The sequence below is a fragment of the Manduca sexta genome, chromosome 20 (genome assembly GCF_014839805.1).
Source record: "Manduca sexta isolate Smith_Timp_Sample1 chromosome 20, JHU_Msex_v1.0, whole genome shotgun sequence".
Classification (NCBI taxonomy): Eukaryota; Metazoa; Arthropoda; class Insecta; order Lepidoptera; family Sphingidae; genus Manduca; species Manduca sexta.
Window position 1 is genome coordinate 10,184,394 of NC_051134.1, and position 115,631 is coordinate 10,300,024.

Below are 115,631 nucleotides of genomic sequence, written 5' to 3' on the forward strand. Positions count from 1 at the left end.
AATGTAACTCAAGAAATTGGGTGGTGTGGTTTTTATATTTAAGTATCCCTAGCAGAAATTTACGCCACATCGTTAAGTATGTATCGAGTAAGTTAACGCATAGTACACGTTAAATGATAGCATCCTTCAAAAAGAGTCACGTTCTGTTCAATGCACGCGTGCTTGTCAACCAGCGCGTTCCATACATATTGACACATGCTGGTCTATGGTTACATGATGCCTATTCGGAGTTTCCACGCGTGCGTCACGATGTTGTATTTTAGTTCCAAATACGCTCGCGCGGCGCTGTTTTGTTTTCCATACAAAAGTAAAGTTAAACTATTAGGTTCGAGATGATAACGCGTTCATTATTCCCGGCTATAATGCTCCGAAGACTATGAAATGCAGGGAGTATATAGTATTAGAAGCTTGGTCTAGCGAGACGGTAGATCTGTTTTTTGTTTCCGGAGCAATCTATTGCTAGGTCATTAGATTGGTAATCCCTTAATAATATCAGGCCTGTATTATATACTGTCCCGCTGTTGGACACGGGCCTCCTCTACTACTGAGAAGGAATAGGCCTTAGTCCATCACGCTGGCCTAGTGCGGGTTGGTAGACTACACACCCTCGAAAATACATAATAGAGAATTTCTCAGGTATGCAGGTTTCCTCACGATGTTTTCCTTCACCGTTAAAGCAAGCGATAATTCACAAAGAATACACACATCATTTTTAGAAAAGTCAGAGGTGTGTGCCCTTTGGATTTGAACCTGCGGACATTCGTCTTGGCAGTCCGTTCCACACCCAACTAGGCTATCGCCGCTCTCACGATGCCGTATTTTAGTTCCAAATACGCTCGCGCGTCGCTGTTTTGTTTTCCATACAAAAATAAATTTAAAGTATTAAGTCATGAGACGATAACGCGTTCATTCTTTCCCGGCCACAATGCTCCGAAGACTATAAAATGCAAGGAGTATGTAGCATTAGAAGCTTGGCCTAGCGAGTCGGTAGATCTGTTTTTTGTTTCCCGAGCAACCTATTGCTAGGTCATTAGATTAGTAATCCCTTAATAATATCAGCCCTGTATTATATACTGTCCCACTGTTGGGCACGGGCCTCCTCTACTACTGAGAGGGAATAGACCTTAGTCTACCACGCTGGCCTAGTGCGGGTTGGTAGACTACACACCCTCGAAAATTCATAATAGAGAATTTCTCAGGTATGCAGGTTTCCTCACGATGTTTTCCTTAACCGTTAAAGCAAGCGATAATTCACAAAGAATACACACATTATTTTTAGAAAAGTTAGAGGTGTGTGCCCTTGGGATTTGAACCTGCAGATATTGGTCTTGGCAGTCCGTTCCACACCTAACTAGACTATCGCCGCTTTTTAATTGGTAATCCCTTAAGGATTATATTAAAAAAAATGTGTTTCCTAATAAAAATACATCATATCAGCAACCGGTACGTCGTCCCACACCCCATTGGCCATAGCTATGACCTCATAATTCATCGTTCAACCCGACATTTCATCCTAAAAATATCCAATCCTAAAAAAATACAATTCGTTAAACCTATACTGATAAACGCGTTATTTATTGTCCCACTTATTTCACTGTCAAAGCAAAGTGTAAGCCATTAGTGTCGTGGCTTTTGATAAGCGATTTGTCAAATCGCCTAACTGCCCACAATAAACGTTATGGTATATCATAAAGGTCGGTCCAACTGTATGATATACGCTACTGGATCGTGGTGCGGTCTTCTTCATAGCTATAATATTATTTGATAGCTTCGTGATTAAAAAAAACATACTTAGAATCAATTTTCGTCGCGTCCTGGGTCTAGCAGCGACGTATATTGTGAATAGATGGTACTATGTTCGCAAAAAAAAAAAAGAATTTCGAAGGTGTGTGAAGTCTACCAATCCGCACTAGGCCAGCATGGTGGACTATGGCCTAATCCTTACCCAGTATTATATATTGGGAAAGTCTATACACACAGGGCTGATATTACTATTATTATTATGTTCGCATCGCAAGACATACTCCGTGCCGGTTTTTCTAGCATGATTCACCTGGATCTGGACACCTTAGAGGGGATTAAAGTCAGTTCAGTACAACTTATGCTATAAATTGTATTGCTTGGATTCCACATTAGAGAGAGCCAAGGGCAAGTGACAAAAAAACTTTATAACGTCGAAGTGGAGTGCAATAATTGCTGCCTATCCCTTCAAGAATAAAAAACGTGATTTAATTTTAACGTATGCATAAAAAGTATATTGAGCGTGATAAAAAGTAGCAGATATCGCTTATATTTGAACAGGCCCTAATCCAAAGCAATTTAACGATTTCGCAGCACATGTTAGCGATAAAAATATTTTTATCTATTTTTGGTATTAACTTTCATTGGTATTAAAAATATTTTTGAACGCTTATATTTTTGCGTAAGTGATATTTAGCGTGTTTTTATCGGTATTATGATCGTAACTAGAATCATGCTAAGAATACGTAATATTACTTAATGGCACAATTTGTATCTTATATGATACGGTTTAAGAAAACAAACACGTTTCATAAGTTCAATATTGGTAGACTGTGATTTGCCAAATGGGGAAACCTGTCTTATACTAATTTATAATTATACTAATTGTAATTATAATTAAACATAGACGTAGGCAAACTAATCTCTTTGTACCCAAAAGATTATTTTTTTAAGGCTTCTCCGCCGGGGACATCGGACAAAACCTACGAATGGGGTACTGGAAACCTCCGGCTTGGCGACTGCAGGGGCCCTGCGGAGAGTGGGGAAAGAAATGGGAGAAGGAATAGTGGGGGATTAATGGGAACTTTCTAGGATGGGCGGAGGAGAAATTTTCGCAGGTCCTTATAGGTCCAAATGCGAATTTCCAACCAACAGGCGCGCGCATTTAACTGTGTGACTAGGGCTGCTACAAATGTCCCTCTTCATGGACGTGCATTCGGTGTGAAAACCGAGCACACAAGACTTGTTCCAGGGGGGTAGTGGATATACTCACGGGCTTAGGGATAGACGTAATCCTGCATCTAACATTTCGCTAAACTTTTATCCGGTCCATGATAACAAAGGCTACTGAAGAAATAGCTACGTCCACGAATTTTGGGTAATCTAATTATATTTTAGCTTATTTTTATAGCAGTGTCCGATAATTTTGCAAGTGCTTGTATTGTTTATTTGCGTAAATATTTAGTTGAAAATAACGCATAGGCCGTTAAATACATCTTTAGCATGTAGATAGACCACGACTTGGATTAAATTATTATCAGTGACATGAAGTCCACAGCTAAAGATTTTTCAACGGGCCTATGAAAAGCGACCTGCATCCTCAAATAACGAATAATGAATCAACAATTGATAAGTTAACTATAAAAATATGACTATAAAGGTTATAACTATTAAAATTGCTAACACATATTAATTGATCCCAGTAATATTCTCTTGAGATTTCTATACATTAAAAAGACCCCCACAAGAGAAGTCTTGTGACGAAAAAAATTTTAACCTCCTTCCAAAAGCAAAAAATAATTTCACATAACAAGTAGACATTGAAAACCAATTTTGGAGTCGGTGCCTAATTAAAATTGCTAGTTAAGCTAGATAGAACCAACCCTTTAGAGCAACATATTTATCGATTTGTATTGTTTGTACAATAGCTGAACTATAATTAATCATTAAACCTGAAGTCTAACGTCGGTCAACGACCCGCGCGTCGTGACGTACCAAATCGATTATCTATTACTCATGTTGTTTATCTACTTGACGGCTTTGATGTGTTTGCTTTTTATTAAACTATATTACATTAGTGATTAGATTTCTAGTTGTATAATATGCGACCTTTATTTAGACATGGTCGTGGGTTTCTTATAAGCGTCAGATCGTTTGGATAGATACCATCAGAAGGTCTGTTTTAATACTTAATATTAATATACTGGCAAACGCAGCATTAGACGTTGGACGTCCACCTGCAAGGTGGAGAGCCAAGTTGATAAAGGTTACAGGATCACGTTGGATGCAGGCCGCTTTCGACAGGTCCGTCTGGAAATCTTTTGGGGGAGGCCTATTTGCAGCAGTTGACTTTATGTTCTTGATGATGATGATGATGATTAATATACAATGCATTGTTGTGTTCGGTTCGAAAAGCATTGTAGCGAGTGTAATTACTGACTGTCATCATTAACACCCTGAGACTCAACATCTTATGTCTCTGAGTGACAAGTGGCAGCTATAAAACGGTGGAGCCATTTTTTTTTTTAAAGAAGAAGAGTGACAAGTGTAGTGCCACACAGTACTTTCTAATTCAAACTTTTCTGTAATATTTGGTACTGTTTGTGGGAGATCTTATAACTTAACATCAGGCGAGCGGCATATTCGTCTCTTCATTTTATAGCAATTATAAAAATAATTTTTACAAAAAAAAAAATTTTTAACCTTCCAAAACCAAAAAATAATTTCACATAACAAGTAGACATTGAAAACCAATTTTGGAGTCGGTGCCTAATTAAAATTGCTAGTTAAGCTAGATAGAACCAACCCTTTAGAGCAACATATTTATCGATTTGTATTGCTAGTACTTCCTAATTGTTTTATTCTTTCATTCTCTTTTTCTTTATAATATTAATTATGTTTTGTGATAAATTCATCAACTTCGTTCTTTATTCGAACTTCATTAGCCTTCCAACTCCCTAACATGAACATTTGAAAGTTTTATAATGTTTGTTTGAAATAAGAAAAAGCAGCTAATTGATTTGTATATTCGACACATAGATTGAGTTCTAGTTAAACATAGGTACGGGTTGAGAGAGACTCATAGGTAGTCATAAGTTTTAGGTACGGGTTGTGAAATCCGAAAACTACTGCTAATTCCTTAGCAGGAAAAGACTTTCAGTCTTTTATACCAGACTAGGTGTTGCCTGGGGCTTCACCCGAGTAAAAACTTGTCCGAGTAAAACGCTAAAAGGGTTTCCCACGGCAATACCACGAGAAAATTCAGTCATTATAAATCTAAAATGTTGACGCTTTTTGAACCCAATGGCATCTAAATTGATGACCAGTACAATAAAATTCCTGCTTACGCGAACCAATCAAGCAAAGAACAGCTCGAAGGTCGCACAACAATCTCTTTCTTCATTAATAATCGAGACAAAGAGGGCCATAAAATATTCCGCAGTTACCGATCGCTGTTCTAGACTTTCTTAAGGTGCAGTATCATACTGAAATATAACGCTTTTTATTTCTTCCTATTTTTTGTTAATCTTTACTTCTTTGTACGGGCAAAATTGACAACATGGCAGTATCAGTTCATCTGTATTAATAATGACAAACAATAATAAATTGAAATTGAATTAGGTGGAAGTTATAATTTAAGAAAACTGACAAGTTTTCGATGATGACTTTGAAGATTGACAGAAATCGAAAAAAATATTTGGGGATAAAAAAAAACATATACCTTTATTCGCAAAGGGGTAGGTAGAGGTGCAACCAGGGCACCCTCTTTCAGCCACCTGTCTAGCCGTCTCACAGTGTGATAGAGGATAAGCCTATCACCATATCGGGAAAAGTCCTGACTCCAGAATGATACTAAGCAAAAAACCCAATATTACTTTGCCCGATACGAGATGCGAATCCTGGACCTCACATCGGTTTTATTCCGCCCACGCAATACACCGCCGAGGTAGCCAGAAAGAGCTCTAATAAAGACACAATTTCGATTTATTCTTTGCTCACCCTTAACGTTCGCTTAAATAACAGAAAAATTTAATAGAAAAATGAAGCATTCACGTGATCATTTAGAACTTAGGTTCAATCATTGCTCCACGGTAGAACATTATAAATCCGATTATGGAATTCCTCGTCTGCAGGGGATTATGAGTGAATAAGGTTGGAGTTGCAGTAACAGCGAGGAAGGAATTCGATACAATTTTAGTAGGACGGTGAAGAGATTGTACCTGGTCAGTTTTTTTATAGGATGGTCTGGTACTAAGTAAATAATACATCATCTGATACGGGATATTCAAAGCCTTTAAAGGTACATAATATTAGAGGATCATGAATTTAATCTTGGGTTTAAAGAAGGAATGAGAATTAGGGAAGTATAGTGCAGTTTACAACCGCTTGCAATAACAGGTCCCAATCTCAATCTTCAATCCGATTCCGAGAAAAGACTTTATTCTGAGTGGTCTATTTTTGAGATACATAGAACATAACAATTAATTCACAAAAAATGGCGATTAGTGGGTATACAATTCCCGCTTTTTGCCCGACGATCTGTGATGGATCCCTTTGTAGTTGTGGTTACCTTGATGATAATCTTCTACTCTCCCATTCCACAGCATAGGCCGCAGGTCGACCATGACTCAACACCCCATTTTAATCCATGGCGACGAGCTCCCAAATACGCTCAGCGCACTTCTTCCGCGAATAAGGCGACCCACATAAATAACCTAATTTTCTATTCACCTACCTTCAGTTATATTTATAAGTATTCCTTACCGAAAACCGGAGAATATTCGCGGAACTCCCAGGGACACCGAGTAAGTAACCCTTTTAATAAAACACGTGACAGTTTATTCCAACGTATCTGAATTTTTTGCCAAAGTTTGAAACTTTTTGTATGAATTTCGTAGTATAAAATACCCTTTTATTTTATAATCGGCTTACGTGAAATTAATGTGAACGTCCCTTTAGTTGATTATACCTTCGCACACCCTGGTCTAATAGGGTGTAGAATATAATCTACTTTAACCCCTATAGGATATTTTTTTGAATTAAATCTCTAACATTTATCAACTATAATTTCTAGTTTATTGGTAATTCGGATGGGGTTGTAAGTTGCGTGTATGGTTAGGGGACGCAATAGAAAACCTGTTCTAAGAGTTGTCAACTAAAGGCTGTTTTTAATAAACGATTCCAATATTAGTCTTCTATCAGGTCCCGAGAATAGACCAATAAAATGACGTCATTTGTAAGCATGTCCGCAAATATTTGTTGTGATTAGTCAGTTTTCTCGATTGGAAAAAATGATTTGGATAGATTTGATAACATTGGTACAGCAATTTTCACCAAGAGTGAAAAGTAACTATAACTTGACATCCCCGACAATGCGAACATTTCCCTTCCTTCTCCCCTCCACCAATACTAAAAGAAGGCTCTTATTCTTCCCCACCCTCCCTTGACCAAATTTCTTACCAGCTTTACCAGTAGTGTTCCGGTACAACTCCCATCATTTTACAATGGAGGAGCAACATATCAAATAACTGACGTTGCCCGCCCCCCCACCATACGCACACAACCTAATTATTAACTCACATCATCCCTTCATCCATCCATACATCATCGATACATTTGTCGCAAAAGAAAAAAAAATGCTATATAATTTTCAAATTACGGTTTTAGTAGAAAACATTAGATCCATCATATTTTATCACATGAATTTTGAACGAGGAATTTGGTGAGGAAAACAAAATGATTTTTTTGGTCAGGCTAAAATACAGTCAGGTAATACTGTCATCACTTTTCATCATTTGCAGTCAGACACACCGCGAACTAGCGACCGTATTTAAACTTACATGCGAGCGGTAAAGGAGAGAACAAGTTCGAATAGACCAAAGATTTCTAAGATTATAGAGAGCGGTCAGCGGACATTGGCATTGGCGAAGATTGTCATACAACTTGCGCTCATTGAGTAATCATCGCATCAATCTAAAATGAAAGAGCAAAACACCAATGTAAAATTCTTGATATTTATTTTCATATTTTGATTTGCAGGTTTTTATTTTTCTTATGAGTATTTTCTATAAATATAACATTTTGACTGCCTCAGTGGCGTAGTCGTAATGCATGCGCAGTACGGCAGCGCTCTCAAGTCTTGTGTTCGAATCCCGAGTCGGGCAACGTGATATTTGGATTTTTCTACTGAGTCATACAGATTTTAAACTGTATTACCAAATATATCGAAGCTGGGTATGATGTATTTGTTTGCGTTTGCCTACGATTTCGGCTTCTTTATATTTGGTTCGTAAATATTGAAAATAAGTAAGTTATCTCCTTCTAAGCTTACTCTATACTTCAATCTGTTCAGTACTTCAACCATGAGTGCAAGAGCTTCGAATTTTTATTATGGATCCCTAAAGTAAGTACTGACAGCCGTACTCGAATATTTTTTGCCACCTTTTACATACCACTATTTACTGTTGTACTTTTGTTTCCCAATTCGACGATAGTGGAATACAATTTTTTTGGTGCATGTTTTTCGGTACGTTGTGCCGGCGGCGTCACAGGCCGCAGTCATTCACTCTCTTCACGCTTGGTTCGATTGTATGCGGAGTTAGGAAAGTATCGGGGTAATTATAGAGATTGCAGTATTTTTTATTCATGTTTGATATTTGTATGAAGTGTAGATTTGGTGTTTTATTAATTTTCGTTCATGTGGTCAGTGACAAGACTAAGGGACAATTTTAAAAATAATTTTTAGGCCATATTAGGCGTGTCTTAGTTGTTAGAATACCCATAAGATACTAAGATCAATTATTTTTTTAATACAAAATATTTAAGCATGTTACCGAGCTTTGTTGAGTTTGTATCAACTCAACAAAGCACATAAATTGGCTTCATAAAATTTTCGTTTTTATATATTAAAATATTTATATTAATTTCGTACTATCTGATATCCTACTAATTCCTTTAATATTATGTTTAAAGACGGTGATAACTCATCATCTACCAGAACTAAAATCCAAAAACCTCCCAAACATCTCCATGAAAACTAAAACCAAAAATCTCAAAGCCTACTCTCACCTTTAGTAAATCAACACGCCACTCCGAATGTTATTTGAATGTGTTCCATTTGGCCATTCCGCCATCGAGAATGGCAGGAACGGCAAAAATGCCACAGCAATCGTTTTGAGCTGGCCAACAGTTGCGCGCGAACCCTAACGTGTCTCGATGATTGCGTTTTTTTTCTGACACAAATAAAACATTGGCCAAACTAGAACGGCTTTTTGAGTGAGCTAAATGTCTTTTCAGATGTACGGTTCTGTTTTGTAAAAAAATATTTAAAATAAATATAATATATCGATTTGTTTTATTCTTTGTAGATCACTATACATATTCAAGAATTATGTATTGCTGGTGATAGCGTATATTTTATATCTGCTCGCATGTGACCACTGTACACATTGTGTTAAAACCTCGATAGTGGCCCACGTAAGTGTGTCGGCTTCCGAGATCAGCCTGTGTATATCCGGTTCCAACAGGCCAGCATAATTATGTCGACTGCCGAGGGGTAATCATCTCTCGTCAGTCGACATTCTATTGGACCCCATTCTATTTACCATCAAGTACAGTGGGGTCACTTTACTATGCACGTATAAAAAATATTGTTTTTCATTTGTACACACTTTGTCATCACTTTTAAGTCAATCCTATAATCGATCAGACAGCCCTTGAGTTGCAGGGAAGGTATTCGATATATTTCTAACTACATTATTAGAGCTAAAATCTCAGAATAAATGTCCGAGCCGGCATCAGCCCGTCTTACTTACCTATACTCCTACGTCTCCCAAGAAAGTCACAGTCCAGCTTAGGCTAAACAAAAGTAACCACAAACTGCTTTTTAATCATCAGAAACCATACATCTAATAAAAAACTAATCTGTAAAAAGCCGGCGAGTCCAAACAAAAACGCAATAACTTGATTTGCGTCAGGCCAGACTGACGGACAGATGCACCGCCGCTGACGGGCGGTAACGAGCCCTGAATTAGATTCCAGCGACGACACTAATGATTGTAAACGAGTTTTGTGTCCACGCATATTACATGAGGTTTGAAGAGGGCTTTTTATAGACCCGTTGAGGTTTAATTGGATGTAGAAAAAATTCGGTATTAGTTTTTGTGATATTTCAAGTAACTAAGCATACATGTGGATAGAAACAATTGTAGGTATGTAAATAAATAAGCACCCATTCTTTTGGGAATTTTTAGAAAATTTCTAAAATAGCGCATTATATAGATATTTAAAGCCTTATATAGGTATCTCAGATATTTCGGGCCCCATATTCACTGTGTTAGCCCAAAAAACTTATAAAACTTTCATAAGATAGTTACATTCTTACATATTATAAAACAAAGTCCTCCGACTGCTTCTGTTTGAACGTGATAAACTTAAAAACTCTCTAACGGATTTCGGTGAAATTTGGTACAGATATAGTTTAAAAGCCTGGGAAGGACATGGGCTACAATATATTTATCCCGCAAAAACTCTTTCACCCAACCGAACTTATGAGCAAAAACTTCTTATAATAAAACATAATTTAATAATTCGTAAATAAAAAATAACTCAGCAAACTCCCTAAATAAATAACAAGGACATGCCTTTACTAATACATAGTTATACACTTCAGAAGTTAGGTATAGCGTAATCCAATTCGGAGTACGTTAGCCGAGCTTTGAGCTTTGTGATAGTGTTAGCTAAAACTAAGCCCGCCGACTACAGCCTTTGTCAAAGTGTAAAAGTTTATGATTTTCTCAAAGTTCGCGGAATACATTTTGCTGCAGTTGAATGTTGTGAATCTAACGGTTAGATTAAAATGGGAAGCAATGCTATACATAAATTTGGAATTAATTCCCTGCATCGGTGTTCTTCGAGTGCTATGACTTGTCCTTTAACGGAGGCTTGAGAAGAGTGCTCACCTCCAGGTAGGTAATGGCTTGCTGTACCTCTGACATTGCAAAGTCCATGCACGGCGGATGCTTATCATCAGGCGAACCGCTAGCTCATTGCATACTAACTGTAGTATCTTAAGGCTTGTTTTGCTATGTTTAAGTAAATGCTATCCTGCAGTTAACGTATAAGACAGTTAATGCTGAATGCACTTGTTCCTTTGCTGTTTATTTGGGGATTTGAGTTTTGTATTTGGTCGGCTTATATTATATTCGACGATCAGTGTTTCCTCAGACATTGTAAAAAAGGCCCTTAGTGTTTATAGGGTGTATTTATTTATTCACAATTGTACTTGGAAGCTGTAATAAGACATCTATGATATATTTAGTAATAAAGTTATTGTGAGAGATTATTTTAATATCACCGCAGACCACATTATATTTTAATGCACAGTTTATATTTTGACGGTTATTTTAAAGAATGCAAAATAAATACTTAAAATCAACGATGGATAATCTGCTTTTAAAAGCAAGATAAAATAATGTAAAAGTTTCGTTATAATAACAAAAGTATTCATCGATGAAAGAATTGCGATTTAAGTAGGCGCTAAGTTCCATTAAGGCTTTATGTAGCGGTTTATTTGAAAAGAAAATTTGTTGGTTAAAACTTAATATTCACTTTTAAATAAATTGGTGTGCAAAGCCTTTTTTTTTGCCAAATAGTTCACAGGTTATCTTATATAAAAATGTAATAAGCCAATGTCTGTACATTATTGATATTAAAGAAAAACTAATACGGGGGGGTTTTTATTAAAGCAAACAGAAGGCCACACAACAGATTTTAGTTTTTTTTATCAGTCTGTCTGTTTGTACACGCATCACGCAAAAACTGCTGCATGGAATTCAATGCAGTTTTCACCAATGTATCTTTAGAAGTCTTACTTAAAAGATAGGCTCCATTTTATTCCAGGAAAATATACAGAGGACCTTGTATCACTGAAAAACTATTTGGCACGGGCGGAGCCGCAAGTAAAAGCTAGTATTTAATAATAACAGAATTAACAAAAAATAGCAGTATGTTTTTGCACTAAGTACAAGACAAACAATATCAAAATCACAAATGATCTTGCCTTTGCGTTGGCCTTGTTAGGTAACCGAAATTTCTTTTATCAACATATCTTATAAATTAATATTTACACTAAGAGTTTTATATTAAGAAAAATCTAATGTTAAGTAGGTACAAACCTTAGAACCGTCGATGGTGTAGTTGTATTACAGTACGACTGCAGAGCTATGGTCTCGGGTCCAATCCCCGTGTCGGGCAGTGATATTGTTTTATTCTTACATCAGCCCGGTGTTTTAAAACTGTGCCCGATATGGCGTTAAGCCTCCTACCTCGTCATGACATGTTGAAAATTGTTTGTACTTGGTTTTTCGCTACCCAATATACAGGCCTCGCCTAGTTTTAGAACCCCTGGTAATTTTTGTATTTGATAATGATTCTTGTGATTTATTAAATAAGTGTAATAGTATTTCTGTTCAGGTGTACAAAAAAAAAATCTTGTTGCGCCTCTATCTACCCCTTCGGATATAAAAGGCGTGAGTGTGTGTGTAATGTGTAATAGCCCTGGCTGGTAGGTTTTTCTTAGTCTAGTGTTTTGTTTTTAACCTAATGTCAGTTTATAAATGAAAGGATTTCAAGCATCAATATATTTGAACTAAGTACTAGATTTGGTGTTCCGAACATTCACTGTGTTCAACTGAATTGAACTGGGGCCTTATTCTCTATCCCGCACGGTATTTTAACAGTGCGTAACAAGCACGTAACGCAACGCATCATGTTTAGGACTATAGAAATTTGACTTACAGAATACCATTCCACGCACATTTTTCGGAGATAACATGACACGGCCGCGTTACGCGTTTACACTATCATACAGAATAAGGGCCCTGCAATCCATCAAACTGACTTTAGTATAGTGTCAATATTGACAGCTTGTGGTTGGGTAAGAGTGGCGCTCATAATATAAGAATTCGAGTTTAAGTTTAAACCGGGACGTGAATAAAAAATATTAGTCAAACAAGTAAAATTATTTGTTGTTCAAGTGAATAAATAGGTTATAACAGTGACGTTTTGGTTGCCATTTTAGTTCAGATTTTGAACAAATAGTTTATATGGACGTTCGTGTCTATAGAATATACGTCAATTATTTCAAGTGAACAAACTCTGAATATTATTTCCCGTATTCTACAGTGTCTATAAGCAAATCATCAATATACAACGTGGTACGGTGATAACTCGTAGTAATCTCTCATGTCTGATCGTAAGAAGCGACTCAATGAACTAGTGAGAGTGAATTACGTCGAATTATACTGTGCGCTCGTAAAAAATGCGTTCCCTTTTATAGCAACATTTGGTTGGATATTTGTAGCCCCTACTGTTTAAAATTATGTTTAAATTATAAAAAAACACGTATCTATCATATATTATTATAAACTTATAGTATTCTGACGATTGTAGGAATATGAAAATATTTTTTTTTGTTTTTGGGTATATTTTTTTATATATTTTTAAGTCAGGCTTGCGAGCGTCGTATAAAGGAAGCCCAATCGCTTCAGAAACACGTATAAAATAAGTGTAACGTACCAACTCAACATTATAGCGTTATAACGATGAGTACAATCGTATTTCCCTCTACGATTATTTTAATCAAGTGTATTACAAATTCTGGTTAAATTAATTTATTTATAACTCTATTTCACACATTTATATCAGAAATAAAATAACATTTAATCGACATTTCAAAAAGAAAACACCAATTACAATGGTAGGGGATTCAGCCTTATACGTTCGATAATAAACATATCCCATGTTTTATTGAAAATTATTCGGAATAAAATTCGCCAGTATGTATGCAGTAAAAAATATATCTTGAATTTGTATATTCTTACATATACATGATATAAAATCGTAATGGAATGCATATATTTACTGCGTTACGACGATACTATATTGTTATATCTCACTAAGAAAGCCGTAAGAAAGTACGATAGCCTTGTAAAACGCACTGCGAAAATAAAGGCTTGCAAGTTTTGAACAGGCGTCCCTGCAATCTAGACCGAAGAGAATCAGCGCATAGGATACTGGAATCCCTTGGCTTAGCGTCTGCAGGGTCCTGGAGAAAAGTTAGGAAGGAAATGGGGGAAGAAAGTATAACGGAAAGATAAGCGGAGGTGAAAAGAATGACAATGTCTGCGGGCCCTTATAGGCCTCAATGCAAAACAACCACGAGGTATGCACACTGAACAGTCTGATTAGGACCGCAGCAAATGTCACCCTGTGTATGGGCGTTCGGTTCGAAGACCAAGTGTTCAAGAAATGCCACGGATGGGTAGATCATCAGGTTACCACCAGGAGCAAGATCATTTTTCCATGCTTATGTAAAAAGGAATTGAAAATTGAACCCATCACCAAGACCACAGCTTTACCCTTCCACTAAACCAAAGCTGCCACAAATTATGAACTCGAATTTTCAAAACAGACCGTAGCAAGATTCAATGCTGTTAATTTGATATAATTAAAATTCCTTTATCTCAACCTTTTCTCATAAACGAGTCTGTAGCAGACCTATCAAAATGTTTATTAAATTTTTAATTAAAAAGCCTTAGTTTACCTGGCTTATCTTCGAATTTGCTTTAACTTTTACTTGCTCCCAAAATGATCTTTGTATACAAACGTGTCTGCTTAATACTATTTGTGAATTTTGTTATTTTAATTAATGTAATACCATTAGTCCTTTTTTAAGCAATTAAATGTCTCTTTGTAATTTAATAATAAGACGAATTTAACAACAATTGATGCTCGTCTGATGATAAATGACGCCTTGAAAATAATAGGTCTTTGCAAATTTAGCAGTGGGTGGGATTCCGTTCCGTTATCATCCTGACAAATAATATAAGTCTTATAATGCCCAGTAACTACATTGGCTATAACATCCTTGGAAATTGAAACAAAATAATGCTGCTTAGCGGCAGAATGAGCTATTAAGACGTTGCCCCTAGCATAACTGTGCCCTTGTATTTTTAGGTGCTATCTATTCAAAATTTATAATATACTGAGAAAAACACATCATCATTCCATATTATATTTGGATTTCCTCAAGTTCTTTTACGACACGGCAACATGACCTCACTGCACGTGCTGGTAAGTGTGGGATTCATAGAATGTCGACTGACGAGAGATGATTACCCCTCGCAAGTCGACACAATTATGCCGGCCTGTTGGAACCGGATATACACGGGCTAATCCCGGAACGCTACATACTTACCTGGGCCACTATGGGCTTTTAATATCTTATGTACGATGATCGCTAGCCGAGCAGATATAAAATATATCCTACCACAAGCAATGACGGGTTTTATCATCTTTACAGCTAATATTAATTTGCAATCATCACTGTCATGCTGAGACGAATGTTCGCAGGTTCAAAACTCAAGGGCGGACACGCCTGACTTTTCTAAAATTATTTGTGTATTCTTTGTGAATTATTACTTGCTTTAATCTTCGTCGTGAAGAAACCTGCATGCCTGAGAAATACTCTATAGGAATTTTGAAGGTATGTGAAGTCTGCTAATCCGCACTAGGCCAGCGTGGTGGACTAAGGCCTATTCTTTCTCAGTAGTAGAGGAGGCCCGTGCCCAGTAGTGGGAAAGTATATAATACAGGTTTAATATTATTATTATAACAATATAAAGAAATTAACATAAGTACCTAATTTTCAAGTTATCCTTATTGTATTTAGTATAATTGATCCAAACAAAGTCATTATAAAAAAGTTTTATTTGACACCATTTAATTTTCAGTTCTGTATTCGTTGTCATCACATTCGCGATTGAATCCAAGGTACGTAGGATGTCACACGCGCATACCCTGCAGGTCTTCCTGCTTGGCAGCCCAAACCTGATACGAATGAAGTAACTCCAATCTGCAAAACATACGTCTTTAAATGTAAGTCATAAGATACTTGATTTATTCGTATTAAAACCCGAAAGGATGCAGGGTTTACTATTTCTATAATTAAAATTGGCAGACAGCCGGAGAATTAAGAAAATAATTATGAGATCAATACATTTCAATAAATTAAACAAATAAAGATACTATGAAAAATTATGGATAAATAATCTGGGTATTATCTGTTGGATCAGATAGGATAAATGATTTGAATTGAAAAATATCCGCGAGTTAAATTTGCCGAAGTTTACCTGTTGAAGGGCTGTGAGCTTATATCAAATACGCACTCACCTGCTCGCAACCTTTTGATACCTTTCGAAATCCACATAGTATTACGAACGAAACCTACAGATTCATACAAATGAAAAAGACAAGAACTGGCATCACCAAGCGAATGGTACAATACTGACCAGCACAGGTCTTCCGTCGACAAAAGTGGACAGTGGACCACCAGAGTCACTTTGACAGGGCCCAATGTGGCCCACACCGCTGGTACATATTGTAGAGGGGAAAACATGAGCAGGATAATTCAAGAAGCACTCTATATTGTCTATCACGTTCACAAACACGTGGCTCAGGTACTGATGGACGTAGATTCCGGACACTGAAATCAAATGTAAATCAGGCATATTAGTGTATAGTAACTAACATATATCTACTATTGCTTATAGGTATGGTGGCTAGATAAACATGCATAGCTATATACATTTCTGGTTCTTTCAATATTACGACCGAATTCCATACTTATGTACGGTCGACGCAACATCCCTTTTCAACGGTGCTTGTGAATATTCTTGACAATTCACGGAAGGACAGACAAAAACCCATAGGTTTTCTTAACCTGGGAATCGATCCCACCCCCTTTCCTACTAAGACCACTAGACCAAGGAAGCGACAAAGCAATGTTGCAATAGTTGTAAAAATCTTATCTGTGGGAATTATTCATAAATTTAAGCGCATTAATCCCTTAGTGTAATTCCCTCATTCATTTAATTAATCAGTGACGTTGTTGGGTTTTAACATATTAAAATTAGATAGGAACATTTATCGATATAGGTATGAAAGTACAGGAAAATGCCACACCAGTTCAATTTGTATAGAGTACTCAAAATTAATATTTTGATATGAATATGAATTTGAATTCTGAATATGAATATGAATTCATAAGAAAAAGATCCCAGATATTTAAAATAGCATGAATTCCCAATTCCAAAAAGAAAAATATGTAAGTACTGTACTTTTTTTCTAGCGTAACGTACTCAGTAATGAAATTTGACTTGTAATGTTCAAAAACTCATCGGCTCCCCTTTACTTCACTCTCTCCTTTAAAATTAATAGATCTGTAGAGATCTTTAAAATCAAACAAACGTAAAAGTTTTAAATATTTGAGACAAATAGAATCAAATGTTGATGCATTTACAAAATGCTTCTACTTTTATTTTAATGTTTTTATATAATATTGTAGCAACAATTAAAATTCGTAATTAACGCCTGAAAATTTGGAAATACACTTACAATCACCAAGTCTTCCGAAGCCAGACGCCCACGCCCCGCGGCCGGCGAAGCTATCGTGGATCAAGGAGCCAGTGGGCAAGTCGATAGCTTGAATCACAGCTGAAAATGAGTCGAAGTTCATCTTGTGTTTCTTACACTACATAATAATAATACAAAAATATATATATAAACGGATGTACTACACAGAGTGATTCCGGACCGGGACACATTTACGTGAGCAGCTATAGCGGGTTCTAAACCATGTGCGTGGTAGTCCATCGTGGTATTCGTATACATACAAGTATCTTTGCACCAAAGCAAAAGTTGAAAAATTGGGAAAATAGTTTTCAAAATAATAGTTACCATGTAAAAAAAACCTATCGCGAAATCACTCCCAAATTCAAATCCGGAGAAATCGAATGTTTCTTGCAATCCTAATTAAAAAAAAATATTGGCCGTTACAAAAATCGAACTCAAAACATGATTAATTTTGTGATGACTCTAGGCCGAGAAGACGATCTCTTAATAATAAAAAAATAAAACATACGTGTAAACGGTATCCAGCTCAGATAGATCATAGCTATATCATTGATGAGGTTTCTATGATTGTATTGTTCATGGATTTCCACGTTAGTTGAGTTGACTCTGACGCCCCCAGTGAAGAGACGCGTGCTGCCCAACACTATGGTTACGCCAAGTGCACTATCCCGGCCGTCGAACCAGCAGTGGGCGGCTGTTATTGCTCTTGTATGGGATATCAATGAGGAGCCGCAGACTGATGTCCAACCTGATCGCAATGCAATCAACAGACCACCCTGTGATGTGGAAATATTTAAGCGACAATAAACATTTGCATTCCTATTCTTTTGCTTTATTATTGTATATGGCTCATCGTTGCGTCCATATTGTGTTTATATGGGCGATGATTACTTACCTTTAAGTAGATCATCTGCTTATAGCAAAGGAAAAGACATACACAGACGATAAGAAATTTTAGAATGGGAAAATTATATCCTTCTTTTTTACATTAAATGTTGTTATTTATACACAACTGAAATTAAGATATGTAGGTAGTACATGGATTGAAACTTACAATGTAAGGATGAGCACCCAGCGGCGCTGGAGCGCCGCCAGTGATCCTCGCGCCATCGAAGTCCCTGGCTAGTTCTGCCTGTCTTATACTTTCTGCTAACTTGATGCCAACTTTCCTGTGGTAGCCATAAGGCTCGTCCGTAGGTAGTGCAGTCGCTACTGCGGCCACCACCAAAATTGCTAGTTTCATTTCGAATAGGTGGACTAGAATGTTTATCTCCAAATTCCGGATGCTCTTTTATATTCGGTCAGCTGTTATCATCATTGACTTAATAATGTTAAAGGTAGCTGCTTAAGATATAATTTGAATAGATAATGTTTGTATAGGCCATCAGTATCTGATTAATAATAATTGTTAATGCAAGACAATATACTGATAGCTTTGTGTTTGAAGAATTATCAAATCTCGAGTTCTGTTTAAAAATGAGGGGAGTAAAAGTTGGTGTTACATGTTTATGTTTATATGTATCTGTATGTTTGCTTCTGAGATTTTTCCTCCCAAATCAATTAACTGATTTTGGTGTGGCATTTTTTAAATTATTACACTTGTTCCACACCTTGGACGGAATCGGCTATCATCCTACGCGCCTATAGGATGCCTTTTTTAATTACCTAATTCTAAAGTATCGTTATTGTGCTTAATAGAGGTCTCAAAACTACATAATTTAAAATAAAAAGTTTTATTTGTCTCTATTTCACTTTTAATTATTGTTCTGTAACATCACATGCGGAGCTGAATCCAAGGTATGTAAGATGTGACACGCGTGTACGCCGCAGGTCTTCCCGCTTGGCAGCCCATAGCTGATCCGAATGAAGTAACTCCAATCTGCAAATTATACATACGTCTTTAAATGTAGGCTGACAAGTTTTGAAGAACTTATGCGTACTAAAACCGGAATGGATGCATGGTTTACTATTACTATAATCAAAATAGTCAATCAGCCGGTGAAGTAAAGAAACAATTTCAACAAATTAGACAAATAAAATTCCCAAGATAAATAATAGGGTAAATAATTTAAAAGACTGGGGACTGTGGGCTCACCGCAAATACATTATTGAAATTGAAACATCAACCATCCATGAAAATCTTATCTAAGTCCACTAGTAGTATCATCACGTGGATGGTAAAATACTGACCAGCACAGGTTTTCCGTTGACAAAGGTGGACAGTGGACCACCGGAATCACTTTGACAGGGCCCAATATTGCCCACACCACTGGTGCATATTGTAGAGGGGAAGACATTAGGGGGGTAGTGTGAGGAGCACTCATCATTGGTTATCACGTTCAGAAACACATGGCTCAGGTACTGATGGGCGTAGATTCCAGACGCTGAAATCAAATGTAAATCAGGCATATAAGTCTATAGTAACTAACATACGCTATGCATTTTTGGTACGGTGGCTAAATATACATACATAGCTATATATTACTGGTCCTTTAAATATGATGCCAAAATTCTACGCTAATGTACGACCGATGCAACATCCCTTTTTAACCGTGCTGAGAATCGAACTTATATTTAATATGCCCTACCGGCTGCCACTAGAAAAAGGATGCGACCAAGCAATGTTGCAATAATTGTAAAATTGACTTTATCTTTGGGAATGATTCATAACATTATTAAACGTGTTAATCTATCAATGACGTTGTTAGGTTTTCACATATTACAATAATATAATTAATGTTAATTTAATAAGATGGATGCTCTCCAAATTTTATCGGTACAGGTATGTAAAGTACAGGAAAATGACACACCAATTATAATTGTATAGAGTACCCACAATTCATATCAAGTATTTCTAAGGACAAGTTCTCAGATATTTAAATGTGGCATAAATTTCCAATTCTAAAATTCTAAAAAGGAAAATACGTACTGTACTTATACTAGTACAAGGTAGGTACTTAGTAATGCAATTTGACACATAATGATCAAAAACTCATCATAATAAAACTAATCGACTTCATCCTTTAAAATAAATAGATCTGACCTTTAGAATCAAAAAAATCTAAACAAATTATAAAAAGTCGAATACAATCAAATGTTGATGCATTTACAAAATGCTTCTATATTAAATATTTTAATATTGTAGCAAGAATTGAAATTCGAAATAGAGGTCTGAAAATTGGGGAAAAACTTGAAAGGTGTGATAAATTATACACTTACCATCGCCCAGTCTTCCGAAGCCAGACGCCCACGCCCCGCGACCAACGAAACTATCGTGCATCAAGGAGCCAGTGGGCAAGTCGATAGCTTGGATCACAGCTGAAAATGAGTCGAAGATCATCTCGTGTTGCTTACACTACATTTTAATGATAATAAAAAAAAAATATTTAAACGAATGGTCACAGGCTTATCCAGGAACGGGACGTAGTTACGTGAACTATTATAGCGGGTTCTAAATCATGTGTGTGATAGTTAATCGTGGTATCCATAGGGATATAGAGATACAAGTATCTTTGCACCAGCGACGTTGCAGAAATTGCTTAAAAAAAAAATATACCCCGTAATTTTTTAAATATTATCACTTATGACTCACGCCTCTGTAACAATGACTTGCAGAAGCACAAAGAAAACACTATATTTCTCCGAACTTACCCCTAGCACGTGATGTTAATGTCAATTGTATCGCAAAATTACTCACAATTTCATATTCAGAGAAATCAAATGTTTCTTACAACACTAACTAAAAAAAATTGTTGGTTGTTGCAGAAATCGAACACCAAACATCATTGACATTACGAGAAGACGATCGCTTAATAATAAAAAAAATAAAAATACACATACGTGTAAACGGTATCCAGCTCAGATAAATCATAGCGATATCATTAATGACGTTTCTGTGGTTGTATTGTTCATGGATTTCCACGTTAGTTGAGTTAACTCTGACGCCCCCAGTGAAGAGACGCGTGCTGCCCAACACTATGGTTATGCCAAGTGCAGTTTCCCTGCCGTCGAACCAGCAGTGGGCGGCTGTTATTGCTCTCGTATGGGATATCAATGAAGAGCCGCAGACTGATGTCCAACCTGATCGCAATGCAATCAACAGACCACCCTGCGATGTGGAAATATTAAAGCGACAATAAGCATTTGCATCCCTATTATTTTTCTTTAGTAAGGCTCATTGTTGCATCCATATTGTTTTTGGAATTGTGGGTATATGGGTGATTAACTTATCTGCAAATGGCCCATCTGCTTATAGGAAAGGAAAAGAGATTTAAGAAGGAGAAAATGATATCCATCTTTTTTTACTGTTAATGTTGTTATTTTTACACAACGGAAATTAAGATATGTTGAAACTTACAATGTAAGGATGAACACCCAGTGGCGCTGGAGCGCCGCCAGTGATCCTCGCGCTATCGAAGTCCGTGGCTAGTTCTGCCTGTCTTATACTTTGTGCCAACTTGATGCCAACTTTCCTGTGGTATCCATAAGGCTCATCCGCAGGCAATGCGGTCGCTACTGCGGCCACCACCAAAATTATTACTAGTTTCATTTCGAACAGGTGGACTAGAATGTTAATCTCCAAATTCCTGATGCTCTTATATATTCGGTCAGCTGTTATCATCATTGACTTAATAATGTAAAAGGTAGCTACTTAAGATATACTTTGATAAATAATGTTTGTATGCAATCAGTATATGATTAATAATAATCGTTAATGCAAGACAATATACAGATGACTTTGTGTTTGAAGAATTATCAGATCTCGAGTTATATTTAATAACGAGGGGAACACAGAAAGGTGTTAACATGTTTAAGGTGGCTCAGGTACTGATGGGCGTAGATTCCAGACGCTGAAATCAAATGTAAATCAGGCATATAAGTGTATAGTAACTAATATACGCTATGGATTATTGGTACGGTGGCTAGATATACATACATAGCAATATATATTACTGGTCCTTTAAATATGATGCCATAATTCTACGCTAATATACGGCCGATGCAACATCTCTTTTTAACTGTGCTGAGAATCGAACTTATATTTAATATGCCCTACCGGCTGCCACTAGAAAAAGGATGCGACAAAGCAATGTTGCAATAGTTGTAAAATTGACTTTATCTTTGGTAATGATTCATATCATTATTAAACGTATTAATTTCTCAATGACGTTGTTAGGTTTTCACATATGTACATAAAAATAATATAATTAATAAGATGGATTCTCCACAAATTTTATCGATACAGGTATGTAAAGTACAGGAAAATAACACACCAATTCTAATTGTATAGAGTACCCACAATGCATATGAAATATTTCTAAGGAAAAGTACTCAAATATTAAAATATGGCATAGATTCCAAATTTTAAAAAGGAAAATACGTACTGTACTGATTCTAGTACAAGTTACTCAGTAATGAAATTTGACACGTAATGCTCAAAAACTCATCATAATTAACCTAATCGACTTCATCCTTTAAAATAAATAGATCTGACCTTTAGAATCAAAAAAATCTAAACAAATTATAAAAAGTCGAATGCAATCAAATGTTGATGCATTTACAAAATGCTTCTATTTTAAATGTTTTAATATTGTAGCAAGAATTGAAATTCGAAATAAAGGTCTGAAAATTGGGGAAAAACTTGAAAGGTGTGATAAATTATACACTTACCATCGCCCAGTCTTCCGAAGCCAGACGCCCACGCCCCGCGACCAGCAAACTATCGTTCATCAAGGAGCCAGTGGGCAAGGCGATAGCTTGGATCACAGCTGAAAATGAGTCGAAGATCAGCTCGTGTTGCTTACACTACATTTTAATGATAATAAAAAAAAATATTTAAACGAATGGTCACAGGCTTATCCAGGAACGGGACATAGTTACGTGAACCATTATAGCGGGTTCTAAATAATGTGTGTGATAGTTAATCGTGGTATCCATAGGGATATAGAGATACAAGTATCTTTGCACCAGCGAAGTTGCAAAAATTGCTTAAAAATAATAGATACCGTGTGTCAGTCATAAGTGATAAAAAATTTAATTTTATCACTTATGAATCACGCCTCTGTAACTATGACTTGCAGAAGTACAAATAAAACACTATATTTCTCCGAACTTACCCCTAGCACGTGATGTTAATGTCAATTGTATCGCAAAATTACTCACAATTTCATATCCGGGGAAATCAAATGTTTCTTACAATACTAACTAAAAAAAATTGTTGGTTGTTGCAGAAATCGAACACCAAACATCATTGACATTACGAGAAGACGATCGCTTAATAACAAAAAAAATATATATTTAAATACACATACGTGTAAACGGTATCCAGCTCAGATAGATTATAGCGATATCATTGAGAAGGTTTATGGGATTGTATTGTTCATGGATTTCCACGTTAGTTGAATTAACTCTGACGCCCCCAGTGAAGAGACGCGTGCTGCCCAACACTATGGTTATGCCAAGTGCAGTTTCCCTGCCGTCGAACCAGCAGTGGGCGGCTGTTATTGCTCTTGTATGAGATATCAATGAGGAGCCGCAGACTGATGTCCAGCCTGATCGCAATGCAATCAGCAGACCGCCCTGTGATGTGGAAATATTTAAGCGACAATAAGCATTTGCATTCCTAATCTTTTGCTTTAGTAAGGCTCATTGTTGCGACCATATTGTTTTAGAATTGTGGGTATATGGACAACTGATTTAACTTCACGTAGATCATCTGCTTATAGGAAAGGAAAAGAGATTTAAGAAAGGGAAAATTATATCCTTCTTTTTTTTACTTTAAATGTTGTTATTTATACAAAACTGAACTGAAGATATGTAGGTATATGAATTGAAACTTACAATGTAAGGATGAGCACCCAGCGGCGCTGGAGCGCCGCCAGTGATCCTCGCGCCATCGAAGTCCGCGGCTAGTTCTGCCTGTCTTAAACTTTCTGCCAACTTGATGCCAACTTTCCTGTGGTAGCCATAAGGCTCATCCGCAGGCAATGCGGTCGCTACTGCGGACAACACCAAAATGATTACTAGATTCATTTCGAACAGGTAGACTAGAATGTTTATCTCCAAATTCCTGATGCTCTTTTATATTCAGTTAGCTATTATCATCATGACTTTATAATGTAGAAGGTAGCTACTTAAGATATAATTTGATAAAATCAATGAACTGGTTTTTATGCGGCGTTTTGTAATGTTGACGTCATCGAGAATGTTTTGAAGATCATTAGCTCATTTCCTACATTTACAGCTCCGATTGATTAAAAATTTAGTTTACTTCGGTACTGTTACTTCGGTAGTATTTCCAAGATGTGGAGGAAACCTTGAGCTGGAGCATAAAGTAATCAGAGGAATACCCAACTTTCCGGAAATTTACAGCAGATATAGCATGTTTAGGCTCATAATAAGTAAATGTTAAATTAAATACCTGATGACGACGAGGCCCATGGTGGAGAAAATAGTAAATAATAAAAAAAAAATTACAAAACCCGTGATACAAAAATCTCTGAAAAGTAAAATGTGTTTGTTTATTTATTAACTTTAATATAAGTAGTATTCTTTTTTAAGAAGTATTCGCATTATGTATTATTAAGTATTCCTGGGTTCGAATCCCGGGTCGGGCAAAGTGATATTCGGGTTTTTCTGCTCGGTATCAGCCCGGAGTCTGGAATTTGTGCCCGATATGGCGATAGGCTCGCCCCCTATCACATCATGGGACGGAACATACTTGGCGAAAAGTGGGTGCCCTAGTTGCGCCTCTGCATACCCCTTCGGGGATAAAATGCGTGATGTTATGTATGTATTCGCATTATGACAAGACTGACTCCAGTATAAACTGTTAACAGAGGGTACGTGGTATTAAATTCTTTGAAAAACCCCGTTCAAGTTGCTAATCAATCGCAACAGCTAAAATTTTCATGTTAATGTAATGATACAACGTGTTTAAAGTTTTTACACCTAAATATTTACATCAAACTAAAATAATTGTATTCACACGTTATTTGATTTGATTGATTCACGCAAATTGATGATGGATAAAATGTAGGCGACGTTCAATGGAACCAAGAATGAGAACCAGCTTGGTCTCGGGGACAACAGGTGACGTAGTAGTGGGCGGTCGGTGCGCCCGCGCACTATTGATACTACGAAGCCTGTATTATTGTTACATCCTACTGCTTATTGTCTCGCTACTTCTAGACTATACTTTTTATATAGGACTGTTACTTAGTGCTACTACCGACTATTTATTTTTATTTTTTTTTGTTTCACTGAAAAAGTGCTTTATTACTACCGCTCAGCCTTTGTGGGGCAGGAGGGCGGGAGCGGAGGGGGGGGGGGCAATTGAGCAGTTATGTTAGGATCACCGCACCTTACGACCCGGCGTGCCGTCCGGATTTAATGTTGATCTTCAGGCGACCGCCGTGCCGAGTCCCTAACCCTATATACAACGCACGGCATACCAAATAAAACTCCGCGGACGGCTGTGGGCTTCCTTCGACGGAAGTGCCTAAGTCTTCGTCCGCAGCCACCCCTGCGTGGTGCCGCCTGTTGCAGCCCCTCTCCTCAGAGAAAGGGGGCTCAAAAGCCCCTGCGCAACCGAAGTACGCTCTCAGCATCAACGGCAGCATGAGGCCTACCTTCCACACTGCCGTCCATTCCGGGGCCACCACAATGTGCTAAACATGCACAGCCTACACCAGAGGCGGACAGCCCCTTGCTGCCCGCCGGCAACCCCCGTATGGCCCCTATTGCTCGCCTCTTACGACAAGCAGGGGATACCGTGGTGGAATTCTTCAAACGCCTCTAGTCCACAGGGCGGGTATTACCGACTACTTCTTATGACTTTTGTGCTATACTATAAGTTATAATTCTGTGCTTCTTCTAACTGAACTCAATTGTTCTCTTGCTGTTCACCTACGTTCATTCTTCTTTGCTTCTGCTTTATGTGGTTTACTCTTTCTGTCAATAAAAAATAGTTGTGTGTATACGGTGGTTCAATTTTACTGGTGGTAGGTCTCTCATATGTGATAGTAGGTAGGGTAGGTCATGTCTATTTCGACCGCCAAGCAGCAGTTTGTAGTCACTGTTGTGTTCCGGTTTGAAGAACATTATAGCCAGTGTAAATACTGGACATAATGAGACTTAATACCTATCTCATGTCTCAGGATAGCGAGCGCAGTGGAATACCAAACAATACTTTGTAATTGAAGGTGTTGGATGGTGTTTGTACTGTTTATGGGCGGTTGTATTACTTACCATCAGGTAAACGACAAGCTCGTCTCATCATTTAAAGCAATAAAAAAAATATTTACACTTATTCCACACCTGGGACTGAATTGACTACCATTTCACATACCCAATCTGAATACCTAATTTTTAAATATAGTTATTGTGCTTAATAGGGGTCCCAAAAATACGTCATATGAAATATATAGTTTTATTTGTATCCATTTCACTTATAGTAATCGTTCTGTAACATCACATGCGGGGCTAAATCCAAGGTATATAGAATGTAACACGCGCGTACGCCCAAGATCTTCTTGACTGGTTTCCAAAGGATGCCCCGAATAAAGTAATTGCAATCTGCAATATAAATATAATATTAAAATATAATAATTAAATTAAGTCTTAATTTAATTGTACTAAATATGGCTAAACTGCTTTCGGCGCTAGGTTCACTATTATTATAACAGAAATTGGCAATCAACCGGTAAAACAACAGAAAATAAGGATGGGGATAAATACATTTCTCTAGATAAATTATAAAATAAATAGATTTTTTTTTTGCCTGAGAATCGAACCCACACGATTACGTGTGGGTTCGATTCTCATGCTGGCTGCCACTAGACCAATGAAACGGCAGACCGATGTTGCAATAGTTGTAAAATTTATCTTATCCATAGGAATTATTCATAACATTGTTAAGCGCATTAATCCATTAATGAAATTAATCAATGATTGTGTTGGGTTTTCACATATTAAAATAAGATGATTAGATAGGTACTCGGGAAATTTATCGATATAGGTTTGTAAAGTACAGGAAAATGCCACACCAATTCAAATTGTATAGTGTACCCAAAATTCATATCAAACATTCATAAGAAAAAGATCCTCGATATTTAAAAATTGCATGTATTCCCAATTCCAAATGAAAATATGTACTGTACTTATTTTATAGTGGAACGTGGTCAGTAATGCAATTTTTCGCGTTATGCTTCCTACTTATGTAGAAATCTTTAGAATCAAAGAAACGTGAAAGTTTTGTTAAAAGTTAAATAGCATTGAATGTTGATACATTTAAAGCAATCTACTTAAACAATGCCTTATTATTTTATTTTAGGATCAATTGAAATTCGTAATTGAGACGTGTAAATATGGGAATTTGAAAGGTGCAATAAATGATATATTTACAATCATCAAGTCTTCCATAGTCAGACGCCACGCCCCACGGCCAGCGAAGCTATCATGGATCAAGGAGCCAGTGAGCAAGTCGATAGCTTGGATCACAGCTGAAAATGAGTCGATGATCATTTTGTGTTTCTTACACTAAATAATGATAATACGAAAGAAAAGATGATACATAGCATAGCAAGCTGTAGTGCGGTTTATGGCTTATACCGCACCTGTACCTTATAATAATAACATCAATCCTGTATTATAATATACTGCTCCACTGCTGAGCACGGTGCCTTAAGACTTCTTAATTTCGTTCCAGTAATTATGCATTACACTTGTTACATTTCCACATATTCTTTTCATATTCCAATGGAGGGTAAGCCTGGTTATTCAACTACATTACGTAATAGAAATCGCTTAGTTTATCGAACCGCGTGCCTAACGTCATCTGAGTGTTGGCCTTGGCCAGCAGGAAGCCTCAGGCGGCAATAAGAACCCCTAATTTTAACAATTTCGTTCGCACATGGTTTCGTAGTTACAGGTGGTGGACTAAAAAAGGTTCCTCAGGTGACAACTAAGTCACCTTAATACCCATCTTGTATGTGCCCTTTGTGTAGCGCGAGGTCCCGGGCGATTACTCAATTCGCAACATAACCTCTTATCTTTTATTCAATGTAAGAGCGTCGTCGGGGTCATCAGTGTTCTTGTTGATGCTGTAAATTATGGGAGTAACAACCCTAGCGTATAAATTAAACTCAAGGATGGCACTGTATAATTATATTCAAAGTTCCAGAGTACGATAATACACAGCGATGTACTTAGATGGTAATAGTAACAATTTAGTGGACGTACTGAGTTAACAAAGGCGCACGTCGCTTTTGTATGGGAGGTATGGTGTGACACAGCATTCCCGCACAACTATGCACGTGCACTTACACAGCTGCGCAAGTGTGTGTGTCCCTACATAAGTAATAATAATAAAACAATTAAAAGCTAATTCAGTAACATTTTCACTTGATATAACCAATAATTGATTTTTATCAAGCGTTTAATGTAAATGTAGATATGTATCAGCAAAAACAATAAATAATTCAAGATAAGTTTCCATTTTTCATGTATCTGTCTTGTCATAATGATATTTAAAAAGTATGGCTTCTACAGTCACCTGTTTGGATGTAGTGTGGTGCAGGTTTTTCAACACCATTTTATAGCATCCTTTTTCTTAAAAGTTTGTCCTATCAACCCCTTCTTTCTAAAATGTTCAATCAGATTTTGATAACTATCTACTATTTTAGAATAAATAATTAATTGGTCTCTTGACACTGTTTTATATGAGTAATCTTTTACGTTACAAGATTTTCAGCAGTTTAATAGCTATACTTATTAATAAAGTAAGTTAACTGTTATCAATCTGTAATTCCCTATAATATTATTGGTGGATGTTTGATTATACTCATTTTCATGATATTGAAATAAAACTAAAAACTATTTAACGGATATTATCGCGGTTTTTTATATTATTATTTTCTACCGACGTTTCGAAGACTTTGCAGCCTTCATGGTCACGGGGGGGACTGAGGTGTTGTTCATCCGTAAAGTCAAAGTTACAATATCTACCTACATTTTTCAAATATACAACTTTTTAAAATTTTTAACTGTTGACGGTCCGATCTACGCAGAATGAGCTCACAGTGTCTTGAGGTCTGGCAGCCGGTCTTTTGGGATCTGATTTAATTAAAGGTAGAACAGGATCCCAGGCTTGTGCAAGCTTCCAACCATCTTCCCTATTGAAATTTGGGTGTTTTTAATTTCAATAGCCTCGCGAATCATCCTAGGCAGGAATCGGTGTTCTTTGGCAAGGATTTGTGGCTTGTCTAATCGCAAATAATGATTGGAGCCTCCTTCAGAATGTTCAGCGACTGCAGACTTCGTAGAGCGTCGGTTTCAGTTCGGTTTTCATGATTATTATTATTCTGTCTTTCCAGTCGATCCCTCATTATTGAAGATGTTAAACGTTCAAAGTAAGTGCGAATTGTTTCATTTCCGTAGACATTTATGAGCACGCGTTCCGTTTCACATAGCGACAATATAGCACACAGTACATTTTCATTCGTCGTCCTTCGTAAGATTTTTTTATTGATAATATTATTATTTATGTCCATATCTTTAGCAGATTAAATAGGATCGTGGATTTATGTTGCTGACTCACTACTATAATAATAATCTGTGGTACATAAGCAATACGCACGCTACTAGGGCGTCGAGCACACGATATCAATTTGTCAAGGCTGCACCACTAAGGAGATGACAGTCGATAAAGTTTTTGACAATTCAGCGTAGGGTAGTGTTACTCCACCAGTTGTATCCAACATCTTACCTATATGGACCCTTGCTCGTAAATGATTGCTGTTACCCACGTGCATACTGCATGATATCAGTGGTTACAGATAATAAATACATCTAGCAAGATCCTCGCATACCTTGCTAAGCGACAAGATGGTCATATTATTATACCTAGTATCTAGTAACAACATTCCGAACTTAAAATCTTAAAGCCTTCTAAACGGCGAACTAAATATAATGGTAAAATATTATAATACAAAGGTGTTTTATATAATAGTCAACAAATCTGTGGAAAATAAAATAAAGAAATGGGTAAATCTTTTTAAATAAATTAACACATAGTTGGTAAAAATAATTTATATTCAACGTAGTGTGTTTATAAATAGGCACTTAAAGGTATCGCTGAATCCAAGGCAGATAGTAGCTGACGCGAGAGTAAGCGGCAGGAAAACCAGCCTGGCAGCCGAATACGGAAGTGAACTGCGCCACTCCAATCTGTTAATACAGGGCATTTATTATTAACTAAAGTAGCTACTTCGTCCTCCCTTTCCATCGTACTTCATCTCATCTATATATATATATATATATATAAATCTATTTCCCTTGGTCATCGCATCACGCGTGAACGGGTGGAACAATTTCACTAATTCTTTTTTGTTGTAATATTTATTATCAGGAGAAGAATGAATGAAAGAAAAAATTCAAGAAATTGCGCGGAAAATAAAAACATTTAAGAAAACTTAATAACAATATTACATAACTGTCAGTGATTTGAAATAACTGTCAGCGATTGACAGAATGCGCGCGTGCATACATAGTTAAGACAGGACAACATCTGTCGGGTCAGCTATTTATAAATATATTTTATTAGCTCGGATCTTTAGCTCATATTATTTGACGTGGTTTGTTTTTGCCTTCGGTATTGTTTACTTTCGCAGTTTAATGCTAAACATGGCCTTCCCTAAAGATTTTCAAATCAACTGATTACTTATTACTCACCAAAACACGTTGTCCATATGAGTATGTGGTGAGAGGACCACCGACATCACTGATGCAAGGACCCTTGCCTCCGTCTCCGCTGGTGCAGATATTTGAGCTGAAGATGTATGCAGGGAAGTACGAAGCGCACACCTCGTTAGAGATCACAGGCAAATTGACGTGGCTCAAATACTGGTTAGCTGTGATGGGCCGCTCTAAAAAAATAAAAGGTTATAAAATGCATAAGGATGGCCCTTATTATGAAGAATAAAATAACTTAGTCATCAGTTAATTAGTTGCAATATTCTTCTACCGTCATTATTCCAATATGGGGACACATTAATGCCTGTTGCATAGCTTAATTATATAATCGACTTGCATAATATAACTCTCGAAGAGGTCATGATAAAGTATCTAAGTAAATGGTAGTTCGAATAAGATAAAGTATTATATGTCGGCTTAACTTACTAAGCCCATTGACCCTGTCGTTGGAACAAGCTCTTATAGAAGGTTTTGGTAATGGTCCCTAACCAGTCAGATAAAGCATGTCCGGTACATTCTTATTTGTAACTTACCATCATCCGTGTAGCCGAATCCAGAAAGCTGCGCATTAACACCTACGAAGGTATCATAGTTGTTGCTGGGCAAACGGATAGGCTGAATGTAATCTGGAAAATAGAACGTTAAGGTTAATTTTGATTGTATTCATATTCTAAAGCATAAGTGAAATACCTATTAATCAGTGAATCATGTTAAAAGAAAATTTACAAAAGTACGACTGAGTAAGATAAAAATTTTCTTTCAAGTTGACGGGCTTTTCGAAGTACGCGGAGATTAATGTCAGTGACTATAGTACCTACTAAATGAATGGTTATAATTACCAACCAATATTTAAAAAATATATTTCAAATAATTACTTACTGCTCATAGGAACGTAGGGCATGTTGATGATGGCAATATCGTTCACGTTCCTGAGAGGGTCCCACTGTTCGTGCATAATGACGTCACGGCTGAGCACTCTGAGACCTCCGTGGAAGAGGTAGTTAGAGCCAAGAACAACGGTTACTTCATGACCGGCTATTTGACCATCGTACCAGCATTGTGCAGCAGTCAAGGCACGGTTGTAGGAAATTAGAGATGAACCGCATACCGAGGTATATCCTCCGAGCAGGGTAATCAGCAGACCGCCCTGTACAATACAATATTTATATGATAGACTTCTTAGTATAGCGGTTTGCAAGCAAGGAATGTGTTTGGATTTAATTAGCCAACTGCATGAAGGTCTATTTTGTTAATTTTGGATCGTTTTGTAAGGTCATCATATTAAATTTGAATCTTGTTTTATAACTTTTATCTCTATTAACTATATCTTCAATATTGGTACTAAGGACATGGGTTCTAGTAGAAAAGTATTTTGCTGCAAAATGTGTAAATAATATGTTAGATAACTAATTCACAAACCTATATTTTCACTTGGATATGAAACTGTGGTAAAAATATATTCCTGTTATTTAGGTTATAAATTTAGTTTGACCAGGTTCATATCACTATGTAAAATTATGTGCATTAACGGAAACTTAATAAAATATAAGTCTTGCTACCTGACAAATTACAATAACCTCGAGTACCTAAGCTACATTCAATGAAGATAATTGTCACGGCGAACTTACGAAGTAGGGATGAGCACCAATGGGAGCCGCTACACCGCCAACGACTCTAGCACCGACGTGACGGAGAGCATCCTCAGCCTTTTTGATGCGAGCTGCCTCCTTGATACCGATCGAAGAGTGGTAGAAACGCCTGGGTTCAGCAGCACTGGCGACTGCTGCAGCCACCAACAACAAAATTAGCACCGCGTTCATTTCGTCAGCCGATTCGCACGAAGAATAAACTTTGCTCCAGAATCCGTACCCCTTTTAAGCTTGTGTTATCCATTTATCTTGTGGATTATTTTTTTCCAATTAAAACCCTAAACCCATGGCTTTTCATTATCAAAATATTTCCGCGGTATATTTATTAGGTAAGTAGGTATCAATGGCCATATATCTTATAGATATGCCGCCTTAAAACGGATTGATTAATTATAGGGTTTAGCCTAAAAGATTACGTAAACAAAAAATATTATTCATCAGACCAATACTTGGTTGGCATTTGTTAAATATTGTCCATACAAGATTCTTTTTTGGTACCACAATAGCGCTAAGTTTGAAATGGGTGACATAAGAATCTAATACACATCTTCAAACTGTCACCATCATCTAATAAACGGTATAATATGTAACAATATAAGTTAAATAAATATTTTAACCTCGTCAATAAATATCAATAGAAAGATTTTAACTAACAAAATGAAATCTCGATCTCTCGATAATCTTCAATACTTTAATTTGATATTACTAGCTTTTGGTCGCGGCTTTGCCGCGTGAAGGCGTTTTATGGGATAAAAGTACCGCTACATATTGTCCCGGTATAAAAAGTAGTCAATAACCTCCCCAGGGTCTTCAACTATTTCCATATCAAATTTCATAAAAAACCGATCAGTAGATTTTGAGAAAATTGAACACATACAGACAGACAGAAAAGGGGACTTTATTTTATAATATAAATAGATGACGATTGTTCATGTTAAAACAATGGCATAGTGGGTCAGGAAATTAAATATACACCTATATAAAATCCAATAAGTACCTACCAATCTACAGATTCATAGGCTAAGGTGGTGGCAAGCGTTTCACATGAAACTTTGGACATCAGATAGATAGTGTGGGTCCCATACAACTTTTGTGTTTTTGTAGCCAAGCAGCTATAATAAGCACAATTGTAAGTAGTTAAACAGCTTTGAATATCATTTCACATTGCAGCCAGTGAAAGAAATACTGGAAATTGTATAATTTCAGCTCATTTGTCATGTGTCATAACATTTTATATTTATGCGAATGTAAGACATCGAAGTAAAACTAGTTTTCAGATTCATCGCGGCTTATTAAATTTTAATTTTCTCCCGATGTTTCAAAGACGGAGTTTTCATGGTCACGGGGCGGACAGAAGGTATAGGTCGTCCGGAAAGTCGACATTACCATATCTTCCTACATTTAACATATCTTATGTAAACCCATGATACAAACGCAATGCAGCTCATGTAATTGTTTGATATATAAATTATAATTAATGGTGGGTATCCGAGATACTATTGATAAGACAAGCGTGATGTTATCCAAAAGGTCGTGTTATTATAGTTGTTATATTTATAAACAAACAAACAGACATCACGCATTTATCCCCTTGTGTATGTATGTAGAGGGTATATAGAGGGCGCAACCAGGGCACCCACTTTTCTCGAAGTGTGTTCCGCCCCATGATGTGATAGGAGACGAGCCTATCACTATATCGGGCACAAATCCAACACTCCGGGCTGACACTGAGCAGAAAACCCAAACTCACTTTGTCCGACCCAGGATTCGAAGCCAGGACCTCAGAGCACTACCGAACCACGCGTGCAGTACAACTACGCCACCGAGACAGTTACATTAATATCGTAAGTATTATCTATTAACATATTAATTTACAATCATAGTGCGGCAGTATTAAAATGTTATTTTTTGGTATTATTCGTTATCTGATAGAGGTATCAGATGTAAGGCACACGCTGCTGATTTAGTATTCAGTGTGTGAGACATTGACCGAGCGCCGACATTTATAAATACATACGTAACAGTTGCTAGAGGTGGAATTTTCCGAAAGAGAACCCGACATAACATATAGGTACTAATATGTATAAATGCGGTCTACAAATTGTTCTAATGGTAATTAGATTCTACATAAAGGAGAGCCGGCAGAAATCAGTTATATGGACCCATCGCCACTGTAATGCTTGCGGCTTCATCTAAGTTAAAAGCTTTTCCAATTACAAAAGTATTTAAATTTCTGTACTTACATGTCCACATCAATTATAAGACGTGCTGTTTACTTAAATATTTTCAATAAAATTTTTAATACTTCTTACGAAAGCAAATAATCGAAATAAAAAGTATACTATAATGTGATAATCAAGGATGGTCAATTCGTGCTAAATTTCATCCACAATTTATTCAGGAGTTGCTGCTTGTAGGTAGGTAGCTAGTTCTAACAAAGATTAAAACATTCACATCACTACATAGGTAGTAGGTATAAAACAAAGTCGCTTTCTCTGTGCCTATGTATGCTTAAACCTTTAAAACTACGCAACGGATTTTGATGCGGTTTTTTTTAATAGATAGTGATTCAAGAGGAAGGTTTATATGTATAATAATAACATCCATTAAATAGTGGAGAAATACTGTTATTTTGTTATGTTATACCCGTGCGAAGCCAGAGCGGGCCGCTATGTTTTTATATACAACGTTCACAGTTTTCCTGTAGTGTATTTAGTATCAGCATTGCACCCGTGCGAAGCCGGGGCGGGTCGCTAGTTTATATAGACTAGGTTTTATTTGCAGTTTCGCCGGCGTGAGTTTTCCGAGATAAAAGTTGCGCTATGCATTTTCTCGTGGTAGAAAGTAGCCTATGTCCTTCCCAGGGTCTCAAATTATCCCCAAATCATACAGCGAAATATGTTGGGTAGTTTTAGAATTTTTCGCGTTCAGACAGGCAGACAGATGCGGCGGGAAACTTTGTTTTATAACATTTTTTAGAACTTTTTAAGAGGAACAATACCGTCATACATGTTTATTGCGTAACAATGGAAGGTGTCAAACAAACTCTTCAGCTTTATAGAATAGTATAGATATTATACCTATTTACACAATTGCATTTATCTATAATTTTAGAAAGATAAAAGAAGTGAGATTTACTTGCCGAAAGCACCAGGTATCCGGGACACTAAGTACCTACTACCTACATTACTATTTAATAGCGATGGAGTTGGCTGGATTGAGACATATGTCATTAAAAACGAAAAAATATAATTGGGCTCGTTAAATAGTGGTGATGGTGGTGATGGTGGAAGGACATTCGTATCCGTTCAGATATTTACCATGATTGATTAGTTCCTTCCTAGCCAAATTTTGCCCACGGCGGCCAATCTCAACGAAGATCAGCCAAGTACGCAGGAGACATTATAGTGCAAAAGTGTGTGCATTATACGCAGGTGCGCTCTGTATTCTTTCACTAATAGTCCGATAAGACGGCAGTCCGACATGACCGGAGAGAGATCAGATACAAGACCAACAGCTTTACGTGCTTTCCGAGACATAGGGATATCACACCACCAACTCCTAACTCCAAACGGTGACTGAGTCATTTCTAAGATGTAAAAATCCAGTCACAATTATTTTGGGCCGACCCGGGATTCGAACCCAGGGTCTCAGCGTTGCGCTACCGAGGTAGTCATTTACAATACACAAAGTGTAAAACCCGCCATACTGGCCCCGTAAGTACCCATGTAGTGCTCCCGGATCAGCCTATATAATGACGTAAAAATAATGAAAAAGTATAAAAACACGCAGGGAGAACGCACGGCCCATGACTGGTAGGGACGCTGCAAGTTTTTAATTTTATTATACGTCATTTTATTATACGTAACGGTAAAGTACCCCACTTCAGCTGATGGTAAGTGGAGTGGGGTCCAATAGAATGTCGAGTGATACAAGATGATTACCCCTCAGCAGTCGCTACAATCATGCCAGCCTGTTGGAACTGCATACACAGGAACCCAGAACGCGACACACTTTCTTGGCCTACGTATGTGTCGTTTTAAAACTTGGTAGAATATGGTCGCTATCCGAGCGGTATATCGTACCACTAACTAACGTTTAGACAGAACATAATATTTTATTAATCATTCAATCGATCATTCTAATCATAAATTTAATGCGTTTCCTTGTATTTTGAGGACCGAGAAATCCAGTTTTTTGTGTACTTAAATTACTGATAATTTATGCATTGTCGCATCATACTAGATCACACGTATTAAGTAGGTACTTACTGATAGGAAAGCCCAATTAACATGAATGAAATTCAGGTTTCTAGTAAAATCCATTCGTATTATCTGATATCAATTTACTGTGTCCTCGGCATTATGACTTGTCCTTCAAACGAGGTTTGAAGTTTTTCATAGTAAGCAGCGACTTTGCTGTGGCCCTGAACTGCGGTGACCACTTACCATCAGGGGGCTACCCTCGTTTACCTTCTGAGTAAAAAAATTGTTCGCGAAGGCAGAAGCGAGCAGCTCAACCCAAAGTGTGGTCACCGTGAGCCATGGACGTCGGCAATGCCATTCGACTACTGAACCTACCACCATAAATATAGCATTTTGTATCTAATCAGGGTAAAACAGCATTTATCATCAAAAAACTGAATACTTAAATTATTTTCTCTTAATAGTCTAGGTATACAATTAACTAACATATTATAAAAGTCCCCTTTTCTGTCTGTCTGTATGTTATCCAGTTTCTCAAAATCTACAGGAAGGATTTTTATGAAATTTGGTATGGAGATAGTTTAAGACCCTGGGAAAGGCTATTTTATATCCCGGGAAAATATAAAGCGGGAGTTTTATCCCGGAAAACTCCTTCACACAAGCGAAGCCGCGAGCAAAAGCTAGTCTATAAAATAAAAGATCCAATGTATATTTAAATTATTTTAATAATCATGTGGTTTACAGCAAGGCAGCTAACTCGCAGTTGGTAGGAACGCTAACCGAATTTTCAAGACGCTTAGCTGGTCGTAGTTAGCCTGTAAAAAACAAACATTATTTTCAATTCTAAATCGTTGCAAAGGATATAATAATTATCAAGGCAATAAAACACGATTTCCAACAAACAGATGATGTAAAAGAGGATCAAAATATTATATATTTTTATTAACAGTTTATCAGAGCGATAAACATGAGATTGACATGCCAAAACCCTAAATTCAAACATATATTTATGGAATACAGTTGATATTGCTTTAACGAAAACAAACGCTTTCTATGGCCCGTACATTTTATTACACAAATATAAGCCTTATACAAAGATACATTAAGATGATACTAAATTATTATCAAAAGTAGTCATCGCCCCTTACCTTTGCATCATTTAGTTTTAAGACTGACATAATATATTTGAACATTAGTTCACAAATATAAGGGCTGGTGCACACTTACCATAAGCTATTTTAGCGCAGATTACCATTCAGCGTCTGTAAAAAAAAAATACTAAGAAAATTGCAATGAAATCGGTAACTTCCTAGATAAAACGGAAGTAATCAGGATGGAAAATTATAAACATCATTGATTCATAGTGTGCAACTGTGTATCATCATGTATCGAGTCATTGTTAATGATTTCTTATGTTAATGCTAATGTTAGAAATTGAAATTAAAGTATTTTTCGGATTTTATCACGGTTTTAATGGTTGAGTTTTCTCCCAAATGAACTAAAACATTAAAACCGCGATAAAATCCGAAAATAGTTTCATTTTTAATGATCAATGGCGATATAAAAAGGGGGAATGGATTTGCTGGTGATGATGTATTTTGGGCGGACAGCGACCACCGTACACAATTAGTTAAAACCCACCATAGTGGCTCACATAAGTGTGTCGCTTTACTGGATCACCCTATATGATGGGTCCGCCCTGGTCCAACGGGCCGGCATAATAATGTCGACTGTCGATGGATAACTGTCAGTCGACATTCTATTGGAACCCACTCCACTTACCATCAGGTGCAGTGGGATAAACTGCCGTGCTTGTTTAAAAAAAAATAGGAATACCCATTTTCTATGGAATACTTACAATGACCGATTGCTTATGTACTTGTCCCCACCATTGCTTCAAAACTATGAAGTGGTGCACAGCAACTATAAAAAAAGTTTACTTAACAAATTGCGGTGCAAATATGTGTTAAATTCAATATTTAATGATATCAGAATGCAAAAATATAAACATTGATAATTCATAGTGTGCAACTGTGTATCATCATCTTTATATTGAACTTCAATTGGGTTACAATGACTTATTTATATTGGTCATAGTTAAATCCCCAATACCTCATAAATTAATCATCTTACAAAATATCAAAGTAACATAAAGAAAATTCTTGTTATAAGTTTTTTTTTAAGAAAGGAAATCAAGTTCTTTATTATGTACCAAAGCTCATAATAAAAAAGGTCCTTTTCTATAAAGCGACATTTTGCATAAGCATTAAATAATCCTTATATAAAATTACCATTAGGTTGATTTTTGTGCAGCAACCAATCTTCAAGTAGGCGGCTTCTGCAAAATTTCAACAAACTTAACATACAGCTGTTGAGATATATGCCTTCATCCATTGATAAAGATTGTCAGGATGGAAAATATTAAACATTATTAATTCATAGTGTGCAACTGTTTATCATCATGTTTCTGGTCAGTGGGATGGCCATCATGTCAATAAGGAGTCCGCATTTTTAATCAAAACTTGGTTTCTATTGACACTGTGCCTATGAACAGTTTCCCAATAAAATTTGATACAAGGCCATCTACACGGTATGTCACTGCTCTGAGGTTCGGACCACGTACACAACCTGACATACTGAGGTTTGTTTTTTGTTTGTCGAGCAGTGATTTTGATTCTAACAGAAGGATCATAATTTGAATAGTGGTCATTTGACTTTATATTTTGGGTCAACAAGTAATTGTTAATATGAAATATAGTATTTACCGACTTAAAAAGTATAAAAAATACTTTGGTCCAATAAAAAATTATAATAAAAGGCACATGGGGCTTGTATTGTGAACATTATATTTCATGTCCAAAGGCATGAGAAACAACCTCAGAAATCTATGGAAATACATCCCAGCTAGTAGACTGTTATTTCATAGTACAAGTGGACCGAGTTTTGCCAAATTGTAATATATAAATTGGTGTATGAAGACTTCTGTTTTGCATAGAATAGTTTAAATGTAGAATAAAATTACTGTGAACTATATAATATATAACGAAAAAACTAATTAAAAGTAGTAACACTATGTGTTATAGTAGTTTTGCAAACTGGTACCTTTCGGTAGAAAGTATTGACATTTTTGTATTTAAAAACCACCTGTATATTAAATACTTACATTCTGCAATAAAGGAGTTTAATTTATTTTCAATATGTATCAACTACTTTATATATTTCTGGATTATTATTTGTTGCAGCTGGAATTCCTTATGTAAAAAAAAAATCACACATACTTTTTTGTGTTAGATATAGTTCTTGGCATGTTTTGCTAAACAGTATAGTAGATCGCATTTGGACTATTTGTGTGTTAACTATTAACTTATTTTTAAATAATTTGTCAGTTCATTTTGGCATAACTGGGTCCAATTATGAAAAAAAATATTAGTAAACATCAACACTTACCATGAAATATTTTTGAATGTTGATTGTTGACCGATCCATATTCCCAATCAGGTTACTATGCCTGTAAAATACCTAATTTAACTACTTGTCTATATAAATTTACGGATGTTTTAATCAACCAATCATCAGCTTGGAAAATTATAAACATTGTTTGTTCATAGTGTGCAACATAGTATCATCATATTGAATTTTAAGTTTTAATAAATTGCAATAAGTATATAAATGGTTAGGTAGGGCATGGTTGCTTCTAAGGTGAAATTGAAATCTATAAAACAATCATATCCATGAGAAAGTAAAGAAAACATAAAAACAGCAGACATTTTTTTCATATGGGATCCATGCAAAAAAGTGCACAATAGCGTATTTGGGACTGGAACATTCTTCTGAAACAAATGTCCGCAGGTTCAAAACACACGACTTTGACAATTCAGTTATATGTGAATTGTTTATAAAGTATTGTTTGCTTTAGCAGTGAAGGACATCATTGTGGGAGAGCCTACGACCTGAGAATTGTTTAAAAAGTGTTTCAAGGGTATGTGAATTCTGCTAACCCATACATTCTAATACATACTAAGCCAGAGTGTTGGACAAAGTTTTAAATCTCAATAATAGAGGCCAGTGTTCAACAGTATGCAATATATACTAATACAGAGCTGATATTTTTATTAATATCCTTATAAAATGTCTATAACCTACGATCTTTATATATTTATATCTTAGGACAACGAGATATAACATTTAGCTTCATGGATTCCAGAAAGTGATTTTATAAGCGGTAATGGTACCCTGTCACACCAGGGTCATTCGATATGCAGGGCCAATGTTACAAATAACGTAAAGTTGGTTCCATAAATCAAGACGTGAGGTTATTTTTTGGCTGTCATTATCACGTTGGGGAAAAGTTTATAGGTTAAGTGTGTGAAACATACATAATGAGTTTTTTTTAACTCGTACATATGTATTTTAACTGAATTCATAGATTGATTAGATTAGATAATTAAAATGCTACCACGCCACCACGTGGGGCCTCACCACTGGGGGTTCCTGAGCGTTCACTTTCTGGTTTTCATTGTTTACAAGATACATAAAAATCGAATAACTACGTGTTATTTTGTGATATAAACATGCACATTTAATACATTAGTAGGTATTATTTAACTTTATTCTTGAAAATAAAAATTAATATACCTGCTCGCCTGAAGTCGAACCGAGTCCCGAGCAATGCCGAGACCAGGGTGACCACCTCAAAAATCGCGAATCTGCCTGACCCTGGCAAAAAATCTGCCAAAATCTGCCTAACCCAACTCCAGAATATATCTAAAATATGCCATCATATTATAGCATCCATGAAGACGGGTATAAATAAATTAAATACTATGTATTCAAAGGAATTCCTTTATTGAACTTGAAACATTTGAATTTTTTTTAATTACTCCATTCACTACATATTTTTATGTGTCACTCTGGTCGGTACGAACGCTCGTATTTTCTCTTCATCATACACGGAAAACAACTGCACACATTAAACGCTAAAATAATAGCACAGGAAATCCCCGTACTATGCCCGTGACAAAAGTTGCTAGCTCAGTAAATAATTTCCTACCAAATATATGCATAATAAAAATAATGTAAATAATAAGCAACAGAAAATTATAAGGATTCAATTTATATATAATAAAGATAGAGATTCAAAAATAATAAAGATTAGCTTGAAATCTGTCAAAATCTGCCACTTTTTTGAAACTTCAGCTTAGTCTGCCAGAGTTAAAATTTTGGTGCCAAATCTGCCCAAATGGCAGAAATCTGCCACAAATGGTCACACTGGCCGAGACGTCAATATTTGACAATTGCCAGAAAAATTGCTATCGCTAACTACTTATTTTCTATGAGTGTTGCTATTCACCCTTTTAAATAAACAGGATACTAAAATTATTTTTCTCTTATATCGTTCAAAGCTTCAATAAATTATTAATAAAATACATAACAGGTATGTACATATTGAAAATTTTTACTTATTGTGTTTCTTGGCTGAGAGGAATTTAGGTAGATTTTTTGTTAGTACATGGAGCATACATAATATTTAATTTAAAAATTTTGCTAAGATTCCAGTTTTGTAATACGGAGGTAGGTACATGTAAATAAAAAACCAATACTCATTTAATTCGACCTAGATATTATTAAGTCTGGTAGATAATTTATTTTGTATATAAAACAGAATTTATATAGTATTTTCTGCAGAAATAGGTTCGTGCGTGCCAGTATTTTTTAAAAATAAAAGTATTCAACGATTTTTTTCAACATTTTCTACAGGTCTGAGGAAGCTCTTCTTTCATCATCTTCAGCGTCGGAAGTATAAGTTTTTTAGATCTTGATAATAGAATTATTCTGAAATAGAAAAATAGTATTTAATTAGTAAAGAGTGCAAAATGATAAAATTAATAATTATAATTAATGCTTAGCTGGGCTTTTTGTTCGGACGAAATGATTGGGTGGTTGGGTGAATTTTAATTATTTAGGAAGCAAAGAAAAAAAGTAAAAAAAAATACTAAAGACTACTATTTTTATATATCGGCAAGGCAGTGACCCCATAGCACATGTTGCTAAGTAGAACGGGGTCCAGATAGAGCGTTGACTGATGAAGAGTTTATCCATCATCAGTTGACTTGCCGACATTTTCTATAAAAGCAAAGAAGGAAGAGGTTTAATTAGGCACCCGCTCCAAAATTGGTAACCAGTATAATATAGGTATTGTTAAATATTTTTTTGGTTTTTAGTGGTTTTTGAGGGCAGTATAATTTTTCGTTCCATCTCAAAAATGAACCAATCAGAACAAAGTTTTTTTTTTATATGGTTACAAAATATGACTTAATTTGATTAATTCGGTCTCGGAAAGGAATGCAGATTGAGATAGAGATCGTTTATTAAAAAAGGCTGTTGATGATGCCGGCCTTTTTTAAATCCTTATGTAATACATAGACTCATATTGAAATTAAACTAATTGTTGGATTCTATCGCGGTTTTTTATGTTTTGACCCCCGTGACCATGAAGGCTGCAAAGTCTTCGAAACGTCGAGAGAAAAATAAAATATAAAAAACCGCGATAGAATCTGAAAATTAGTTTAATTTCAATGTCTAACATTCGCGTAAACATAAGAAATCATTATATAGACTGATCCCGGAAAATAATACACTTATGTAGACCACTATAGCCAGTTTACCACCTTGCGTAGGTACGGGTTTCGCTTTGATACAAGTATATGTATGTATTTTTTTAGGTAACTGATTCGTTCGTATTCCTTCTAACGATTCATGAATGTAAAACACGTATATACTTACTATTTCAGGTTTTTATTGTTTGCGATAGACTGCAAACCTGCAAAGTAGGTGATCATATTTTGGTTACACCTTAGCCCCTGTAAAAAAAGAAAAATATTATCATGGTGCGATTGAGTATTCTTTACATTTGTTGAAGGTAAGTAGTCATCAGCATGAGAGGTTGTATACACGGTTTAATTCCTATCAGATGTTCAGTGGTCATCATATTTAATCTTATAAAAAGGTAAATAAAATTTTGACAATGAATTTTGTTCAATTTGCCACTACAAAATTATAATTAAGTCATTACACTGAAATAGTGCCCATTGAAGACAAGGGGCCTTGAGCACTTTTTTAAAAAGGTTTTACTTGACTGCACCAGAAGATGGGAAATGGTTTTGTTTTGGAAAATGAATGGTATTCAATGGACTTTGTCAAAAACTACAAGTGTAAAGAAAATGTATTAAATTGGTACTTACTAAATATGACGATGCTGCTCATACCAGTATTTTGAATTGGATTTTTGCTTGATCCTGTTTCAAAAGGTGAAGTTATTATTTTCTTCAAGAAAGTTTCTCATTTTGTCCAATGGCCATTTTCGTCAGGTTTTTAGGCTCTTTTGGCATAACGATTGTTCCCGTTGACCGTTTAGTGTAGTTTCCATTGAAGCGTTTAACTCCATAATGTTTTGTTATAGCCAATTATCTTGTGTCAATAAAGATATTGTATACAAATTGTAGTTGGAGTCTCTCCCTTCCATTTCTTGCTATGATGGTGTTAATCAGCTAAAGTAATACTTTCAACGATGGTGACATTAATGCACCATTTACAGCGCCCCATGCTTTTTATACATTTTTATAGATACAACGCTATCTAAATACGTTTATCACCAATTTATCTATTTTGGTAAACATCGATAAATCATAACGAATTATGTCAACTGATTTTGTAGACAGGTAGGTACTTGAAATTTTAACGTTTGTACGCTTACGTCTAAAGCCCTAGAGGTAGGCACGTTTCGAACTCACCTAAGTCTTGCATCTTGGGACTTGTAAAACTAAAAATAAATATTACCATAAATTATTTACATTCTAGTTTTTATCATATTCATTATTCTACTATTGATATAAATGTTAAAGTTGGTGAAGAAGTTTAGATATTTGTTAGAAGTACTTACATAATGTAAACTCAAGTGAAAATCGATACAATTGACACCTGACCTGTAAGTTCAACTATTCTTTATTCATTTTTAATTTGTTTTATGTTATTTACAGTAGAAGAGTTAAAAGTAATTCACTTGATGGCAGGTAATCATTGTCGTCTATAATTAATACCTACAATACAAAAATGGATTTATGTGCCGTTAGGGTCTGTTCCACTATTTCTTTTGATTGACAGTGATACGGACTTTTCGTATGAATGCGTGTATGTTTATGAGGTATATAATATGATAGAAATGCATGCGTAGCTTCTTCATTAGATATAAGTTAGCCATTTTATAATAATAAATTATAGCTTTCTTTCATATAATGATTTGTGATGGGATCTTAGTTTTCTTATTGATTTTCGAATTTAATTGTTTGTTGATTTTTATAATGCTATCAAATTATAATCATAATTAATGGTTATCATCAATTTTATCTACTTCATTAATCTTCGACAAATCGTTACGAATTTTCAGGTGGTGTTCTACTTCGGTGGTATTTTATTTGTCATACTTTAATCATACACAGGACTACATTCTGGCCTTGAAGTGTTCGCAAAACAATTAATAAACCTATAATGTTACGAGCCACATTTCCGTTCGATGATGTGGTAGAAGGTAAAGTTATTTCCATATCTTCTTATTCTTCTTCAAGTTATATATGAACCCAATGCTGAGTGTAGGCCTCTTGCAATGCACGCCAGGTTGTTCTGTCTACTGCAGTCCTAATCCAGGGTCATCATGCCACGTGGACCAGGTCATCGGTTTTTGTGACTGTTACTCCCAAACTGGCTATAATTTAATCTTCGACAGCTAGCATGTGGTTTTTTGTCTAATATTTTCCCCATTTGGGCATTGAGTTAGAGATTATCGGTTTCACATTGTAAGGCCTGTTTTCAATTTAATTAGTGCGAGTGTAGGTAATTAGTAATCGCGACTGATTAGTGCAGGTGTGTAGTGCGAGTAGTGTCTAATTTTGTTTATGGGCGGACATTTATAACTCATTTAGATAATATACAACGGCTTCAACTACGTATTCTTAAAACAATAGTTCCACAGAAAATAAAGGAACAATACAGTGATAACAATTATTATGGCTTATTCCACTTTTGTAATATTTTACCAATTCGAGAAAAATTCAACTTTTCTATAATTGTAGATCACGCACAGAACACTGATCTCCAAACAATATCGCAGCACAATAAAAGTACACGGTTAACATTAAAATCACAGTACAAATTACCTCGTTATAACAACCTTTACGGACGTCGTACAGTAAAATATATGGTACCCTACCTATTAAATCAGTTACCCATTGACATAATAAATAAAATTAATTCCGAAAACATAAAAGTAACACTCAAAAAGTATCTCTTAAATAAGATTAAAATATAACATATATTAGACAAAAAGTAAGAATAAAGAAATAAATAAAAAACAAAAATATATATATTTACATATTAAAAAGCAACATGATGTATGGAACCATTTAATGATCCTGTCGGACGTTCCACGAGAACGCATGCATACAGCTACCTACCTGCACTTGATAATTTACAATAACTTATTGGAAATATAAGCAGCTACCCTCGTAGGTCAGCCAATGTAGAAATAAAAGAGGTATATATATATACATATATATATATCCTTAAGGTTACATTAAATTTATTCTTATGTAGTTCCTTTAATATTAACTGCACTTGATTAAATTATAACTCAATTCTTTATTAATGTATTTGTTATATTTAGTAAATTTAGCGGATGACGGATGATGTAGATGTACACAAAAACTTAATCTAGTTTATGCTACATCTTTTGCTATATCAACTATTGTTAAGTGTTATTGATTATAATAAAAATAAATAAATAAATAAGCTGTGTTTAGTAAATTTAGTTGTGAACCGTCGGCCCGCAAGTATGGACGAGCCTCAAAAAGAGCGCTAAACACTAAACATTGCTGTCCAGACGTGTTTAGTGGTAGGCACTCAGCCAGTGAGGGGGAAGGCAGAGCGCGCGGGACGTGGCTACTCGCAGTCTACTCGCAAAAAATAGAACACGCTTTTAATCACTATACTACGCAGGTTACTATACACTCGCACAAATTAATCGGGGACCACACATGTTTGATATTAATCACTTAACTCCTGCACTAATCAAAGTGAAAACAGGCCTGTAGCCACATTGCTTACTCAGGCAATAATTTTTTTATTGGGTATTCAATAAACTAAACACAGTACAATATAATTTAAATTGTTTACTAGTCATAAATTGAACAGGTATTGTTGGTTCCAACTAGTTTTACTGGAGTTACATCTGGCCCCGAATCCAGGGTACGAAGGAGGTGACACGTGCGTAAGCTGCCGGATGTCTCGCCTCGCAGCCACGGTTGGACCCGAAGGACACAATTCCAATCTAAAAAAATACAATATTAATAAAATGGTTATTAATAATATTACAATATGAATAACTGAGCTGGTATTCCTTATACCACACATCATGCAAGGAATCCGTTGTGTGCCTGGTATTGTTAACTGTGTGTGTGTGTTTTTTTCTTATTATACTTTTTTTTGTTGTATTTATGTGTTTGTAGAGAAATAAATGGTTTAAAACATGTCGTGGGGGGGAAACACATTTTTTCCTAATTAGTCATGAGACGATGCAAGCAAGAATAGTGTTAAATATTTAATCAAGTCTCCATTATGATATCAGTTAGAACGTACAATTGATCGATAAGCAAACGCACAGATAAAAATTATTCGTTCTAGGTGTGCTATTTTTTAGACAAAATCAGAACTGAATTTATGGGAATGACATAACCGTACTTAATACATTACATTTTCTATTTTAAAATTAAGACTTTTTTTATGTACATATAATTGATTGTCAATAATTTAAATAATAAAGAACTTAATTGTAATACGTACATACACTTAAATATTCATATTATTATCCACATAATGTTGTAGTGTTGTATGTATTTCGCGCCGGTAAGGCTTAACTAATAAATAAATAAACTAGAATTAATAACAAATGTTGCAAATATGATAATTAATTTATATCCTCCATTATAACTAATTATGGTTTAAATTAGATAATGAGGTTCCATTTCGATCCCTGGACGATTACTTGTAGTCATAAATCTACAAATCCATCACTCGTCATATTATTTATTATCTACCATCAAGTATGTACTTCCACAGTATATCTGTCAGAGTAAATACCTACGTCACATTATTTTCTGATTCATCCTTACACCTGTGACGTCTTCAATATAGAAAATATCATTCCACCAGTCTGAAGAAAAATAGCTGTACTAAATAGTTTTTGTTAAAGCGGAATCTAAATCAGGTCTTCTAAATTAGTGCTTTTCCTTCAATGGAATTCTTCAATACTCACAAGAACTCTTTGTCCTCCGATGGTGGCTGATAGTGGACCACCAGAGTCGCTGCTGCAAACGTTGCCACCGTTGGCCGCTGGGTTCGTGCAGAGATTAGAGTCGATAATATTATTAGGGAAGACACCGCGGCATGCAGCATTAGTGATAACTTGCAGGGTCACGTGGCTCAACACTTGGTTAGGGCTGATTCCTACATCTGTGAATTAAAAGATTTATTTGATTTCAATCTTTATCATCTATCACTTCTTTTATAGATTCGTCTAGTACTTTTCCTTCTATGGAAGTTAGTCAGTTTAATAAGTTCGTTTGTTTAAATTTTAGGGTGCAATAGACAATTAAATTGACTTGTCTTTAATTGGTACTATAATATTACAAATTTTGAAATTTAAATTATTATTGAAAAAAGTAATGTGGAACAAAATTATATTTGAACATCTTGCCAAAAAGGTAAGGCTGATATTATTACTTCTATTCTTAGACTGGCTCAATTTTATACGTTTTAACTTACTGTCACCAACCCTGCCAAAGCCTGCTGCCTGGGCCCATGTTCCAGTGAAATTATTGTTTAGCTGAGCACCAGTAGGTAGATTGATGGGCCGGATCACATCTGAAAAGTTCATTGAATATTAATTATAAGCAAATAAATAATGATAGGCTGTTAGGACTATTTTATGTCACATTTTCATGTCGTATATGCATCATCAGGTTGACGGCGTCTGCGTGGAGTCTTAGACTCAAAGTTTTTGATAATTTTAAAGTACTTACTTGTGAACGTTATTCTATTGAATCTAATCATGGCGACATCATTATTTAAATTCCTTGTATTCCAGTTGGGATGCATGGTCACGTTACTGGTGCGAACTCTAACTCCGCCGCTGAAGAGACGGACAGAGCCAAACACAACTTCGAACTGTCGCGCCTGCACCCACCCGTCGAACCAGCAGTGGGCCGCTGTCACAGCACGAGTGTTGCTGAGCAGTGCTGAACCGCAGACAGATTGGCCACCAGGCACCGCAATCACCAGTCCGCCCTACGTAATGATTAGACGATTGTCAATTTCAAGGTACTTAGGATTCTTATTAACATTGCACACACATCACGCATTTATTCCCGAAGGGGTATGCAGAGGTGCAACCAGGGCTCGCACTTTTCGCAGTGTGTTCCATTCCACGATGTGATAGGGGGCGAGCCTATCGCCATATCGGGTACAAATTCCAGACTCCGGGCTGATACTGCGCAGAAAAACTCAATTATCACTTTGCCCGAGCCAGGATTCGAGCCCCGGACCTCAGAGCGTTGCCGTACCGCGCATGCAGTACAACTACGCCACCGCAAGTAGTCGATTATTAGCATTAGTGAATTTAAATAACCGTTGTATGATCACTTGCTCCCACTTGATACCCCAAAATTAGTATAGTACAACCCTATATTGTCACCGCTTCCATTAAGTATGCTGCTGACGTATTCATAAAATTTTGTATCAATTCGATGTACTATTACTTCGGTGGTATTTCTTAATCATGGGAATTTGAGTTGATGATGCATCATTATATAGTCTGCTGGATAACCAACCTGTCATTTCACCAGTTTACAGGAGGTAATATAGCGTATTTCGCACCTTAAGTATCGTCCCAGTGTAGATCATGATAGACGCGCAACGGTGGAAACAATAGAAATTTTAAGTTTGAAATGTAAATTTAAATAAACATCGATCAAAAAATGAAATTAAAAAGTCTGCTTGTCGACTCCTTAACTGTGTTATAAGTGCCTAGATGATAATATTTTGTGTACCTAGTGATTAATGCAGTCACTTTTTTATTTTCTTTCTAAAGATTTATTTGTCTAGGTTATTAATACAATAATACAATGTTATCTCTCTTATTGCAGTGTCGATTTTAGATGAACCTAGAACATGGAAAAATCGATTGAATAGTGAAGACCAACTGCAGGTATCGACGTTCAATATCCCTTCTTAAATAGATTTACTGCTTTTTTTTCATAGGTGGAAATGATAAGTTAAATACCAAAAAACCTTGTATCTTATCTTGTTTTTTGTGTTTAAGAAAATTCTTGAAGTACTAACCATGTAAGGGTATGCGCCGAGTGCTGCCGGAGAGCCATTGAAGATCCTGCTGCCGTCGAAGTCAGCGGCCTGTTCAGCTTGCCTGATGTGCTCCGCCTCCCTCATGCCCACATTCTTGTGGTAGTACAGCACGGGCTCCTCCGCGGGAAATGCCGACACTGACGCCGCGACCGCGAGTAGCAATATTTCAAGTTTCATCTTCGACTGTTTTATTTACGACAACCATCTTCGCTAAATACTCAGCTTTTATATTGAAATGATATTTATTATCTTGATATTTGTGATAATTGTAAAACTTTAAGCATTTTTTCAGTTAATCAATTCGATTAACTGATTAGTTAATTGGATTAGGGTTTTACCACCATTATTTTAAGAAGTACCTAGACCTTCGTGTCTATTTATAAGTTTAATTACTTGTCATTTTGTCGCAAAGCGGCAGTGTGTAACGAACTGTTATGTACCTTTGTGAACATCATTGAAGTTAATAAAATTGCAGTGGATTATGAAACAAGAACTTCCGAAACTGGCATCGTAGTGACGTGTCATATTAGATAGGTGCTTTTAAACTTACATTTAAACAATAAATTATTATAATGACGTCAAGGTAAGAATATTTCTGTGACGTACATTTTTACTATAAAGTCTTCAAGTATTAGACTGATTTGAGCAGTTATCTTTGACACTCGTATCGTTCGGTTATCTGGTGATAGTCTTTAATATCTTTTTTAATGAAAGTATTAAGTAAGGTATTAAAGATTCTCACCTGTTACATTACCCGCGTAAAATAACGTAATATAGCAGATGTGAAACGCCGACACTTAACGAATTCGGCAGTTGTTGAACATTCTGAAGAGGGCTCCAATTATCTCCGACTAGATAATCCACAAAACAGACTATTACCAGATTATTCGCGAGGCTATTGAAATTAAAACACATCTGAATTTCAATAGCGAAGATGGTTGGAAGCTTGCACAAGCCTGCGAGCCTATTCTATATTTAATCAAATCGGAATTCAAAAGACCGATTCGAGACTATCGAGACTTCGAGATACTGTGAGCTCATTTTGCGCAGATCGGACCGTCAACAGTAAAATTTAAAAAACAAAAGCATTTTATTGTAAAATGTAAGTATATATTGTAATTTTGACTTCTGGATGACCAACACCTTAGTCCGCCCCGTGACCACGAACGGTGCAAAGTCTTCAAAGTTCAAAGTGCTGGTGGGGTTGTCCCGTGTCTGTAGTGCATCAGGTACGTTTGCGGACGGCCGTGTGGATTGCTTTTACATCATAATGCGCAAGAAGAGCTTGTCTCTCGTGAGTGAGCGGGCTAGCTCCAACAGCATTCTCCAAATGATTGCCAGTAAACTGAATTGTTTTTACGTGGCTCGCTGTTGTGCCATTTCACATGGAATGGTGCAGCGGTGCACTAATAATAATTAATATATTTTTATCGTTTAATTTTTATTTTTAATTACTAACATAGTTTTAAGAAAAAAATTATCGTTTACTTATAATATGAGTCCTATGTTATTCAAATAAATAATAATAATAATATATATTATACAGTTTAGCAATGCGTGTGATATTTGCAAGTCTAGCGACGTTAGTTCTACAATTAGTAATACTGGATCGTGGAAGCGAATGTTGTGGGGGTCTACGCCCTACGGGATATATCAATTACTAGATAAAACGGCTTTTATCTATAAGTCGTTAACGCTGTTAAAGATACGGAAAGCTATATGTCATGCTAGCGTTTCTAATTTGCATAAGGCTAAGTACCTACTAGTTGCTGCTTTATTATTTTTACGCTTTCCCCATTATTCATAGACGTTATTTTTCTAAGGAAGGAGCATTGCTGTGATTACGAGCCTGTTTCTCAGCTTTATTTATCTGACACCTTACTTTTTGTTCAGCTTTGTTTATCTGACAGCCAACTAGATTCAAGTTGTATATCAATATTAGCCAATCAAACTGCGAAGGCTGCCATGCCGTCAGCACTGAGAAACCGACTTGTTATCACAGCAATTCTCCGTCCTTAAATAAATAGTACACACATTAAATAAATAACGTCTATGAATAAGGGGGTTAATATACTGAGAAGTATGTAGGCGGACTTAATGCCAAAGGTATTTTTGTAACAAGCGACCTTAGAGTAGAGCAGAGATAAACAAGGCAGGTGCATCTATAAATGATGAAACAAATCATTTTTGTGAGGGTATTTGTGACACGTTTTGCTATATTATGTAAATATTTGTTATAGATCTCTATCGCAAATTGTTACATTTAAATAGTTTTTTATTTCTTTTTTAAGTATTGTAATAGTGTTATCTGTACAATTGATAAACTAAGTACTTGAACATTTTCTATTGTCTTAAAGATTGTGGCTCATGCTGTGATTGCTTATAACCAGAGTTACAATTACGTAAGCTATTATAGCTATAATGTGTAGTTATTATAAGAATTATTGTAAACTCCGTTAGCAATCCTTATCCAATAAATAAATAAATAAATAACACTGAGCATTTGACAGACCGGGGCATTGCAGTTGGAAGTTGGCAACGGGCAGTTGTTCATTGACAGTCGTACCGGTCGTTTGGTTTGTGTAATATTTGTGAAAGTATGTACTCCTATATCTGTAGTCAGTGATACTTATTTTATTTGAAATAAAAATCGCTTCAGTGTCAACTATACCCACTTTTATACATAGGCGATATTAAACTTTATTAAATAGCAGGGGCCGTCCGCCGATAGTGTGGTGACAACTGGGCTGGACAGCAGCGTGGTGAGTGGGTCTCGCGCTATCGTTGACGCTAAGATTGTCCTTCAGTGTGCGGAGTCAGAAGGTCAAAAACAAATCCGAACGGCACAACGCTGGGTCGTAAGGCACGGTGACCTGAGCATAATCGCTCAGTCGCCCCCCGCGAAGGCTGGGTGGTAGTAAAAAGGTACTTTCTCCACGAAACCAAAAAAAAAGGAGTCATACACTGGCTACAATGTCTGCTTCTTGGTGGCCGAGATAGACATTGCGGTGGTACCTACCCAGGCGGACGTTCACATATGAGAGACCTACCACCAATCCCCCCACGAGAGAGAAAAATATACCGAGCTTCTCAATAGAAATAAAAATGCAGTGGTAAGTAAGCCGCGTTCGAACAGTGCCTATTGTCCTTTTCAGTACGGGTGTTATCCCTAAGTCACTCCACACTATTAATAGTCAGCACATCCGGCCCTCAACATATTTGTTATTACAAAAAGCTATTATACTTAATACCTGCCGCTTAAACGTTTTTAACCGTAACGATGCATAGGGTTTGCAATAAGAATAACGCACTTGGCCTTGGCCCGTGCTTCTAGGGACCCTCCATTACGAGGAGAACATATACGTGTAAAATCTATATCTTGATATGGTCAAGTGGAACGATCAACATCATCCACGTTCGTGTTGTCTGTGTTTCTGTATCAACAAACCCATAAGTATTGTTTCACAATGCAAGTTAACAGACTTAAGATGAAGAGACTAGAATTTACGAAGTTATTGAAAGCTGCATAATAAAGAATAATAAGTTTATTACATTTAAGTTACAATTATATGCAAGTTTATTTAAAATAAATTTCAGTCGAATTACAGGTGTCCTCGAATCCAGGGTACGTAGGAGGTGACACGTGCGTATGCGACTGGGTATCTCGCCTGGCAGCCACGACTCGAGCCAAACGACACAATACCAATCTAAAACAATACAATACCAAATGCAATGCGTTGTCGAAAGTGAATAATTTTATTTGACTTTCACGAAACAAACAATCATAGTGTTCAATATTTAATTACGTCAGCATCTTTTGTTACTTCTTGCTTTTTATAAATAACTAGCTTTTTCCCGCGGCTCCACTCGCGTTATAAAGTTTTTCGGGCTAAAGTTTTCCGTTATAAAAGTCACGCTATATATTTCCCCATGAGCTTATGTCCTTCCCAGGCTCTCAAACTGTCTGCATACCAAATTTCATCTTAATACGTTGGGTAGTTTTTGAGTTTAACGCGTTCAGGCAGACAGATGCAGCGGGGGACTTTGTTTTATAGTATACTAGCTTTTGCCCGCGGCCCCGCCCGCGTTATAAAGTTTTTCAGGCTAAAGTTTTCCGTTATAAAAGTAGTAGTTTCCCGGGAGCCTATGTTCTTACCAGGGTCTCAAACTGTCTCCATACCAAATTTCATCTTAATACGTTGGGTAGTTTTGAGTTTAACATGTTCAGACAGACAGATGCAGCGGGGGACTTTGTTTTATAACATATTTTTTAGAACTTTTAAAGTGGAACAATCCCGTCATACATCATTGTTGCATAACTTTAACCGTTTACGCAGCGCAGGCAACGGAAGCTCTCAAAACTTATAAGTTTCCCCGTTTTTGCAACATGTTTCATTACTGCTCCGCTCCTATTGGTCATAGCGTGATGATATATAGCTTATAGCGGTTCACAAATAAAGGGCTATCCAACACAAAACGAATTTTTCAATTGAAACCGGTAGTTCCTGAGATTAGCCATTACTGCTCCGCTTCTATTGGTCATAGCGTGATGATATATGACTTTGAGCACTCCACAAACAAAGGATTATTCAACCCAAAAAGAATTTTTCAGTTCAAATCGGTAGTTCCTGAGATTAGCCATTACTGCTCCGCTCCTATTGGGTATAGCGTGATGATATATAGCCTATAGCACTCCACGAACAAAGAGCTATCCAACGCAAAAATAATTTTTCAATTTTGGACAGGTAGTTCCTGAGATTAGCCATTACTGCTCCGCTCCTATTGGGTATAGCGTGATGATATATAGCCTATAGCACTCCACGAACAAAGGGCTATGCAACGCAAAAAGAATTTTTCAGTTTGGACCGGTATTTCCTGAGATTAGCCATTACTGCTCCGCTCCTATTGGGTATAGCGTGATGATATATAGCCTATAGCACTCCACGAACAAAGGGCTATCCAACGCAAAAAGAATTTTTCGGTTTGGACCGGTAGTTTCTGAGATTAGCGCGTTCAAACAAACAAACAAACAAACAAACTCTTCAGCTTTATATAATAGTATAGATATGGTATGTTAATATAGGCTACTTTTATCCTGGTCATTTGCTTCTATAGGAAATTATGGAATTTAGGTTGGAGTTGGACTTTGGAATGCAGAAAGGCTTTCCACGCGGGCGAAGCTGCAAGCGACATCTAGCTAAATATAAGTTAGGCTTTTTATGTAAATTTTTCGTATGAGCATTATGGATGTATTTTAAATAGGAATCTATGCCATTTCATATTATTATGTACCATTAATTACTTCCATAGCATATTAATGATAGACAAGACGTCACATTATTTTGTGATTTGTCCTTCAAACAGATGTGAGAGGCCTTCCATTTAGCAAATTCCAATTAACCAGATTAAACAAGAATAGCTGCACTAAACAGTTGTTGTTAAAGGAGGGCCCAAAACAGGTCCTATAAATTAGTCAGATGTCGTACAATACAATTCTCTAATACTTACAAGAACTCTTTGTCCCCCAAGATTGGTTGATAGTGGTCCACCAGAGTCGCTGCCGCAAACGTTGCCCCCATTGGCCGCAGGGTTCGTGCACAGATTGGAGTCTAGAATGTTATCAGGGAAGACACTGCGGCATGCATCATTAGTGATAATTTGTAGGGTCACGTGGCTCAGCACTTGGTTCGCAGTAACTGCTGCATCTGTGAATTAAAACATTTATTTCATTTTTATCTTTATCATCATTAAAGAAGTCTTTAACAAGTTAGTTCTATACACTAAACATAAAATGACATAAGACCTAATTTCTTTGAATTTATTCCTTTCAGCAAGTTCGCTTGGGTAGATTTTCACACTGAAGTTGACTTTAAAATTTATTTGTATTACAATCAAAAATGTCTTCGCCTTATTGGATTATGTTTGAAAATCTTGGCAAAAAGCTCAGGCTGATATTATTTCTTCTATTCTACGATTGTTTTAATATTCCTTCGTTATCACTTACTGTCTCTAGTCTTGCCGAAGCCGGCTACCTGAGCCCATGTTCCGGCGAAATTATTATTGAGCTGAGCACCACTAGGCAGGTTAATGGGCTGGATCACATCTGCAAAGTTCGTAAAATATTAATTATAAGCAAATAGATAATGACAGCTCGTTTGCGCTATTTTGTGTCGTATCTTCATGACATATCTGGTTCAACAAGTTGACGACGCCTTCGTGGACCCCTAGACACAAAGGTTTTTGAAAAAGTTTAAAGTACTCACTTGTGAACGTAACCCAATTGAACCTAATCATGGCGACATCATTATTTAAATTTCTTGTATTCCAATTGGGATGCATAATCACGTCATTGGTGCGAATTCTGACTCCCCCGCTGAAGAGACGGACAGAGCCAAACACAACTTCGAACTGTTGCGCCTGCATCCGCCCGTCGTACCAGCAGTGCGCCGCTGTCACAGCACGAGTGTTGGAGAGCAGTGAGGAGCCGCAGACAGATTGGCCACCAGGCACAATAATCACTAGTCCCCCCTAAGTAATATTTAGATTATTTTAAATGTCAAATAGGTATTGGGGATTCGTATTAATATTAATGAATTTAAAAATCCGTTGTGTGATCACTTGCTCCCACCTAATCAAACAATCAAAATTTACCAATTTTGATGCTTTTTTTTAAACTTGATGCAATCGAGATTGTTCAATATAATTATTATGTATTAATATTAATATTATAATCATTCACGCGTTTGGAGCTCATCAGCTTTTTTCTACTTTCTAGGGTCCTATTGATTTGAAATTTCATTTACTATTACTTCGGTGGTATTTCTGACACATAGCAATCTGAACTGATGCTGCAGCATCGTGTAGTTTGCGGGACAACCAAACCGTTATGTCAGCAACTTACAGAGGATAATATAATGTATTTCATTCTTAAAGTATCGTTTTAATAAGTAATGTTATAGATTATGATCGAGATGCCATAGCGGAGGAACTTAAAATTTAAAAAAAAAAATTATATACTTAAATAACGCCCGATGCAAAACAAAAAAAATGCTTGTCGACTCCTTAACTTTGTTATAAATAGATAACAATATTTTTTAATTATCTAGTAATTAATCCGATCACTTTAGTATTTTTTCTATAAAGATTTACATAATGTCTGGGCTATTTAACATTAAATATAATTTTAGCTCTCTTATGGCGGTGTCGATTGTAGATGAACCCAGAGTATAGATAGATCGCTTGAGGAAAATCGATTGAATAGTGAAGACCAACTGCAGGTATCGACGTTCAATATCCCTTCTTAAAGAGATTTACACCTTTTTTTTTCATAGGTGGAAATGATAATTTAAATACCAAAAAACCTTGTTTCTTATCTTGTTTTTTGTTTATAAGAAAATTCTTGAAGTACTAACCATGTAGGGGTAAGCGCCGAGTGCTGCCGGAGAGCCATTGAAGATCCTGCTACCGTCGAAGTCAGCGGCCTGTTCGGCTTGCCTGATGCGCTCCGCCTCCCTCATGCCCACATTCTTGTGGTAGTACAGCACGGGCTCCTCCGCCGGGAGTGCCGACACTGACGCCGCAACCGCGAGTAGTAGTATTCCAAGCTTCATTATCGACTGATTCATTTACGACAACCATCGTCGCTAAATACTCACCTTTTATATTGAAATGATATTTATTATCTCGATATTTGTGATAATTGTAAGACTAAACATTTTTTTCAATTGATTGATGGTTGGATAATTTGATTTTATCACTATTATTTTAGAAGTAGGGTTTTAAGTCGATTTAATGAGTTTAATTACCTATCATTCCGTCGCAAAGCGGCAGTGTGTAAAGAACTGTTATGTACCTTTGTGAACATCATTGAACTAAGTAAAATTACCGCGGATTATGAGACAGGAACTTCTGAATGTGGCATTATAGTGACGAATCATATTAGATAAGAATTGTGTGTTTAAATTTACATTTAAACAATAAATAAGGCTAATTTTAGGATAAGAACATTTCTGTGACGTACATTTTTCAATATAAAAATGTAAAGCTCTCTTCATTTGGCCCCTCATTTCTAAGGATCGTAATTCCGTCCAAGGTCATCAGTACTCTTCTCCACGAGACACGATCTTCGGCTTGGTGCACCGCTACGCTCATTGGCATATTTAGGGAGTTGGCGACCTAGTCCGACCCGCGGTTCGGATTACGCCCTCTTGGTCACTTGCCTTCGAGCTTGCCGGTGAGCACCTACTTCTCCAAATTGTCTGGTTTTCGTCGCAAATTTAATATGAATAAAATATTTTAAAATACGACTAAGACAGACGGAGGATAGCCTCTGTTGACGTTCCAGCTTGAGCTCTCTTAAGATGGATTCATTTGTGCGATGAGCTGTCCATGAGATGCTGAGCATGCGACGCCTGCACCACATTTCGAACGATCAATAGCTTTAAAGGTCCAGGTCTCGGAAACATACAGGAAGACAGAAAAAGCAAAAGTCCGGACCATGAGAATTTTCGTACGGTTGCCGATGTTTCTGTCCCTCCAAACCTTATCGAGCTTTGTCATCGTAGTTTTCGCCATCGCAATGCGTCTACGAATTTCTTTTTCGCAGCTATCGTTGTTGGTAATGAGAAATCCCAGATATTGGAATTCTTGAACTATTTCGTAGTTATGAAGTAGAATCGTGCGCTGATTGGTCGCAGATCGATGAACGGTTATTATCTTGGTCTTGTCGTGGTTTATAGTGAATCAACACAGACGGTGAGTAAACAGCATACGTAATTAAGGTTTAATCGTCCGTGCAGATCTACGAATCAAATTTTTATACTAATCAACTGATAAACTCTTTGAAAAAAATTATTTGAGATTCATATCCAACCAGACCAACAATACATGGGTGACTTACATATTAACACTTACATATATCATTATAATACAACTTACACAATTCCTTATCAACTAATTAAATACAAATAATAAATTAATATTATATACCCATGCCCACACACATATACACTCATACATGCATAATTACGGGCGCAGCTATTATATATATCTAAATATTGACATTATACCCACACAAATTAATGACAGATCAAATATAGACGACGTTGAATAGAACCGAGAACAAAAACCAGCTTGGTCGCTCGGACAATGCGCCCTCGCACCATCAACACTGCGAAGTCCTCGGCTCCCGAACAGTCTATTCAAATTATTGGTTTCACAATGCAAGTGAACAGACTACATGAGGAGATTAGAGTTTACGAAGTTATTGAAACGGGCATAAAAATAATATTTTTATTAGACATAAGTTACAATTAAATGCAAACTTGATTTCCATTAGTTTGAGTCGTATTACAACTGTCCTCGAATCCAGGGAACGAAGGAGGTGACACGTGCGTATCCGACCGGCAGTCTCGCCTGGCAGCCACGGCTCGAGCCAAACGACACAATTCCAATCTAAAAAAATACAACACATAATGAACTGTATTTTCGAGAGTCCATCATTTTTTTTCAGATTTTTCACGAAGCAATGCGAACAATCATATTGTTCATTATTTAATTAAGTTCCTATCTTATCTCACTACTTGCTTCTTATTATCTACCATTCATTACTTGTTGGTGGTAGGATATGTTTTATATCCGTCTGGATAGCAAACACCGTACACAAGGTGTTATACCCAGGATTAGTCTGTGTATATGCGTCAACTGCCAAGATAAATATCTCTCGTCAGTCGAAATTCTATTGGATCCTACTCTACTTACCATCGGGTGATTCCATTTACATAATCACTTTACGTCAGATGCCGTGGGGTCACCGTACACGTATAAAAAAAAACTTCCATAGTATATAGCCAAGACGGCACATCATTTTGTGATGTAGCCCACATACAGATGTGGTCTGCCATATAATAAATTCCATTCAACTGGATTAAACAAGAATAGCTGTATTAAATAGTTGTTATTAAAGAAGGGCTCCGAGCAAGTCCTCCAACTTAGTTGCATATCGTTCAATTGAATTCTTTATTACTTACAAGAACTCTTTGTCCCCCAAGATTGGTTGATAGTGGACCACCAGAATCGCTGCCGCAAACATTGCCTCCGTTGGCGGCAGGGTTCGTGCAGAGATTAGAGTCAACAAGAACATCACGGAAGACATTGTGGCATTCAGAATTTGTGATAACTTGCAAGGTCACGTGACTCAACACTTGGTTTGAGCTAATTGCTGCACCTGCGAATTAATTGAGTTATTCGAATCCAATCTTTATCATCTATCACTTCTTTCACTAGTTCGTCTAATACATTAGACAAGACATAATTTTATTGAATTTAAGAAATTCGTTTGGGTAGTTTTTTTTTTGACGCGGGCGACATTGAAATTCACTTGTTTTTAACTGATACATACAAAATTCGAAATTTATTTGTATTACTATCAATAATGTCTACCCCTTTTTGTATTATATTTGCAATTCCTGGTAAAAAGGATAGTCTGCTATTATTTCTTCTATTCTTAGACTGTCTTAATATTATTCATTTTAACTTACTATCACTAATTTTGCCGAAACCGGCTACCTGAGCCCATGTTCCAACGAAATTATTGTTGAGCTGACTACCACTAGGCAGGTTAATGGGCTGGATCACATCTGTAAAGTTCGTAAAATATTAATTATAAGTAACTAGATAATAGCAGCTCGTTAGCGTTAATTTGTGTCGCATCTTCATGACATATCTGGTTCAACAAGTTGACGATGCCTTCGCCGACTTCTAGACCCAAAGGTTTTTGAAAAAGTTTAAAGTACTCACTTGTGAACGTAATCCAATTGAATCTAATCATAGCGATGTCATTATTTAAATTCCTTGTATTCCAATTGGGATGCATGATCACGTCATTGGTGCGAATTCTGACTCCCCCGCTGAAGAGACGGACAGAGCCAAACACAACTTCGAACTGTTGCGCCTGCATCCATCCGTCGTACCAGCAGTGCGCCGCTGTCACAGCACGAGTGTTGGTGAGCAGTGAGGAGCCACAGACAGATCGTCCGCCTGGCACCATAATCACCAGTCCCCCCTATGTAATAAATAGATGATTTTCAATTTCAAATAGGTAATGGGGTGCCAGTGAGTAGTGTTAGATAGAATATGATCGAGGTGCCATGGAGGAGTGATGAAATTTAAAAAATTTCAAACCTAAAATAAATAATATATTTAAATAACCCTGATTCAAAAATAAATAAAAATATATCCTTTTAGACTCCTAAACTTTGTTATAAGTTCCTAAATAATAATACTCTAAGTACCTACTAATGAATCCAATCACGTATTTATTTCCTTTTAAGAGGTTTGGTTATCTGGGCTTTTTAAATACTAAATTTAATTATTGCTCTTATTGCGGTGTCGATTGTAGGTGAACTTAGAGCATAGAAAGATCGCTTGAAGAAACTTACCATGTAGGGGAATGCGCCGAGTGCTGCCGGAGAGCCATTGAAGATCCTGCTACCGTCGAAGTCAGCGGCCTGTTCAGCTTGCCTGATGCGCTCCGCCTCCCTCATGCCCACATTCTTGTGGTAGTACAGCACGGGCTCCTCCGCGGGGAGTGTCGATACTGACGCCGAGACCGCGAGTAGTAGTATTCCAAGTTTCATCTTCGACTGATTTATTTACGACAACCATCGTCACTAAATACTCACCTTTTATATTGTAATAATATTTATTATCTCGTTATTTGTGATAATTATAAGACTATGCGCATTATTCCAATTTAGCGATACGATTGATCTATAATTTAGATTGAGGATTACACCATCATTATATTTTAATTAGCACTTCGCGTCTATTTGATGAGTTTAAAAATCATGCTAGTATGCTATACTTATGTTTGCGTCGCAAAGCGGCGGTGTGCAGTGAACTGTTATGTACTGTTCCACTAAAACCAGGCCGTTAACTTGTAAGAAATGAAGTCGATTGGCAATCTACTGTTTAGTTATAATATGACTCGTGAAATTGTTATATCACGGATTTGACAATATACCTTCGACATATAAAAACAAACAAAAAAAATATACTAAAATAATATTTAACGTTTTCAATTGATCACATTATACGGATTATTTTAATTATAACGTTGTAGTTGGCGGTTTCGCCCCCGCAGACACACTTTACTCCTACAAAAACCCCTTAATCACTGTAGTGTTCAAGACTAGCGCATTTACTTAAAAAATTTAAGTTCCTATATTTGAGTTTGTGTAATATTTTATATGCAATAGAAACTAGTACGGAGAAAAATATTTTGTGACATCAACATCAGAATTGGTTGAAAAATAATATTTAAAGAATTAATTAAAAATAAAAAAAATAATAATAACTTTTATTTTGAATTCCTTTTAGACTGATCATATTGTATTTCGTACGATGCCACCGCTTAAGTTAATTGTTGTGTGTATTTGTAATAGGGCTTTAAGCTCACCTTGTTTTTTTTTGTAGCATGATCTAATATTTGTTTAGTCTATAGTCTGTAACTGTACCTAATAAATAAAGGAAATATAATTGAAATTTTGTTGTGAGCAAAAGTGGGGCGTTTTTTTTTTCTTTGTTGTTGCCGAAGGCAGACGTGCTAACCTGCCGCTGCCGCAACAAAGAAAAGATAACAGCCCGCCTGTTGGTGTGTGGTTACTGTTGCCCATGGACGTCGGCAGTCCCAGGGGCACAGCCAAGACGCTGCCTACCATGAAAAACTTTTGTTAAATCTCGTTAGAGGAAGGACAAGTCATAACGCTGAAGAAACACCGTGGGAGGAAGTTCGTGTGGTGGGGTTATCACGTTATCTCTTTCTCATGCTCGTAGAAATATGACCGGTAATACACGGTGACGTCACAGTTTGCCATTAATGTTATTGGACCATTAAACTTTCATCAAATTTCGAAGCTTTTGAAAATTGTTTTTCCGTTATATTTTGGATGAGATACATTTTTGATAAATGTATTTTTATAATTAATTCACTACCCTATTCGAAACAATGAGCAAAGCTATAATTACGGGGCAGTTGAAACTAGACCCTAATGGAAGCAAACTTAAACATGGCGCATTAAACATTCTAAATTAAATATAAACCTTGTATGAAGCGATTCGGTAAGTTGATTAACTATTGAAATAAGTGTCCATTAATTATATTTATCAGCAAAAAATTACACGTATTATCTTCATAGTGCAGATTGAATTTCCAATTCGTAATAAATCTTGCAGTGTAACGCAATTCATGTCCATGCCATTCATGTTTAATGATTTTTTATATTTACGCGAATATTGACGCGACCATCGATGAGTTATGAGTCCTTTCATGACCTGAAAGCTGTAAAGTCTTAAGAAAATTATAATATAAAAAAACCGAGATTAAATCCGTAAAATAGTTTTATTTGAATTATAATAATAATAATATCAGCCTTGTATTATATGCTGTCCCACTGCTGGGTTTGGGCCTCCTCTACTACTGAGATGGATTAGGCCTTAGTCCACCACGCCGGCCTAGTGCGGATCAGTATTTTTATTTGAATGCCATTCATATTTGTACCGTTCACAATTTACTCTACAAATTTGAATTTACTAGATTAAAGGGACAGTTATCTATTACTCGATAATGCTATTTAGATACCAGCTGTAATCTCCTTGTCGTGTTTACTTTCATATCAATGTTTCCGTAAGTTGGCACCTGCCTATGAAATATTATTACCCACATCCATATTTGCTTAAATCTGTGTTGTTGACCCATTGTAATGCAGTATTGCTCTTGATACTTGAGTAATAATATATTGATACTTGTATAGACGAGTGCGATGTTCAATTAATAATAATAATTTATTCCGGTCCTATAAAATTCTGTTCCACTGTCCCGGTCTGCGCATGTCCAGTTAATTAGCTGGACAATTTATCTAACACTAGCTTTTGCTTACAGTTTCGCCGGGATAGAAAGTGCCTGTTTCCTTTTCAGGCTGTCAAACTACTGCCATACCCCCCCCCCCACTTCCGAGGAAATTCTTGTGCGTTCAGTCTCCGCACCGAATGTACGCCCGTGAGGGGGATCTTTGTCGCGGCCCTAGGCGCATAGTTAACTGTGTATACCTCATGGTTGTCAATTCACATTGAGGCCTACAAGGGCTTGCGAACATTTCCTGATCTCCTTCTCTTCTCTCATCCTAAGAGGTTTCCTTACCCTTCTCTCACACTTCCTTCCCAGATATCCCCTCCCGGTTTTCCTTCAGGGCCTTGAAGTCGGTAAGCCGGGGATTCCTATTCACAGGATGCCCCCGGTGCTGACTGCGGGGTCCGATACCCAAAAAAAAAACTATTTCCACACTGAACACCATCGAAATCTGTTGGGTTGTTTTTGATTTTATCGCTTGCAGATAGGCAAACGCATGCGACGGAGGATTTTGTTTTAAATATAGTTTTCAAATCTTTTTATGAGGAACAATTATTAGTAAATCAATATTAGATGTACTTTACCTTTTTTTGGGTAAAAAATAAGGAAACTTAAAAGTTTAGTATAAAATCGCAGTTTAGTTTAGTTTATTAGTTAGTAGTAAGTTAAGTTGTAAAAAAATTTACAACTTAACTTACTACTAACTTAAACTTAAACTGTTAGACGAGACATAATAAATCAGTAAAACACAATCTTCACACTAATTTACACCCATATTAATCTCGAGAACCGGTCACATAGGCGAAAAAGAATTATGATAATACTAAATTCAATGATAAAAATGATTTCAAAGTATATGGGGCTTTCAATTGTAATCAATTTAAAAACGATAATGAAAATTTTTAGATTAAATTACTGGTATATAAAGTAAATGGAGCAAGACCAATATTTAGTCATAATCTATCAAAATGAAACTCGCAATACTGTTAGTAGTAGCAGCGGTGTCAGTATCGGCACTCCCCGCGGAGGAGCCTATACTGTACTACCACAAGAATGTGGGCATGAGGGAGGCAGAACGCATCAGGCAACTCGAACAAGCCGCTGACTTCGACGGTAGCAGGATCTTCAATGGCTCTCCGGCAGCACTCGGCGCATACCCCCATATGGTAAGTACACGTCAGATTCTTTGGACAAACGCTACATATTGAAATTTATATTCAGCCTCAGATACATTTAATTGTTGATAGAGTTTCAAACGGTGCAAGTGATCCATAACTTCCTGTACTTCAGCAGACGCAAATGATGGAAGAATATTTAAATTCACCAAATGCTCAGAGTAAAATTAAAACATTTACATCGTTTCGATCAATACTATCGACTGTTACGTGGCCCGTCCTGGTAACTAACTGAAAATCGAATGGTCTTCATAAGTAAAATATTTATGATACAGGGTGGATTGGTAATTGCATTGCCAGTTGGTCAGTCCGTCTGCGGCTCCGCACTGCTCAGTAATACTCGCGCTGTGACAGCGGCCCACTGCTGGTATGACGGATGGGTTCAAGCGACCAGGTTCACTGTAGTGTTTGGTTCCATTCGCCTCTTCACTGGTGGACTGAGGATAGAAACCAACAATGTGGTCATGCACCCCGACTGGAATACAAGGAATCTAAATAATGACATCGCGATGATCAGGCTGAGCTGGGTGACATATACAAGTGAGATAGCAACATAATTTTTTATTCATTACTTTTGGTGTTAAAGAAGTATGCACTCCTGTCGAAATCATTGATCCAATCTAATATTATCAATTTAGTCTTGTTCATCATGATATAGTTAGGAAATCATTGGTCCAATCTAAAATGTCAATTCAGTATTTTCATCATAATATTGTTATGTTAGTTCGAATGCAAAATATACTCTACATTTACAGATGTGATCCGCCCCATTAACCTGCCAAGTGGTTCTTTGCTGAACAACAATTTCGCCGGATCATGGGCTCAAGTTGCCGGATTTGGCAGGACTGGCGACAGTAAGTATATTATATATTTTATGATTTACTATATTCTTGTAAAGAATAATCTTGGTGTCACTGTTTAGATCAAGCATAGTGCATACAGCCTAGAAGTATCTCCAGAAGCACGAAGTTTTGCAAAATAGTACTATAACATACGAGTAATTAGAAAGGTTTTTCGAGTGGATGAATTGATGATTATTTTTTTAATCTTCCAATGTAGTAAAGTTTTAGTGCAAAACCGGTCTTTATAAATAAACTAAAAAATCTTCGAAACAATGATTTATGCAAATTTGTAAATACACGTAGATTGTGCGTGTTCACTACAAAATCATAGCCGATATAACGTGGGTGAATATGTTAGATAAATTATCGAATTGATTTTATATAGTGAACTAGCTTTTGCTCGCGGCTTCGCCCGCGTGAAGGTGTTTTCCAGGATAAAATTCCACTGTTTGATAAAAGTCTTGCTACATATTTTCCCGGTACTTATAGGTTCAAACTAATTTTATCCCCAATCTATAATTTCAGTTCAATCAGTCGAAAATCTAAGAACATTTATACAAACTTTCATCCCCTATTTTATCCCCTTAAGGGTAGAATTTATCAAAATCCTTTCTTAGGGGATGCCTACGTCATAGTAGCTTTATGCATGTAAAGTCTTAGCCCGATCCGTCCAATGGTTTGGGCTGTTCCTTGATATATCACTGTCAGTCACCTTTGAGTTATATATTATATTAACAACTGAAGTTAGCTAAAATTGAGTTTCTCGAAGTCGACCACTATTTATGTACTATGTATTTTGAGACTATGCAATTTTGTCGCGTTCGCGATTCACTTTCACTTTTGTTGAGTTTCAGAACGCAATATTAGATCCTCCAACGCGCACGCGAATTTGAACTTTATGCAGCGGTAATAAATTACAAATTGACTCTCCATTTTATTTAGAAAACGTTTGTATGGGAAATAGAAAAATGCTGTTTTGAGGATTTTCCCGGCAATTATTCGAATTTTTCTCACCTTTTAAACCTTCCCTAGACCTCCACGAATAATTCAAGACCAAGATAAGATAAATCCGTTCAGCCGTTCTCGAGTTTTAGCGAGACTAACGAACAGCAATTCATTTTTATATATATAGATATTGCTTGAATTATAGATGTCGGTATCGCATCAACTCAATTCCTGAGCCATATCACGCTCCAAGTGATCACCAACGCCGTGTGTCGCATGTCCTACCCGTTCTCTGTTATCGCCTCAACGCTCTGCGCGGCCGCGGCGCCCAACGGGGGCAACATCTGCAGCAGTGACTCTGGCGGGCCGCTGTCAATGGCCATTAACGGACAGCAAGTACTCGTAAGTACATTCTGATGTCTTCATACTCCAGACGCTATAACCTTTTTTTTGTCGCGGAGAAAGTACCTAATAATTGCCGCCGAGCCTTCATGGGGGGCGACTGAGCGGTTATATTGGAATAACCGTGCCTTACGGCCCGGCGTTGAGCCGCCCGGATTTGATGGTGACCTTCAGGCAACTGCCAGGCTGAGTCCCTAACACTGTACGCATCCTACGCATGGCCTACCAACTAAAACTCCGCGTTGGCCCTCTTCGGCGCATTTGGGACGGCTGCGGGCTTCCTCCGACGGAAGTGTCTAGGTCTTCGTCTACCTGCGCAGACACCACAACCTGTGATCGATGTTATGTACAATGGCTAGCATATTTATAATTGAGCGAGGTGGTAAAATCTACTATATGAATACGAACTAAATATTTCCAACTTCTAATATTGTATTGTAATATTGCGTTCCGTCCAAGTCCGATAACTGCTTGCTTATTTTTTGCATACTTTCCAAACTATCAAGTAATCTTATGTACCCCCAGCACAGGATTACCCATAAAGCAACAATGGACCATTGACGACGTTTATTGGTAAACATGAGAACTGGTTAAGGAATTTACTTGATTACTTGCGCTGTTCTCCTAGCATCATAAACCTACCTATCAACTCATGTCTCTTTTGGTCTTCAGATCGGAGTGGTGTCATTCGGGTCAGCGAGAGGCTGCGAGGGTGGGCAACCAAGTGGCTACGCGCGTGTCACATCGTTTGTGCCTTGGATTCAGTCACAACTATAATCAAACTGGAAATTATAAGGGATCATAGCGAGCAATCGTTTTGTTATTGTGTTGATTTAATAAATAATATTAACGAGACAATGTGTTTTGTTTATTGGTAATAGACCTACTATTTTACGTGGTATAATGCTATCTGGGGAATTTATAACACAAATGTAAAGTGTAATACGAACATTTACCATTAATTCACCTTCAATATAAATAGTAATTTAATAAAATCAAATATTTACAATGACTCTCAGTAGTAGAGGAGGCCGTGCCCAACAGTGGGACAGTATGTTATACAGGGCTGATATTATTATTATATTATTATTTACAATGAAATCCAAAATCTTAATTAGTCAAAATATTATTATTGCAAGCATTTTACTGGGAAATTAGATGGTGCTTAACTTTGCAAAAAAAAAAACTTGCATAATGCGATTTTGTATCTGTCAAAATAAATTTCCATCCATAATATACAAAATACACAATTTATTATCTTTATCTCGGTTGTTTGACTTTTATAAATAATGATATTACATAGTTAATTGCATAATGAAAATGTCCCTAGAATTTGTAGATTACATGCATCAGCACAAAGTAAAGTTTATCATGATAGGGTGCTATCATGCATAGTGCTTGCTATCCAATGGAGTGCAAAAATATTAGCAACGTCTTATTTACGTTTTAATTTTTAAATCCATCTTTTAAGATCGTTGTTAGTTAAGAACTATCTATACATATAAAAATGAATCCCTATTTCCCTTGGTCACGCCATCACGCGTGAACGGCTGGACCGACTTGACAATTTTTTTTGTTGTGTTTGTTATTGTCAGGAGAAGGTTCTTATGAAAGACAAAAATCAAAAAATTTGCGCGGAAACTTAGAAAATTTAAGAAAACTTAATGAAAATATTAATTTTATATAACTGTCAATTATTGGAAACAACTGTCAGCGATTGACATATCATAGTTAAGACGGGACAACGACTGTCGGGTCAACTAGTTAATAATAATTTCAAATTCAACTTCAGAAAACCTACAATCTAGTCGTGGATAGGGGTAGGTTATACCTCGACGCAAGGCTTAGGGGAGCGCAAGCTAATCGCACGGCAAAAAAAGCAAAAACTATGCACCCAATTTTTATGTGCCCCGCCTAATTGCTGAGACGAATGTCCGCAGGTTCAAAATCTAAGGGTACACACCTCTGATTTTTCTTAAATTATGTGTGTATTCTTTGTGAATTATCGCTTGCTTTAGCGGTGAAGGAAAACGTGATGATACCTGCATACCTGATTAGTTCTCAATAGGAATTTTGAGGGTGTGTGAAGTCTACCAATCCGCACTAGGCGAGCGCGGTGGACTTAGGTCTAATCGTTCTCAGTAGGAGAGGAGGTCCGTCTCCAGCAGTGGGACAGTATATAATGGAGGGCTGATATTACTATTACTTGTACATACATAATAGTAACATAAAACATCATTTAAATTTTTTGTTACCAAGGAGGTATCTTCGCGGTAATCTATGGTTAAAAAGGTCCCGATGAAACATTATTGGTCTCCTAATAGGTTGTTGTTTAAAAGTGGGTTGCTTGGAATATCTTAAGTGGCGTTCTTATAATACGTTAATACACAGATTATCGAATTAAAATAATAGATTACGAAACATACATAATACAACTATATAAGATAGCTTTGACGAATATAAAAGTAATGACAAATATTGATAAGTTGCCTGGATTATTTACTGGAAAGGCCCATAATGATTACAGATTAACGGCGAATTTCATTGACAATAGCTGTCAAAAAGACTGATACTTTTACCTACATTTTTACGTTAGTGTTGTAACAGGACCTATTCCTTTTTTTTTAGATATTACCTTTACTATTACAGATGATAACAAGTTTTTATTAGATGGTAGGTCTCTCCTACGCAAAAGTCTGTTGGTAGGCGCCATTCATGAGATGATAGACATCTACTGTTAGAGCCCAGAAGAACCCCGCATTCAGTGCTGATGCGCTCAAAATGGCCGGAGTTATAGTTTGTGTTGCCGTGTATAGATGATAATATCATATCATTGACGTATATTCTATAGACACGAACGGCCTTATAAACTATTTGTTAAAAATTTGAACTGAAATGGCAACAAAAACGTCACTGTTATAACCTATTTATTCACTTGAACAACAAATAATTTTACTTATTTGACTTTTATTTTTATTCAAATCCAGATTTACACTTAGACTCGAGTTCTTATATCATGAGCGCTCCGTACACAACCACAAGCTGTCAATATTGACCATACTAAAGTCAGTTTGAACGGACTGCAGTTCAATTCAGTTGAACACAATGAATGTTCGGAACGCCAAATCTAGGACGTAGTATATATATATCGACGTATCATAAAGTACACACACTAAATTAACAATAAGCATTATTTCAGCGGAAAAAATTAATCTTTTTACATCTGGCAATTGTCAATGCCAAGCCTTTTAATAGGCTTACGCTCGCGTTTGGGCCTGGGTTCACGGGGAGCGACTACAGACTCAGTGCTGGGCGCCGTTTGAGCTGACGTTTTAACAGGAGAGTCAGTCGTAGCAATGCCCGCTCCTGTCGACGTTCCCACTGCAGGCATTGCCTTGACACCTGTGCCCCTAGTCTCATCTGCTACTACCACGGGCGTCGATCTTTCGGATCCAACACCTTGGCTAGGAATACTTAGTACCTTTGGGAACACGCATGAACTCATTAACCGCCGTTTCAACTGGCAAAATATGCCGATGTATATGGGAACCATTACAAGCCACAACAGTGTAATCTCCCTTACCAAGACATTCTAAAACCTTCCCCTGCGACCATTTAGATTCCCGCGCGAAATCTTTATATCAAACCAGATCCCCAGGCTTGAACTCTCTCACTGACCGGGACCTTTCATCTGTAGGTCCTCATGATTTCGCAAGCTTCGTTACTACGGGCTTTAAGGAATCAAGTCTTGTTCGTAACTTTCTACCCTGCATCGATTGTGCAGGAGTCACACCAGTAGTACAATGAGGAGTATTATGATATACTAACAAAAACCTGTATATGGCCGACTCGACGTTTAGCCCCTCATGTAAAGCCTTTTTGATAACCCCTTTAACTATTTTAAATGCATTCTCTGCGGCCCCATTGGACGCTGGATGATAAGGAGCCGTGAAAATTTGTTCAATACCAATTAGCGCTACCCGTACGAAGCCAGGGCGTATCACTAGTCTTATCTAACTGTTATTAAATGCTAATGTTTGTAAAAAATTTACGATGTTAGTGTGAAATAAACGCAGAAACAGGTGAACAGATTTCGATGAAATTTGGCACACGGATATACAATATCCTGGATTTACATATAGGCTACCTTTTATCTCGGACATTTACTCCATGGGAAATAAAGGGATTATTAATCTAAGTTAATGAATAGATCGCGGTGGCGTCGTATAAATAGTACTAAGTATTGCCAGTGTTTAGGGAATTTTATAGTGAGAAAGGATTACCACGCGAGCGAACCGCAAACAACACCTAGTATTCTATAAAAATTATCACAAAATTCGTTTACTATGGAGGATTAAACTAATAAAGCACTTATTAGATAATTTAATTAATCATAATAATTAATTGATTAAGAGATTGAGTATAGCCTATTATCAAAACTGGGTTTTCCGTTCTGAAAGAGTGCGTCATAAAAATATTTGTGTCACAATTAATGTCACCAGGTCAAAGAGTTATAAGATAGAACGGACATTGAGAAGATTGTTATACAAAAATTGTGCGCTCATGCGATGTTTACTCAATCTACCATGAAATAGTAAAACATCAATGTGAAATACTTTATATTTTTTACATATCGTGGTGTGTACGCTTTTTACACATTTTAAATAAGACAACGACTTATTACCAATTAGTAATAAATTTTGATGAAGATGTCCCCTCTATATCTAAATATACCGTTTATAGACCGGAGAACTTTTCAGGGATCTCAAGATAGGTAATTAATGTTCGAATATTTTGCTTAACTATAAAGGACCTATCCAATATATCAGTAAATCCCCGTAAGCACATAAGCTACGAGTTCAGTTCGAGGTTTTGCCTGTCTAGGTCATACGCACTTAGGCATAATTAGTGTAAGGTAAAGGCACCCATCATGGACACTAAGAATGCGAATGGCATTAATTTACTCCTATCACAATTTCTTTTTGTATTAAAAAATAATGTGATATTAGAAAATAATACAGAAAAAATATTTCCGTCGGAAGGAAAATCTTCGTTTTTGTTTATTTTTTAACAAATTACTTTAAAGGCATATTTGCTACATAACTGAAAAGAAAGATACCTTAAATATTAAAAAAAAATATTTTTTAAAAATACTAATTAAAATCATACTTAAAACAAAAATCCTTTGGTTTTATAAATATATTACCATTTGAATAAATGAGTTCGCAGTCACCACGAAAGCTGCAAAGTCTTCGAAACGATGGAAGAAAATTAGAATAGAAAAACCACGATAAAATCCGAAAAATATTTTTATTTTAATGCCTAACATTCGCGTAAACATAAGAAATCATTAATATCTTCCTATTACAAAGCATCATGATTTTATCAGTTAATTGAGGAAATATTAAATAATTATCATGATTTACTGGTGGGGAGACCGATTTATTGAATGATAGATCTGAAGGCATAGATTGTATCAGAATAGCTTCTTGTTTATTGTTTTTAATAATTGGTCATCGAATATTTTATAAGAGCTACAAAATAGTACCAAAATGAGTTTAAAAATGGCAATCGTAAAAGCACGTTGAATAAATTGTGGAGTGTAATAATTAAAAATAAACACGAATACACCATTTTATGGAGAGGATGAATAGTTATAGATCTGTGTTAAGCATTCGATGAGGGATTGACACACACAAAACCCTAAAAGGTTTACACAATAAACTATCAAGAAACATTTTTCACGGTCTTGTATTTTCTTGATGTGAGCAATCGATGTCTCTAGCTCCAGTTAAATACTTTTTTTGGATACCGGGTGTTCAACAACACTTTTTGCATTTCATCTGTAATCTGTATTGTATTGCTTTAGTTGTGTTTGTTCAACTAATATTTTTGGTGTAATAAAGCTTTATTATTATTAGTGTAAACTAATTATGATGAAGTTAACATTTCTTTTTTTTTGCAGGTTATAACGCGTTAGCACTATTGACACTGGAGGGATGAGTGGAACGGATATGTTGGTTTCACCGGTCTTACGACCCAATGTCGACACTCGGAAGTATAGCATCGTCTGAGCGAGTATTGGACCGAGTCAGTAATATTATGAACAGTCATCCACAAAAGTAGCTTAAAAATTTCAAAGGTCAAAACGATTTTACATATTAACTTCAATCGAAATATATTTTTTTCTTTATTTAAACAAAGTCGACTCTTTGCAGTGTAATTTACAAGAGAAAAAGTGATTGTGGACAAGGACACAAAAGTTTAAAGCTGATTTGAAATTTCGAATTTGTATAGTTAACTTTGTAACTGACTATACAAATAGCGATACCGACCAATAAAGGAAGTAAGATACATATTGTTAGTATCGTTTGAAATGTTTATGAAACAATTCAAAGTCAAAGATAGTTAATAAAATACTCAACTTTTCTTGTCATATTTTGCAATTATGATACATGACCTTCTTTCATACGCTACACATAATAAAAAAAACAATCCAAACTGACCAAATTATAAACCTAACATCAAAAATTTACAATTAATAATTAAACCCAACTTTAAATTCAACATATTTCAAAGAAACATAGCAAAAATGCAGAGCAATATCCAGTAATATTGCCACAACAGACAGCCGGGCTCAAGATCAGCTATTTAATAAAGCAGGCTATTGGACTATAAAAGAGTTTACGATGACGGCAAGCCGGCAAAGCCAATTAGTAGGTTAGGAATTTACGAACGCCATCCAACCGTAAATTGTTACATTTTAATTTAATTCCGAGAGGCCGTCCATAACTTGAGTACGACTTCAGGTTTTCCTATTCTCAGAAAAAGCGGGCCAATTGAAACTATTCTAGGATTTTATACGATTGCAATGCTTGAAAGTTATAATTAGTATTCGTTTATGGTAAATACGGCATAATTGTAAAGATCTGAAATTAAATGCTTGTGATGGAATATTATGTTCGAAATTTAAATTAAATTGATTTTATAAAACTTGTTTCTCGCGGCTTCTCCTGTTTTATCGTTCGTTGTTCTGCAAATGAAAATAAATTTGTTGTAAAACGCTCTTTTTTTTACAGTAAACATTATATTAGCAAAATAATTACAGAATACAATTTTAAACATTCTTTTTGACAACGTCCAGCCAGAGAGAATAATAATAGAATAGTCGCCGCGTGACATATCTTCTCTTCTGCCAGCCTGCCCGCGCAGCCGAATACTTCCGGAAACGCCCGATGTCATCGGCTAGGATAGCGGCGCGTAACATCGGCCATCCTGCAAAGTGAATACCATAAGGTATTCACAAAAATAAATTTGAGAAAGTAGAACTGAATTGGGTACCTATATTTTAAACAAATAGGGCCCAGCAACACAAATCAGAATGCTCATGACTACAGACAGAATATGATCACAGACAATGAATGACAGAATATGTTCATGGTCACAGACAGAATATGATCAGAATGCTCATGGCTACAGACAGAATATGATCAGAATGGTCATGGGCTACAGACAGAATATGATCACAATGCTCATGGTTACAGACAGAATATGACCAGAATGGTCATGGCTACAGACAGAATATGATCAGAATGGTCATAGCTGCAGATAGAATATTATCAAAAGGCTCACGGCCACAGACAGATCAGATTAAATAAAATAAACAGTTACGCACGTTCGCATTGTCAGCCTGAAGTGTTGCGCCACCGATTTGACTTCACATGACTCCAGTCATTCCTGTCTCCAATGATTTAGTTTCTAAGAAAACACCCTCTCCAGTGAGCCATACGCAGGCATAACGAAGTTTTTGTTATGAATGTCGTGAATCGTACTAATGTGCAGACATCAATTCCATATGCATTCCCAACATATTTACTTCAACAAACGTAGACGTTACCATGGTAACTAAAATCTGAGAATCTGATAATTTTAATTTTGGCATTCAATGATTCATCACAGATTTATTCCGATAGTTCTCTTCACATTCGAATTCAATTGTAACTTCAAATTATCATTTGTATAATCCCACTTCTGAATGTAAAACGCTCTTTTTTTTACAGTAAACATTATATTAGCAAAATAATTACAGAATACAATTTTAAACATTCTTTTTGACAACGTCCAGCCAGAGAGAATAATAATAGAATAGTCGCCGCGTGACATATCTTCTCTTCTGCCAGCCTGCCCGCGCAGCCGAATACTTCCGGAAACGCCCGATGTCATCGGCTAGGATAGCGGCGCGTAACATTGTATTATATTAAATTCCATGGAGAGGCAGTGGTAGCTAGTACACCTATGGCCTCCGAGTAATTTCCATTTCCTGTTATGGGAACGGGCTAGGGCTACCATATCAACAAATACCAATCCCGTATTAAGGGATTCCTATCGGCTTCACTTTATGTAAAATGAATGTATAATCTAATTATCATTAGAACGCAGACCACATTTATACATGTTAGCATGTATATGTTGTGTCGGGTTCCCTTTCGGCAAACTATACCTTTTGCCACTTGTCTATATTGCTAACATAATATGATATAACTAATCTTTATATTCCAGTTAATTCCTATAAATATATTTATTACTACCTTTTGCTCGCGATTTCGCTCGCGTGTAAATTTTTCGTGATAATAGTCCCGATATAATATATTGTCACCAGGGTCTTAATCTCCATAGCAAATGTCATCGAAATCCGTTTAGTAGATTTTAAGTTTATCGCGTTAATCGTTATATTTCATTCAATTTACATAAATCCGTAATGTACTAATAACCTAAACTTTCCTCAAGAAATCTTTTAGTAAAAAGCGTCCAAAAATCCGTTCCGTAGATTTTATGAAAATAAATTATGATCTTTTTTCGCAAAATCTACTGAACGGATTTTTGTACGGTTTCTGTATATGTATAGACGACTTTTGAGCACTTTGATTTAACAATATGTATAGATGAGGATCCCAGCGAAAGTTAATCCGTTATTTCGAAAAGTAAACTCATAAATCAAAATCACACATCGTATACATAATCAAAGTCAAATATTATCAAATCACATAAATTGTGGAAAGTTTGTTGCATTTGTTAAAAGTTCACTGATGAGGTCTCGACTTTCGTGTGAAATTTGCGAATATTCAGCAAATTTCATTCGGTGGACAAAAGTACAAATTGAGATATTGAATTTTTTTACATTCAGAGTTTGTAGTTTTCGAATAAAATTTAATGTATTTTTTTAGGTTACAAGGCGTGCGATTGTAAGCGTGTACATAATAGCAATATTTTTAACATTATTTTAAAATACTTCAAAGCTTTGTATACCAGTATTTTTCAAAATAAAAGTACATGACAGATTTAAACAAACGTTATTACGATTTTTTTCTGACTCAACTGTTTTTTTTTGTTGTTTCTTTCATTTTGAGTATTCAGATTATTCAGGTGATCCTGTGAAGATTAATAGATATTAGATGACCTACATTCATCTGATTATAGATAATTGGTGTTCCCTGTGGAGTCGGGGCAGGTTGCTTGTAAGACATATAAGAAAGTAGGTTAAAACACATATAACTACTGTTATAAAAACAACTTCCCATTGTACCCAGTTATTATCTTGTACAGCTTTTGCCTGCGGTTCCGCTTGCGTGGAAAAAATTCTCCGGGATAAAAAGTAGCCTGTAGCACTAAAGAGTATGTAGTAATATCTTCCTATGAAAGAATTTTCAAAATCGGTTTAGTAGTTACATAGATTAGCTCCTACAAACCTACGCACTCACAAATATTTCCTCTTTATAATATTAGTATACTGCCGTGCTAAGCGCAGAAGCGGTATGTCAGGGAAACCTTATTTCGAGATAATCGAAGTTTTGTAAATATAGTTTTATAGTTTTGTATGTAAAACTGAGATAGAGAAACTCTTTTAAGGTTATTTTAACAAATTCCAAACAAGACACCGTTATTTAGGTAAGTTCATTGGATGGGTATTTCTTTAAGCTATCTGACGACACAAAAATCAAGGTTTTTATTTTCTTTTTGAGATACCGCTCTTGAGCTTAGCGCGGCATATTAAAATATTTCACAGATTCTTTAAAAACAATCCCAATTCTTCTAAAACATCACCTCCCCTGCAGTAATATACCCTCATTTTTATACGCCTAACCCGACTCCATTTCTCACGATACGAGCCATCACGAACTTTATATCGGATTCGATATCCAATAAAGTTTTACACTGACAGTCAATAAACCGACGTAGTCAAGAAGGCTTAATTTCACGGCATGCAGGCGGCCTTTCGGTATTGATGGTTATGTACAGACATTATAGAAGACGATCAACAAATTAAGACGTCTTTGAATTAGCTGTCGTTGGGAATGTATGGATATGAATTTTGAAATGAGATTTGTAACTTGCAAGATTATTGTGGTCTATGCTTCAAATAAATGACATGATTATGTACAGTTAACCACAAAAACAGCACAACAAATTCAAATAGCGTGTAGTACTTTCATGCTCCTAATAACTTTTTGCTTCCCCTTTTTTCAATTAAACTTAACGTGCATAGGCTATATGGTTATTTTATTTGTTCATCTGCTTTAGTGGCTGACTGTATACACGTTTTTTTTTGTAATTAAAATGGTACAACTATTAAAGCAATAAACATAGTGGTAACCTTTTGTCCAATGATATCATAACAATATAAAAAATAACATTATTTAAAAGTAAATATTTCACATACAAATTCAAACTCAAAAACAATTATAAATTTACTATACAATAGTTTTTGCTTGCCACTGATTTCATGAGTCATAGTTATCATATTATTATATTACAAGGAACGGTGCAGCTTTTCCTTTATTATAAAATTTTACAACTGGTCTAGGATTCCAGTAATTCATTACAATAAACTCGCAAATCATTTCATCATAATAATATAAATAATTTTCTAACAACTTTAGCACGCAATTAGAAACATATCTATAAAATAATGTATTATTTTGAATCCTATTTTCTATCCAAATTTAAATAATATGCATGATAATTTTTGTCAAAAAATTTAATATTGCATATCCACATTATTCTGACGGTATCGAAGGAAACACAGCCCGTTTTCCCCGGTTATTGTTCAGGATTCTGGCTTGATACTCAGATTAATTTATACGGGCACTAGTAGGTTATATTAATACTCAGTTCTGCGTTATTGCGGCGCACTTCCAATATTCCAAAATGGGTTTTAAGATTATATCACACTAGCCTTGATCATGGCTTCACTTGCGTGATCATTATAGAATAAAATTAATTCTAATAACCCTGTGAATACTCTTATAACTGCCAATAAAAGACGCCTCAAAATCAGTCCAGCCATTGCGAAATTTTTTCCCCATATATAGACAAAACAATCAAATACATGAACGTTTATTTGAAATGCTCGTTAGCGGCTTCACCCGCGAGGAAAGCCGTTATCGCTACAAAATTTCCAAACCACTCTAGCTGCCCATAGAACCATCTATGCGACGCAGGCGCCATCTACTTAAGAATTTAGATCAACAATTTAAATATTTCTCACGGGAAAAAATTAACACGATAAAAAGTAGCCAATTTTTTTTATTGTTTACACAACGTATTTAAACATTAATTACACAATTATAGCATCTACCAAATCACAGAGGTTTATAATAGAGCTGATAAGAGTTACAACAGTAACGATATGATAATCTAGCACGAAGTTCTAAAAAATATATTATGAAACAAAATTTCTGCCGCATCACATCGTTGGACGGAATAACCTTGGCAAAAAGTAGGTACCTTGGTTGCAGCTTTGCCTCTCCCTTCGGGATAAAGGCTTGATATGTTTTATGTTAGATAATATAATATAAGACTGTGTTAAGCAAACCCATATTATAATGGCAATACGTATAATAGGAAATATTGAGAAAATACCCCACGAATTAATTAAGGTGCTATCACTGAGAAAATTGTTTTCCTTATCGCTTATTAACACGCTGTAGACAGCCTTCGGAAATTCTCATGAGCATAACATTATTATAATAAGGCTCTCAGCACTCATCTTCATAAATGATTTTAATATTACGTGATTGAACCGTGCAGTGGTGAAAAGTAAAATTTTCCGAAACGGATTCCAACAATATATAGGTACTAACTACTAACAAGCATAAATGCGGTCGGCAATAACTTAAAGTGTTATGTGATAAGACCGTGAAGTGGTGTAAAGTAAAATCTTCCCAAAGGGAACCCAACAACATATATGTACTAATTGCGCGATCTGCAAATAATTCTGATGATAGATTCTTAATTTGACAATATATAAAGGGAAGCCGGCAAGAATCAGGTTATGTGGACCCTACGCCACTGGTATCGCTTTCTATTTAAGAATCAGACTTTAAATATCCACTATTCCCCATGGGAGCAAATAGCCGAGATAAAAAGTAACCCATATGTTAATGCAGGAATGGTCTGTGTGCCAAATTTCATCGAAATCCATTCGGTTGTTTCTACGTTTACTTCTTACAAATATAGAGACAATTTTACATATCAAATCCTATATGTATAAAATAAGAAGTAAGATAAACTCATCAAAATGAATACATAAAAAAATTATAATTCACGTGTAATTTAGATATAGTTGTGTAATGGGCATATATATCAGCCACTAATGATTACTATGTCTTTAGAAATTTTAATTTTGTTAATTATGTTGTTGGTGTACGATAGATATCAATAAATAAATAATTAAACCAAGTCCTTACCTGTTTTGTTTTTGCTTTTATTTTTCTTAACTCTAATATTCTACACAACAGAGAACAACACAGAACGAAAACCTTTCTGCAAACAGATCCATTTGCTAAAACCCGTTCCATTACCGTGATTTATTCAATTATTCAACAACAAATGAATTATCGCGCTTTTTGCATTGAAAAGCCTTTGGCGGGTAAAAAAAGGTATTCATGTCGCGTCGACTCGAGTTAATGCGGTTGCGAACAGAGTAGGTTCAAATATGTCATTAATTATTTATATAATTAATATTATTCACAGAAAAAGATTTGCCCACGGCTTTGTGCGTCTAAACTTTTCCTGTGATATGAAACCTATAGTACTTACAATTAAAGTACATTTCAGAATCAGAGATTAGTGCGTTCGAAAATAATGTTTACAGATTTATATACTATTAAAAAAGTATAGTAATAACTGGAAGTTAATAATTAAAATCTATAAACCAAAGCGTGAGTACTCACTAAATAAACAATAGGACAACTTTTGATATAAATAGCTAAACACAGCCGCAAATCTTATGCACGTAATGTATGCTAAAACTTCGTAGCGCTTTGTAGCATGGCGTAGACGTACTACGCCTCGCTACGGGAACTTGTAGTACATTTCGTGTTTCTGAATCAACTAATCTTTCAGAGTACAGATTTGAACTTTATAATTCACAGGTTTATTATTTACTAGTTTTAACTCGCGATTAAACCCGCATATAGTTATTTAACCTGCCTTAAAGTGAAGACAATGCCTGTATGTTTAACTCAAGACTTAAACTAGAAATTTCATCAAACCCGTTTAGTTGTCTATAAGTGATAGGTATTTCTAATGAAAGCATCCTTTTAGATTAGTTCCACTGTCAGTTAAAGAACACAAAATAAACACTTACAATCACAAATATTATGAGGGCACACAGGGCTCCTGACCGCATAATGTCAGCAATTTCTTAATTTTCTTTGGCTTTGTTCAGCTTTGTATATCTGACAATTAACTGATGTATAGTTGTATTTTAATTACAACCAAGCACAGCGTCCAAGTAAGCTTACTCACTGTGAAGGCTGTAATGCTGAAAGTACTGAGGAACAGACTTACCTTAGAATTGCTCCGTACTTAATCAAGTAACGTTTGTGTATACGGTCCATACTTATCATTTTCAGACACAATGTTGCCGTGAGAGATTCTTGCTCTTCGGCACAGCTATGACGTATCTCAAAGCGTTCGAAAATACATGACGATTAAAAAAAGCTTTGAAAGAAATACAATTTAAAGAAAGATATTTTTTTGATATAGACTTTATATTCTATTTGTTTTATTTCTTTATATTCTGTGTTTACATTTTAATTTAGAGAACATCACAACTAGTATCATTATTCATTTTGTAACTTTAGTTCCATAATTAGTACACAATCCATGCAGGATACATACACAATACACAATTTATAATGCACTTCGAAGCATTCCAGCAGACGATCTTTACTTAGGGGTGCTTTTATACCACCGACGCTCGCCATATTATTCAGTTGTGTAAAAGACGCAAAAATAACAATATTTTATCTTCTATCTAAGCGACGGTTACCTAGTTGGGTGTAGTACGGGCTGCCGATATAAATGTCCGCAGGTTCAAATCTCAAGGGCACACACCTCTAATTTTTCTAAAATTTAGTGTATATTCTTTGTGAACTATGGCTTGCTTTGACGGTGAAGGAAAACATTGAGAGGAAATCTGCATACCTGAGGAAGTCCTGTATAGGCATTTTGAAGGTGTGTGAAGTCTACTAATCCGCACTAGGCCAGCACGGTGGACTAAGGCCTTATCCTTCCCAGCAGTAGAGTCCTGTGCCCAGCAGTGGGACAGTATATAATACAGGGCTGATAAAATTGTTATCTTCTACTATCTATAATTACGCATCGCTGGGATCTTTACAGACTATTTTTTCGAACGGAAAATTGGAAAAACTTTCGAACAACGCAACTTTTTACTCGACATTTAGACAAGTTAATCGACCTTCGAACAAGCAATTTATTATAATGAAAATTGTTGATAGCATTCGATTAACTTGAAGGAAGTTAATTTACATCGCAACCAATATATTTAGGATAATGATCCGTGAAATTATGCCCTAAATCAGTTGGTCCGTAATCAATTATATTAAATTGTTATTTACTGTTCAGCGTGAAAGTATAATGACGTCTTAATTCAATAAACTAGGAATCCAGTGAATTTCATTAAAATTTTCTTTGGGAAAATTAATGCATAATCGTGTTTTGTTTACAAAGTAAACGATTATTTAATAGTCTTAATGCTTTGATATTTCGCATTTTATTATATTTATAGTTCATAGTATTTCGTGTTTATGAAGTATAGTGACTACCATTTATATATAACTTGCTTTTATTTGTAACTTCGTTTGCGTGGAAATGTTACCCAGGAAAAGTGTCTCTCAAATTTTCCACAATACAAGCCTAGATTATATACAATAACTTGCTCTTTTCATACCTTATTCTATAAAAAGACATTTGATCCTATCTCGAAGGCTAAGTGACATGTACATCCACCTTCACAATCAATAATAAACACACGTTAAAAATTAACTGAACAATCCCAAATATGAGAACATCAATTAATTATGTAACAAAAGCGTATTGGTTGTGACGTTTACATGTATATGGCGGGGCTGTATTGTTCGGCAGCGGTAGCGTGCTCGTGTGACGTGTCACGGGCCGTGTTTGCGCCACGTGACAGAGATCCGTGTTAGGCGTTATAAATATGTCTAATGATTAGTGGCGAAGGTTGACATTTTCCAAAAGAGAACCCGACCCTACATAAAGGTACTAATATGCATAAATGTTGACTGTGAATCATACCGATGAAAATTAGATTTTACATAACGAAAGGGAAGTCGACATGAATCGGGTTATATGGACCCTTTGTCACTGCTAATGATATAAAAATATCAACATGTTAAATGTAACAACTATAGTTTAGTTTGAAATATAGAAATAGGGTAGAAATCCTTCAGCAAAGTTGGAAAGCTCAAAAGCTCCTGCACCTTCCAATTCTGAAATTATTAGCGAGGCTCCCACAATTTCTCAGCCATTTTTGAAAATCGTACTCTCCTTATTATAACATAATCATTATAGTATAAATATGATGACAGTTAAACAACTAATTAAGAAAGTTACATTGCGCCCTTAGGAAAGTTTCTGCTTTGAGTCTAACTTCAAACTGATTTTAATGATGCTTCAAATATAATCACTTAAACATTACATAATGATGCTAAGTAAAACACGCCTCTTCATATATTACTAAATCCACCCTTAAGTGAAGAAATGGGGCAGAAAAGACTAAATAATGTTTATTATTAAATTTCATTTATATTAAAAAAATATCTTAAGGCGATACCTCAAGGTCCATTTTCATACATTTTGTTTCACCTTTAATCTGGGTAACTAAACAAGTATTGGCAAGTAAAGAATTTAAATTCACGTCTAGTTAGTGATTAATTCTCGCAGTTGAAAAAAAAACGTAAAAATAATTAATAATCATGGATATTTCGGCCTTTAAAATTTAATATGACGAAATTTTAAAGGCCGAAATATCCATGCATATTAATTATTTTTACGTTTTTCTTTCAACTGCGAGAACTAATCACTAACTAGACGTGAATTTAAATTCTTTACTTGTCAATACTTGTTTAGTTACCCAGATTAAAGGTGAAACAAAATGTATGAAAAATGGACCTTGAGCTATAACCTTAAGGATAGGATAAGAATTTGAAAATTCATTTAACCTCTAAGCATGTAAGGGGTGAAAGTGGACTTAAATATTAAACTAATTTTGTAATTAAATTTGAGATATATTGAACACAGAAAATAGACCACACAAATGATCCTCATTGACTAAACGTTCTAACTTCTTATAAACTAACCCCGTTATTCATAATCGTCATTTATCTAAGGACGGAACATTGCTGTGATAACAAGTCTATTTCTCAATGCTGACGGCATGGCAACCTTTGCAGTACATAGACATACGGCCATTGTGATTGGCTAATATTGAGATGCAACTTGAATCTAGTTGGCTGTCAGATAAAAAAAGCTGAACAAACATCAAGTTGTCAAATAAAGATGAGAAACAGACTTGTTATCACAGCAATGCTCCGTCCTTAGATAAATAACGTCTATCAATAAGGGGGACAGTAAATACGAGCATACCAGCGAGTAATAGCTCGCTTATAACACTTGAATTCATGTCGCCCAAACCAAACAGCTCTCAACATATGTCAAAGACCTTATGAATTAAATTGAACATCCAATTAACGATGCTTTTAATACCTTGTCGACAAAATAATTCCGACAACAAAAAATTATGAGATATTTTCGTATGCCTATCAATTTTTGGACAGGCAATTATTTTCCGCGTTCCGTACCTGAATTCCAATTTATTAAATTTTATTATTATATGGAAAAGTTATTACAATACAATCTACGTGTAAATAAAGTTTAAAATTGAATAACGTTTGTATTACTTTAAAATTGGAAGTTATGCTGTAGGCGGTTTCGGCTATGGTATAAATAGTCCAGTTTTAATAGGCTATATCAGTGTCTCATGAAAAATTAAGATTTATTTATTTAAACTTGTTACTGCAGGGGTTCCCAATTTGCTTTCTACGGCGCACACTTAGGGAATCCCTGCTTTATTGTCAAGTCCTATGGAAAGTATATGGAAGTCTTATTGCAAAATATATACATAATAGAGATTATGAACAGAAAGCAAGTACAAATGGTGAACTAATCGCAATCGGCGATTTCTTCCAAATAACCTTTGGATGGATTTAGATAATTAGGAACGAAATGAGCGGGCAGTCATTATTAAATAAGAAAAAGGGTTGGAAATTTGATATACTAGAGTATTAATATAATATAACACACATAGCATAAAATAATTAATAATATATAAAATTAGAAAATAATTACATATTATAATACATAAACGACACAAGGCGTAATTTTGATGTTGTATGCATAGCGAGATTGTCAGAAGTTAAACAGTTCTCGTACTCTTCTCAATCTGTATTCCTTATTCTAAAATTATACAAGGGATAAGTTTCAAGGTTTATTAGGACTCGTCTTTGGAAGTACTAAACTGATTCTGAAATTATTTGACGAATAGTAAGCTATTTATTGGGAGAAAAAATTTATCCCGGAAAATTTGTTGAGCGCGGGTGGAGTCTCGGGCAGAAGCTATGTCATGTTGACTAAATAATAATAATAATAGAATAATATCAGCCCTGTATTATATACTTGCCCACTGCTGAGCACGGGCCTCCTCTACTACTGAGAGGGATTAGGCCTTAGTCCACCACGCTGGCCTAGTGCGGGTTGGTAGACTTCACACACTTTCGAAATTCCTATAGAGAACTTCTCGGATGTGCAGGTTTCCTCACGATGTTTTCCTTCACCGACGATGTTGACTAAATACTTGGAATTAATAAGTTTATCTTACTGGACTCATTACTTACATATAAGTATTAAGAATAAAAAAATCCCAGTACTTGATTTCATCAATATTATATGTCATTTTGACATTTCGTTACTATATTATGAAACCACATATTTTGAGTAAAACCTACTGAAAAGTTGAGCAACTTCAAAACTGTTTCACTTATATATACTTCAGACTCTTTAGTCGCTCCCCTTTGTCCCTAACCAGCATAAATAGGTATAATACCTCAACGACTTTATCATACAACCACACTAGACAGCATGCAAGTTACCCAATGTCATTTTGATAGTCATGCGAAGATCCTTCAAAGTCAATTCAATTACAATTGTTATGTGATTAGGGATGTCAAATTAGTGCGGCGTGCCGGCATACGTACAGGAAGCTTGTATAGTCGTGAACAGATGAGCTAGACTAGACTTTACGTAACAATAAAGTCTAGAATTGAAGTTGATTTAATTCTAAAGTTATTGGGTATGAAATTACATTTGTAATAAAATTTGGAAATTACTTATAATTGAAATTCTGTGAAAGGTTGTCACGTAGAATGGATTAGAGAATTTGGAGTTTTATATTTATTTTGAATATTAAATTCGTGAAATAAAAAGACTCGAAAATATAATACTGCCTCGGTGGCGTAGTTGTACTGCATGCGCGGTACGGCAGCGCTTTGAGGTCCTGGGTTCGAATCCCGGGTCGAGCAAAAGTGATATTTGGGTTTTTCTGCTCAGTATCAGCCCGGAGTCTGGAATTTGTGCCCGATATGGCGATAGGCTCGCCCCCTATCACATCATGGGACTGAACACACTTGGCGAAAAGTGGGTGCCATGGTTGCGCCTCTGCATACCCCTTCGGGGATAACATGCGTGATGTTGTGTGTGTGTTGTGAAAATATAATATTGTTATCTGCAAAAAACAGTAAGTCGTACCAACACTAAGCGTCTCACTTTTGACTTATCTTAAAATTTATTCTGTATATCAATTCTTTCCGAGTACCTGCTATTCCGGATCACCCTTTTTTTCGTGTTAAAATGAAGGTTTTCAGTACAAAAAATAGTTTCACATTACAGTAAAATATATCAAAGTTTTTTACTTTCCTGGTCAGGCAATAATTCCATTTACGAGCAACAAACACAGCTTTATATTCAAGATAACATTTGTTCAGCCAGTTTATGTCTTATCAAAAATGTTACAACTGACGAATCTATAGGATCAGTTAGTCAAAAATAATTTCCCTGAATCAGCCAAATAAAGCAATCAAGCGAAAATTTCAAGAGGAAACCCAAATTAAATTTTCCAAAATGTCGTAATCAAATAGGCCTGATGTCAAGCCGGTCTGGTGTGTGGGACTGACGCGACTGAATTATGTACAACTTTTAATTGTCTTTCTCGTGTCTTCCTCATTAAAATTCGAGGTGATGTTGGATGCAACTGGCCTTGTATATGGATCAACCTTGTTAAAAAAGAAATTATGCCACGTGTCGTGAATGATTCTGTGTGTTCTTAATTGGTTTCGAGATATTTTTATTCATTAATTCGTTTACAGTTCAGTAAATTTAAATACAAAAAACTCAGTCTTAGACTACCTCGGTGACGTAGTGGTATTGCGAGCGCGCAATGTCAAATTGGCCCTGTATACAAAGACGTAAATAGGCAGACTTAATGTCAAAGGTATTCCATTCCTTGCTATGATAATTTAGCAATGCTACTCAATAAGTCAATTAGTATGAATTTCTAATTAATTCTACAATTGCAACCTGCGGTGTATAAATTGCGCCTCCTGGAAACCGCTGAAATAGTCGTGTGAAAATTTAATATGGCCTGTATCGGAATGATGCATAGCTGTGTTCAATATTCATAGCGAACTATAGAGAAGGCGCGCGAGTTCGGATGTTATAGAGCTGAATTAATTTAGATGCTGTATTGGTACATCGTATGATCTAAAAAAAAATTACAAAGGCTCAGAGAACTTTAAAAACGGACAAAATATTACAGGATCCATTATAGTTCAAATTACATAGTTTTCTATCTAGACTTGTATTGCATTGCTTTTAGTACCTTTACTTTCTTTACGTTGAAGTATGTCGCCGCAGCACCGTGTTATTCGTTGAATTGGTGAATTTCCGGAGCGATACTGGCGCCATCTATAATTACATCGAGGAGGCATTAGAAAAGGAGGGAGATTGACTGCTGTCAATATAAGGACCGGCCGAACAACGAGAGCTCAGTCTTGTAGAAGTGTTCAGCAGTATTGTTTCGATGCTCGAACCGAGCACATTGTGTATTCCGCTAGTGTTACTATGTAGTAAATTGTTAGTGAAGTAAAGAAGTGTTTCAATAATCGAATAACTGTCTGGAAAATAAATATAGACCGGTGATACTTTACCAGTCATGTAAAAAATAACCAAGTAAATAGTTTCACTCCAACAAGTACCTTACCGAAAAGTCCTACTTTATGCATATAGACTACTTATTCTCATGAACGGATTCGAACGGTATTTCCGGAATGCTGTGACTTGTCCTTCTATAAACGAGGTATATAAAGAGTGCTCACCTCTCGGTAGGTAGCGGCTTGTCTGTGCATCTGGCATTGCTTACCATTAGACGGATCGCTAGCTCGTTTGTCCACTAAGGCAATAAAGAAATTGATATCTAGAGCGAGGAAAAAATCTAGTAAATGATTTCAAATTTATACGTTGTAGATTCAGATTGATACTTCTCAGTCAGTGCGCACAATCGGCGAGGTCGCCGTCACGAGAACAACTGATTTCCGTAGTTTTGTAATGCTCTTTGGCGACTGACTTTGCCTCGATCAAGCGTACTACTGACATAAGATGATGTTACATCTTGAAATTGCCACTTTAACTTCCGAATTACCGTTGCCACACGAAATATATACAGAAATAAATGTCAGACCACGTTAGAGCACAGTACAATTCTCTTACATATTTGTCATCTACTATTCCTTTACTGGAACTTCTCTTATATATTCGTAATCTACCACTCCTTTACTGCAACACTGTAAACACTTATTTGTCTCAAAAGACGATAGCGACCCAAGACATACCCTGCATAATGAATGTACATGAAATCTCAAAACAAAACCAGAGTAAACTTGAAACCTAAACTAATTAACTACAACTTCGGTTGGAGTTTTAGTAAATTATTTTCGAATGTCACCCCTCGTGGTGGAGTTAATAAATAATATCAGGAGCTAGAATGCGCTCTTTGTTCGCGTTCCCTCTCTTTGTAGTCTACGAAGTTTCTTCCAACTTCTAACCCTTTGTACCTTTCATGAGTACGTTGCAATTTGTACACTCTTTTGAAAATATTGTGGTTCTGATTTAATTAGTTAAGATGTTTCCTTTTGCGTATGTATTTGTTTTTTTTAAAATAGCTGGCATAAGAACAATAATTTTTAAATTTAGCACACATCAGTATATTATGTATATAATTGTTTACTAACTAATCTGCAGTTGATTAGTTTAGCAATGAATCCCACGTACTGTAAGTTTCATAGTGATTTTATGGAAACATACTTTTTTAAATTGTGACATGTTCTTGGAGTAATAAGCGGATAGGATCTGCGTAACGTTTAAGACTGCATAAATGCAATAAGTACAGTCAGCGACAAAACTAGCGGAAAAAATTAAAAACTTCAATACACGTCAAACTTCGAAGTTTTGACTTACCAATCTTTTTTTCTTCACACAAGGAAAAAAATATCAACTAATGTGTACAGTCGACTTAGATTTTTGAATTCGTTCCGCTAGTTTTGTGTATGACTATACATTATAAAAAATATATATATATATATATATATATTTGTCCTTAGAAAGAAAAAAAATATAATAAGTCCTTTGATATAAAAGCTCCATAACTTTTTCAAATACCCAACTTGTAAGAAGTAAATAATGATGTTTGTAAATGAGATAGTAGACGACTGTGATCTATTTCTTTCAATTTATAAATATTGTAGTTCTTAAGGAAATGTGCTTTTTTACAAAGTTTCGAACCGTTAATGAGGCGACTTGGTCGTTCAGAAAACTTACAACTAACAGCTTTTGTGTGTTGTGTGTGTGTTTTGGTGTTGAATTGTTTTTCATTGAGATAATGAATGAAAAAAAAACATTTCTACATCCCCTATCTTAAAGTCGATCGTCCACCGCCAACTAAACTAAGTTAGCTTAGCTTAGCTTGCCTATGCAAGCTAAGCTAAGCTAACTTAGCAAAAAACACTGGATAACTATTTATCCAGTGTTTTTTACATGTGGTATAGTTTGTGGTGGACGCACGTGTATGAAAAACTGGCTTAACTATTGCTCGCTAAGCAGTAGCGAAGCGACAATACAACCCGTTTCCTACCGACTTCCCTTGAAGTGTATTTACGTTTGTTTTAGTTTTTGTTTTCTGTTAAATTGGCCACGATATGTTAACCAAGCTATGTGTTTTTTTGCCCCGAGTTACCTTTTGAAAAATTTCACCGTTCGCCACAGTTGCTAACCTAACTAATTTAGTTTAGGTGGCAGTGGACGATCAGCTTAAAGGCCAGGGGCTCTTCCACTCAAAAAGTTAAGGACCCATTCCACTAAAAAATCTAAAATCTAAATCGCGATAAAATCCGAAAAATATTTTAATTTTAATGTCTAACATTCGCGTAAACATAATAAATCATAATCTAAAACAATATCTTATATTTCAACATGCCATTCCAAATCATACATACATACATAACATCACGTCTCTATCCCATAGGTAGGCAGAGACTATGAATTGCCACAATGCACGATCATGCTCAACTTAATCCGCTTACAGTTAATTGACATGACTTGTTAAATCATACGAAACTACGTGGCTTTTCCCAGTATGTAACTACGTCTGCATAATAAATTAAGAGGATTATGCTATCTGTCTGTCAATCCCAAAACCGCACAATGCTCTAACTCGTTAGGTATGCCTGGTTTATGAGCCTTGATCGTATTACTATTGCATAGACTACGCGAATCTATTATAACAAAACGACGATCCCTACGTATAGTATCGAATCTATAAAATTGCATTTTGCATATTCAATACTTTGCGTAGGTACTGTCGATATTTTAACGGTCCTTATTAAAATCAACTGCATTTATTTAAGACAATAAGGATCGAAGTGATTATCACCATGGTAATTAACACTAAACAAGTGTTGTTTATTTCACGGTCCGAATTCATCGAATCTTTACGTAGGAACCGTCGAAAATGTATATACGGGTTCATTTTGATATTGCGTTATGAATGAAACCATATACTCGTCTTCACCTATGTTAACATTGTGCCAAAAATAATCCATAAATAACGAATATTTTCACCAAAAATCCTGCTTTTAGTTTTCTGATTTTTTTATCATTTTGTAGTTTAATGCGAACACGGCGTGTGCGTGACTGTATTTCTGAGTGAAAGTAGAATTAAAATTACGTTTTATTAGTATTCATTTTGTTCGAAACTTACACTTTTTTTATTTTACATCTACAGCTCAAGTAACTTATTGAAATGTATTATTTTCAAGTAGATAAGCATGTGGTTTCATTTAGTAACGCTATGTCAACATGACCCTGTATATAAATGTTACAAGGTGATGTCTGTACATTAAAGACATTGAAGTAAAATTAATATAGTGGTTCTTTAAAGCAACAGAAGCCCAAAGAACACTTATTAGAATTTTTGTCTGTCTGTCTGTATATTGGTACTCGCATCACGCAAAAACTGCTGCATGGAATTTAATGTTGTTTTTACAAATGTATTGTTAGAGGTTTTATTTTAATACAGGCGCCATTTTATCCCAAGAAAATATAAGGCGGAAGTTTAAACCTGAAAAACTTTCTCGAACAGGCGGAGCCGCGAGGGGAGTTAGTTTAGAAAAAGGTTGTAAAAATAGTACCAGATAATGTATTAACAGTCGCTAATGTTACTCATGCTCTAGTGAAAATTACTTGTAAAATTTTTATAAGAAGCCTCGTAGGAGCAAATATCAATAGGTTTTAAAAGTTTGAGGCACTGACACATAAAAGCACAAGGAATTATGATAATATTTTTTTTTCTAATTCCAGAATCCGCTTACATGCTGAAATCACAATGTCAAGACAAAATAAATCCAACACAATGTATTTTGCTTTATTCGAGTTCGCGCATTTGGATATGTGTCGAAATAAAGTGACGTTTTTTCTTCTTTCTGTGAAGATTGCTAATACGCAATCTTCCCACTTTCAATTGTGACGTCATTTGACTTTATCCCTTGTTTTGTTTTGTTACCAGGGAATTTCCTTATGGATTGTATTCGTATGCTTTTCTTTGACTGATTAGGATATAGTAATATGGAAGGTATGCATAGAAAAAAACAGTTTCTAATTTTATGGTGTTGGGCTGAAGAATATGATCAATAATTCGATTATCGCAATAACACATTTTTTTTTAATAATTTGCAGGTATTTGTATCAAATCCACAAGACTTTCTAAGTGTTTGTTTATTTAATTTCATAAGGATCAAAATATATAGTGATTCTTTTTATTAATATGTCTCTTGTCAGATCGAATAAATGTGTCTTTCATATCTGATGTCAGATCACCGATGTCTGACGTCCAATATCACGAAATCAGGTCAGCAATCAAGAGTTTAAGGTCAATGCTATTTTAATTTTATTTCGTTATTATTTATTCGTAAAATTTAGAGCTCATATTACAACATAATGAATAAATAAAAATAAGGCCATTTCCAAGTTATCACAAGTAAATTATTTTTAAAAGCTAAGAGTTGGTTAAACGACTTATTATAAAAAAACAATTATAAAATATATGCACACAGAACAATACTGGGACAAATTCACATCAGACAATACAAACATTAAACAGATATTATTGGAAAGTTTTTTTTAGAGCTAGCGAACACGTCTAAATCACAGTTATTGCAGAGTTTATTCATTTATGGAGGAAGATTTTAAAAATTATGTCATATCACTCTTAACTAACTCATAACGCCTGCAAGAGGAACAGCCTTCATATCAAATAGCGAGACCTTACCCTTTGTCGGCCATACATACATAAACACAAGACTCTTCAGCGAATCATCACTCATTCCACAATAAAAAAAAAAACAGGAGAAAAAAATTATCTAGGACACAAACAATCGCAACATGTAATTATGAGACGTGTTTGACAAATGAAATTTTCAATCCTCTGTAAAGAATTCAATTACAATAAATTTTTATGAGAATATGTTTTAAATAAAAATAATTTCATTATCTCTCACGGGACGATTCCTTTGTCTCCCTCATCTCCCGTAGATTGGAAAAAGCACTTTAGTAAAAAAAGAATTGAATTCACCGGTCCAATTTTTCCATTTATATATTCCACGCATAGCGGACGCAAACTGTTATCAAAGAGGTGGCAGGGCGGGAAAGTGGAAAAAAGATGATCAAGTGCAGCCATTCGTCAAAAATAAAATGTAGAGTTCCGTAGTTTCATTGCGAGTAAATATTTTGATTTTTTTGACTATTGAAAGAGTATAATGAATACAATCTTGGATTTAAACTAAGCATTGTAGAACATTCGAAGGTGTGAAGTCTACCAATCCGCACTAGACCAACGTGGTGGACTAAGGCCTAATCCCTCTCAGTAGTAGAGGAGGCCCATGCTCAGCAGTGGGCAAGTATATAATACAGGGCTGATATTATTATTATTATTTATTGTAGAACAGCATTATTTCGAGCGAATATTTAGATTTTTCTGTAGCAGGGATTTCGACTTACGTGGTTATTCGTACAATCAGAGTTTAAGGTTACATATAAGAATTTTCTAGAACATAAAGATCGGTATTGTGTCCAATAATGTATTTTTGGCACTTTGGTAGGCGAGGTTCCCAATTATACTACTACTAAGGTGTTTCAATATAATGTCGATAATATTATACCTAAAGTAGGGTTGTTTCCATTTGGTGTTACTGTTTTGTCGATAAACAAATTTGGATTTTATCTACCACCTACCCTTATCCATAAAATGGAGTTAGCATAAAGCACTTTTTCCAGTATGTTAAAGAAAAGATGGAACTTCGCTGTTGCGACCAACCGTTTATCAAACTTTGTCTCTGAGAGATCCAGTTGCAGGCCGTCTTAAAAAACTTAATCACGTGTGCTTGGCCTGGAAATAGACCGCTAGACCATACTACAGCCTATAGTCGATGCCAATAGACTAAGACGGTTTATACAAAAAAAAAAACGAACGACGGTTTACCACACCAAAGGAACTCTAAAACAAGTAAAAATCCATGTTCGATGACTTGGAAAAATTCAATTACACGGCTGCCCATCGCTTGCATTCTAATGGACAGAGAGAAACATCGGGTTGGGTACAAATCTAATCAAACTTTACTGATGCCGTGGTTGCCACCTGTCGACCTTGGAGCGACTTGACGGCTCTCAAAGATTACGTTTGTAACAGAAGGTAGGTGAACAGTTGGTAGGTTATTAGTTATATATAGTGTTGAATCTCTAAGGTGCTAAAGATTTATTCTTTTCAAACTTGCTTTGGCAGACTTTTTGTAAATACTATACAGCCAATCACAACAAATTAGAATTGTATCGGACTATAAATTTGAGGTAGTTATGGATTAGGAAATAAAGTTGTGTTGAGCTTGTCCTTAAATAAATTGAAGAAATTCACTGATCGACTGTTGATCAGTTTAGCAATTTAGTTGAAGTAGCTTCAATGTCAATTTTATTTTACATGTTTATAGAACATTTTCCTTGTTTCAAGTGTTTCGTGTAACAAATTATAAATGTCAAAGCAACGATATCCAGGACTTTTATTTGTAAATTAAATATTTATTCAATTATCTTTGTAGACATTCAATATCTCGAACTTTTCATACCATTACCAAGACGTAAAAGAAACGAAAATAATCTATTCCAAGAACCGAATTCTCGAACACATTAAATTAGTTTTCAAATTTGCCATCGGTCAAATCTAACGATTGTGGTTTTGTTAATAATGTTGTATACACCTGTAAAGGTTCATCACCTATAGGAAAACTTATTGTATTTATATAGTAGTAAGATGGTGTAATTATTGAATAAATAAATAAAACACTAACCGAGCTCGCAGAAAGATACAAAACACAAAATTCTATTCTAGAAACCCAACCATCTCTTATAACACACGTACAACTAACACCTAACTCCAGAAGTGGGGAACCATAATTAATGTGGCATGAATTTCGGAGTATGTCATCGGTAAGCTCGTTAGCGAGGGAAGGTTAAGTTCCACTACTCATAACAAATTCCTAACTAACGCTCTCAAATATTAAAAGGTTACGTAAAACACCCACTACAGAGAAATAGCTTTAATGGATATTTACTCGCAAGGGAAGAAAAAGGTTATGATAAATTATTGAAAGTAAACGTACACACATCACGCCTGGATCCCAAAAGGTGTAGGCAGAAGTGCAACCACGGCACCTATTTTTTGCCGTAAGTTCCGTCCCATGATGTTATAAGCGGGACTACCGTTATATTAGGCACAAATTTTAGACTGGATTTCATACTAGCGGAAAATACTAATATCACAGCCCAACTCGGGATTTGAATCTTGGACCTCAAAGCAGTATCAGTCTGTATCCAAAGCGATAGGTAGAAATATAGCTTAATTCAGTCTAACACTGAGTGCTATTGCTCCATGAGATTTAAACTACCCCGGGCAAGCAATGTATTATACGTAAGTGTTCAATCGGAAAACACTAATAGTAGTATATAAATCAACTTCTTGCGCAATATTGTTGCACCACATTTTGAATTCCCATCCCTATAGGTTCTACTAATTAGGTCGAGATTCATCTAATATAACAATATTTTACATTATAAGTATAATTTGAATAAATAATATTTTATGTTGTATTAGCTTTTGCTGGCGGCTTCACCCGCGTGAAGCAGTCTTCCGAGATATTTTTTTTATCCGATTACTTGATAATATGTATCGTTACTTGATAATATTATGAACAAATTACACAAATTTATTAAAAATTGTAGCCTATGTGTTATTCTGAAGTATAACCAATATTACTGTAAAGTTTCATCCAAATCCGTTAAGTAGTTTCTTCGTGAAAGGCGAATAAACATACATCCATCCTCACAAACTTTCACATTTATAATATTATTAGTAGGATGTATTCGTGTGACCCTCGCAGAATATCAATACTGGGTGAATTCCTCTATTTGGGGTTGGATGTTGCTGCTATTGTCTTTTAGGTCACGTTGCGGACATAGATGATTACGCTATATTGTGTATCAATATAAAACTAATTTTCGGATTTTATCGCGGTTTCTTTATTTAATTTTACTCCCGAAGGAAGATTTTGCAACCATGGTCACAGTGTGCGGATGTCAAACTAAAAAACCGCGAAAACATCCGAAAATTTGTTTTATTTTGGACTCCGGTATGCTCGAAGTCTATATGGATTATTTAATTATTATTTACTTTAAGCTAAGTACTATTTTCGCGTACAAGCAAACTCCTGCCAACTGAGTACCGCCACTTTTATTGGGCCCACTCCGTTTTTTACATAACTTAAAATGACAAGCGACTATCGACCTGTTTTGCATGAACGAATAACTGAATACACAAACTGCGGTCTGTTCGAAATTTGAATAGATTCTTGCGGCCCAATTACCTTTTGTATCCGATGTCGGATAAATTTCGTAGGTAAGTTTCGGATGACCTTTTTCATTAAAAAGGACGGTCCCGACAGAAATGTAAATATATACGAAATGTTATTTCATTTTGTACTTACTTTACGTTTGTAGTTGAGTTATTATAGTTTTAATTTTACGTGCACGTCAAAGTGACGCCACTGCACGTGATGATAAGTGGAGTGGAGTCCAATAGAATATCGACTGACGAGAGATGATTATCCAACGGCAGCTGACACAATTATGCCGGCCTGTTGGAACCGGATATACAAGCTGATCCCGAAAGCAACACACGTGGGCCACTACGGCGGGTTTTAACACCTTGTGTACGGTGGTCGCTATCCGGGCGAATAAAAAATATATGTTTTATAATTTTGTTAAAGTTACTTTAATAGTAATTGTATGGGAGCAAAGTATTGACTGCATCTTGACAACATTTGTACCTGCGTCGAGAAACAAGTTAACAGTATCTGAGCGGCTTTTATGACTTCATAACGATTGAATTACCGCTTCTTATTTAGCATAATTAACTTAAATAAAGTAAATTGGTCTTGTCTCTATTAGGCCTTAAAACATTGCTTCTCAAAGAGGGTAGCACGCCCTCCTGGGAGACGTGATAACATGTAAAGTGAGACGTTAATGTAGATTTTTGTCAATCAATTTCTATCACAGGGAACAGTACTTTTTTCTGGATGTCAGTTTACAAACATTCCCTTGTCAGGGGACAACGTCTATGCAAAATTTCATGACCACCGGTTTTAGAAGTAATGCCATGAAGGTGTAACAAATAAACAAACAATGTTTATATTAGTTAGGATTATTGGTAAACCACCTGGTTTTGTCTTCAATACATTAAAGAGGAGAGGGCGTAGGCATTTCTATATTAGGCAGCAGATGGCGTGTGAACTTTGAGAACCCTTGCCTTAAAATAATATTTCGTCAACCTCTTGTCTATTGAAAATTTCAAACACACACTCTGTATCAATGCACGATCGCATTCGTGTTAATATCACTTTGTTACTCGTCCCTTTCTCAATTAACAAGGGATTATCACATTAAACCCCTATCAAAACTGCGGAACGCGTCGTCACAATACTATTATATTTTGTTTTATAATTTACCTCTACTATAGTTGTGATGGGGTGGATCATTATCTTTCTACACGTTTTATACATCTCAAATTCCGCAATTTTTTAGAAAAGAAGGGTAAAAAAATATTTGATTTGTCACGGACACAACACACATACAGAAGTATTAAATAAAAATAAATAAATAAAGAACACTTTAAAATTATATACGTGATATATACTAAATAATTTTATATATAAATAGGTAATATAAAATGTGGTGCTGCATGCCAGTGTACGATCAGTCGTCTGCTTGATGAGACCTTTTGGGTGTCAAGATCTGTTTAGAACATGAATAGGACTGTTTGATTGAGTAAGCTAACATAGGCATCAAATATTAGCTTTTGTATATCCCCTCTTTGACGTAATTCCCATCACATGATCTCTAATGTTTTGCTCATAAAGACAATATCATAGTAGGGCCTCGAATGCGATTATGATAAAACTTTAATTCCTTTCGCTAGGATGCCTTCAAACAAAGTTTGTAATGGGACAGCTACCTGCCCGTTTCCCATTTACTTCATAATAGATGGACACGCTATTTCCATAATCAATGTGTACGGACATTGTATTGTCATTAGGTCGATTAGCATAAGAAAATTACAGGGTTATGTTATGATGTAATCTCTATTAAGACAACATTAGGTAATTGTTGTTTTTAAATATATAGTAATTACGCTCGGCTCACCAATTTTGAGTATATAGAGTATGGAGTTCAATGCAATAAAAAGGCAATGATATCATTGAATTTCCTACTTGTTTGTTGCTTAGCAACGCCTAGCCAACAATTTGTTATGCGCAGGAATATGGAACAATTACTAAACGAATCTATATGATTCCCAGCGTAACTAGACTACTTGACAGCGCTAAACAAACCTGCATATGTTAATGCAACTATGCAATTCCCAATATATATGATACATCTCTGCCTTGGTGACGTAGTTACGACATTGGGTATGCTGTATGAGTTCGATTATCGCGCTGGAGTTTCAGGTTCGTAATCCGGGCTAAAACATTTTGATTGTTTTTTACCTACTATTGCCCTTTTGCTGGACTATAGAGTGAAGGAACAGAGAATATACCTGGGTGTTGCGCTCATACTCATGCACTATAACATATCCTGCCTACCTGGCTGATCTTCGTTGCTGCGGATTGGCCGTCGGCAGAAATTCGGCTAGGAGCTATTCATTTACCTTTATAACACAAAAAGCGTTAATGCTAAAAAGAACCTGTATCATGCCTCACTTTTTCAATAACAACCACAATAAATATCTATTGTTATAAACAGCGTTGTGTATTCCCGGCACGCGCTTCGACCAGTATAAATAAAAACATGTCTAGTTTATTTCTCACAAACACAATTTGCTTCACCTGTAATTTGATGTATGGGCGCCGGGGCGAGAGACGTAAAGCCGACTTGTCGTTTATTGATTAATAAAGTGGTGAGATGGTGTTTTTGGATTGGAATGGTGTTATGTATGTCAAAAAAATCGTTCTATAACAAATTTGTTTAAAGGTGCTTGGTGAAGGAATTAAGAATATAATAGTAAAATCCCCTTCGTAAAATGCTGTCAAATTATTTTTAGTTAGTGTTACGTTTCTGGTGTGTAAGAATCCATCTAGATGACTACTTTTTGGGAATTGTTTTCTGACAAGCAGATTAATTCGCAATAAGTTTTCATTTACAAATTTTTGATATACTCGCAATTGTTGAATACCGTCGCAAATTCGTCATTCAGGCCTTAATAAAATATCACTCCCAGTTTAATCAACTCCTCAATCCTTTCCTCACGAGGTAATGCTTGCGACGCGCAAATCTTGAGCAATGACGTGAAAAATTCAATTACAACCAAGCTCAATTCGCGCATTCTAATGTACGACACGGGGCTTGGTACAGAATCTAATCAAAGTTTATGACCGCCCTTGTGGTTTTTGCCGCTGTGCGACGCGTCACTGTAGGATGGGACGAGGTGTGGAGAGTAGCGGTTTTTTTCTGGCAAAGAAATTTGAAAGTTACATTGTTGCCTAAATATATCGACTGATGGTAATTACTCGACAGCTGAAGCAACCGTAAACTAATCACCTGTTATTTAAGGAATTTTGAAGCAACAGTAAGTTTCATAATATTCTGAAAACGAAGTATAGAGTGGTTACGAACTGGCAAGTGCAGCGTCGGACGTCTGTCTACCTAATAAATTCGCAGAAGGTCGCTGGATGCGGGCCGCTTCCAAAAGGTTGATCGGAAATCTTTGGAGGAGGCCCATGTTCGGCATCCTGCGGCTGAAGGTGGTGATGATGTATGGAGATTTTGTTATAATTCTTTATAATGCCATGTCTTCGCGAGGCATTTTCCAGTATTTTTTTGAAGTAGTTTGTGTTTGCACTGAAGTATATTATTCTGTATCTGTATAGTATGTTGTTTCTACTGTTTATGGGCGGTCGTTTTGCTTATCATCAGGCGAACGGCAAGCGCGTCTCGTCATTGAAAGTAATAAAAAAAATCCTACCACCACTCCATCCTACTAATATTCCGAAATAGTAAAAAACGAAAATCGCTTCGCTTATCACAACGTATCGCACCTACAGTTTATGCTAAATCACCGGAGCCAATACCGCAGAATTACATTCTATTGTCCGACTTGAAATGTACAAGGTGTTTTCACGCGCCGTTTAAAAATGACTTTACCAAATTACCCATTTAATATTTGCCATTCTTAATTTACTTTTAGTTCGTATAATTTGAATAATAACTCAAATTACCTTTAAGACGTTAGTATAATGGTTATGTTTCTTGTTCCAGTTATTACTTTAACACAACTTCTGTTTCGCTCTGATTGCCTCGGTGGCGTAGTTGTATTGCATGTCCGGTACAATAGCGCTCTGAGGTCCTGGGTTCGAATCCCGGGCCGGGCAAAGTGATATTTGGGTTTTTCTACTCAGTATCAGCCCGGAGTCTGAAATTTGTGCCCGATAGGGCGATAGGCTCGCCCTCTATCACATCATGGAACGGAACATACTTGGCGAAAAGTGGGTGCCCTAGTTGCGCCTCTGCATACCCCTTCGGGGATAAATGCGTGATGTTATGTATGTATGTACGTAACTTCTGTTTCGCTATTTTTTATTCCCATTTGACCCCACTGCACCTGATGGTAACTGGAGTGAGGTTCAAAAGAATGTCGACTGACGAGAAATGATTACCCTCGGAAATAGACGCAATTATGCCGGTCTGTTGAAATCGGATATACACAGGCTGATCCCAGAACGCGGCATACTTATCTGGGCCACTATGGTGGACTTTACATATTGTGTACAGTAGTCGCTATCCGGGCGGATACAAAAATATATCCTACTACTAGCAAAATGTGTTTATAAGTTAAAATTCCGTTTAACATACTGTTATTATTATATGTATGTATGTACATATGTATATGTTGTCTATAAATTATTTGTGTTAGCGCATATGTATATTTATGTAGTATATTCTATATATTATCGTATCAAATTTTTCATATTACTATTATTATTGCTATTACTATAATTTTTTTTTATCTTTTTTAAGTACGCCCGTACGTACTGCCCTTTCGACTATTTTTATCATCTCCATCCAATGGTTGTCTGGTAGAGATCGCCTTGAGCGATAAGACCGTCATTTGTACCACCAATGTATTCTTTTCTCAGAACAAGAACAAGCATAGAAGGAATCTAAATTACCCTCATATACTTGTCCTTTTTTTCAAATAGGCCAAAACCGTTGGAAAGAACGAAACAAATATTATGTTGCTAAGGTCGGCTTGCGTACACTTTAAAATTATCAAATGGTTACCTTTGGTCCTCTTTATGATGCCGAATTAAAAAGCAAATAAAATGTCAAATGTTCCAACTTGCCAACCACAAAACAATGTCACAAACGCGCCCACACAATTTAGTTACGTAATACTTCAGCGCGTGCTTTTCAAAAGTGGCTGCATGTTTTGTTATATTTTTGTTGTTAATTAATATAAATACACAGTGCTGTTTAAGTATAATATAGCCCTACGAACAAGCAATGGCCTGCGTTATTATGGGGTGTAAATCTCATTCTTGTCGTAAAGAAAATGAAACTGAAATCATCAGCTTCCATCGGTGAGTAAACAAAAAACCTAATATATTTGCTTAAACCCTGTACATAAGTGCAAAAGTATTATTAATTAATCTTTATTATGCTGTAGTCATATTATAATCTGCTGTTGGCCATTCGATACAGTAATTATTAAGTATTTTTCATTTTTATCAATTTACGTAGTCGTGTTCAATAGTGTTGTTCTGCATATTCTGTCGATAACATAGATGTTAGTATATTGTAGTTGACTATTTTGCATAAATTGCGTTTTACTTTCAATATACGGTGGTGAAGTGGTAAAAGCCACTTGGAAACCGTGCGCGAAGGCTGGGGGTTGAGGAAACTATCTGATTTTCATAGTGTGTTTCATTGCAGATTCCCCACAGATGTTGCTATGAGGCAAAAATGGATCGTTGCCATAGCTCGTCCCAATTGGCATTGGAAAAAACAGCACCGTGTTTGCTCTATGCATTTCTACAAAGTTTTATTAACTTTGAAATAAGTTATCAAACATATGTGACATGAATGATACCGCTGTGTTTTAATTTTATTGTCCCATTTTAGTAGCTTCTGTCAAATCACACCTCTTGGGTATCTTTTAATCCCTAAGAAAGTCAGAAAAGAACAGAAGGCGTACTGGCTTTCTCCTAAACGAAATTCCGGCCGATTTCTTGTTTGTTACTTACAGCGGTTTCCATTCCTTCCGAAATTTCTAAGATTTTCTTAATTTAATAATCTAAATGCTAAACCATTTTTGTGTGAATGACGTTTCGGAAGGCATGGAAACTGCTGTAAATAGCAAATGAAAATTGGATAAAATTTAGCTCGAAGAGAGCCGGTAGTTCTATAGTTTATTGTAATTTAACAGCTTCTTAACGAGTGATTTTATATACCCAGACCTCATTTGGTACTTGAATACCAAATTAGGGTTTTGATATCTTTTTTTAACCTTTATCTAAAATAGCATTTTGCAACGGTTTGTAGTTGACTGACCGAAAAGTGTTTATTTTAGCAGGTCTATGAATTTACCATAGCCGATAGACAAAGCATCTATCGATATCGATAAGATGTCAGAAGAGATCGCAACACAATTAAATTTCTTGCTGTCAAAGACAGAGTACACTCAAATGCTCATCAAATGTCATAATGTTACTTCTATGCTTGTCACTGTTCTGAGATTCTTTTCCACCGTCTGTATGCAAATTTGTCTTCTTTTTATTTTCTTTTTACATTTTTGGTGTATAAAAAAGTTTTTAATAAATAAATAAATAAAAATAAAAGATCTCTAATAAAAATTACTTGTTTAGAGGCATTATATCCGCCCAGATAGGCGGATATAAAAATATATCCTACCCTCAGCAAAAAAACTTTAATAATCGCCATGATGACTTGCTACGTTTTTGTTATTAATAGTTCGAAAATAAGACAAAACATTTTACAGCAGCCGCAGAAGAGGAATTTGAAATTTAAAGTACGTTACACGTTTAACTTAAATGGTGAGAAACAGAACCAACTTATTGCCTTACCGCGTGATATATTAAAACATGCTCCGCCGCTGAAAAGTAAAAAAAGTCGTGTGAAACGTTAAAATTTAAAAGTAGAAAACAGTAAAAATGCTAACAATGCGGCCGCATGGCCAGCCAAGAACTGGCCGGAAGTGTGTTACGTGGCACCGGAAGTGCTGAATGTACGGCGGCACATTGTTAATAAGGGGGTGGGCGAGTTCCGGGAGGGGGGAGGTCTTTTGGAACGAGAATTATAGACCCGGCTCGAGTTGAGTCGAAAGATGTAATGTTTCCTATGGCCGTGATAATTTTTAGCTTTTGTATTTTGTTATCGAGGACTTTTGTTGACGTGTTAACCGTGAATGGACGTGAGGTTTAGATGGAGCTGGAAAGGTAGGAAATATTTTATTTAAGCCTTTTTTATGCTGAGATTTATTCAACATATATAAACAAAAGTAATTTCGTCGTATTTAAAAATAATAATAAATGGCTTCGAGATTACTATTAGTCCGTTTCGCTATACATTCTACAGTTGTTATTATTATGTTCCCATATTTGACATATATAATCACGTAAAAAACAATAATATAATAACGTATTTTTACGTTAGCTTCTATACATTTTATCATCTTTAATATTAATACACCAAAGTCCATCATTTTACAGAAAAGAAAAGAGTGAATTCAAGAGCAATACGTAACATTAAAGTTTATTTTTATCCTTCTTAAATAGCATTCTCAATACGGTTGATTTATTTCTTTATGTCCTCGCTTTTATATATCCTTCAACTTTAAATAATCATAACAAACTATTTAGATATAAATCCGAGGTCATAACTTAAGTTGGACTTTTGGGCGGAAAACCTTAACTATTTCGTAATCGGCATCTGAACTGAGCTACAAGAACTATTTACGGCATAAGTGCCTCAAGAAAACCGGTAAATTTACGTTGTGATTTAAAAACAGCGGTTTGGCTGTCCTTGGCATTGTGTCTTTTTTTTCTCGGGGAAGTTACTATAAGGCCCCGCATTAGTCCGAGGAACTAAAGCGGGTATGTCGGGGTTACCAGCATGTTATGCACGTCGCCGTAACTACTTAAACCCCGTGGTACCCTTCATCGACGTATTAGAGGAGGATCCGGGGTACCATGAGGTAACCTCAAATCTCTAACGAAACAACCTGCGTGGTATACTGTGTAAACAGTCCATATTAACAATCCGCATCAGGCCAGCGTGGTGGACTAAGGCCTAATCCCTCTCAGTAGTAGGGTAGGTGCTCAGCAGTGGGCAAGTATATAGTACAGGGCTGATATTATTATTATTATTAACGAACCAATACGTATGACACGTAGCCAAGCCGTTACACTAAATCTGGCCGATAATTATTATGTTGACATCTAATTATTAATTTGATTGTATGCTAATTATGTATTAAGATCAGACTAATTAATATTTCATCATTAACTGATAGTGATAATTGATACGGCACGCGTTGACTGATCTTTAGATTTAGTGATTTATTTTTTAGAAGAGTTTCGCAACTTCAGAGTAAATGCTAGTCGTCACATAAATGTATAAGCCGATCAAATACAAAAGTCACTATAATCTATGCTTCTAAATAAATGGTAATAAAATAAGTACTATCTACAATAAATAAACTGCTCTTAACAACAATAAATAAACTAATTTTATTTTTTTCTTTCTCTGTTTCAAAAGAACTAGAGTTTCTTGCTCGTTCTTCTCTGGTGAGAACTGCTTGCCGAACTGGTGGTAGAGTTAACTATGGTGAAATCTAAATAATGTTTAATATTTTACAGGTTCAAATTAATTACTTTGTTTTGTTTCATTTTGATATAAAATTTATTTGACACTTGTGAAACAGGTCATAAGTGATCTTATAATTGATTTATGCCGCTCATAAATAATCCCACAAAACTAGATTAAAATCTAAAAAAAATATACAGCATTCACGTCTTATATTTCGGGGTAAGTGGAGATGTAACTAAGACTCCAAAGTCCAGGCTCTGGTGTGATACTGAAGACGCCAATAAGGTAGTATACGTATAAATATGTAAAAAAAAACTAAGCCACTAAGGCAATGTAAGCATGAAAAAAAATATTTTTGTTGAAAAAGCGATTGGAAGCGATTATTGAAATAGTCGCTTAGTAATATTAAACTTTAATCAAACGCTCTAGTTATATATAGGGATCTAACAACGTCCGCTAATCGAAATCGGTACGTATATTTAAAACAAACACGTATAATTTCATAGGCAAAACATCACGTTTTCAATTTAGTTCGTGACCTTACAGGATTCCCTCTATTTGTACAAGCACCAATTATTACTTTATGTTCAACAATTTTCGTAAAAACGTTGTTGGTTCCTACTAATTGTTGTCACTTTCATCTCACTTTTATTTGTGACATAATTATATTAGCATCGACATTTGTATGACTTCATGCTTTTTTTTGGGCTTTGTTACTCACTCCATTGAGTGTATCTATTCAATCCAATAATATCTTATAGGGCACTTAATCATTACTTGTATTACCAGTGGTTTAGCGTAGTGAGAAAGGGGTCACTTTTAGGGGCCTCAAATTGCGTAAAATACACACAGTCAAGCTTTTTATCTACAAAGGAGTAGGCAAAGGCGCAATAGGTACATCCACATTCCATCGTATGTATTCCATCCCATGATGCTACAGGGAGCGACCCTTTTGCCATATCGGGCACAAATTCCGAACTCCGGGCTGATATAATACTGTCCCACTGCTGGGCACGGTAGAAAACCCGATAACGCTTTGTTTAAGTCGCAGATCGATCCGAGACCTCAGCACGACAATCTTATAAAAAGTAATCAAGTAATCTTATAAAAGTTTTAAGGACTCATGCAACTCCACTGCGTTTTACTAGTTATATTTAAATAGTTAATAGATTAAATTACTTTTGTGTTTTTCGTATTATTCTCTATAATTCATTACTTTTGATTTTGCTAGTTATTAGATTTTAATGATACTCATGTGATGCATATTCTATATATTTTTACTACTGAAAATACATATTCGACTTACAGCCGTTTTCAATAGACGATCTCAATCTCAATCTTCAATCCAATTCCGAGGAAGAAACAATCAAAATGAATCATTTCTAAACGTATCAAAAACACTTTGTTCTGATTGGTCTATCCGCGGGATAGATCGAAAAAGCGATCGTTCATTCAAAATGGCAGTTGCTCTAAAATGTTCAATCGAAAACCCACAGTACTTTGTCGCGTGACCGAATTGATTATAACACTATAAACAGAAGGTAACAGGTATGTACTAGTGGTACCTTTTTTAATTTTTCCCCAACAGTTCCTAACTAGTTTCTGCGAGTTTCTAATTTATTTCAAACTGCATCGGGAACATTTACCGTTGTAACAATGGCGCGTTTGGATGCGATTCGTAACTCGCGCAGCTTTTTAATTTTCGAACGGGCTTTAGTTTTATTATTTTCGCGTAAGACTTCGCGCCTGAGTGGAGATTTTTTACTGGAATTTTATGAATGTTGTGGCATTGTATGTTTTGTGTGGGAGTTTATAGCGAAATACTATGGACATTTTTCAAACGATATTATACTAGTCGAGTGTTAGAGTTTTTTTTATTAGTGCCCGATGTTTATAAAAATAATAGTGCTTTATAAAAAATAGAACTGCATTATATACTGTCCTACTGTTGGGTACGGGCCTCCTCCACTCCTCACTCAGGGATTTAAGCCTTAGTCCACTGCGCTAGCCTAATGCAGGTTGACAGACCTTTCTAAATTCTTATGGAGATTTTTTCAGGTATGCAGATGTTTTCCGTTACCATTAAAGCGAACGATATTTCGCAAAGTTGGTGTGTGCCCTTGGTATTCAAACCTGCGGACATCGTTTCGGCAGTCCGTTCCACACCCTACTAGGCTATCGCCGCTCTTTCTTTGAGTATTTTATCCATCATCTCGGGTACCTACATTATATGATTCTAAGCCATTCCGATGGATTAGCCAACCTAAACTTGTATTTAAGATAAATAAGCAAGCTCATTGCTTTGTTCGAATTCCAGGACGAATGTTTCGGTTTACCTGAATTCTGAGTGCGGCATTGCGGCTGAGATTGTGGCGAGGTGGCTTCCGCAGCCGGCTCCGTGATGTAAGCCAGGGCTTGACGAAATATATCTGATGACTTAAATATGTAACCAATTTTACATCGGAAACAGATTGATGATGTTTATAAAAAAAAGTGAAAAGTGGCTACACTACTCCGGATGGTAAATAGTCTCCTGACGAGGGACGATTGAAGGACATTGTAGCCAGTATAACTACTGGACATAATAAGACTTAACATCTCATGTCTAAGGATAGCGAGCGCAGTGGAATACCAAACAATACTTTGTAATTCAAGGTGTTGGATGGTGTTTCTACTGTTTATGGGCGGTCGTATCGCTTACCATCAGGCGAATGGCAAGTTCATATCGTCATTCAAAGAAATAAAAAAATAATAAAAAAAGAGCACGTTACAATAGTGCGCTATCAAAATATAAGATGGTTTTGATGTAAAAAAAAAATAAGAAATATATTTGTTTACATTTAAAAAAATATGTTTTTTTTGGTTGCCAAAATAGACTACGAGATCTTGTATAAATATTCTTAATCTTCCCATAGCGAGGTCGACTCGTTCTTTCTACCCAACTAATTTAATTATGTTGCTGTCTTCAAATGTCTCGGTATTTCGATATATTTCATAAATTCTTAGAAGTACGCACAAAATGAATGTTCCATAATTTGAAAGCTTCTTGGAAAGAAAACATATTTTGGTTTGTATGAATTAATCATCAAACAAGTTAATGGATTATGTGTTTTAGGGCAGAACATTCTAGAACTCACATAAGGCGCGGCGCAGATGTCAACTGGGCCTTTATTCTGTACGATAGTGTAAACGTGTAACGCGGCCGTGTCATGTTATCTTCGAGAAATGTGCGTGGAATGGTATTCTGTAAGCCAAATTTCTATAGTCTTAAACATGATGCGTTGTGTTACGTGCTTGTTACACACTGTTTAAATAACGTGCGGGATAGAGAATAAGGCCCCTGAGATTAGTAAGGGGCCGTTCAAGTATTACGTAACGCTATTTTTGAGGATTTTGACCCCCACCGCCATCCCATGTAACGCGCCGTAACGTTTTCCAGTACCCCACTCCAAAAGTTATGTAACTCTAAATTTACAATTCTTTTCGAATATTCACAATCATTTTACGTATAGCCGGAAAGTCGCTAAAATATCTTTGTTATTGTTTTAAAATAAAAAAATACAATGTTACATAGCGCTTTGTACGAGACCTCTCCAGCGCCTGTAACGCATCGTAACATTTTACAAGAGCCCCCTTCCCCCTAAATTGCGTTACGTAATATTTGAACGGCCCCTAATAATATCAATACAACCATAACAGACTGCATACAATAGTGGATTAGTTGGTTGTAAAACAAGAGGTCTGGTTTCAATTCTGCGACAAGAATCTTAAAAAGAATCGTAAAAAAAAGTTAGGAAAGCTCTAATAGATCTACTTATAATATTTATAGGTAAATATAATAATTTATAAAACTCATAGTAGGCGGCGATAACCTAGTTGGGTGTGGAACGGACTGTCAAGGCGAATGTCCGCAGGTTCAAATCCCAAGGGCACACACCTCTGAATTTTCTAAAATCATGTATTTATTCTTTGTGAATTTATCGTTCGCTTTAACGGTGACGGAAAACATCGTGAGGAAACCTGCACATCTGAGAAGTTCTCTATAGGAATTTCGAAGGTGGGTGAAGTCTACCAATCCGCACTAGGCCAGCGTGGTGGACTAAGGCCTAATCCCTCTCAGTAGTAGCGGAGGACCGTGCTCAGCAGTGGGCAAGTATATAATACAGGGCTGATATTATTATTATTATATAGATGGCTACATAGTTAACAAGAAAACAAGAGACTAGCAGCACCACGTGGAACTAAAACTATATTTTACCTACTTATTAAACTTCATTCACCTATAAAAACACTAAAACAATTAAAATATGACTGTCTTCAACACTCACTGGTTTAATTTCTTGTACAATAATGAATTATCATATTTGGTCCAGTAGCGAGTGCCATAGACGGACCCTATATCTATATTTGTTGGGGGCTCTTTAGGGCAGTGCGAACTTTTAGGCGCCTGCTTAGTTTAATGTAGATATTGACCAAGAGGGGTCCCAAAGCCCGGGGCCCCTACCACTGATACGGCGTTAGCTAGACCCCTAATTACGTCATATACTCATATCCAAACGTAAGGAGTAAAGGTTTCAACTTACATTATCCCCCTTTCCCTGTTCCGCACCGTTTCAAGATCCCCGTACACTGTAAACGCTCCCAGTACTATAGTAACATTTAATATAACATTCCGCGTAATACTGGTAACGGAGCTAAGTAAAAAGCTATAACAACGCTAACAGCACAATAATGTGCAGTTAGGGTTCGGTTGTACACTGCCGTGCAGTGTCAGGGCCGTGCGCAGTTAGAGAATTAGAATTTCTTGGAGCAAAATTCTTTTTTCTGTGGTAATAAATGCGTTTTGATAGTACAGTAAACATAGATGGAACCTAACGTATATATTTTTTATAGGGGCTTGCCAAAGTGACCTTACTGTACTTGATGGTTACTAGAGTGGGGTTCAAGAGAATGTCGACTGACGAGAGATGATTACCCCTCGGCAGTCGACACAATTATTCCGGCCTGTTGGAACCGGATATATACAGGCTGATACCGGAACACGACGCTATAGCAGATTTTAACGTTTTGTGGGTGGTGGTCGCCATCTGGGCGGTATAAAATATATCTTATTACTAGCATTTTATGGGTTCATTATTTCTTATACTAGTTTTGTACAAAAACTGCGTCTTTATATTTACTCTATACATTGTCACATTCCAATTGAATATAGCCTGTGTTTAACTTACGTAGTAGAGTGTATATTATCTGCAGCAAAAACAGTTCTTCCATTTTAAATTGTATACGAATAAATTAACAAATCCTATTTTATTTAGAATTTATATGGGTTTAAGCGGAAATATTAAAATTATATAATTCTGAAACTGCCCGGACACTACCCAGCAGTATGTGAACAAACCTTATATGTTGTTCGAGCGTGGTTTTAACTTCTTTACTTTAGTCATCATGGGGTGCTACCGAGTTATTAGCTTTATATGTATGAGTTTAGGATATATTAGAAAATATCAAGCAAAAGAAGTTTTGGAAGGATAAGGGAGTAGTGGCTACGCAATACACGGGAGTAGACTGGAATAAAAACGGTAGAAGATCTGTTATGTCTAGCCATAAACAAAGAAAGGTTCAAGGAACTAACTAAAAACCTTCAGGGGCCTTATTCTCTATCCCGCACGTTATTTTAACAGTGCGTAACGAGCACGTAACACAACGCATTATGTTTAGGACTATAGAAATTTGGCTTACAGAATACCATTCCACGCACATTTCTCGAAGATAACATGACACGGCCGCGTTACGCGTTTACACTATCATACAGAATAAGGGCCCAGTAATGGAGAGGCACCTGAAAAAGAAGTATGAGTTCATTTTCTTCGACAAGACTTCTACGTAACTATGCTTTGCTTATCGAGATAAACTATCGGGATAGATTTTATAAGTAGTATATAGTGTCGTATCTATCGTTATGTAGCATATAATACATGATCACAATCCCTTACCATTCCTTCGTTTTCATGAGCATAGTCGGAGCTTTTCAATAGCTAACAGTATGGGAGAGCTAATAGTATAAAAGATTTGTAATTTCTTTTGCTTTTTTCTACTAGTTTATTTGATCTCTATACCTTCGTTTGGTGTCATCCAAATATTATATTGTAGCGGCGTATAGTGGACACCGCTGTAGAGGAACAGATGGTTGCGTTCCTCTATGGAAGGGAAAGATTTCCAGTCAGGCAGATATTGCGCCTGATCGGCCGCGGCCCCTCCGACGGTTCCTATTCGGAGGTGGTATATATTCTACGCGTCGCGCAAATTTTTGCCATCGCAATCCAGGATCGTCTGTCGCCATCTAGCGTGATTGCTGTGTGTTATCACTAAAGTTTTGTCAACGCATCGATCATCTTGCAGTTCCGGCGATGTTGATGACATGACGGTTTATGCATTGATTGTACCGTCACAATATCATTAACGAGTAAGGAATAATATTTCGATGGAAGTTAAAATTATATCGGTTCGAAAGTCGGTCGTTGAAAAATCGTACACCGACAAAATACGGTCTGCCTTCGAAAAGAAAACAAACTGCAGAAAATAAGTTCTGTTTAAAAAATAAACGCCGTCATTCCAATTTCAAGATCCCGCCGCGTCAAAATAAAAAGCCGGCCAAGTTTTTTCGCCTAATCATACTTTTTCTTAAGAAAAGTTCGGGAGGTGAAAAAATGAAGAAAACAATATTGGTCCCGCGAACTGACGAACTATTCCTTTGCCTCTCGTATTACAGAAAATAATTAAACTTTAAGATACATTGTGTTGGGGGTAGTAAATCTACAATTATCATCCGTGGGTCAATGGCTTAAGGTTGTTGATACATAGTATGTGTATGTTTAATACATTGTGTATTATTGAAAGGTACATATATTGTAATGTAATAAATTAATTGGTTTTACTGGAAGTTTCATTTGTTATCGTGACAATTATGTGGCAAGAGAAAAAATTGTACTTAATTTTATAGACAACATATTTCTGTAACCATTTGCTATGTATCTACTGCTTTTCATATTGTTAGAATTTATGTAAGGATATTTCTGTAAAGGAAGAAATAACAATCAACTCGTGTTTTCTCTGTCTTCTCCGTAGAAGTTGGTAGAGTAATACTTTCAGGGCATTTTGGGTCCGTGGTGCATACAGATTACTACCTCTTCCTTATGAATCAATTCATCTTCTGCCTCTCTGTTTCTTACCTTATCCCATGTGAGGCTGATACAACACGCTTCTCCATGTTACAGAAATTATAATAGTTTTATGACTGGTCGCTTGCTTAACGTCAACATGCATAGGGCGGAGGGGACGAATTATGTATTAAATATCGGAACCTCGCCCCCCCTCTCTTTTTGAGACACTATTGCGAATCAATTAAAGTCATATTGTGCATCATCCGGAAAAAAAAACAGGCATCTAGGGCAAACTACGTATCAAATAGAGGAACGTCCCCTACCTTGTCACCGAACTGTAAAAAAAATATTAAAATAACATTCATTTATGAAAATGTATAAAGAAGATTGTGTATTCATTTGAAACAAAAAGAGAAGACGGCTACATGCTCTAAAAGATACTTTCTCGGCCAATGAAAAATCTCAGCGGATTGACTGGCCTGGAAATCGAACAGGTATCCCGATTCTCTTGCTTGTACCTAGTACTGATATACCACTATAGTTATCAAAAAAAATTAACCCAGCAAAATAATCCTTATAATCGTGAAACCTAATAAATATACTAGAAATTTCTCATTAGGTGGTTGATTGAAAAGATTAATTAACAGTTAGGGTGGCAACGGTTCCTTTGCTATCCAGAATTTCTGAATTTGATATAACCCGGTTTTCGACAGCTAGCTTTGGCAGGAAACGTTTAACTTAATTTGTTTAAATAGATATATATTTTTAAGTATGTTTAAAGGTAGTATGATGTTGAGCTTTGGTGGTTAGTATTAGCTAGGATTTTAGGACATGGTGTCGGCGCAATACACTGCCACAAATGTGTCGCAAAAATCATTTGGTTTAGTTTATACGTCCGGTCAACCCGGGAGTAAGCCCTTATTCAGTAAACGTTATTTATCTAAAGACGGAGCATTGCTGTGATAACAAATCTGTTTCTCAGCTTTATTTATCTGACAGCTTGCTGTTTATTCAGCTTTGTTTATCTAATAGCCAATTAGATTAAAGTTGTATCTCATTATTAGCCAATCACAACGATCCTATGTCAACGCACTACGAAGGTTGCTATGCCGTCAGCACTGAGAAACAGACTTGTAATCATAGCAACGCTCCGTCCATAAATAAATTACGTCTATGAATAAAGGGTTTAAAGTATAACATTAAACACGACACGATTGTCCGCGTCGTTTGACTGCGATTGGTCGAGATACCGACACGTGAATCGCACGTTGGTCTCTCGACCAATCACGTGAGTCAAGCGTCACGTTTATTATCGCACATTGTAGACGAATTGCATCTTTAAAATTCTTTAGAACGTCCCTTATCAAAGGCAGACCGTATTGTAAAAACACATAGTGTTCTGTCTTAATAATCGAACTGAGGACTCTACGTCCACAGCCCCTATATACCACGAGAGAGGCAAATTAAATTAATAAATTCATAAATTACTTTAAAAAAAAAATCAGTCCAGCATTTAATAGGATTATATATACGACGTATTCGTCAAAGTATGTTACAAACATCAAATACTTCGCAATATTTTGTAGTAAACGTTTCATAAACACATCTTCAATTCTGATTCTACTTGATTTATTTTGAATATTACTTGTGAATTAACTATTCTACACAATTATTCATGTTATAAAATTACTGAAGAGTACATAATATTCACTTTACTACTTAAAATAATTATGAATAAATGTAATCAAACTTGCGCACCGACTTTGCACGGGTAACACTAATTAATTATCTATACATTACTTCTGATAATGTGATCACTACGAAACTTCACAAGATAATCAGAAGATAACCTGCAAATGTTATAAAAATCCCTCTAGCCGTTTATAGACTTGTCAGCGTTGACTTTATTTTAGAGAAAGAAAAATAATATTCCGAATAAAGTTTATATGTAGAAGTGTTTTAAAGTTGTGAAATTGTTCAGCTACTTTTGTGAGTGACTGTACTTGTAAATTTGAATAGTTTTATAGAAACTATATTGCGAAGTGTGGAAACAATACACTTAAAGCTCTTAAAATATTATACACAGCTGTCTAATAATCTCTAATGTAATATCTTGAGATATGTATACGATGTATCATAATTCAAGGTAATTAATTAATATGGTTTACACTCAATATGTGTTCTAAAATTAGCTATTCCTTATTTTGAGCTTTTTTTTACTAAATATATATATCTAAAAACATGAATGCTTATAAAATATATAAAAACAAATCGCACTAATGTTGAAGCTCAAAACCCAAGTCACTGCAGGTAAAGGATTCAGAGAGAGGAATCTCCTTACAATGCATGCCGTGTCCAAAAATACTGCCTTCTGCATCTGGTCTCTGATGTAACGGTCAATTGAGCGTCTCTGGAAGATGTTTGTCGAAGCTCTCTGGTATTAACTCATGGACAGAAACGACAATCGAGAAAATTATTGTAATCATTAAAATTATCTTCCTTTTCATTTTAAAGGTCTTTTTTACATATTTATATTTATATATTCTTTAATAAAAACAATGTATATAAAAATATATAAAAGTTAATGACCGTCCGATGGCGAAGCCACAGGCGGTTAGGGATTCAAAGTGAGGAATCCTCACAATTATCTTTATTATTAATATATATTATGGTCCATTTATTTATAACTGTAACAATGTGAATGTCAACCTCAATGTATATGTCTTAATTTTTTATAGACTTTAGCTTAAAGTTACACTTTATAGTATAACCTGTATCAAAATCTTTTCAGCCGTTTGTACGTCATGCGCTAATATAGATACTATCCTTTATTAATTATATAATAAATATTATTGTTTGCGGTTTTGAAAAACTTTCTACAGAAGACGTCCAAGTCATCCAAATCTGTTCAGTTGCTTTTGCTTTTACTTCTAACAATCATCCAAACATTTTCTCACTCTTTCGCACGTATAATATTGGTAAGATAGATTAAATTAGATAAAATTATGTGAGCGCAAATACTAACGGTACAAAGCCATTTTCATGTGTCTAAAAAGGCTGGGGCCTTATTCTCTATCCCGCACGTTATTTTGACAGTGTGTAACAAGCACGTAACACAACGCATCATGTTTAGGACTATAGAAATTTGGCTTACAGAATACCATTCCACGCACATTTCTCAAAGATAACATGACACGGCCGCGTTACGCGTTTACACTATCATACAGAATAAGGGTCCTGATCTTTTAAAAGCATTGTGAGGGATTATGGTTCTAAAAACAGACAGATTTTATAATATACGTTCTCAGATGTGAAACAGGCTCTCAGTTGGGTTTATTTATTAAATAGGAATACCAGGATTTTATGGACACAAAAAAACACACACACACACACACACACATCACGCTTTTATCCCCGAAGGGATTTGCAGAGGCGCAACCA

At 35.9% G+C, this 115,631-nt stretch overlaps 8 protein-coding genes and 4 long non-coding RNA genes across 12 annotated transcripts; 2 read left to right on the top strand and 10 right to left on the bottom strand.

The window, feature by feature from the left end:
- Positions 1-15,492: 15,492 nt before the first annotated feature.
- LOC115440673 (collagenase) lies at positions 15,493-18,501 on the bottom strand. Its single transcript, XM_030165084.2, has 5 exons — positions 18,269-18,501; positions 17,723-17,990; positions 17,197-17,295; positions 16,092-16,285; positions 15,493-15,655 (listed from the first exon to the last, which is right to left on the bottom strand). Exons 1-5 carry the CDS (start codon positions 18,455-18,457, stop codon positions 15,551-15,553), a joined length of 855 nt encoding a protein of 284 aa, XP_030020944.2. The 5' UTR covers positions 18,458-18,501; the 3' UTR covers positions 15,493-15,550.
- A 430-nt stretch (positions 18,502-18,931) lies between these two features.
- LOC119189953 (collagenase-like) lies at positions 18,932-21,853 on the bottom strand. The gene is made up of 5 exons (XM_037440788.1): positions 21,572-21,853; positions 21,055-21,322; positions 20,434-20,532; positions 19,405-19,598; positions 18,932-19,093 (listed from the first exon to the last, which is right to left on the bottom strand). Exons 1-5 carry the CDS (start codon positions 21,836-21,838, stop codon positions 18,989-18,991), a joined length of 933 nt encoding a protein of 310 aa, XP_037296685.1. The 5' UTR covers positions 21,839-21,853; the 3' UTR covers positions 18,932-18,988.
- A 112-nt stretch (positions 21,854-21,965) lies between these two features.
- Positions 21,966-24,463, bottom strand: LOC115440674 (collagenase). The gene is made up of 4 exons (XM_037440789.1): positions 24,055-24,463; positions 23,526-23,793; positions 22,885-22,982; positions 21,966-22,064 (listed from the first exon to the last, which is right to left on the bottom strand). Exons 1-4 carry the CDS (start codon positions 24,244-24,246, stop codon positions 22,035-22,037), a joined length of 588 nt encoding a protein of 195 aa, XP_037296686.1. The 5' UTR covers positions 24,247-24,463; the 3' UTR covers positions 21,966-22,034.
- A 2,167-nt stretch (positions 24,464-26,630) lies between these two features.
- LOC119189909 lies at positions 26,631-29,188 on the bottom strand. The gene is made up of 2 exons (XR_005112668.1): positions 27,619-29,188; positions 26,631-26,790 (listed from the first exon to the last, which is right to left on the bottom strand). It is a non-coding gene; the product is annotated as an uncharacterized LOC119189909 (long non-coding RNA).
- Positions 29,189-30,287: 1,099 nt separating this feature from the next.
- Positions 30,288-32,835, bottom strand: LOC115440675 (collagenase). The gene is made up of 5 exons (XM_030165086.2): positions 32,595-32,835; positions 31,846-32,113; positions 31,500-31,592; positions 30,946-31,139; positions 30,288-30,441 (listed from the first exon to the last, which is right to left on the bottom strand). The coding sequence occupies exons 1-5, from the start codon at positions 32,784-32,786 to the stop codon at positions 30,337-30,339; spliced, it is 852 nt and encodes a 283-aa protein (XP_030020946.2). The 5' UTR covers positions 32,787-32,835; the 3' UTR covers positions 30,288-30,336.
- Positions 32,836-37,527: 4,692 nt separating this feature from the next.
- On the bottom strand, positions 37,528-41,674 carry LOC115440678. Its single transcript, XR_003938390.2, has 6 exons — positions 41,456-41,674; positions 40,268-40,328; positions 39,112-39,158; positions 38,679-38,743; positions 38,048-38,082; positions 37,528-37,635 (listed from the first exon to the last, which is right to left on the bottom strand). It is a non-coding gene; the product is annotated as an uncharacterized LOC115440678 (long non-coding RNA).
- A 745-nt stretch (positions 41,675-42,419) lies between these two features.
- On the bottom strand, positions 42,420-44,411 carry LOC115440679. Its single transcript, XR_003938391.2, has 3 exons — positions 44,062-44,411; positions 43,604-43,680; positions 42,420-42,652 (listed from the first exon to the last, which is right to left on the bottom strand). It is a non-coding gene; the product is annotated as an uncharacterized LOC115440679 (long non-coding RNA).
- A 2,614-nt stretch (positions 44,412-47,025) lies between these two features.
- On the bottom strand, positions 47,026-50,505 carry LOC115440672 (collagenase). The gene is made up of 5 exons (XM_030165083.2): positions 50,267-50,505; positions 48,949-49,213; positions 48,692-48,790; positions 48,183-48,379; positions 47,026-47,198 (listed from the first exon to the last, which is right to left on the bottom strand). The coding sequence occupies exons 1-5, from the start codon at positions 50,462-50,464 to the stop codon at positions 47,094-47,096; spliced, it is 864 nt and encodes a 287-aa protein (XP_030020943.2). The 5' UTR covers positions 50,465-50,505; the 3' UTR covers positions 47,026-47,093.
- LOC119189891 lies at positions 49,110-50,358 on the top strand. The gene is made up of 3 exons (XR_005112659.1): positions 49,110-49,246; positions 50,071-50,132; positions 50,247-50,358. It is a non-coding gene; the product is annotated as an uncharacterized LOC119189891 (long non-coding RNA).
- A 3,311-nt stretch (positions 50,506-53,816) lies between the features above and the next one.
- Positions 53,817-57,940, bottom strand: LOC115440676 (collagenase). The gene is made up of 5 exons (XM_030165087.2): positions 57,700-57,940; positions 56,551-56,815; positions 56,292-56,390; positions 55,796-55,992; positions 53,817-53,994 (listed from the first exon to the last, which is right to left on the bottom strand). Exons 1-5 carry the CDS (start codon positions 57,910-57,912, stop codon positions 53,890-53,892), a joined length of 879 nt encoding a protein of 292 aa, XP_030020947.2. The 5' UTR covers positions 57,913-57,940; the 3' UTR covers positions 53,817-53,889.
- Positions 57,941-59,564: 1,624 nt separating this feature from the next.
- On the bottom strand, positions 59,565-61,951 carry LOC115440671 (collagenase). The gene is made up of 5 exons (XM_030165082.2): positions 61,726-61,951; positions 61,085-61,349; positions 60,826-60,924; positions 60,316-60,512; positions 59,565-59,740 (listed from the first exon to the last, which is right to left on the bottom strand). The coding sequence occupies exons 1-5, from the start codon at positions 61,921-61,923 to the stop codon at positions 59,636-59,638; spliced, it is 864 nt and encodes a 287-aa protein (XP_030020942.1). The 5' UTR covers positions 61,924-61,951; the 3' UTR covers positions 59,565-59,635.
- Positions 61,952-65,122: 3,171 nt separating this feature from the next.
- LOC115440683 (collagenase) lies at positions 65,123-68,412 on the top strand. Its single transcript, XM_030165092.2, has 5 exons — positions 65,123-65,359; positions 65,644-65,908; positions 66,124-66,222; positions 67,361-67,557; positions 68,230-68,412. The coding sequence occupies exons 1-5, from the start codon at positions 65,162-65,164 to the stop codon at positions 68,332-68,334; spliced, it is 864 nt and encodes a 287-aa protein (XP_030020952.2). The 5' UTR covers positions 65,123-65,161; the 3' UTR covers positions 68,335-68,412.
- The last annotated feature ends 47,219 nt before the right edge of the window (positions 68,413-115,631 follow it).

Excerpts from the sequence above, each read along its gene's own strand:
- LOC115440673 (XM_030165084.2), bottom strand. The coding sequence starts at position 18,457 with ATGAAACTAGCAATTTTGGTGGTGGCCGCAGTAGCGACTGCACTACCT. Across the intron at positions 17,296-17,722 it reads GAGCTGGATACCGTTTACAC|CTGTGATTCAAGCTATCGAC; the intron begins GTATGTTTTATT and ends ACTCATTTTCAG. Across the intron at positions 16,286-17,196 it reads CTTCGGAAGACTTGGTGATT|TGTCCGGAATCTACGTCCAT; the intron begins GTAAGTGTATTT and ends ATTTGATTTCAG.
- LOC119189953 (XM_037440788.1), bottom strand. The coding sequence starts at position 21,838 with ATGATGATAACAGCTGACCGAATATATAAGAGCATCAGGAATTTGGAG. Across the intron at positions 20,533-21,054 it reads GAGCTGGATACCGTTTACAC|CTGTGATCCAAGCTATCGAC; the intron begins GTATGTGTATTT and ends ACTCATTTTCAG. Across the intron at positions 19,094-19,404 it reads TCAACGGAAAACCTGTGCTG|ATTGGAGTTACTTCATTCGG; the intron begins GTCAGTATTTTA and ends TATAATTTGCAG.
- LOC115440674 (XM_037440789.1), bottom strand. The coding sequence starts at position 24,246 with ATGAATCTAGTAATCATTTTGGTGTTGTCCGCAGTAGCGACCGCATTG. Across the intron at positions 23,794-24,054 it reads TGGGTGCTCATCCTTACATT|GGCGGTCTGCTGATTGCATT; the intron begins GTAAGTTTCAAT and ends TCCACATCACAG. Across the intron at positions 22,983-23,525 it reads GAGCTGGATACCGTTTACAC|CTGTGATCCAAGCTATCGCC; the intron begins GTATGTGTATTT and ends ACTCATTTTCAG.
- LOC115440675 (XM_030165086.2), bottom strand. The coding sequence starts at position 32,786 with ATGAACGCGGTGCTAATTTTGTTGTTGGTGGCTGCAGCAGTCGCCAGT. Across the intron at positions 32,114-32,594 it reads TTGGTGCTCATCCCTACTTC|GGCGGTCTGCTGATTACCCT; the intron begins GTAAGTTCGCCG and ends TGTATTGTACAG. Across the intron at positions 31,140-31,499 it reads ATTCGGCTACACGGATGATG|AGCGGCCCATCACAGCTAAC; the intron begins GTAAGTTACAAA and ends TTATTTTTTTAG.
- LOC115440672 (XM_030165083.2), bottom strand. The coding sequence starts at position 50,464 with ATGAAACTTGAAATATTGCTACTCGCGGTCGCGGCGTCAGTGTCGGCA. Across the intron at positions 48,380-48,691 it reads CTTTGGCAGGGTTGGTGACA|ATGTAGGAATCAGCCCTAAC; the intron begins GTAAGTTAAAAC and ends TTTAATTCACAG. Across the intron at positions 47,199-48,182 it reads TCGGAGGACAAAGAGTTCTT|ATTGGAATTGTGTCCTTCGG; the intron begins GTGAGTATTGAA and ends GTATTTTTTTAG.
- LOC115440676 (XM_030165087.2), bottom strand. The coding sequence starts at position 57,912 with ATGAATCAGTCGATAATGAAGCTTGGAATACTACTACTCGCGGTTGCG. Across the intron at positions 56,391-56,550 it reads CAATTGGGTTACGTTCACAA|ATGTGATCCAGCCCATTAAC; the intron begins GTGAGTACTTTA and ends CGAACTTTGCAG. Across the intron at positions 53,995-55,795 it reads TTGGGGGACAAAGAGTTCTT|ATTGGTATTGTGTCGTTTGG; the intron begins GTAAGTATTAGA and ends GTATTGTTTTAG.
- LOC115440671 (XM_030165082.2), bottom strand. The coding sequence starts at position 61,923 with ATGAAACTTGGAATACTACTACTCGCGGTCTCGGCGTCAGTATCGACA. Across the intron at positions 61,350-61,725 it reads TCGGCGCATTCCCCTACATG|GGGGGACTGGTGATTATGGT; the intron begins GTAAGTTTCTTC and ends TTTATTACATAG. Across the intron at positions 60,925-61,084 it reads CAATTGGATTACGTTCACAA|ATGTGATCCAGCCCATTAAC; the intron begins GTGAGTACTTTA and ends CGAACTTTACAG.
- LOC115440683 (XM_030165092.2), top strand. The coding sequence starts at position 65,162 with ATGAAACTCGCAATACTGTTAGTAGTAGCAGCGGTGTCAGTATCGGCA. Across the intron at positions 65,360-65,643 it reads TCGGCGCATACCCCCATATG|GGTGGATTGGTAATTGCATT; the intron begins GTAAGTACACGT and ends TTTATGATACAG. Across the intron at positions 67,558-68,229 it reads TTAACGGACAGCAAGTACTC|ATCGGAGTGGTGTCATTCGG; the intron begins GTAAGTACATTC and ends TTTGGTCTTCAG.